Source organism: Delphinapterus leucas, chromosome 2, assembly GCF_059928025.1.
Source record: "Delphinapterus leucas isolate spDelLeu-1000000601 "Yukka" chromosome 2, BTC_Dleu_Yukka2, whole genome shotgun sequence".
Taxonomy (NCBI): domain Eukaryota; kingdom Metazoa; phylum Chordata; class Mammalia; order Artiodactyla; family Monodontidae; genus Delphinapterus; species Delphinapterus leucas.
The window spans coordinates 20,002,690-20,136,156 of NC_143130.1; the positions used below are offsets into that span (position 1 = coordinate 20,002,690).

Below are 133,467 nucleotides of genomic sequence, written 5' to 3' on the forward strand. Positions count from 1 at the left end.
CCTTCTGCTCTTATTACATTTTCTTTGATCTCGTTCTTTCTTATGACTTTATTTATTTACTGGCCACACCGCATGGCATGCCGGATCTTAGTTCCCTGACCAAGGATGAAACCTGTGCCCCCTGCAGTGGAGGCATGGAGTCCTAGCCACTGGACCACCAGGGGATTCCCCCTTTCTTATGACTTTAAATACTAGCTATGTTGATGGTGCTCAAATTATCATCTCTGTGCCAGTACACTTCTCTGAGCTCCAACTGCCCATTTGATATCTGTATTTGGATAACTCAGATCATCTAATTCTTCAGGTTTTAGCCTGAACTTTGCATCATTAAAGAAGACTTTCCTGACCACTGTAACAGAAGCCACCTTATTCTCTCTCTCCAGTTCCTCACCATTATATTTCTATTATTTTTTTTAATATTTATTGATTTATTATTTATTTATTTTGGCCATGCCAGGTCTTAGTTGAAGCACATGGGATCTTTAGTTGTGGCATATGGGCTTCTTAGTTGCGGCATGCGAACTCTTAGTTGCGGCCTGCATGCATGATCTAGTTCCCTGACCAGGGATTGAACCCAGGCCCCCTGCACTGGGAGCACGGAGTCTTAGCCACTGGACCACCAGGGAAGTCCTTTCCCTGTTATTTCCTTTGTAGCATTTATTCTATTTAAGTTTTTTGTTTACTGTCTATCTTGTGCATTTGATTATAACTTCATTTATTTGACTTTCACTATTTGCTATGCAGTATTTTAAGCCCTTTATAAGATCTAATTTGCTTTTTTGACTGACCATGTTTATCAAAAGCTAAAAGAAAAAAAGAGTAACCTCACATTGCTTCACTTTTATTTTGGTGAAATAGAAGCCAGTGTTAGTAAACTGATTTTCAACCTTACAGTTTCATGAGAAATTTCAATATGGTTTGCTAACTAGTATCATGTTCCATATACTTTATACTTACATTTGCTTAAATACACTTCGGTTTATTTATTTTTTAAAATAAATTTATTTATTTTATCTACTTTTGGCTGCGTTGGGTCCTCATTGCTGCATGTGGGCTTTCTCTAGTGGCGTTAGTGTTCAGTATGAGAGTAGATAATATATTTACTAGTTTTGTGATCTTGAATAAATTACTTAATATTTCTGTGACTCAGTTTCTACACTTACCTACAGGATTATTGTGATTATTAAAATAACAAATGTAAAATAGCAAATGCTTGAGAAAATGCTCTCCTTTTTTGATCCCTGTATTCACATGATTTCTTTTTAACACCTGATTTCTTTTTTTTTTTTTTTTTTGCGGTACGCGGGCCTCTCACTGTTGTGGCCTTTCCTGTTGCAGAGCACAGGCTCCGGACGCGCAGGCTCAGAGGCCATGGTTCACAGGCCCAGCCACTCCGCGGCATGTGGGATCTTCCTGGACCGGGGCACGAACCCACGTCTCCTGCATCAGCAGGCGGACTCTCAACCACTGCGCCACCAGGGAAGCCCCTGATTTCTTTTTAACACCTAATGAAAGGCAAAGGATTGAGAAGAAGGATTTATTTATCAGCAGCATAGGTGAATCTTCTTAAGGTAATCAGACAAAATGAGAAAAAGAAAATTTTGATGAGAACTTGGTGGCTATTGCTAGTATGGTGTTTTAGGATACTTCTCTCATAGTTGTTTATCAATGGTACAAAATAGCAGTAGTTGTCTTTCTCTTTCACTACCCTTTAAATGATGGGCCTATTGGTAGTTTTTTTTTTCTAAGTATAGGACGCATCAACACTCAGTTTGGAAGCACAACTTGTGTGCTAAGAATAAATGGTAAGTGGAAGCAACCTAATTGGTTGCCACCAACAGATGAATGGAGAAAGATGTGGTATATACATACAATGGAATACTACTCAGCCATAAAAAAGAACGAAATTTTGCCATTTGCAAAAACACAATGGACTTGGAGGGCTTTATGCTTAGTGAAATAAGTCAGACAGAGAAGGACAAATACTGTAGGTTATCACTTGTATGTGGAATCTAAAAAAGAAAACAAACTAGTGAATACAACAAAAGAGAAACAGACTCACAGATACAGAGAACAAACTAGTGGTTACCAGTAGGGCAAGGGGGGCCAGGGGGAGGGGCAAGGTAGGGGTAAGGGATTAAGAGGTATAAATTCTATGTACAATAAATAAGTTACAAGGATATATTGTACAGTACAGGGAATACGGCCAACATTTTGTAATAATTATTAATAGAATACAATCTTTAAAAATTGTGAATCACTATGTTGTACACCCAAATCTTACATAACATTGTAAATCAATTATACCTCAACAATTAAAAAAAAAGAATAAATGGTAAGCAAAAAACAGTAAATAGAGGCAAAGGGCAAAAGCTGAACACACGTGAACCTAGACCTGCGTCAAGGATTTGAGGTTGCTAGTAGCTTATTTTGTGGGCGGGGCGCCGCACATCAAGCAAGAATCAAGACCAGTTCCGCACCTTTGTTCCTTTGGCTCCTGACCAGTCAAAGCCGGCCTGTACTTAACACCCAGTCAGATTCTGTTGGCAAACCCTAGCACCGTTTTGATAAAAATCGGAGGCCAGATGCACGAGTTCATCAATTTAAAAGAAAATAAGTTGTTTAGATAAGCTGAGCCATTTTTTAAAGTTGACTTGGTCTCACATTTCAGAAGAAATGGCAACACTGGCCAATTTTTTAAGCTGGTGATTTCATTCAATAATTCCAGGAGGTCATTCCACCGTAATTTTAAGAAGTTGCTTGCTAGAACAGGGTACTTTCTAAGATCTGTATGAAAAAAGCTCTGGTTCTTCTTCACCCTGGGGTACTTTTAGGTCGAACACCTAAAACTGCTTCTGGAAATTCCCCCACGGGACTTTCTTAAATCTAGACCCGTTCCTTACCACTTTGTACCTTCCTCACCAGCCATATTCTTTAGCCTCTCCAGTTTTCAACTTCCTAAATCTTTAACTTCACCCCAGGAATTAGTCCAATCAAACTTTCCCTTCTTAGAGCTCTTCCTTACGTTAGCTCCAAGAAACTCCCATGAGAATCACGTGGCTAAATTTGTCCTTAATGGCGCTCCGTAACTCGCCTACTGTGCCACCACCCTTCCTCACCTCCTGTTAGCTCCGCCCCGCCCCCTTCTCTCTTTCCTCCCCTTCCCCCCCCCAACCTCAGTGCCTGCGCTTGCGCACCTCCAATTCAGGCGCTTTCCCTTTCCTGGCGACCAATCCACTTCCTGCCTCCGGTCCTCGGAACATTCCTCCCCTCCCTTGAGGTCCTGGCTAGAGGTGCTGGTTGTGGCTGCCCTGAGGACTGCCTGTCTGAAAAATTCGCTCCTCTCATTGAGAGGGCAATTTGAAGCAGTCGCTATGTGTGTGGCACCTTTCTGAGTATTTACTCGCGATTCTCCACCCCGGAGCTAAGCTAAGCGCGTGGGGATGCCGGCGGAAGGAAGCACCGGGCTGTTTTCGATCTGGCAATCGCACGGAAAGCTGCTTCCTTTCCACCTCCCTCCGCCCCGCCCCCACTCGCAGCCCGGCCGCGCTGGTGAGTGGCGGGCGGGAGGGCCGGCGGGCGGAGGGAGGAGGGGGAGCTGAGGGAAGGCGGGCCCTCGGCTGCGAGCTAGGTTGGGGGAGGGGAGGGGAGAGCCCGAGCGCTGGAGTTGGTGCTGGGAAACCCGGGGCTAATGTTGACAACAGGCTCGAGGTGAGTCCCGGGGAACCTCCTTCCCCTCCGCTCCAACGATCGGGAGGAAGCGGGGCTGGGGGGCACCGGCCTGGACTCGTACTCCCTGGGGGACCCAAGAGGCGCCTCCGCACCCCAGCGCTCCGGGGGTGGCGAGCAGGAGCCGGACCGCGGGTCCGGCGTCGTCCTCACACCCCTCTCCTCCGGAGGCTCCCATCAACGCGGGAGCCCTTGGCCCGGGGCAGGCAGGAGGTGCGGTTGAGGGGGTGCGTGCCCCACATGCCCGGGCCGGGCCTCGGGGCCGGAGGCGGGGAGCCCGCCGTGACGGGCTGCAGCCGTTTGGGGGTGTGGAGGAGAGCGAGGGGAGGTTGGGGAAAGCGCTCGGGGAGCCGGGAGGGAAGCGAGGGCGAGGAAGTGGGGAGGGTGCGTGTGTGGGAGGATGTGGAGCGGGGAGACCGGCCGGAGCGTGTCGGGCTCCGTCGGTGAGGGAGTGTGGGGTGCGAAGTTCGGGTTGGGGCAGGGGTGGTGCGCGAAGGTGACCGTGGACCCGCGTGGGAAGGGGAGCTGTGGTGGGGAAGCGTGTCGGGCAGAGGCGTGTGGAGCAAGAGCAGGGGGTTGTGGGAGACGAGGGTGTAGGGGAAGGGGTTTGGGTGTATTGGGGCAGGCATTAGTGGGTGTACTTTGTTTTTTAGTCCCGTGGGCTGGTGATTCCTCACTTTGCCTTCATGCCGGGCCTCCTGGTCTTCTCTTGTTGGCCCTGTTGAAGTAACCGGACGATCGTGGGGTATTTGGTCTCCAGGTTGGCCAAGCAGAGCCAGCTTTCAGGCTTGAGGGGACACTCTGGACCGAACCGTCAGTTCTCTTGCTCCCTTGGGGCTTGTACGCAGTGATGCCTCAGACCTGAGGAAAACTATTACTCGCATTGCTCCTTTAGCAGAGTTGTTGCGTGTTCATGAGGACTGTACAACTCCTCGAGAAAATCGTTTTTGAACTCTGGTGAAATTTGTAAAAGCTTTGAAAGAGTCCTTTATACTGAGGACGTTCTTTAAAGTCGAAGACTGGGAGGTAATGCCCCTGTGCGGTTCTGCCCTTAGAACATTTTGAATGAATAACCGAGAATGAAAAGAAAAAACAGCATTCTTTTACTCTGGAGTATTTTCAGAGCAGTCTCTTTGTGATTTCATACATCGTCCATATGGTAGTTTGCGAAGGAATATCTTTGAAAGGGAAACACCCCTTTCTCTGCACTCTCCCCGTACACGCCATTGCTAGTACCTGTTTTGCCAGTAAAGTAGTTTTTACTTTCTTCTGGAAGTTCAGAGTATATTTAGAAAACCAAACAAAATATACAGCCCAAAGGCCAAGACACTATTTTGGGAGCTAGGAAGGTGGTTTTAAAGCATGGCTTCCTTTTAAGGACTGTGTGAATGTAATTATACTCAGTAAAATAGCTTGTAAGAGCTAATCATATCCATTTAAAAGGTCACTAATTTTTACCTTATTTTGAGATAGAATCTATTTAAAAGTTTTTATTTGAAAAACTTGTGAAACATTTTAGGTAAAATAGATGTTTATTAAAGCATGAGTTTATTAAAATAATTTAAAGAAATTCGAGCATTTCATTAAATATAATTTAACACAGTTCAGTTTTTGAAACTTGATGTGGTACAAATGCATACTGATCTGAATCGTGTTGTTCGTATCTTTTATTTGTCTTTCTAAATCTTAGAGTCAGGGCGTATAGTGGAAAAGAGCACTGGACACAGAGTTTCAACCCAGCCACTAAACTAGTTGTGTAATCTAAGGCAGGTCACTCAACGTAAAGATTGAGAATTGGAGGAGGTAAAATCTAGTACTCCTAACTTGAAAAATCTCTCATTTTAGGATGAACTTTTCAGTGTTCTCTGTGAAAGAGAATAAACATTTGTTGAACGCCTCCCTCATGCTGCTACTGGTTTAGAAATTTAAGAAGTCTGTAATTCCAGAGAGGTAGCAATAGTTCCATTTTATTGATGAATAGACTCAGAGAAGTTACATTGCCCAGTTGCCATAGCTAGCAGTTTGCAGAGTTGGGATGCAAACTTAAAAGTCTGACTGACTTTAAAGTTCATATTACTTTCACATATTGCATTGCTGCCTCTACATGAACCTTTAGATTTCCATCGTATTTTTTGTTCACTGAAATTTAGTTCCAAGTGTACTTTGGGTATATGTTTGTAATACAGGGATTAAATGATTCAAAGGAGATACCACTCCCAAGACTTAAGGGTCTTACTGAGAATCTGTTTTGCCATGCTTTAGAGCAGAATTTTATTCATGAATGACTACTACAGTTTGATGTAGAAGGCACTTAAAAATCTATTGAATAATTGAGTACTGTGGAGAGTCACAAAAGTCTGGGAGACTCTTGTGCTAATAAATGATGATCCTTTATGAATTTGTCAGATTCCGAGTGAATTTCTTAATGTTTTAACAGAACTTAATATCTAATTTCATCTTCATAGATGAGATATTAATTATAAAATTTGATGCCATTCTTTTTTATATCCTGAGAACTACACTTCCTCGTATCAGCTGAAATGTTGCTTGTTGCTGCTTCACAACAAAATACAAATTCTGTATAAACATTATTATTATTTTTTGCATAGAATTACAAATATTCCTAAGTAAGATTATCTTGTTACCTAGGAATTACCTGTCCCCATATATTTTAGCAGAGAATATGCCAGAAGTTGAAACATCATGTGAAAACTGCATAGCCATTATCAGGGACTCTTTCTACTCTGAGATACGTAATTCTGATTTGTTGTAGTCAGTATCTGTTGTCAAGTTTTCCAGCTGACAGTTTCATATTCTAAAGGTTCTTCATAACTTGAGTTAAGAGTATGAGTTCAGATTCCAGTTCTGTCACTAGCTGTGGCGGCCTTGGTCAGGTTACCTGGTCAGGTCTCCATTTACTCATTTATAAAATAGGGAAAGTAATACCCACCTCATAAAGATTTTAGTATCAAATGAGATAATGTATGTAAGATGTTTACTCTGGTACCAGTGAGTAGTAGCTATTGGTATTCAATCTTTTGAAAGTTTGCTTGCTTTGGGGCAAAGGTGGTTATTTAATTGAAGCTGCATGAGAAATTGATAACTACACTTCCCAGATAATATAAATATTAACAGTATCTTACCACATAAATATGTAGCTATGCTCTTATATATTTTAATGATTGTTTGAACAGGATTAACAGCCTTTTTTTGTTCAAGTTCTACCAATGGTGTTAATTAAAGCCTTTGGGTGTCATTGTCCAAAAAAATGCATAGAACATGGAAGTGGAGGGGAATAAGAGTAAAAACAGAAAAAGGGAAAGGAAGAGGTGGCTGAGAGAAGGTACAGACTATGGCATGTGCCTCCAAAAATTACTGAAAGTGCTTCTGTTGGCTTAGATTGTCTTTCTGTGGTAATATTTTATTAGAGGGCTGAAATAAATGCTTTGTGTCTATAAAATATTATTGCAAATGTTTTCTTTGCTAACCTAGTTTTTATTGATGTAATTTAAAACCTATATTTGAAAATACTTAAAGAGTACTGTGTTTGTCTTTAGCTTGTAAAAAAAAAAAACTAGGTAAAGTCATTCTATACTTCTTAAATGGAAAGTATTTTGATTATCTTGGGTACAACTTTCAGATGATTTAGGAATTTAAACATGAAGTACTGTCCATAAAAGAAATTATATGAGGACATTAAGTTCTAAGTAGAGATGTATTTTTAGAAAAGAAAATCATGAATTTTGATGGGGAATACATTTTTTGTTCCAGAGTTTATTTACAGTTAACTGTATGGAACCTGTACTATAGACCAGTGCTCTCCAAAAGAATCTTCTGTGATGATGAAAATGTTCTGTATCTGCACTGTCCGTACCCACTAGCCACATGTAGAGTTGAGCACTTGAAATATGGATAGTGACTGGAGAACTGAATATCAAATTCTGTTTAATTTTAATTAATTTACAATGTAAGTAGCCACATGTGGCTAGTGCAGTGGTTTTCAACTGGTGGTGATTTTCCTCCCAGGGGACATTTGGTGATGTCCAGAGTAATTTTTGGTTTTTAAAACTGGGGAGATACTACTGGCATCTACTGGATAGAAGGCAGGGATGCTGCGTTTAAACTTTGTGCAGTGCACAGAATAGCGTCTCCCTCCTCCCATCCAGAGAATTGTCTTGCCCAAGATGTCCTGAGGCTGAGAAACCCTGGGCTGGTGGCCCTTGTATTGGCCGATATAGAAGAGGATATACAGTTTTTTTATAATCATTATTATGTTTATTTATAAACTAATTTTGACTAATACTAATAAAGAGATGAAAGGTCTAGTCCAGTTTGGGATAGTTAACAGTTTTTGTATTTGAAAGTTCGATAAGGTTAGAGCAGTGAGGTGAAATTTATGAGTCTTCATAGGAGGCAAGAGCTCGTTTATGCTCCCACTTAGATACTTGTATTGAATATTGTATGAAGTAGTGTCACCAGCATTTCTTAATGGCTGTGAAATGGGGTGGGTAAAACTGATTCAGAATGTTCTCAGTTACATACTGAAGTATTTATGATTAAATATGTTGTTTTGAAGTTGACAGTGGTTGAATCTAGGGAATGGTTACATGGAGTTCCTTATGTTGTGCTCTCCACTTCTGTTTGTGTTTGATTATTTCCTTAATAAAAAGTAAAAAGAAAAAAAAATACTTAGACATAGGCATAACTAATAATGATAGAATATGGAATTTTATCACTGAAATAGTATTCGTTTTGCATGCATTTTATTTAATCTCTCACAATTGCCAAGTTGCATTAATATGTTCTGCTTAACAAAATAGTGTCACGTCACTAAAAAACGTCACTGCGTCTACAATGCTGATATTCTTTTACTCTTACAGATTGTCCTGGGTAACATAATGCCAGCTGAGCGTAAAAAGCCAGCAAGTATGGAAGAAAAAGAATCTTTACTAAACAGCAAGGAAAAAGACTGCAGTGAAAGGCGGCCAGTGAGCAGCAGGGAGAAACCAAAAGAGGAGATCAAGCTTACCGCCAAGAAGGAGGTTATTAAGGTCCCTGAAGATAAGAAGAAGAAACTGGAAGAAGATAAGAGAAAAAAAGAAGACAAGGAACGCAAGAAAAAAGAAGAAGAAAAGGTGAAGGCAGAGGAAGAATTAAAGAAAAAAGAGGAAGAAGAAAAAAAGAAGCATGAAGAAGAGAGAAAGAAGCAAGAAGAGCAGGCAAAACGTCAGCAGGAAGAAGAGGCTGCCCAGTTGAAGTAAGAACGTTTATTCTGACTATTGATGTGCAGGAATGGGAAGATTGGAATGTTTTGGAAAAACAGTGATTATTTGAAATAAAACTTCCAGGGTGCAGTTTCTTGAGAGTTGGGAGTATCTTAATTTACTTGTTCTGTTAGTTTTACTGATGAGCTGCATGCTTACAGTGCTTTCATTCTTTAAATTAAATAATAGTAATCTTTAATAAGTGTTTTTTGAGGTGTGGGGCAATCTGGGCTGTTTTTGTTTTTTAAAAAGGCTTTTTTTCATGGTACCTTATGCCATCTTTCTAAGTTGAAAATCTGTAGTTTGTTTTTTTCTTCTTGGCCGCGCCATGCGGCTTGCAGGATCTTAGTTCCCTGACCAGGGATCCAGCCCGGCCCCTGGCAGTGACAGTGCCAAGCCCTAACCACTGGGTTGCCAGGGAATTCCCGAAAATCTTTAGTTCTAAATGGCTGCTATTTGTTGAGTTCTTATTGTATGCCAGGCACTACGATTGTATCAGTACATGTCTTCAAGGCAGTCTAATGAAGTAAGCTCTGTGATCCTCGTTTTACGGATTAATAAAATGAAGCTTCAAGAGGTTAAATGACTTGCCTAAGGTCACAGTAAGTAGTAGAACAGCTGGGATTTGAACCTATGCTGGGCTGACTTTAAAACTTTTGTCCTTAAGTACAATTCCATAATGCCTCCCATTCTTATCTTTATCTAAATCTATTTTTAACCATGTAAATCTGTGCAAGTGATATAATGAACTGGTGAAAAATGAGGTAGTCCTCATGGGAAGACTACCAGGATGTAGCAGAAATGACAGTTGTTGAATAGTGCATGAGCTCCTCCCTTCATATATATAATTTAAAAAGCTGTTTGCAAACATGAATTTTCATGAATCTCTAGAACAGCTCAGCTACCTACTTTCTTACCAAAGCTCTTTTGTACCTCTGTTTTTAATGAGGAACTGGAGCCTTGGGTCTGAAAAGCAGTAGTAGTGACCTGTTTTGGAATATTCAGAACCATGATTCTTGAGAGTTTCTTGCTTATTTTCTATTTTAGTTTTAAAAAAACAATTCACAAGGATATTTAATTTCACTGTAAGTTTTGTTCTCTCACCCCTCCTATACAAAGAGCTTAAAAAAACAACAGCAACCAAAACCCCAACTTCTTACTGGGAAAAATTCAAGGGTGCAAAAAGTAGAATGAAATGATCTACCACCCCTCCCCATCTACGCAGCATCAACAATTCACATTTTTTTCCTTTGGAGTATTTTAAAGCATCACATTATTTCACCTGTAAATTTATAAATATAAATAAATACCTTGTGTGTGTGTGTGTGTGTGTATGTATGTATGTATGTATATTCATTATATATCAAAGTGTTTCTAATAAAGATGGTAATGGAGTTCTTGAGTGCATACACGTAATGAGTTATGCTTTCTTAATGTGTACTCTCACTGCTAATCTTGCGTATCTGTGTGGCTGGGAGGCTTCCAAGAGATACTCACATGTCCCTGTTCCCAGTGGTAGATGCAACTCTCTGTTAACATATTGTGGCTGTTAGTGGAAAAAATCATAGAATTATAGGGTAGCTCAGGGATGGTTATCTCAGAAAGATGAAAATCTATTTTATTAGAAATTTATATTTTAAAGCTACGTATTTTGGTATCTCAGAAACCTCAAAGTCAGATTGTCTCCACTCTCCCACTCCTGCCCAAGTTATTTTACTGCTTCTACAGTTTAAACATGTCCCATCTTTTTAGTGGAAACATAGGTAGATTTGTTTTTAATTATTCTTTTCAGGATACACTGAGTCTGTTAACCTTTTATTAAAGTGCTTTTATCCTATAGTTCTTCTGGTTCCTATACAAGCTTTCTTAATTACACTTGAATTTTAAGACCTAAACCTAGCAAGTACTTTTATTAATAAAGGTTTGTTTAATGTTGAAGTATGGAGAAATGGTACGTAACATCTCAAAACATTTTAATGCATTCTTTTATAATGTTTATTCTTTAATTAAAATATTCTTTGTGGACATTTTTTGTTTTTCTGTTTTCCCAATGCTTTTATTTGTTTTAGGTTATCTTTCTCAAACGTATTAGTTTTTTCATATTAAGCATCATGTGTTTTATCCATTTATTTATTTTTTTCAGCTTTATTGAGTTAGAGTTGACAAATAAAAGTGTTTTATCCATTTAGCTTGCCAGTTGGCAGAATGATTTTTAATCTAGTTATTCAGAATCCTCCGCTCTGCCACTTTTGGTGTTATCAGTAGAATGGGTTCTCATTATCTTAAGTCATTAATCAGTTGTCTTTAGTAGTGAAAGGGCCTCTTGCATCTTTTGTTCCTCTTGGATTCTGTTGCTTTTCTGATCACCTTTTCATTGGCTTTCACTCTTATAGGATTCATCAGTGATGCTTCAAAATATACAGTGTATTTTACTTACATGTTTGTTTGTTTTTTTATAGAGAGAAAGAGGAATCCCTTCAGCTTCATCAGGAGGCTTGGGAACGACATCAGTTAAGGAAGGAACTTCGCAGCAGAAACCAAAATGCTCCAGACAACCGACCAGAGGAAAATTTCTTTAGCCGACTAGACTCAAGTTTGAAGAAAAATACCGCTTTTGTCAAGAAACTAAAAACTATTACAGAACAACAGAGAGACTCCTTGTCCCATGATTTTAATGGCCTAAATTTAAGCAAGTACATTGCAGAGGCTGTAGCTTCTATTGTGGAAGCAAAGCTAAAAATATCTGATGTGAATTGTGCTGTGCACTTATGCTCTCTCTTTCACCAGCGTTACGCCGACTTTGCCCCGTCACTTCTTCAGGTTTGGAAAAAACATTTTGAAGCAAGGAAAGAAGAGAAAACACCTAACATTACCAAGTTAAGAACTGATTTGCGTTTCATTGCAGAATTGACAATAGTTGGGATTTTCACTGACAAGGAAGGTCTTTCCGTAATCTATGAACAGCTAAAAAATATTATTAATGCTGATCGGGAATCCCATACCCATGTTTCTGTGGTGATTAGTTTTTGTCGACATTGTGGAGATGATATTGCTGGACTTGTACCAAGGAAAGTAAAGAGTGCTGCAGAGAAGTTTAATTTGAGTTTTCCTCCTAGTGAGATAATTAGTCCAGAGAAACAGCAACCTTTCCAGAATCTTTTAAAAGAATACTTTACGTCTTTGACCAAACACCTGAAAAGGGACCACAGGGAGCTACAGAATACTGAGAGACAAAACAGGTGATTTTCAAATGTTTCTCAGAAATGAGAATTTGTTTTGGAGCTCATACTTAAAAAATTTTAAAGTCTTCATGCCACTGAAAGAACTTTTGGAAAAGGGCTCATTGCAGGTGATTTCTTAACATTCCAGGAAAATTTCACAGTGTAACAATCTAAGTACTCATGTTTAAATGTGAGTCTTCGATAGATTTTGTTTCTGATTTTGAAAGAAATCCGGCAAGTGTGTGGTGATTTTGACTTTGTGGATCTGTTTTCTTCCTGTGATTTAAAAAACTCCTTAATGTTGAGGGATAAGTTTTCTTTTTCTGTCACTTTAACTTATCTGCTATTTTTCTGTGTGTTTCACTGTTCCCTCTCTATAACAGGTTTGCTTTCATTGTTTTGTATTTTACGTTTATTGATGTCACTGTTGATACTCGCTTTTTAAGAAAACAAGTCATTCATTATCAGTGATATTTTAGGTTAGAAATTTGGAAAATAGTGTACCAAAGTAGCTGTGAAAAAATTCTTCAAGTGCAACTATGCATTTATGGGAGTCTTTTTCCTGGGGACATCCATTCAAAATTCTAAAGGAATGTGTGTGTCTGATTTAGGCCACCTTTGACAGTTACAAGATACTGTAGACTACTGTGTAGCATCTGCACCTAGAAGGCATCAACAAGCTAGAAGTAGATGCAGTTGGTGGGTATTAGGTCAACTTTATGGAGGGTTGGATTTGGAGGAGGGCTGAAGGGGTACAGAAAGGAGGCAACAGCAGTAGCCTTTGGTCGGATACTCTACAACTATTTAAAGTGCATGTCGGGGGGAGAACACTTATTCCTATAAGCCTGTAGTTGGAGAGGACTGACTGGTTTAAGTAGTTACCACTAGAAGGTGATTGACTCAGCCAGAAAAGACTGCAATAGTGTATGCCGGTAGTTCAGTTAGGTCAGGGGTAAGATAGGTGCAGAGACGATATGGAAAAATCCTTGGTGGCTGAAGATCACTAAGAGGTGAGAATTTAAGATGGCAGCGGCGCTCCTTAATGTTTCTTAAAAAAAAGCATCCTCGTTTTTTTGCTTTTGAATAGCAAGGACTGGTTTTTTAAAATAATTAATTTATTTATTTATGGCTGTGTTGGGACTTCGTTGCTGCGCACGGGCTTTCTCTAATTGCGGCGAGCAGGGGCTACTCTTTGTTGCGGTGCGCGGGCTTCTCATTGTGGTGGCTTCTCTTTTTTTTTTTTTTTTTTTGCGGTACTTGGGCCTCTCACTGTTGTGGCCTCCCCCGTTGCGGAGCACAGGCTCCGGACGCGCAGGCTCAGCGGCCATGGCTCATGGGCCCAGCCGCTCCGCGGCATGTGGGATCTTCCCGGACGGGGGCACGAACCCGTGTCCTCTGCATCGGCAGGCGGACTCTCAACCACTGCGCCACCAGGGAAGCCCCGTTTCTTTTTTAAAATTTATTTATTTTATTTTTGGCTGCGGCTTTTTCTAGTTGCGGCGAGTGGGGGCTATTCTTCGTTGCAGTGCGTGGTCTTCTCATTGCCATGGCTTCTCTTGTTGTGGAGCACAGGCTCTAGGCACGTGGGCTTTAGTAGTTGTGGCACATGGGCTCAGTAGTTGTGGCACGCGGGCTCTAGAGTGCAGGTTCAGTAGTTGTGGAGCATGGGCTTAGTTGCACCGCGGCATATGGGATCTTCTTGGACCCGGGATCGAACCTTTGTCCCCTGCATTGGCAGGCGAATTTGAACCACTGTGCCACCAGGGAAGTTTTTTTTTTTTCTTTCTTTCTTTTTTTCCCGAAGTTTTCTACTCTTTTTCCATTTCTCGTGTGTCCTACCTAATACATCACAGCTGATTTTGAAAGTATGTTTTGATTACTTTTTATTGGCTACTTTAAGGGTTTTGTGTGTGTTTTTGATTGGCCTCACAGAAGCTTATAGGGTAGAGAGTCTGTAATGATTTAATCTGGTCATCCTTCCAATGCAAAATGGAATCCATTTTATAGATTATCTGACATAAATTATCCTTCTGAAAACTCGAGCTCAGTGCTCTGAGCCATTCCACTGTTGGACATACCTATTTGCTAGGAATTCAAGCTGATGTTTAATGCCCCATGTAATGGTTCCCTTTGATTTACTTCTTTTTTCTGATACAGACGGAATAAAGCTACTCAAAGTGGGGGGCCCATGAACTGTTTACCTGTTCACAATGAATTAAGCTGAGAAACTGAGACTAACCATTTAGACATTTTGATAGCAATTCTCCATTGCCATGATATTGTCACTGTGTTTTATAGCTGTGCTGTGATTGGAAAGAAAATTATTCCTTTATGGCAGATAGTTTGAGAAGCACTGGCATGTGACATGTCTCTTCTTTTACACCAGGATGTCTCAAATATTTGCAGACTGCCAAGATGTTTCCCTTTCATCTTCCCCAGGCTAAATACCTCTGGTTCCCTCAGTATGCTACATGATTTCCAGACACTTCACTATCCTTAGGACGTTTGTTTTGGATGCCTTCTTATCTGCTTGTGACCTACAATTCCATTAGTTTTTATAGCTGCCTTGTCAGTCTTGACTTTTTGTTACACCTAAAGACTAATTTCTCAGAGGAACTGCTGCCCAGCCAGTTCTTCACATTGAACTAGTGAAATAATTTTTTTATACCTAATACAGACTTACCTCTTTGAAACTTTATTTAGATACTTTTGGCATATTATGTTAGCCTAATGATAATCGATGATGATGGTGTGTGTGTGTGTGTGTGTGTGTGTGTTTGTGTGTTTGCTGCACTGCGCGGCTTGTGGGATCTTCGTTCCCCAACAAGGAATTGAACCCAGGCCACGACAGTGAAAGCACTGAGTTCTAACCACTGGATCTCCAGGGAAGTCCCAGTGATGTGTATATTATTAATTGTACTTATGCATTGGTCACATTTAGATTAGATAAGGAGACCTTTTTTTTGTTATTAAAGTCACACAAGAAAATTTTGAACAGGATCTTGTGTTGAGAGCACAGCTTTATGGCCTTTTCCTAGAAACTTACTCATTTTAATACAGAACTATTAACTATGGTTGGTTATTAGAGGAGGTTATTTACTAAGTGTAAATTGACCTTAGCATGGTAGCAGTTATTTTATCGCAGGGACTGTCCAATTAGATGCAGTAATTTGGGGGAATGTGAGAATCTTAATCACAATGTAGAAAATAATTGGCATATAGCTTAATAAGTCACTCATGCCTTAGGATAGCTTCAACTTGAGCAGCCTCTGTAGTGAGGATTTAAATGCCTGACTGAGCAAAGAAGACACGAGGAATTGGTTAGTGCAGAGTCCCTACTTGGCCTAATGTTAGTCTCCTTACTTCTAACAGGGTACGTTACAGTTAAAATGACCAGTTTCCAAAAGCTTCTTGCTCCCAATCATTGTCCAGTAGGTGTTTTGAAGTTTTTCTGTATCATAGGAATAAATCATAGGCAATCGTTTTTTCCCAGTAAGGTTTCTCTTAGGCATGATAATGCTAGAAATCTAAGTGCCAAGCTAGTGAGTATTTAATGCTTGTACATAGTTGAAATACTTTAAGCCTTTATTCAATAACTCATAATGATGGTTTTAAAAAAGTGACTGTATTTTCAGTCTATGGATTATAAATGCTCTTGGTCATTTTAATTAACTTGGGAGATGGCATTGTGCTTAGGGGTTGTGAAGTGTTAGCCTGTACTCATTAAAGTCTTTACTTAAAAATTGATTTAACCAATTAAAAAAATAGAGTAATAAAATCTCTGGTGTTTTCTTAAAAACACTGTAATGAATGAATGAAGACGGTGACTGAATAAGACCTATCGAATCTCAGCTGTTATCTCGGCTGATAGATTTTAGATAGCTACTTCTGTTTCTAGCCCCCTGAGGGATTTACAGTTGTCAGCTAGCAATACAATTGACCCTAGCGTTGGGTGAATTCTAATAAATTTGAATTTATAAGCTTTTCATACTTTAAGTACAAATCTTATTTTTAAAATGCACTTTGTTAAGTGATTGATCTGGGGAATTAATATTTACACATTTAAAAGATCATTTAGTAATATTTGCCAATTTAGAATTAATAGCTTTACTTCTTGCTAAGTTTTGTTTTTTATGTTCAGTGCTCTTTATACTTGAAATGCTTTGTACTTTGAGATATTATTCTCATTAAGGTAACATAATCTAGTATTTTTTGGCATTTAATAAAAATTGGGTAAATAAATGATTTAATTTTATTAGCTGTAACTTGATGTTAATTATGTAACAGTTCATTTCTAGCAGTATAGTGAAATCATGAATTCAGATATTAAGTCAGAATTCTTGCTTGAATAATTCTCAAGTGTCTTAATTTCTTTTTTTTTTCCTTATTAATTGGTGGGAGTGGGGGTATGTTTCTCTTTTCAGTACTGGTGAATTACGACCTTCATGATTGCATGCTCAGTCCAACAGCAGTAAATGATTTAAAGTTTAGTAAGGAAGAAAAATGTAGGTAGAATGTAGGCTTTTCCCATGTTAATAAAACCAGGGAGGTTTCTTTTTTTTTTTTTGAATTTATTTTTTTATACAGCAGGTTCTTATTAGTTATCCATTTTGTACATATTAATGTATATATGTCAATCCCAGTCTCCCAATTCATCACCCGCCCTCGCCAGAGGTTTCTTTTATTATTGCAAATTCATGAGGCATTACTTTAACAGTGTTGAAATCTGAAAACACATCAACCTGAAATTAAATAGTGTTGCTTTTACCTTTCACATTCTTTCCAGATAAGTTGTACCTTGCCTTGTTTAATAAATTGTGTAGTAATGTTTAAGCACTATTAAAATGTTATATCACTGTGCTTTAGACTTACAGAGGCTTTAACAATTTTATAAATGCTTCAAAATTATTACCTCCTTCCAGATAATTTCTAATTCTGAGTCAAAGACTTTGACATAGTTGGTTAATAAATCTTTGGGTACAGTTATGCTTAACTATTGCTCTAGTCTCTTTTCATATAAGATTGTACAACATCTGTAACCAAATTCTAAAATGAAACCACAAGAAAATTTAAGTTCTCATGAGAATTTGATAGAGCGCTAAAGGAGATGAAAAGTGAAACCTAGTAGTTTTTCATGGGTCTGCTTCATGGTTATTTTTTCAAGATTTGGTCATGTGTTCTGTGTTGTTTTGCATGACTGCATAAGAACAAAGCTAAAATGGATTTTCTGTGGTCTTTTCAAGATTTTTTTCTTTTTTAACTTGGCTAATAGAAGATCAAAATAATACTTGGCCTTGAAGTTCTTGCTTTTTCTACAGTGAGCTCTGGCATTTTTTTTTTCATGAAAATACTGTTTTACATTGATATAGTGCATCAGATGTATGATTTCAATTGATCCTCACAGTACCCTTGAAAGAAATACCTGTATTTTGAAGGTGATAGATCCGATTTAGGGATTAAAGAGCTTGCCCAATGTGACTTGGATAGCAAATGATAGAATCAGGTTCTTTCCTACCTTTTCATTCTGTATTTTTCACATCTTCCATAGTACTCATTTTCATCTGCATTTAGTACTTATTTTTTTATTATTATTTTTAATGTTATGTATTTTTAAAATTAATTATTTATTTTTGTCTGCATTTGGGTCTTTGTTGCTGTGCGTGGACTTTCTCTAGTTGTGGCGAGCAGGGGCTACTCTTTTTTGTTTTTTTTGTTTTTCTGTTTGTGCCTGTGTTGGGTCTTGGTTGCTGTGCGCGGGCTTTCTTTAGTTGCGGTGAGCGGGGGCTACTCTTGGTTGTGGTGCGCGGGCCTCTCATTATGGTGGCTTCTCTTGTTGCGGAGCACAAGCTCTAGGTGTGCAGGCTTCAGTAGTTGTGGCCTGTGGCTCAGTAGTTGTGGCTTGTGGGCTCTAGAGCTCAGGCTCAGTAGTTGTGGCGCATGGACTTAGTTGCTCTGTGGCATGTGGAATCTTCCCATACCAGGGCTTGAACCTGTGTCCCTTGCATTGGCAGGCAGATTCTTAACCACTGCGCCACCAGGGAAGTCCTAGTACTTATTTTTAAGGTGTCTAGTAAACTCATTAGCTACTCAGGACTTAACAAAGGCAAATCCAAACAAAAGAAGGACCCAAAAGAGAATATAAAACAAGAACCTCAATGTGGGAAGGCTTGCCTTTGATATGCATTTGAGAGACATCCTAATTCAAAATAAGGTACCAAGTGGATAATTTAAATTTTATTTGAGAGGCAGTATAATCCAGTAGTTATGAGAATGGACTTTGGAGCCAGACTGCTTGGGTTCAAGTTTTAGATGTCATTTACTCATTCTGTAACTTTGGGCAAGTTACCTCACATCTCTGTGCTTTGGTTTTCTCTTCTGTAAAATGGGATAGCAATAGCACTCTACCTCTGAGGTACATGTGAGCAATGCAGTGAACTCATATGTGTAAAAGCATTTAATAACAGTATCTGGCACATTGTAAGTATTCAATAAATGTTAGTTCACCGTTAATAGTATATTGCCTGCTCAATCCTTCAGAAAGGTTTTTGAATGAGAATTTCTCTTTGTGCCTTTTTATGATTTTGAAAATTTGTATGTTAAACTTCTTAAACTTTCATGGGTTATTTTAAAAATTCATTTTTAAAAACTACAAAACAACAGAATAAACACTATACAAAATAAAAGAAATAGCAAGAAAGTCAGGCAGTAACAATAAAAACGAAAAAAATGGAAAAAAAGAAAACCGAATGTCTCAATACTAGAATTTTTTGAGGCATCTGTGGCTTTTCTTATTTATGAGATATAATGCTAGATTCCAGAATGGACTACTTGAAATTTTCTGCCAGTTTTACAATATTAAGTTAAATTAATATTAAATATAATATAAAAAACACTCCAGAAATCAAGGATTGATGTACCTTAGGGGGTCCTCCCAGATAGTGATATCTCATATTTTGGGTGAAGGAGGTCTACTTTCTTATTTTTTTTATTACAGTGAATAAGACTTGGAATTAGTTTTGTTTTCATTGCTTACTTTTCATATCTTTATGGTACTATTTCCTCCCTATTGTTCAGTGATACCAGGAGAGAGAATGAACTTGTTTATAATATATTTAACAGTGATACTCAGTTATCTCCAGTTATGACAGGGATTGGCAAACTATGGCCTGCAGGCCAGATTAGGCCCACCACTCGTTTTTGTACAGCCGGTGAGCTAAGAATGGTCTTTACTTTTTTACATGGTTCAAAAAAATCAAAAGAAGAACATTTTGTGAAATAGTAAAACTATGTGATGTTCATACTTCAGTGTCCATAAATAAAGTTTTATTGGAACATAGTCACACTCATTTGTTTACATATTGTCTGTGGCTGCTTTTGTGCTATATCAGCAGAGTTGAGTAGCCGCAACAAAGACCATATGGTCTGCAGAGCTTAAAATAATTATTATCTGGCGCTTTGCAGTAAAAGTTTGCTGACCTCTGGTTTATGACAATCTCAGAATAATGGCTTCAAAGCAGCTTTGTGTAATAGATGTGTTTCTGAAGAGATTGTAATTAAAGTGATATGTTATGAATCATATCTTTAACTTGATTTTGCTTAGTGATATATTCCCATGGAATTTACATAAGAAATTTTGGTGAGATTTATACTGATGTACAGAAAAGGTACTCTGGTCAAAGGTGCTGTGTATATTTAGTTCCCTCATACAGGTCTAAAATTTAATCAAACTGAAAAACTTCCATATGGACTAAATAAACTTATAAAAACTGACTTATATAGTACATTAACTAGAAACTGTTTCATTTAAATTTCATTAGAACCTCTAAATGACAGGGATTTTGAATTTTCAGGTACCTGTGATGGGTTCTTTCTTTGCTTGAAGTCTATAGTCTTATTACATGCTATAGGATTTGTCAGATGTTTAGGAAATGTATATTGAATAAATGGTCAAGGAAAAAATACATATGACTATATAAGTTTTGTGTATAACAGAACTCTTCTGATGCCATTTCATTGGTATCCTGTACTGCTTTCTGAGTGCGTAGTATAAGATTCGATTAGAAAACCAGTCAACCAAAATCTAACCGCCCTCCCCACTATTCTCATTAGACAATAGCCTAAACACGTATAAATTACGTAGTTAGGTAAATTAGTACTGTTAAAAGTTTAATCGTGGAATTGAGGTTTTGGGAGGACGAGGAGTATATCTGAAGCTTCAAAGTTTTAACTGGTTCCAGGAGAAATGGAAAGGAACTGAATGCATACAAAGGGACCCCTCATAGAATTCAGTCACTTTTAATTTACCCATGCAAAGTCCCAGGCAAAAGTTTGAAAGTGAAGTTGATACTGGAAAAAAGAATTCATTTTCTGTTCTGATAAAATAGTCACCACCTTGCTACAGCTTGTATGTCATAAATCCTTAGTGAATATTGTATAACCTAAACTGGGTGTATGTTCTTCAGATGACCAGAATGTCAACTTGTTAGAGAAATAAAGTTCCAGGTTCATGGTATTTTGAGATATTTTCCAATTTCGTTTCAAGCTGAAATAATTTTGCATCTTAGTTGTCATTAGAGGTTTTGAAATCCCTTGGAACTATTATCCCTTTTAACATAATTTGTTTCTGAATAAACTCAAGTTTTTATTAATTAACATTTTTCCTAATAATTGTAGAACATTTTAGAGTAGCCTGCCTTTGAGTATTATTTATTCAAATTATTTAATTTTAATGGCTTTTTTAACTTCAAAAATGACATGACTTCTAATTAAAAGTTCTAACAAGCTCATTTAAAGTATTGTCAGTCATTTCTTTCATGGCTTGAATATTTTTAAATGCTTGGGTTTTTGCTTTAAAAAAATTCATTCATAAAACTTACTGAAAGAAACTTTGTTTTTGCCTGTAAAGTTAGTCTGAAATATATGTTTGAAAAGAGAAAGAAACTTCCTTAATGACAGTGTTGTTAGAGGAATACTTTTTAGCCTGGATTATTATGGTTAAACTATCTTGGCATTTTTACTTATCTATTTGTAGAACGATATTGTCTGATGTGTATTTAAATCACAAGAAAATGAGTGAAAAATTCTCACTTTAGATCCTAATAGTCCAGATTTGGGGAAAAAAAGAATTGGATTTAATGAATAATAATTGATCTTTGTATTGATCTATCTTGTGCTTGTAAATGGGAACTACTATTCCTAAAAATAGAAAATGTTGATATTTGGAATATTGTAGCATTTAAACAAAAGTTTCTGTGGATAAGAATGGGATAAGATGGGAAACTTTGGAAATTGTTCCAAATAAGCAGGGATAAATAAGTATAGGGATGGATTTTCTACTTCATTTTCTATAACTTTTAAGGAGATAACACACACAAAACTCTCATTTTCTTCACTGTTCATAAGGAAACTCAAGGAATAAAAAATACTTTTAAATATTACTTTTGAAAATGACTTAATTTACAATTTATAATTGATTTTTGAAATCCGTATTGTATTTGTATTAAGGTTTATAAATTTCAGATGTTACACTACTACATAAATATTTAGTTGTAGAAAAATTGTGTCCAGCTATAGACATTTCAACCATCTAAACTACTACAGTAAAATTTTTACTTTACACAATTTGAAAATTTTCATTAGTTTTACATTTCTAATTATGGGTGGCTTATTAGTGAACTGTTTGCAGAGTGCAGGAGTACTTGTGTCCTCTGCTCCTCAGGGTGGCCTGGCCTTGATTAAGTGGGTTTGCTCAGTTAATATTTGTTAAATGGATAAATAACGAGTGCTTGCACAGTAGCTTGAGAATTGACTACATGGAAGATGTAGGCTTTTTCAAGATAATCTCGAATCAAATCATTGTGAAAGTTTAAAGGTACTGATTCTTTCTATAACATGCTGTTTTTGAAAACCAACTTGTATGTCTGATGAGAATATGGCTGTAACAAAATACTAAAAATTAGTGGTATACTGTTGAATTTTATATTTCTGCAAGCATAATTGTTAATCACACTTCATGTTTTCTGAAGAACCAATGTGAAAATTTAATTGTTTAAAAAACTTTAATTGTTTAGGTGAATTTGCTGTACAAGTTTTAATTTCATATACGTCATGAAAGTTAAGTATTAAAAATAAGTTGTTAAAGAAGATTGTGTTAATAAGCTTGTGTGATAAAGTCAAATTTTATGGAACATTCCCAATGTAATAATACATGATCCCATCTATTTTGATAAGATTATCAGATTATTTCATCATTTGTTTATAGGCGTATTCTACATTCTAAAGGAGAGCTGAGCGAAGATAGACATAAACAGTATGAGGAATTTGCTATGTCTTATCAGAAGCTGCTGGCAAATTCTCAATCCTTAGCAGACCTTTTGGATGAAAATATGCCAGATCTTCCTCAAGACAAACCAACACCAGAAGGTAAGATATCCTTAAAAACAAACATTGTGACTTTTTTTAGTAGACAATAATCACTTATATCTTTAGTCTTCTCAGATGTGTAATATTTAAAATGGATGTTTTGAAAAATCTTTAAAATTTTTTAAATGAAGAAGTAGTATTAAGACCTAATAAGAACATTGAAAATCCACTTGAAATGCTTCTCTGAATGGAAAAGGCTTTGCACTTAGAGAATAATAATTAATTCATATGATACGGTTAATTTCTTCAGGTTCTTTTCTTTTTTGCGGTATGCGGGCCTCTCACTGTTGTGGCCTCTCCCGTTGTGGGGCACAGGCTCTGGACGCGCAGGCTCAGCGGCCATGGCTCACTGGCCTAGCCGCTCCGCAGCATGTGGGATCTTCCCGGACCGGGGCGTGGACCCGTGTCCCCTGCATCGGCAGGCGGACTCTCAACCACTGCGCCACCAGGGAAGCCCTCTTTTCTTTTTTAATAATAAATTTACTTATTTAATTTTTGGCTGTGTTGGGTCTTCGTTGCTGTGCATGGGCTTTCTCTAGTTGCAGTGAGCAGGGGCTACTCTTCATTGTGGTGCGTAGGCTTCTCATCGCGTTGGCTTCTCTTGTTGTGGAGCACGGGCTCTAGGTGCGCAGCCTTCAGTAGTTGCAGCGCATGGGCTAAGTAGTTGTGGCTCACAGGCCCTAGAGCACAGGCTCAGTAGTTGTGGTGCACGAGCTTAGTTGCTCCGCGGCATGTGGGATCTTCCCGGACTAGGTCTCGAACCTGAGTCCCCTGCATTGGCAGGGGGATTCTTAACCACTGCCCCACCAGGGAAGTCCCTTCAGGTTCTTTTGTAATAGATATCCTTAGATTGTGTCTAACAGGGGCCTGTCTTAAACCATACTTGGAAAGATTTACTTTGTTTCTTGGATAGGTAATAAAGTGAATTGGACATTTGTGATACTAATATTTCTGTGCTTATTTTTATTTGTAATTTAGTTTTTTGTTTTTTTTTAAGGCTGAGATTCTACTTTATTTTACTTATTTATTTTTAACATCTTTATTTGAGTATAATTGCTTTACAATGGTGTGTTAGTTTCTGCTTTATAACAGAGTGAATCAGTTATACATATACATATGTTCCCATATCTCTTCCCTCTTGCGTCTCCGTCCCTCCCACCCTCCCTATCCCACCCCTCTAGGTGGTCACAAAGCACCGAGCTGATCTCCCTGTGCTATGCGGCTACTTCCCACTAGCTATCTATTTTACGTTTGGTAGTGTATATATGTCCATGCCACTCTCTCACTTTGTCACAGCTTACCCTTCCCCCTCCCCATATCTTCAAGTCCATTCTCTAGTAGGTCTGTGTCTTTATTCCCATCTTACCCCTAGGTTCTTCATGACATTTTTTTTCCCCTTAGATTCTGTATATATATGTTTTAGTATATGGTATTTGTCTTTCTCTTTCTGACTTACTTCACTCTGTATGACAGACTCTAGGTCCATCCACCTCACTACAAATAACTCAATTTTGTTTCTTTTTATGGCTGAGTAATATTCTATTGTATATATGTGCAACATCTTCTTTATCCATTCATCCGATGATGGACACTTAGGTTGCTTCCATCTCCTGGCTATTGTAAATAGAGCTGCAATGAACATTTTGGTACATGACTCTTTTTGAATTATGGTTTTCTCAGGGTATATGCCCAGTAGTGGGATGGCTGGGTCATATGGTAGTTCTATTTGTAGTTTTCTAAGGAACCTCCATACTGTTCTCCATAGTGGCTGTACCAATTCACATTCCCACCAGCAGTGCAAGAGTGTTCCCTTTTCTCCACACCCTCTCCAGCATTTATTGTTTCTAGATTTTTTTTTGTTTGTTTGTTTGTTTGTTTGCGATACGCGGGCCTCTCACTGTTGTGGCCTCTCCCGTTGCGGAGCAACAGGCTCCGGACGCGCAGGCTCAGCGGCCATGGCTCACGTGCCCAGCCGCTCCGAGGCATGTGGGATCTTCCCGGACCGGGGCACGAACCTGTGTCCCCTTCATTGGCAGGCAGACTCTCAACCACTGGACCACCAGGGAAGCCCTTCTAGATTTTTTGATGATGGCCATTCTGACTGGTGTGAGATGATAATCTCATTGTGGTTTTGATTTGCATTTCTCTAATGATTAATGATGTTGAGCATTCTTTCATGTGTTTGTTGGCAATCTGTATATCTTCTTTGGAGAAATGTCTATTTAGGTCTTCTGCCCATTTTTGGATTGGGTTGTTTGTTTTTTTGTTATTGAGCTGCATGAGCTGCTTGTAAATTTTGGAGATTAATCCTTCGTCAGTTGCTTCATTTGCAAATATTGTCTCCCATTCTGAGGGTTGTCTTTTGGTCTTGTTTATGGTTTCCTTTGCTGTGCAAAAGCTTTGAAATTTCATTAGGTCCCATTTGTTTATTTTTGTTTTTAATTTCCATTTCTCTAGGAGGTGGGTCAAAAAGGATCTTGCTGTGATTTATGTCATAGAGTGTTCTGCCTATGTTTTCCTCTAAGAGTTTGATAGTTTCTGGCCTTACATTTAGGTCTTTAATCCATTTTGAGCTTATTTTTGTGTATGGTGTTAGGGAGTGATCTAATTTCTTATAAGTGATCTTAATCACTTATTGAAGAGGCTGTCCTTTCTCCACTGTACATTCCTGCCTCCTTTATCAAAGATAAGGTGACCATATGTGCGTGGGTTTATCTCTGGCCTTTCTGTCATGTTCCATTGATCTATATTTCTGTTTATGTGCCAGTACCATTACTGTCTTGATTACTGTAGCTTTGTAGTATAGTCTGAAGTCAGGGAGCCTGATTCCTCCAGCTCCGTTTTTCATTCTCAAGATTGCTTTGGCTATTCGGGGTCTTCTGTGTTTCCATACAAATTGTGAAACTTTTTGTTCTAGTTCTGTGAAAAATGCGAGTGGTAGTGTGATAGGGATTGCATTGAATCTGTAGATTGCTTTGGGTAGTAGAGTCATTTTCACAATGTTGATTCTTCCAATCCAAGAACATGGTATATCTCTCCATCTATTTGTATCATCTTTAATTTCTTTCATCACTGTCTTATAATTTTCTGCATACAGGTCTTTTGTCTCCTTAGGTAGGTTTATTCCTAGATATTTTATTCTTTTTGTTGCAATGGTAAATGGGAGTGTTTTCTTAATTTCCCTTTCAGATTTTTCATCATTAGTGTATAGGAATGCCAGAGATTTCTGTGGATTAATTTTGTATCCTGCTACTTTACCAAATTCATTGATTAGCTCTAGTAGTTTTCTGGTAGCATCTTTAGGATTCTGTATGTATACTATCATGTCATCTGCAAACAGTGACAGCTTTACTTCTTCTTTTCTGATTTGGATTCCTTTTTTTTCCTTTTCTTCTCTGATTGCTGTGGCTAAATCTTCCAAAACTATGTTGAATAAGAGTGGCTTCCCTGGTGGCGCAGTGGTTGAGAGTCCGCCTGCCGATGCAGGGGACACAGTTTCGTGTCCCGGTCTGGGAAGATCCCACGTGGCGTGGAGCGGCTGGGCCCGTGAGCCATGGCCGCTGAGCCTGCGCGTCTGGAGCCTGTGCTCTGCAACGGGAGAGGCCGCAACAGTGAGAGGCCTGCGTACCGCAAAAAAAAAAAAAAAAAAAAAAGAGTGCTGAGAGTGGGCAACCTTGTCTTGTTCCTGATCTTAGTGGAAGTGGTTTCAGTTTTTCACCATTGAGGATGATGTTGGCTGTGGGTTTGTCATATATGGCCTTAATTATGTTGAGGAAAGTTCCCTCTCTGCCTACTTTCTGCAGAGTTTTTATCATAAATCGGTGTTGAATTTTGTCGAAAGCTGTCTCTGCATCTACTGAGATGACCATATGGTTTTTCTCCTTCACTTTGTTATTATGGTTTATCACGTTGATTGATTTGTGTATATTGAAGAATCCTTGCATTCCTGGAATAAACCCCACTTGATCATGGTGTATGATCCTTTTAATGTGCTATTGGATTCTCTTTGCTAGTATTTTGTTGAGCATTTTTGCATCTATGTTCATCAGTGATATTGGCCTGTAGTTTTCTTTCTTTGTGACATCTTTGTCTGGTTTTGGTATCAGGGTGATGGTGGCCTCGTAGAATGAGTTTGGGAGTGTTCTTCCCTCTGCTATATTTTGGAAGAGTTTGAGAAGGATAGGTGTTAGCTCTTCTCTAAATGTTTGATAGAATTCGCCTGTGAAGCCATCTGGTCCTGGGCTTTTGTTTGTTGGAAGATTTTTAATCACAGTTTCAATTTCAGTGCTTGTGATTGGTCTGTTCATATTTTCTATTTCTTCCTGATTCAGTCTTGGCAGGTTGTGCTTTTCTAAGAATTTGTCCATTTCTTCCAGATTGTCCATTTTGTTGGCATAGAGTTGCTTGTAGTAATCTCTCATGATCTTTTGTATTTCTGCAGTGTCAGTTGTTACTTCTCCTTTTTCATTTCTAATTCTATTGATTTGAGTCTTCTCCCTTTTTTTCTTGATGAGTCTGGCTAATGGTTTATCAATTTTGTTTATCTTTTCAAAGAACCAGCTTTTAGTTTTATTGACCTTTGCTATCGTTTCCTTCATTTCTTTTTCATTTATTTCTGATCTCATCTTTATGATTTCTTTCCTTCTGCTAACTTTGGGGTTTTTTGGTTCTTCTTTCTCTAATTGCTTTAGGTGCAAGGTTAGGTTGTTTATTCGAGATGTTTCCTGTTTCTTAAGGTAGGGTTGTATTGCTATAAACTTCCCTCTTCGAATTGCTTTTGCTGCATCCCATAGGTTTTGGGTTGTCGTGTCTCCATTGTCATTTGTTTCTAGGTATTTTTTGATTTCCTCTTTGATTTCTTCAGTGATCACTTCATTATTAAGTAGGGTATTGTTTAGCCTCCATGTGTTTGTATTTTTTACAGATCTTTTCCTGTAATTGATATCTAGTCTCATAGTGTTGTGGTTGGAAAAGATACTTGATACAATTTCAATTTTCTTAAATTTTCCAAGGCTTGATTTGTGACCCAAGGTATGATCTATCCTGGAGAATGTTCCATGAGCACTTGAGAAAAATGGGTATTCTGTTGTTTTTGGATGGAATGTCCTATAAATGTCAATTGAGTGCATCTTGTTTAATGTATCATTTAAAGCTTGTGTTTCCGTATTTATTTTCATTTTGGATGATCTGTCCATTGGTGAAAGTGGGGTGTTAAAGTCCCCTACTATGAATGTGTTACTGTCGATTTCCCCTTTTATGGCTATTAGTATTTGCCTTATGTATTGAGGTGCTCCCATGTTGGTTGCATAAATATTTACAATTGTTATATCTTCTTCTTGTATTGATCCCTTAATCATTATGTAGTGTCCTTCTTTGTCTCTTGTAATAGTCTTTATTTTAAAGTCTATTTTGTCTAATATGAGAATTGCTACTCCAGCTTTCTTTTGATTTCCATGGAATATCTTTTTCCGTCCCTTCACTTTCAGTCTGTATGTGTCCCTAGGTCTGAAGTGGGTCTCTTGTAGACAGCATATATATGGGTCTTGTTTTTGTATCCGTTCACCCAGTCTGTGTCTTTTGGTGGGAGCATTTAATCCATTTACATTTAAGGTAATTATCGATATGTGTGTTCCTGTTCCCATTTTCTTAATTGTTTTGGGTTTGTTATTGTAGGTCTTTTCCTTCTCTTGTGTTTCTTGCCTAGAGAAGTTCCTTTAACATTTGTTGTAAAGCTGGTTTGGTGGTGCTAAACTCTCTCAGCTTTTCCTTGTCTGTAAAGGTTTTAATTTCTCCATCAAATGTGAATGAGATCCTTGCTGGGTAGAGTCATCTTGGTTGTAGGTTTTTCTTCTTCATCACTTTAAATATGTCCTGCCAGTCCCTTCTGGCTTGCAGAATTTCTGCTGAAATATCAGCTGTTAACCTTATGGTGATTCCCTTGTGTGTTATTTTTCCCTTGCTGCTTATAATATGTTTTCTTTGTATTTAATTTTTGATTGACTAATATGTGTCTTGGCGTGTTTCTCCTTGGATTTATCCTGTATGGGACTCTCTGTGCTTCCTGGACTTGATTAACTATTTCCTTTCCCATATTAGGGAAGTTTTCAACTATAATCTCTTCAAATATTTTCTCAGCCCCTTTCTTTTTCTCTTCTTCTTTTGGGACCCCTATAATTCAAATGTTGGTGAGTTTAATGTTGTCCCAGAGGTCTCTGAGACTGTCCTCAATTCTTTTCATTCTTTTTTCTTTATTCTGCTCTGCAGTAGTTATTTCCACTATTTTATCTTCCAGGTCCCTTATCCGTTCTTCTGCCTCAGTTATTCTGCTATTGATCCCTTTTAGAGTATTTTTAGTTTTATTTATTGTGTTGTTTATCGTTGCTTGTTTCCTCTTTAGTACTTCTAGGTCCTTGTTAAATGTTTCTTGCATTTTCTCTATTTCCAAGATTTTGGATCATCTTTACTATCATTATTCTGAATTCTTTTTCAGGTAGACTGCCTATTTCGTCTTCATTTGTTAGGTCTGGTGGGTTTTTATCTTGCTCCTTCATCTGCTGTGTGTTTTTCTGTCTTCTCATTTTGCTTATCTTACTGTGTTTGGGGTCTCCTTTTTGCAGGCTGCAGGTTCTTAGTTCCCGTTGTTTTTGGTGTCTGACCCCAGTCGCTAAGGTTGGTTCAGTGGGTTGTGTAGGCTTCCTGGTGGAGGGAACTAGTGCCTGTGTTCTGGTGGATGAGGCTGGATCTTGTCTTTCTGTTGGGCAGGTCCACGTCTGGTGATGTGTTTTGGGGTGTCTGTGGACTTATTATGATTTTAGGCAGCCTCTCTGCTAATGGGTGGGGTTGTGTTCCTGTCTTGCTAGTTGTTTGGCATAGGATATCCAGCACTGTAGCTTCCTGGTCGTTGAGTGAAGCTGGGTGTTGGTGTTGAGATGGAGATCTCTGGGAGATTTTCACCGTTTGATATTACGTGGCGCTGAGAGGTCTCTTGTGGACCAGTGTCCTGAAGTTGGCTCTCCCACGTCAGAGGCACAGCACTGACTCCTGGTTGCAGCACCAAGAGCGTTTCATCCACACGCCTGCTAGTGTTGGAGGGTCTCCTGCAGAGGTGGGGGGTGGCTGTGGCTCACCGTGGGGACTAGGACACTGGCAGCAGAAGTTCTGGGAGGTACTCGTTGGTGTGAGCCATCCCAGAGTCTGCCATTAGCCCCACCAAAGAGCCCAGGTAGGCTCCAGTGTTGGGTTGCCTCAGGCCAAACAACCAAGGTAATTTAGTTGTTTTGAATGGTATATTATATTAAATTGTTACTTAGAACTAAAGCCTACTTTGCAGTTTTATAAAATAAATTGTTTATCATTTTGTAAGATGAGTTACTTTCCATATTATTTCTAAGGTGTTTTAGACTTCCTTTTTGTTAAGGCTCCTAATATACTATTCTAACATATCACAAAAACTACTTGAAAAATTACTTTCGGTAGATAAATGTTAATACATTATTAATCTTAAAACTATCTGAAAATCCTATTTACTTAAAAATCTAAGAGTGAAATATTTGTAAAGTGTCCTTTTATAATACAAGAAGGTGTTTTGTATTTTACATCCTCAATAAGAAAATACCCGTTGTATACTGTGAATACATTTATGGTCCTTCCTTGGTATCTGCAGGGGATTGTTTCCAGGACCTCCAACGATGCTTAAGTCCCTCATATAAAATGGCTTAGTATTTGCATAGAATCTGCACACGTCCTCCCATATACTTTAAATCATCATGTAGATTACATATAATACCTAATACAATGTAAATGTAAATGCTGTGTAACAAAGTTGACAAAGTTCTGCCATCATTTTTATTTTTTATTTAAGATAAATAAATTTATTTATTTATTTATTTTTGGCTGCATTGGGTCTTTGTTGCTACACATGGGCTTTCTGGTTGCGGGGAGCGGGAGCTACTCTTAGTTGTGGTGCAGGGGCTTCTCATTGCGGTGGCTTCTCTTGTTGCGGAGCACGGGCTCTAGGCATGTGGGCTTCAGTAGTTGTGGCACGTGGGCTCAGTAGTTGTGGCTCGCAGGCTCCAGAGCGCAGGCTTAGTAGTTGTGGTGCACAGGCTTAGTTGCTCTGCAGCATGTGGGATCTTCCCAGACCAGGGCTCGAACCCGTGTCTCCTGCATTGGCAGGCGGATTCTTTTTTTTTTTTGCGGTATGCGGGCCTCTCACTGTTGTGGCCTCTCCCGTTGCAGAGCACAGGCTCCGGACGCGCAGGCTCTGGACACGCAGGCTCAGCGGCCATGGCCCCCGGGCCCAGCCTCTCCGCGGCATGTGGGATCTTCCCAGACCGGGGCACGAACCCGTGTCCCCTGCATCGGCAGGCGGACTCTCAACCACTGTGCCACCAGGGAAGCCCCAAAACATCCTTTTAGTTTTTTTTTTTTTAATATTTTTATTTTTGGGGGGTCATGCTCTGCATCATGCAGGATTTTAGTTACCCAGCCAGGGATCAAACCCCTGCCCCCTGCATTGAGAGCACAGAGTCTTAACCACTGGACCACCAGGGAATTCGGCAGGCAGATTCTTAACCACTGCGCCACCAGGGAAGTCCCTCTCGGGATTTTTTTGTTTTTTTTTGTTTTTAATTCTGGTTTCTGCTCTGTTAGATTCTTTTTTAAAAAATTAATTAATTGCTTAATTTTGGGCTGCATTGGGTGTTCGTTGCTGCTCGTGGGCTTTTCTCTAGTTGCAGCAAGCGGGGACTACTCTTCCTTGCGGTGCACGGGCTTCTCATTGCGGTGGCTTCTCTTGTTGCGGAGCATGGGCTCTAGGTGCACGGGTTTCAGTAGTTGTGGCACGCCGGCTTTAGAGCACAGGCTCAGTAGTTGTGGCGCACAGACTTAGTTGCTCTGCGGCATGTGGGATCTTCCTGGACCAGGGCTCGAACCCTTGTCTCCTGCATTGGCAGGAGGATTCTTAACCCCTGCACCACCAAGGAATCCCTCAGGGTGAATTTTAATCTGCAGGATCATTCTCTAGTTTGGAGAGATGTACAGTGAGGATAGATAAAATCATGAATGGTCTCATGATCATGAAGTAGGAAATTAGTTACTTTTAATGTTCTGAGTTTAAGAAAGTGTAGTTGTATGTAAGGTAGACTGTGTGTGTGTGTGTGTGTGTGTGTGTGTGTGTTATACATGGTTTTCCACTCTCTACTGAAATATCTATATATTTCCTCATCATTCCTTCCCTTCCTTTCCAGTTATTTATCAATTGACCATTTATGGCAATCTGTCTTATACCAAGTAAATACCAAAAGGAGGGTTGCTTCTTAAGGGTTTATGGTAAGATACCAAAAGGAGTGTTACTTCTTAAGGGTTTATGGTAAGATAAACCATAAACTTGTGATGATAATTATGATATAAATTGTACAGAGGGTTACAAGTCTTAAAACAATGCTTCATAGGGGAGGTGGGACTTTAAGCTGGATGTTTAGGAATGACCAGGCTTATATATTTCTTATATTGGTTTTAAGTTTTATGAAGGTGGGCGTAATATATCAAATAGCTACTTAATCTCATATCAGTTGCTTAAAACATTTAAGAGAAAAGCATCTTTATCCTGTGCTGTCCTGGTTTAGAGCTTTACTTAAAACGCAGTTTGTGATTTTCTGGTAAAGATTGTTACATGAACAGTTCAGAGTGCTTGTGGATTGAAGAAGCATCTGTTAATCAAAACATTCAAGGTTTATTGGTTTTAATTCCTTGTGATTTACTTTATTGTAGAGCATGGGCCTGGAATTGATATATTTACACCTGGTAAACCTGGAGAATATGACTTGGAAGGTGGTATATGGGAGGATGAAGATGCTCGGAATTTTTATGAGAACCTCATTGATTTGAAAGCTTTTGTTCCAGCCATCTTGTTTAAAGATAATGAAAAAAGTTGTCAGAGTAAAGAGTCCAACAAGGATGATTACAAAGGTAAGTGCTGGAGGACAAATTTTTTTATATTGAAGTGCTATAAAGATTAGTTTCAAAATAATATTTGTAAATTTTTTTTATTTACTAGTTTTGTAATACGAACATTGAGTCACTAGATTAAATGAATGACAGAATAATATGGACATCTTAATTAATTTGAGTTCACTTTATCTAATCAGCTTTATCTTCCCCTCATCTTTACCACAGATCCTCATGCCATGTATGTCTCCATTCATCAATTCATCAATCCATCCATCTGTTCATTTCTTCAGTGAACAGATGGCATACAGAATCAAAGAAGTTATGGTCTTTGTTCTCAGTGAACATAATGTATTTAAAAAAATCTGAATATGTCAAATTTCTTGCCAGGTATAAATGTAGATTCTAAGACAAACGATGCAGATTTTGTGAGTCTGTAGTTTTTGCAGCAGGATTTCAATATGACTTTTAATTCAGAGGTACTGATTCTTTGATTTCAAACAGAGGCAAAGGAACCTAAGGATAATAAGGAGGTATCAAGTCCTGACGATTTGGAGCTTGAGTTGGAGAACCTAGAGATTAATGATGACACTTTGGAGCTAGAGGGTGGAGATGAAGCTGAAGATCTTACAAAGAAACTTCTTGATGAGCAAGGTAAACACTTCTGCCAAAAATTTTAATTTTTGACTAGTTTTTTTTTTTTTTTAAATGTCTGTTTTATTTTATTTATTTTTGGCCACACTCTGCAACTTGTGGGATGTTAGTTCCCTGACCAGCGATTGAACCCGGGCCCTCGGCAGTGAGAGCACGGAGTCCTAAACACTGGACTGCCGGGGAATTCCCAAGTTTTGATTAGTGTTTCTACACAAAGCCCTCGCCTGAGAATATGGGTCTTTACTCTTTTATTCCTTGTTTTTCTGTTGTTTCTAGGCTATCACTTTTTTGGAATTTGATTTGGAACAGAAATGCTACATGTCCTATATTATGTGACTACAAACTTTAGTGATAATCTGAATGTTAATATATATTTCTTACACTTCTCTACTTGCTAGCATTGTCCTTAATGTATTCTAATGCTGATATAATGTTTACAGTCTTAACATAAGTGTATTTGAAAGTTGAGAGTTAAAAAGACAATTAGTATATCAGTTCATCTGTGGTAATTTTATCTTTATAATTGAGTAATGTTTTATATTTAGTAATAAAATTATCACATTGTTAATTATTTCCTGAATACTTCCCATCAAGTTTCTTTATTAGTTAGGATTCTTTATTAGAAAGATACCTTCTGTCAGTATTGCTTGTCTCTCTATGGACTTCATTGTTTCCTACTGCAGATTCTGTTTATCCATGTCATGAAGGGAGTGAGGCATGGCTGGAGGCTACCCTTGGCTCAAACCAGTTAGTGACATCAGAAGAAAGGAGGGCTTGTCTCCCACTGTCTGTGTATAAGCCTCATGGAGGGACTTGGCTAGTCCTGTGTCATGCTTGCCTGTGGCCGTGAGGAGTGGTGGTGTCTGTGCTTGGGCAGCACCCTTCCCCGTCAGAATCCCATGGATTGCCTTCGAGGGCAAGCGATGATCGTACTGTTAATTGAAGACATGGGAGAAGGGATGCATGCATGACAGATGAAAATAGCAGATCTACTATAAAACTACATGCAACTTATGACTTATCATGTAAAAGTTTGCCTTTTTATAGTTGATATCTGAAAGACAGTAGTGATTTAGGGTTATGATTCTAAAGATACCCACACTTTCTAGGGTAATATCTCAAAAAATGCTTCATTTTTTCATGAGTAAGAAAAGTGCTCTAGATTATCTATGCCCCAGATAACTTCTTACTGGATGTTTTTATTCTTATATTGTCTACGTATATATATTTTTAAACCTATTTAAAAACGAATTTCATGTTAGAACAAGAGGATGAAGAAGCCAGCACTGGATCTCATCTCAAGCTCATAGTAGATGCTTTTCTCCAGCAATTGCCCAACTGTGTCAACCGTGATCTGATAGACAAGGTATGATTGCCTCTGTGTGACTTTACTCAAGCACGTAGACCTTGTAGGATAGCTTGAATTAGGAACGTCTATGGTTTTTGGACTGTTGTGGCTGTAGAATGAACCATTTCTTCAAATGGAATCTAATATGGGAATTCAAAATAAACACATACAGTGGTAGCCAATTTGTAGATGTTGTGTTTGGGGGTGGAACTGTCTCTAGAATGCTGTTAGCTTGACACCTCTCCCCTTCACATAGGGATTCCTCAGTGTGGGAAATACTGTGTTAGACCAGAAGTTCTTAAAGTATGCTCTGTAGATTCCTGGTGTCTTCTGAGGCACTTTCAGGGGTCTGTAAGGTCAAAACTCTTTCCATACTAATACTAGGATTTTTTTTCCCCACTTTTTCACTGTTTTTGACATTTGCAAAAGTGGTGATGGGTAAAGCTGCTGGCATTTTAACACGAATCAAGCTGCATGGGTAGCAGACTGTACTAGTAGCCACTGCCGTGCATTTGCAATTAAAAGAACAATGCTACTTTCACTTAAGAATCTCTGATGAATCCATAAAAATTGGAGTAATTTTGTTTCATTTCAGTCTTCGAGTACACTTCCTTTTTTTTTTTTTTTTTTTGTGCGGTACGTGGGCCTCTCACCATTGTGGCCTCTCCCACTGCGGAGCACAGGCTCCGGATGCGCAGGCTTAGAGGCCATGGCTCACAGGCCTAGCCGCTCCGCGGCATGTGGGATCTTCCCGGACCGGGGCACGAACCCATGTCCTCTGCATCGGCAGGCGGACTCTCAATCACTGTGCCACCAGGGAAGCCCAAGTACACTTCCTTTTAACTTGATAAAATAAGGACGTGTAAAGCACATATACTATCTCAAAATTGCCTCGAGAAAAGGTTGCCTCAATCATTTGTGTGATTGAGTTGCAAGCTAAACTAGTTGCTTTTTACATAGAATACTGTTTTTACTTGAAAGAACTGATGGACAAACTGTGGTTATTCAGACGTGGGTGTTTAGCAGACATTTTTCTAACATGAACAGGTGAGCCTCTCACTTCAAGGGAAACAACTAAAAGTATTTATTGCCAGTGGATAAATTTGACTTTCCAGCAAAAATTAGAATTTTGGAAAACTTCTGTTCACCACCATGAGCTTGACATCTTCCCAGTTCTTTTCTGAAGAGGCTTTATTGGTGAGACTTTTCTGATAAGATGAGTGGTGATGTCAAATAATGTAATTTAAAAATACTGTGTAAGTGTTTGGAAGATCTGCATAGCTCAGTGAACCATTGTTCTGAATTACCAGTACATAAGGTCAACAAAATCTTGATTGGATATTAAAAATTCACTCAGTGCAAGATAGACCAATGGATTTTAATCTAGCAGAGCATGAGAAGTTGATTGATACAGTTTCAGATTTCACATTGCAACTGATGTTTAAGAAACTACCACTTGTCAAGTTTTGGTGAAGTATCAGAGAATATCTATAATTACTGAAAACAGTATTAAAATATGCCTCCCTTTCCAGCTACATATATGTGTGAAACTGGAGTTTCTTTTTTTTTTTTTTAATTAATTAATTTATTTTTGGCTGCGTTGGGTCTCTGTTGCTGCGTACAGGCTTTCTCTAGTTGTGGCACGTGGGCTTGTTGCAGAGCACGGGCTCCAGGTGCTCGGGCTTCAGTAGTTGCAGCATGTGGGCTCAGTAGTTGTGGTGCACGGGCTTAGCTGCTCCACCACATGTGGGATCCTCCTGGACCAGGGCTTGAACCCGTGTCCCCTGCATTGGCAAGTAGATTCTTAACCACTGCACCACCAGAGAAGTCCCTGGAGTTTCTTCATATACTTCATCCAAAACAACGTGTCACAACAGATTGAGTGCAGAAATAGATACGAGAATCTATAGATATGAAAATCTAAGGTATCTTCTAGAAGAATACCACTCTTCTGTCACTAAATTTTTTTTCATTAAAAAAAAATTTCCAAAAAATGTTAACAACTAATAGATTTATTGGTATTTTTATGTGAATTAATATTTTGAAAATTTCTCAGTTTTAACTTCTAAAAACAGTAACTGCTGATAAACATATTAACCCACAAAAACAAAGTTCTTTCAGGTCCTTAATAATTTTTAAGAGTATAGAACACTCTTGAGACCCAAAGTTTGAAAATCATTGCTTTAAATCATTTTTAAGTCAAGGTGTAATGTAATCTTTTATCCTTTTTTCTCCCCATAATGTATTGAGGGTTCCCTATAGAGTACTACAGACATCAAGTTGTTTTTTGACTTTCAGCTTGTTTAGCTCTTCTACAAATAATTTAGATGTGTTTCAGTAACTATTCATATAATCAAATAGGCTTGAAAAAAATTCGAAATTGGCTAATCACCTCTTGGAGTAATTAGGTCAATGTACAGTTTTCAAAAACTTAGTAATTAAAACATTTATTTCTGTTTTCTGAAGAGACAGTCTCTTTTTTCTTTCATCTGTAGAATATAGCAGAGACTACCTTTTAAACAACTGCTTGTTTTCCTAAGGTTGGGATATGATTGAATTTTTCCCCTGCTAAATTTTCATATATTCACTGGATATCAGCAGGATGAGAGATACCTTGACATGCCTGCCACACCCTTGTAGCCATTTTGAGTGCTATCCTGAAAGTTGAGTGGGAAGATCTCATGTGAATCTGTATTGGAAAGTATCCTGCAGTGCCCAGCTCAGTAATGACCATATGTTAAATTCTGGGTTAGCTCTTGGAGGTTCAGATGGAAAATAGGAGGTTACCCTGCCCTGTTGGACCCCAGTGGGTTCCTCCTGGGAGTCAGCTTCCTCATGAAAGGAATTTTTTCCATCTATATTGGCAGAGTTCCAAATGGCTTAAGAGGGAAAAGTAGTTGGAAAATAGAAAAATCTAAGAATTCTTTTGAATTCAGTACTTATGTAACAATATATAACCTGAAGTGAAGATTTCTTTTAGGTGACTTCTGCAGGTAATGTCATTCATGGTGATGCTTATTTCTGCATGCATTTGATGATCAGAAGAGTTTATTTTTACTTAAAAAAATAAAAAATGATTGTTGAACTGTCTTTCATTTACTTACAACGTTTTGAAACAAGTTTTCAAAAACTGCTTGTTGAGTTGTCAGGCAGCACTTGTAACCCGGGCAGACAGACACCACACCAGTGATTCCTTTGCTTTCATTTCTACCCAAAGGGCAGGGCTGGTTAAATCTAAGAATTAATATACATGTGAAGCTTTTTTTTTTCTTTTTAATTTCCTCAAATTTATTAATTCTGGCAGTTTTCATGTAGTCTTTTATTCATTTATTCTACATATTTATTGAGCCACCACTATGTGTACCAGGCATTTACATGTTTACGAACTCCTAATCTTTGCAGAGTTTTGAGCACTGTAGTTTTTTTCCATCTAACTGGCCTTTGATTATTGTGGTAGGAAAAGTGTTTATTGCCTGTTAAAGGATAATGTTCTAAAATAGTTATTGAAGTACATCTTATTTTTTGTTTCCTAATTTATGTTGAAACATAGGCCATTATTAGCCATTAAAATTTTTTCTTTATATTTTTCAAAAAATGTTGATTTGAGGGGTGTGTGTGTGTGAAGTTTTCCAGTGTTAACCAATTTTCTTTTCTGAGTACATGACCTTTGGGATTTTTATTATACTAGTTCAGAATTTTTCAGTGTTTCATATGGGTGAATTACTTGAAGGAACTTTAGTATATTTTCAGCTTTTCTCTTTGTTATTCTAATTAGCTGTAAGAAGCTTTAATGTTATACAGTATAAACTTTAATAAAATGTATTATACTCCCTTTACAAGCAGAAGAAAAAATTTACATTGGTTTTACTTTTGACTAATAGTGACAGTTTCAATCTTGGTGAATACTTTCAATGTGAGTTAGTTTCCTGGGTTTGAATCTAATCACCATTAGTTGTGTCATTTTTTTCAGCAAAAGTTTTAATCAAATGGGAGGTGTTTCAGTGAGTGTATTGTTGAAGAGTTGAACCCCTTTGTAGGGAAGTCTGAGGATCTTTGTTACCTGATCCTCAAATCTACCTAAAGATTGGGATTAATGATAAAATAATCATGCGAACCTATGGAAGGAAAATACTTGAGATACCCAAAAGGATATTTGATAATAGTTTTTTTCTTTTTAAAGTATAACTTAAACTTGTTATTTTCTTAAACCATGTATATTGAAAATCTTTGATAATGTTTAAAAAATATATATACCTATATTTAAAAAATACCAACTACTCATAGTTTTGTTTTCTAATGGCTTCCCGGAACATACACTTCTCGTAGCTTTTCTTTTACACTTATATTAGATGTTAGACATATTGATGAAATATTGAACACATTTTCGTTATTAAAATATAGAATAGTGGATTGCTATACTAAATAATAATTATGGGTATTTATTGTAGTCCTATGATGTGGTTTCTTTAGTTTGTTACCAGATCTGACTGTTGACAGTAAACATTTTTACTCAGTGTTGAAGCACTTACTCATACATGTTTCTGGGGATAATCTGTGTCTATGTCTCATACGTAGTTGGTCTTTATTCTTTTTTGGTTATCCTTATTAGCATTAGTAATTTTCTTGGTTCCTGGCTTCTTGTTACTTTGTACATTTTACCAGAAAACTTTCCTGATATTAACATTGATTTATGAGATCAAAAGCATGGATTGCACATTTCATATAGTTATTTGCCAAACATGTCATGGTGGGTCTTCAATCTACTCACTTGAAATTCTGTTTCTAACACTAGGTTGCAATTAAAAAGTTTATGAAACATATATTTTGAGATATATAAGGAGAGAGGAGTTTAAGCTTAGTGATCTTTAAAGTTTGGGATATGCTTATAATACTAGTGACTTAAAACCATTGTGAACTGTTTAGGAACTATTAGAAATCCATTGTAGCATGCAGAATTTCTGCTTTCAGTAGCTAAATGGAGATTTTTTTAAGAAAAAAGTTTGCTTTTTCTCCTATAGGCAGCAATGGATTTTTGCATGAACATGAACACAAAAGCAAATAGGAAGAAGCTGGTCCGGGCGCTCTTTATAGTTCCCAGACAAAGGTAGGTAAAAAAAAAAAAAAAAAGAGTAATTTCTTAGTGTTTTTACCCTGCAATGATGATTGTAAGGTCTAAGTTCTTGTTTATTTATCTCTTAGAAAATATCCCTTGTCAACAGAACTTATTATCATTGTTGTTAGCATATTTTCTAGAACTTATTTCTCATTGATTTTTGTTCATGAGCTCTAGTGGGAATATTTCTTCTGATGCTTTCTTGTTATTTTGAGAGAAAAAATTTAAGAATTATAGGAACTTAAGTAACTTAATCATTGCTAGAAGCAACTTGTTTACACTTTTGCCTCTGAGGAGAAAAAATAATAAATGGTATATCTTCTTTTGGAGAGTTTTTATTTTGTAGAAAGATCAGACTAAATTGATTGTATCTAATTTTTAAGAGTTGTGTTTAAATGAAAAATTTCAAGTTTTTTTTTTTGTAATTATGCTAGTTTGGACTTGGAAGTCACATTAGTGATTATGTTGCTGGTAATTCAAGAAATTATGAATAATGCTGGTAGACAATTCTCATGCTCTAACTTACACTAAATAAAAACCCCTACTTCACCCGCATATTTTAGGACCACAACAGGTCATAGATTGTTGACCTTAGGAACCTGGAGGAGATCCATTTCTGTTTATTCAACAGTGAATAATTAAAGGATTTTGTTAGCTATTATCATGATTACATACATCATAGCTAAGATATATACTTTCCCCAGAAGATACGGATTCTGAGGGATTTCACTAAAGATTTCTTAAGCAAACTTTTAATTTGGTTCATTCATTGGTCTCTTAAGTGGTAACATTTCGCAGTGAAACCAAATCACTACTTTTTTCCTTTATATTGGTTTTTATCTCCTTGTCAGCAGCATTAATGAGCATTTGTTTTTTCATTTTAGTGGGACAAGGGAGATGGAATGTGCTAATATAGTGAGTAGATAATTCAGAATTATCTAATTGAGAAAATCATAGATGAATTATTTTTATTATGTAAAATTATGTACTGCATTTCATCAAATCTGAGGTGCTGTCAGTTATGAGGTGCATCATTATTTCATGTACAACTAAGAAAGAAAAGAATATTGCCAGTTACTTTTAAGCCTTTGATTGTGAGACACATTTTACTTTCAAACTCAAAATTTCAAACTCCAATGTTTTTTTCCTTAATATTTTGGACCAGTTTTTTAAACTGATTCTTTTCTTTACCTATACAGTGGAGTGTTTACTTTCATAGTTTTCTTTTCAACTGTTTATTTGAATGAAGAAACGTAGTAACAATTATCTGGACTTCTAGCATAGAATGAATCAAATTTAGCAAAAATAAAAGGCTTTGTTAACAAAAGAAATTATGCAGTAATATTAAATAGTTTACTTATAAGAGAGCATCTTGTCTCCCTTTATCCCCATTCCTTCCCACTCCCTCACCCCAGAGAAAACTCCTGAAAAACTATATACTATTACTTGGTTTTATGCCAGTTACATCCTTTATAAGTGGATTTATCTGCTTAGCTCAGCAGTTGGCTGCAAATTAGAAGTAGTTGGAATCTGCTAGAAACAGACTTGAAAGTAGTTGGAAGTGACAATTATGGTTTGAGAGGAGAGAAAAAAATAAAGATACAAGTACTTAAAATGTATATCCTTTTGGAGCTATGAGGAAGAGACCACATAGTCTTATATACCTGAAATATATAAATATAATAATTTAGGTTTCTTATATTCAGCCTGAGTGATCAGGAAAGGTTAAATTATGTTCTAAAATTTATTCATTAACTAAGGGTCTACTCTATACTGTGATTAGTGCTGGAGATACAGTGGTGAACAAGACAGATTCAACTCGTATTCATGCAGCTTACAGTTTTGAGAGGAAGAAAGAGAATTCTAAGTGCAGTTGACAGGAAGAATCCCAGCATGCTTTGAAGTATGTAACACGGGGAACTGATTGACTTAGTCTCGGCAGTAAGAGAAGGCTGCCTGGAACAAGGGTCATTTAATCTGAGACCTGAGAAAGGAATGAGCTAGGTGAGGGATAGATGAGGAGAGGGAACGTAGAAAGCATTTCTGATAGAGGCAACAGAACCAGAGACAGGAAAGGTCACACATCAAAACTACTGAAAAAACCTGTTTCTTGGTTTCCCTGGACATTGTTGTCTAGACTAAGCTGCAGGAGGGAGGTCATGTTTACTTCTTTATCCTCAGCACTGAGCACAATGCCGCAAAGACAGAAGGTGATAAACTTATGTAACCTGGTATTTACAATGCCCTTACTCATCTAGCCCCTTTTCAGCTTCTTCAGTCGTCATTCTAGCCACTCTTGGAAAATCCTGATCTGTAACGATTTCTTGAATACCCTTTGTTCTCTGCTTCCAAGCCTCTGCTTTCTACTCTATCTGGGATATCCTGTATTTTTCCACCAAAAAATCTCCAGTCTTGAACTCTTAGCGTAAGAGTTATCTTCTCTGAACAACCATCTTTATTTCCCTTACGTATATATAGGTGCTCTTTAATAGACTTTCGACTTAATGTCTTCATACATACAAAGAATTCGGCACGTTACGTTAGGCATATTGGGTCAGTGTTGGTTTGCGCCTGTACCCCTATGAAACTGTAAAAATATGGGCCCTTTAAAAGAGGACTAGATCTTTTCATTTTGAACATCTACAACATCAACTGTAGTGTTTGATACACAGTAAGGGCTTGAAAATATTTGATGAATTAATATTGGTCATATGCAAATTTAAAATTTTATTTAAAAAATAAATAATGCACTCACAGGACTCAGAACACTGAAGTATAGAACATTGTGCTGAAAATTATCTTTCCTATCCTTGTCTCCCCATCTACCCAATTCCTACTCCTCCCAGTAGGAAACCGCTGTCTTGATTCTTGCATCCTTCCAAAGTTTCTTTTGCATGTGCAAGAACATGCGAACATTCTTATATTTCCTGCTTTTTTACACAAGGGCAACTTCTTATACCTATTGTTCTGAACTTTACTGTTTTCACTTAACAGTATATCTTGGAAATCTTTTCATGTCTATACATAAAGATTTCTGTTGTTCTTTTTAAAGCTGCAGTGTTTCTTTTTATGAATGTACTGTATTTAACCACTTTGGACTTCCAGTCTTTGCCATTACAAACAGCCCTGTATTTGTATAATACCTTTCCTTTCTTCTTCCTCCTCTTCATTATGTTAGCTAGTAGTTTATTCATTTTAGTTTTTTTCACACACATACACACACACACAAAACCCAGCCTCTAGATTATCTATGTATTTATTCTACTGTTTTACTGTTTTCTTACTCATTATTTTTGGATTTTATCTTGATTTTCTTCTTTTTTGGTTTCTTTAATTCATTTTGTTCCTTTTTTGGCATTTATATTATATATTGCTGTCCTCTGACCCTGGTTTTAGCTGTATCTCTTAGTTCTGACATGTGGTGATTTCTATTTTTATGTTTTCTGGAAATTCTCCAATTTCAGTTTGTTTTTACATTGTTACCTAAGGAGATATTTGAGAGAGTTTTGAAATTTCCAGGTAGTGGGACTTTTTTGTTTTGTTTTCTGGTTAATCATATTTTTATTGCACTGTGATTAGAGAATACTGTGTTACTTGTGCTTTATGGAATTTTTAAAAATTTTCTTGTGGCCTATTATGTAGTCAGTTTTCATGAACATTCCACAAACATTTTTGGAAAAAGGGGCGCCTCTCTCTTTGTGTGGCATCTCCCTCCCCTCCCCCCAAAGGACATGGATCCTAGTGAATGTCTTTATTCTTCTCTATGGCCAGGATTCCCTCCTTTATCCATTTAGCCCCTCCAGCCTGAGCCGACTATAAAAACCAGAATGAATCATTTTATAGTTACTTGAGTGCCTATGACTGTGAGGACCCGAAGGTTTTATATGTGTGTATATGTGGTAGAGAATTTAAGCTGTCTTACCTAGTTTGTATAGTTTGGTTTAGGAAGCACTAAACTAGATAACTCTTTAAGGTTTTTACACTTCTTTTCTTTAAAAAAAACAAAAACAAAAAAAACAGGCTTTATTGGAATATAATTCACATAACCATACAGTTCACCCATTTGAAGTATACAGTTCAATGTTTTAAATATATTCAACTATCACAACAATAAAATTTGAAAACATTTTTGTCCCCCTAAAAGAAACCTTATATCTATTAGCAGGCAGTTCCATTCCCTCCCTGCCCACTCTCTCCCCTGTCCTAAGAAACCACTAATCTACTTTCAGTCTCTATGGATTTACCTATTCTGGGTATTTCCTATAAATGAAATCATAAAATATGCTGCCTTTTGTGCCTGACTTCTTTCGCTTAGTAGGTTTTCAAGATTGATCCATATCATAGCATGTATTAAAATTTCCTTCTTTTTTAAGGCTGAATAATATTTCATTGTATAGATATATACCACATTTTGTTTACCCATTTGTCAGTTGATGGACATTTGAGTTGTTTCCACTTTTTAGCTATTATGAATATGCTGTTGTGACTCTTTGTGTACAAGTTTTTGTGTGGTCTTTGTTTTCAGTTCTCTTGAGTGTATACCTATGAGTGGAATTGCTGTGTTTTAGGGTAACTATGTTTAACATTTTTAGTAACCACTAAACTATTTTTCGCAGTGGCTGCATTTTACATTCCCAACAGCAATGTGTGAAGGTTCCAGTTTCTCCATATCCTTACCAACAGTTGTTGTTGTCCCCGTTTTGATTATAGCCATCTTAGTGTGTAGTGGAATCTTATCTCACTGTGGTTTTGATTTGCATTTCTCTAATGGCTAATTATTTTGAGCATTTTTTCATGTGCTCATTGGCCATTTGTATGTCTTCTTTGGAAAATGTTGTGTTCAAATCCTTTACCTCCTTTTAAGTTGTATTATTTTTCTTTTTATTATTGTTGTATGAGTTCTTTATATATACTTTGTACACGTCTCTTATCAGATATAATTTGCAGATGGTTTCTTTCATTCTGTGAGTTGTCTTTCACTTTCTTGGTATCATTTGCAGCACAAAAGTTTTAAAAATTGATTTATTCCATCTTTACAGTTCTTAAATGTCTGATGTGGAGCACTGTTTTAACTTTCAGTTGTGTTCTTCCTTCATTAAATAAACAGTGGTTTAAAAAAAATCTCAAAAGGCTGGCATTATATCTCTTAGCCTGTTAATTTGAAGGAATCCACAGAAATGAAATCTACTAGAAACCTCCTTAATTATATATTTATATATCATCCTACAGTTAATTTGTAGTATAACTGTCCACACATATAATTGAAATTTCACATAAAGTGCTTACATCTTTTAAAAAAAATTTTATTGAAGTATAGTTGATTTACAATGTTAATTTCTGCTGTACAGCAAAGTGACTCAGTTATACATGTATATATTCTTTTTCATATTTTCCATTCTGGTTTATCACAGGATATTGATATTTCCCTGTGCTATACAGTAGGGCCTTGTTGTTTATCCATCCCATATATACTAGTTTGCATCTGCTAATCCCAAGTGCCCAACCCTTCCCTCCCCAACCTGACCTCACCTTTGGCAACCACAGGTCTGTTCTCTACGTCTGTGAGCCTGTTTATGTTTTGTTTCATAGATGTATTCATTTGTGTTGTATTTTAGATTCCACATATGATATCATGTGGTATTTGTCTTTCTCTGTCTGACTGACTTCGCTTAGTATGATAATCTCTAGGTCCATCCATGTTGCTACAAATGGCCGAATAGTATTCCACTGTATATATGTACCACATCTTCTTTATCCATTCATCTGTCCATGGACATTTAGGTTGTTTCCATGTCTTGGCTATTGTACAAGCTGCTATGAACATAGGGATGCATGTATCTTTTCAAATTATAGTTTTGTCTGGGTGTATGCCCGGCAGTGGGATTGCTGGATCATATGACATAAAGTGCTTACATCTTAAGTATATGTGTATATCCACACCTAGATCAAGATAGAGAACATTCCTAGCCCCTCCAGAGGTTCCCTCACCTAAGCAAACTTTCAGGTGTAAAGTCAGCCAGAATCAGGGAGCGTACCTAAGCATCTCTTAGTTCCTTGTTTTGAATATAGATGGACCTGGTATTGGTTTTAGTGACTTTGAAGCCATATGGATTTTGCCGTGTTTTAGCAGATGGATGTATGTTCAGAATCTCTTTACATTAATATAAACAGAATATTCTACAGAGGTGAAGTGCTTCACTTAAGCCTTGGACAGCTTTTCCTGATCCAGCTTTTAGGAGCATTTGCTGGAGTTTTTGTGAGAGTCTTATAATTTGACCTCCCCTTGCTAAAAAATGAGAAACTGAGTTTTGGGAAATCTGTTAGCATGTTGCACCACTTGATGGCACTGTTGAATTGGGAATGTGAATGTTGTGGAAAAAGTCATCGGAGCATTTGGTTGTCAATTTCCGAGTAAATGATCCCAGTCTTTTGTTTATTATATTTTCTCTTTTTTGAATCATCATCTGCTTTGGTGTTTCCTGTGAAGAAAAACCTTTGTATTCTTTAATTGAGCAGTAACAGTGTTCTTTCACATTAATTTTTTTCTAGACATTTTTGAGCACAGATACAATTAATAGCTTTCAACAGTTAAATTCTTTAGATTTTAAAGAGACAGAAAAAAGCTGGACTTTTTTTTGAAAACTGATTGATTACGAAATAAAAGCCTTTAAGATTCCTTTTTTTCCCCCTCAGGAACAAAAGTATGTTATCCTGCTTTCCTGTTCTTACTTGTAGTTAGTAACTGGATGTTTACTTAGTTGATGATCATTAACTGCTTGTAGGATACTTAAATGTGTGATTTAGGAGACCTTGAAAGTATAAGCAAGGTTTTATTATTATTTAAGAAAAAAACACTCTTTTTAAATGGTTCACTCATTAATTGTTGGTAAAAATAATTATCACTCTCAGAAGATTATAAAATTCAGTTTTCAAAGGAAGGGTCTAAGTTTATTTTCTAGTTCACTTTTAGAAAAGTCAAATAAAATAAAATATATATCTAGCTTAAAATTTAACACAGAAATTTGCTTTTTATGTTGATTAAAGTGTTTGATAATTTTCATGTGATTGATATAGCATTTAGCACTCCATTCCCTTTGGGCTTGCATTTGTAGGAAGGTGGAAAAGACAGAAAAACATACTTAAATAGGACTAACATTGAAAAAATATATAATTTCTTGTATTTGCATCATAGGGGATCTTACTTTGTGAAGTAAGGAATGAACATTCACAGAACTTGGAAGATTTAAGTGGGGCAGGATGACATTTAGTATCAACGATCCATTTAATTGTAAAAAGTATAGTGGAAAAAGGAATTTTAGGAATTTCTTAGTTTGAGAAGGATTTGGTGAGTTTATTAGTAGAGGATTCTGGGAAAACAGAATATCTGGCTTTACTTCCATATGACCAATTCTGAAAGAAACAAAAACTAGGATTACTAACTACTTAGAAAGGCTTAATTAAAAGAGTTAAGATCCTCTAGGGGATCCTTAACCTAATTTTTAAATTCCTGTTGAAGCTGAAAGTGCTGACCTGTGTTCTTAGTTTACTGATGTTACTCTGCATGGATAACACAGGCTGCTTTACTTTAAAATGGGTGGCTCTATCCACCTTTCTTTGGGGGCTGGGAAAAAGCTTTGAAGTATCAATAGATTGAGCCAATTGGAAGAATAAAAAAAAATGAAGCAAAGTATAGGTGACTTGACCAGGAAAAGAAGAAAAAAGGAAATGACATAGTTTGATTAAAATTTTTTGCTTCTACGTGTTATAATCTCAATTTTTTTTTTTTGCGGTACGCGGGCCTCTCATTGCTGTGGCCTCTCCCGCTGCGGAGCACAGTCTCAGGACGCGCAGGCTCCGGACGCACAGGCTCAGCGGTCATGGCTCACGGGCCCAGCTGCTCCGCGGCATGTGGGATCTTCCTGGACCGGGGCATGAACCCGCGTCCCCTGCATCGGCAGGCAGACTCTCAACCAGTGTGCCACCAGGGAAGCCCTATAATCTCAAATTTTGTTGAAAAATACATTGAAAAAGACAATCAAGATTAGTATTAATTTTGTAAACTCAGAAGCTAATTCTTAAAAAAAAATCCAGGTAGAGAACCATTTAGAAAATATAAAGAAAACATTAAAAAGTTTAAGAATAAGCCAGATGATATACTAGAAGTTTAAAAAAACCACTTGAAAACCTCAGTGAAACAAGTAATTTTTTTGGAAAAAATACACATTTTCAAACTTGATTCAATCAAGACAAAATTAAATAGACCAGTGATTATGGAAGAAAATGTAAAAAATTATCAGAGTAATTTCTTTGCTGTATCGTTTTTTCCAGAGCATAGGAAAGAGAACTTCCCATTTCATAATATGAAGAAATAGGCAAAATCTTAACAAAAAAAAGAGCGAGGATGTTAAAAGTGTGGACCGGTCTCACTTTTTAATGTCGATATAAAAATTCTAAGTAAAATACTAACAAATTATATTTAATAGTATATTAAAAACAAACATCCAGCATGATCAAAGAGGATTGATCTTAGGAATGAAAAGCTACTTTAAACAGGAAACTTATTTTTTATTTTTATTTTTTTGCGGTACGTGGGCCTCTCACTGTTGTGGCCTCTCCCGTTGCGGAGCACAGGCTCCGGACACGCAGGCTCAGAGGCCATGGCTCACGGGCCCAGCCGCTCTGCAGCATATGGGATCTTCCCGGACCGGGGCACGAACCCGTGTTCCCTGTATCGGCAGGTGGACTCTCAACAACTGTGCCACCAGGGAAGCCCAGGAATCTTATTAGTATATGTAACACCAGTAGGGAAAATAAACTATATGATTATCCCATTGACTGCATAAAAGATATTTGATAGGGCTTCCCTGGTGGCGCAGTGGTTAAGAATCCGCCTGCCAATGCAGGGGACACAGATTCGAGCCCTGGTCCTGGAAGATCCCACATGCTGAGCAGCAGCTAAGCCCGTGTGCCACAACTACTGAGCCTGCACTCTAGAGCCCGCCAGCCACAACTACTGAGCCCACGTGCCACAACTACTGAAGCCTGCGTGCCTAGAGCCCATGCACCACAACAAAGAGTAGCCCCCATTCACTGCAACTAGGGGAAGCCCGCGCGCAGAAACAAAGACCCAACTCGGCCAAAAATAAATAAATAAATAAATTAAAAAAAAGATATTTGATAAACTAGTGCTTGTTTGATAAAATATAAAAGTTGATCAAATTTAATATTATTCTTATAAAAATTGGATGATACTTCATTAATATGAAGAATAGCTTAGAATAAAAGCTGACAGTAAGAAATATCTATCAAGCACCTATGAACAAGTAAGTAAATTATATATGTTAGAAGGTGATAAACTCTATTTAAAAAATAATAGTGCAGGGTAAGGGGCTGGGGGGTGGGATGGATTTGCAGTTTCAATGGTGTATTCAGAATGGGTCTCATGGAGGGGGTGTCATTGGAACTAAGACTTGACCTTTGTGAGGGAGTAAGTGGCAGAGATATTTGGGGAAAGCAGACTCCAGCTACTGAGAGCCAGTGCTGAGGCTCTGAGGATTACTGGGGGTCCAGTGAGACTGGACAGAATAGTAAGAGATGAGGTCAGGTCAATTCATGAGGTCACAGAAGTGCTGTTTGAGAGAATTAGAGCCTGAGCCTCCCGACTCCCAGTGCATTACTCTTTGTTATCCCATGACCTCAACTCTTGAGTCTTATTTTTCTGACCTGTAGTTGTGGCGGTTGGGAGGGGTAGAACCTGGGGCATAGGTTTAAAGTCCTATATTTGTAATTGATCATGAACTGAGAGAAAAAGTATTTTTTGCTAAAGTGGATATGAAAAAGCTAACGTTCCAACTAAAATATAATAATATATTAAAATATAATATTCTAACTAAAGTTTGAAAGTTTAGAAAGTAAATTTGGTATTAGTATGAATCCATCTATTATGCATGAAAATTACGTGTGCAGTTGCCCTAGGCTTTTTTTTCCCCACACTAGCAGACGTTAAGAAAATTATTACATATTTGTGAGAGTGTCTTACAGGATACCTCTTTTTTGTAACATCAACAAGGAGTAATGTGACCCACATGTGTGCATTTTATGTGTGACAGGAACTTAACCTTCAATTGATAAAACTTTTAAAATAATTTAAAGAAACATTTAAAATAAGGCTTAACACTAAATGTTTTGATTCAGCTCTTTACATAACGGACTGTACTTCTCATTTCTTTAAAGAAGGGTATAATGCATTTAAAATTTTTTGAGGTACTTTTACAGAGCCACCACATTCTTGACTTCTCTCAACCTCTGTAGTCTTATTTCTGAAATGGTGATTATAATGTCTACCTGATGGGGTGGTTATCAGTAGCAACAAGATAAATAATGGAGATTGGATGCCTAGGACAGGGCCTGGCACCTTGGTAAGAAAAATACGTGATAAGTTTTAAAGGAAATTATAATGGTCAAAGAGGAATACAAAATTTTTGAGGCTCTTAGGCATGAATTTGAGCACTTTCCTCTCCTTGACTCCACCTTTCAAATTTCTGTCCATTCTTCCTTCCTTCACTATGTCCCTTCTGAATTTTCCAGGTCTATTTCTCAGCCTTTCATGGTAGGCAGAGTTTTCTCTGATGATCACACCATTTTCATGTTCTGTAGTATAATGATATATTCAGGGACATGTAAGACTTGTAGAATTATTTGTCTGTTCTAAATGGCTGCGGGTTGTTGTAGGTTTTGAGCTCTTGCTTTGAATTTTTCTAGTTTTTTGCTTCCTTCCTCCCTGTCAGCTCCCATTACTTGCTGCTGTCAGTGCAGCTGCTTTTATTAGTTCCTCACAGCTTCTCATCTTCAGAGTCTGGTCTGCTGAGTGTTGAATCATTGGATAATCAAGTTTTATAAAATAATGTCTGTGGCAGGAATGGAAAATAAATTTTTAGCTTGTGTGTTGATTCTGATTAGTAGTGGCTGCCTGGAGTCCTGGAATCTGGAGTTGCATCCAAATTTGATGAGAAAGTGCTCTGATGATGAAAGGGGACAGCAGCATGAGGAAATGCAGATTTGCGTTTATTGTCCTGAGTAAGAGTCGAGAAGCCCCGTGGGAGAATCTGAGTGGGTTCTATAATGGGTAGAATAAGTTAGTGTGTGGGTTTTGTGATTATTACTTTTTTTGACTTCTTAGATACCCTTTTGGTTATTGGTTACCCTTTTACTTTACATTGAAGCTGAAATAACTTATCCATGGATAAATGAAGGAAATTGTTTAAAAGGATTGTTTTATACTGTTTGTTATCTTTGTTTATTTACTCAGTAATTATGTGATTAAAACTTTAAGCCATGTTTTCTTTGCTTGGTATTTCATATTTTATCAAAATTGAGTACTCGATGGAAATTGCAAATGTGCAGTAAATGTACTGAATGGAAAATACCATATTATTAATAAACTTTCACAAGGCAAATTGAATTTCCAAATACTTCATTATAATGGCAATACATAGGCATGTCTGTATGATTATTTTTAGTTTTTATAATCATTTAATGTGTGAATATATCTGAGAAAGTTTAAATTTTAAAATGAGTTATTTCTGGTGTGCCTTTCCTTTTACACATATCACATGTAACTTTTGCAGGTTGGATTTGCTACCATTTTATGCAAGATTGGTTGCTACATTGCATCCCTGCATGTCTGATGTAGCAGAGGATCTTTGTTCCATGCTGAGGGGGGATTTCAGATTTCATGTATGTATTTAAGCATTTATTTTGTTATATATATATACACACACACTTATGAGTGAGGATTCTTTAGTTTAAAAATATGATTATTTTATTGGTAAGCACATTTTGAAACTTGATAGTGGTATAACAGTTCAGAATGTATGGACTTCTAAATTTTTTAAATGTAAATCTACTCAGCAAAGCTTGAAATTGATAAATGCTATTCCAATTTGGAGATCAGCTGTTGCTGCTACCTTGTTTTCCCATTGTAGGGTCTGCACTTCTTGCTTTTGTAAAGTAAAAACATTCTCCAAGGTCAAGAGAGCCAGCAGGCCTCATTGGTGTTCCCCGAAGAAACATAAGATTGACCATGACAAGTCAGGGCACACAATGCCTGTAGGATGCCTGTTCAGGTGTTGGGGGTCCAACGTTTGGGGCACACGAAGTTGCGTAAATGCTCTGATTTCAGTGAATGCTGTCATAGACCATGTTTTTATTGATTCTTGCCTTAAGAATCCTTAGCTTGAAGAAAGATTCTTAATAGAGTGCCTATGAGTGGTTCTCCCAAACCCATGTTACCCCACCATCTTGTGGATACAGGCTTGAAAGGAGTAAAAGGATACCTTAGCGGTGACTGAAAGTGAACATTGGTAGAATTTGAAAAGACATGAAATGCAAGTGTTCATGTATGCCCATGGAAAAATTGTGTTTGTAAAATTTAGCTTTATGTAGCAAGTTGCTTGGAATGCAGATAAATGTTTGCTCTGCTCAATATGCATTTCATTGCACTAGCTATACACAAATCGGTAGTATGGCTGAGCACCAGAACAGACATAATTCCTGAGGTCAGGAATCTCATGATGTAATTGGGAAGATAAGGCCTAAATGCTCATAAAAGCAAGAGTGAAATAAAAATTTAAACCCTAAATAAATTTGATATTATAAGGAAGTGCATGCTTAATTGCCAAATGAATTGTTGGAGAGTCAGTGCCTTGAGTCCAGAGGAAGCAAAAGTCTGTGTGAGGGGTGGAATGGTCTCTAAAGGCTTCTTGCCATGGGTGTTAATTTGTTAGTATGAGATTTGTGGGTAAGATTTTTCTGGGCCAGCTTTTTTGCTGAAGTGTGTTTCAGACTTTCATAGATAATATTAATCAAGGACCGGTTTCTATGTCTAGAGAAGTTTGGAAACACTGAAATCCAGAAAGTTAAACCGTTTTGCTTTTGTTTTATGGTAAGAATTCTCAAAGCTTTAATAGGGTAATGAGCACTGTGAGCCTCCTGGAAGGGGCTGAATATACAGTCACTCAAAAGACACACTGTTTACATGCTGCTAGTTTGGGGGCAGATGCATCTGAAGTCATATTGTTGGTATTTTAATCCCATCATACAGATACAGACAAGACACTGTTTTACTAGCAGGCAGTATGACTGCATTGTATGAGTTACATGCGTACACCCCTCCACCAAACCACAGTCAAACAAACCATGAGTTGCTGGACCAAGCATAATTAGCGCTTTTGGTGAGAAACCTAAAATTAAGAAAATTCTGTTCATGTGTACTTCCCATCCCATCTTTGAAAATTGGGGTGAGAGTTGAGGGAATTGGCATTTTTGTTATTGTTGTAAGGTTTCATTACAACTAGAAGAGTATCAAGATTCCAGAGTATATTTGGGAACTGCTATTCTCAGGGGAGAGAAGAGAGGGCACTTGATGTCATCGATCACCTCTGCTTCCTCCAGGGTCTAGCCTTTCCCACCCTCAAATCTGCAGACTTTGCCATTGACTTTTTATCAGGCAAAAAATGTGCTCAACACTCTCCCATCCTTAAAATAAAAACAGGAAAACTTTCCTCAACTGCACCTCTCCCCCCGTCCTCTTTCATTTCCTTCTTGTTTGATGTTGTAGAGTATACGTGTCTCTTGCACTTCTGACGTTTACCCTTTGTTTTACCATCATAGCGCCCTGGCAGAAACCACCAGTGTCCTCCTAATCGCCTCATCCTAGTTGATGTCCCTGCAGATTCTGAATTGCTGGACTCTCCTGCCTTTTAGGAAACTCATTCTGACTCTACCACATACTAGCATTGTAACTTTGGCCAAGTTACTTAAGTGCTCCATGCCTCGATTTCCTTGCTTGTTAAGTGGGATAATTTGTATTTTAATAAATTTATTTATTTATTTATTTTTGGCTGCGTTGGGTCTTCGTTGCTGCGCGTGGGCTTTCTCTAGTTACGGCAAGCGGGGGCTACTCTTCGTTGCGGTGCGTGGGCTTCTCATTGCGGTGGCTTCTCGTTGCAGAGCACGGGCTCTAGGCGCGAGGGCTTCAGTAGTTGTGGCACATGGGCTCAGTAGTTGTGGCTCGCGGGCTCTAGAGTGCAGGCTCAGTAGTTGTGGCTCATGAGCTTAGTTGCTCTGTGGCATGTGGGATCTCCCAGGACCAGGGCTCGAACCTGTGTCCCCTGCATTGGCAGGCGGATTCTTCTTCTTCACTGCACCACCAGGGAAGTCCCAATTTGTATCTTTTTAAATGAGATTGTTCTTACTGATTAAACGAGATAATTCATATAAAGCTTATCACACAGATGTCATTATAATAATAATTGCCTCTTCTCTACCACCACTCTCTCCTGCTTCTCACTTATGACTACTCTCCTCAATATCCTTTGCTCTGTTTTCCAGCTGAGTTTATATGTTGATGTTCCTTCCCCAGACTTTCTTCCTTCACCCTCCTTTATGATGGAACACAGTTTACCTGGGGTTCAGGTGGCATCTGTTTCCCAGCAGCCTCACGTATATATCTCTTGCCAGAACCTCTCTCCTGGTGCTTAATAAGTTCTCACGTACTTTTAGCTAAATACATCCATAAAACTCATTTTCTTCTCAAAAATGCCTTTATCCTTCACTTTCTTATACCGGATTCTATATTCTCCCTATAAATTTGCAATATATTTTATCTAATCACTGAGGGAAATACATCTACTTTCGCCCCTCTGACATTCGGGAGCCAAATCTGTCAAATTCTATTGATATATCTGCTAAAACACCTCCTCAAGGCTAGCGTCTCTCCTTCATTCCCAGTGCCGCTGTCTTTCACTCTCTGTAGCGTGAATTAGAATAGCTGTTTCACCAGGTTTCCCATCTCTGGCTTCTATCCAGCTCCAACATATTGTCACAATTGATCCTATTTGTCCCGTGCTTAAGAACCTCACCTGAGGAATAACGCTGGTTAGCAAAACAGTATGAAATCTCACCTGGTAGTCAAAGAAATTCTAGTTAAAGCAATGGATTTGCTAATTTGACTAACAGGTTAGTGAAGGTAATAACAATGAGAAACCATCACATATACTTGAGATTGGAATTTGGAGAAGGAATTTGGCAGTATGTTTCAAGATCCTTAGAGGCATTCATACGGTGGACAACTCTGGGAATCTGTCCCAAGTAAACAATCCTAAGTACCCCCAAAAGCTTTATTCACATCATGAATTGTAATAGGGAAAAAAAGGGAAATAATCTAGAAGTCCAAAAATGGATTAAGAAAATGGTCATATAATCACAGTGCTGAAATGATATAGAACCATTAGAAAGTCTTATTTACCAAAAAGTTTTCAAATCATAAAGTGCTTTTTTTTAAACATTTTTATTGGAGTATAATTGCTTTACAATGGTGTGTTACTTTCTGCTTTATAACAAAGAGAATCAGCTACACATACACATATAACCCCATATCTCCTCCCTCTTGCGTCTCCCCCCATCCTTCCTATCCCACCCCTCTAGGTAGTCAGAAAGCACCGAGCTGCTCTCCCTGTGCTATGCAGCTGCTTCCCACTAGCTATCTGTTTTACATTTGGTAGTGTATATATGTCCATGCCACTCTCTCACTTCGTCCCAGCTTACCCTTCCCCCTCCCTGTGTCCTCAAGTCCATTCTCTACGAAAGCGCTTTTTTTAAGGGGAAAAAAAGCAAGCTCTAAAATCTTACACATAATAAATTTATAGTTATGTTAAAATTCTTGGCAAGTAAAGACTAGAAAAAATTGTATATCAGTATGCTACCAGTGGCTGTCTTTGGATAGTGGGGTTATGCGAAATTTTTTTCCTTTCTAGTTTTCTGTGTCCTCCACATTTTTAGCAAGGCCTACTTCTTTAATAATGGAGAAGACAACTTTAATTTAAATGTAGCCATATCACCCTCACTGATTGACATTTTTGAAATCAGTGGTCTTCTAACTTTTTTGATCAATCCTCTCTGTTGGTAAAATAAGTTGACCACATATCCCAGTATAGGCATATTTATTTATAAATTATATGCATTTGTAATTCTACCAGATATTTCATGTATATCATAAAACATACAAAAATAACTTTAAAAGTATGAGATAAAAAACAAAAACATAAATAGATGTTTCAACATTTCTTTTTCCCCACACCCCAGTAGATGAAGAGTCTTGCCCTCCCTACTTTGGAGATCAGTAGTCCCTAGAATAAAATAAATAAGTTTCTTTGAAGGCAAATTTACTTATTTATAAACCCAGTGCCTACTTAGTGTTTAGAGTATAGTGGATTTTCCAAAAACTTAGTTGAATGATTGAATGTTTATGTAAAACAAAATGAGCAAATTATGGAGGACAGAAAATATAATATTTGGGTGAAGTTATAGAGGGGCTGGTTTGGGACAAAGGGTTCTTCCTCCAGGGGAATAATGAATGAGAGGCCTTGGAAATTCTTACTTTTGTATCTTGACATATTTGAAGAGTTTTTATTAATGTATATGAATTTAGTTATTTGAGTAATCTCAATTCCAGCTGTTATTAATAAATGAGTTGTAAGCAGCATTTTTGCTAAATTTGATTATGTAAGTAAAATCTGAGACATTATTGAACTAAAAATATATAGAAAATTTTACATTGTTAATTCATCTGTATTTACTTTTGCAGAAGTGTTTGACATACCATTTGATCATAAAGAGTCAACAAATGAGGTTGGAAAATATTAAATGAGGAGTCAGAATAAGTTAGTCTGTTTTTTATGTCACAGTCTTTTGAAAAGCCTTCATTTTTTTCATCTGAAAATGAGGGAGTGAGATAATTGATTTCTAATACTTCATTTAAAAATTCTACAATCTTGTCATGTTAGTTAGATTGTACCTCCTTAACCTCAATAATATTTAGGAATAATACACTATGTTATGTGTTTTTGTAAATTGTGATGCTCAGTAATACTTAAATTGTATGATCTCCACAGCACAGTTGTTAAGAGCTTGTGCATCCAGAATCACCCAGGGAGACTGTTAAAAACATGTATATGTATTTCCCAGCCCTACTTCCTCTAAAGATTCCGCTTCAGTATATCATTTTTGAAATGCTTCTTTATCCATTTTCTACTTCTACATTTCTTTAACTGTAAAAGAAATACATGCTCATTGTGGGTGATTTAGAAAATATATAAAGAAGAAAGAAAGAAGGGGGAACCTCATAATTTCATCACTTAAAGCAAACCTTGTTAATATTTTAGTATATTTTCTTTACTTTTTTTCTTCTGTAGTTTTTTTATGGATGCTTTTATATTTTATGTACAATTTCCCACTTTTATTTCTCACTCAGAAGTATTTTACAGCATCATTTAAAACACTTCTCAAGCATCATTTTAAAGTTTGTATACTCTTTTGTCCTAGACATTAATTGCTTAGTATCAAGTGAAGTATAGTTATCATCATTACTGCCCCATCATCATCATCCTTATTTTTATCCTTATTTTACCAAGTGAGCCAGTAGGTTCAGAGAGTTTTATATGAATTGTCCAAGATTATATACCCCTATCCCCACCCCAATGGCATGAAATGACCACAGGACCTCAGGTGTTGTGACTGTAGACCTTTTACTCTTTCACGTCACTGCAATATGTATATAAACATTAAGCATTTTCATTAATTTGTTCACTCAGTGAATATTGATTTTGTGTCAATGTATTAGCGATACAATGTACAAATGTGGATAATATTAATAATGGCTAATACTTAGTGAACTCTTCGTGGTCCCAGTCACTATTGATTGTGCTTTGTATCAGTTCACTTAATGAAGACTCACAACCGTATGATATAGGTTACTTTCATTAGTTCCATTTTACAGATGAGGAAATTGAGGCACAGAGTTTAAGTAACAGTAAGTGATAAAGCTGGGAATTAAACCTAGCAGATCTGGTCCAGAGTCTACCCTCTTAATCTAGAGTGTAGATTAAACTTGCCTCAGAGTTCACAAAATAAGATAAATTAATAAGAGGAGCTTTTTTTTTTAATGTATAAATTTATTTATTTATTTTTGGCTGCCTTGGATCTTCGTTGCTGCACGCGGGCTTTCTCTAGTTGCAGCAAGCGGGGTCTGCTCTTCATTGTGGTGCACGGGCTTCTCATCGCGGTGGCTTCTCTTGTTGTGGAGCACGGGCTGTAGGCGTGCGGGCTTCAGTAGTTGTGGCGCACGGTCTTAGTTGTTCCGCAGCATATGGGATCTTCACTGACCAGGGCTCGAACCCGTGTCCCCTACATTGGCAGGCGGATTCTTTTTTTTTTTTTTTTGCGGTACACGGGCCTCTCACTGTTGCGGCCTCTCCCGTTGCGGAGCACAGTCTCCGGACGCACAAGCTCAGCGGCCATGGCTCACGGGCCCAGCCGCTCCGCGGCATGTGGGATATTCCCGGACCGGGGCACGAACCCATGTCCCCTGCATCGACAGGCGGACTCTCAACCACTGCGCCACCAGGGAAGCCCTAGCAGGCGGATTCTTAACCACTGCGCCACCAGGGAAGTCCCAAGAGGAGCTTTCAGTATGCAGTACTTATCACACACCTATTTGTGAAAACACCTTTATGAAGGCTAAATTGCAAGGCTAGAATAAATAGTCAAATTTATTCAATATTAGTTTGTTTAATAGACTAATTAAACTAGAATCTAGTTCTAGTTTTTTTCTATTTGTCTCTAATCTCAAAGCTATTTTGTATGCTTGAATGATGTGATTAAAGTTCTGTAAGTTGAGTTTTTGTGATTTTATTTTTAGCTGCAGTTTTATTGATGCCTTAGATTAAATATAGTTAGAGTGAGTTTCTAATTTCCTCTGATTTTTTAAGTGAGTAAACATGGTTTTGTTCAAAAATTATCACTGAAGATCTAAAAAGTGAGCACCTACCTCTGTTTGCTATAGAAAGTAGGTCCTTAAAAAGGAAGATGGTAAATTCCATTAAGCGTAGGCTGTCTATGTAGAAGTTTAATACTTACGTAAAAGATTGTTACTAATTGTCCAGATGCGGCTGAGGTTTGGACTTATTTTGAATCCCAGCACCTGATAGAGCAGTGGAATTCTCAAGTATGAGTTTAGAGTCTGGGGTTTTGGTACTGATCCTTGGTCAGGTCATTTGACAGCTTTGTGTTCTTCTACTGTTGTTGTTTTAACTATTAAATCAGAATTATACAGCTTTTGCTCCTTTCTCAGAGTGTTGTTACGTGGAACAAATAAGATAGGATAGTACTCTGAAAAAATAAGGAACACTAAACTAGTTCAAAGCACTACCATATTATTGTTATTGTTCATAGAAAAGGCTTCTAGACTACAGGTTTGGTTTTCTGGTGAAATTGTAATTCTGAGGTTAAATCCAATTACATTTATCGTGATGTGTCTGTTCACATGGTACTGTTGTAATAGGATTTTGTTATGTTCAGTATTGCTTGAAATGTGTGCCTAAGTAGAGGGCTTATATTTGCAAAGGATTTGAACTTTGATATGCGACTGTGACTGTTGATAAAAAATAGTGATTGTATTGGAAATTTCATTGTACTAATGAATTTACAATAAAAAATGTATATAGTTCATAATTATACTAACTGAGGCTTAATATTTTTGCTTAAGTGAGCTCTTGGTGTTTATTATTTTTAAAGCAGCATTTCCTAAAGTGTATTCCTTATAATATTAATTTAACAAACTAGTCGTTGTTACCATTTCAAAAGAGGGGTTTATGTTGCCAAATAAATATGAGAAACATTGAATTAAGTTAAACAGGTTTCTTTATTTGAGAACCTCTTAAGGCTGATGAAATGCATTGTTTCCCCAAATTGTTTGAAACAGTTTTGCAAAGCATGTCCTGGCACTGGTGTTCCACAGAGCTTATTTTGCTTTAACTTAAGATAATTTGAATATAGCAAGAAATTATACCCAAATTTATTTAAAATATCTAGAGTGAATTCAGTCTTATTAAAATAACAATTCTTATCACAGATTTCAAAGTATTAATTATTTAAGCAATGTCTCTTCTCTTAATTTGTAGGTACGAAAAAAGGACCAGATCAATATTGAAACAAAGAACAAAACTGTTCGTTTTATTGGAGAACTCACTAAGTTTAAGATGTTCACAAAAAATGATACACTGCATTGTTTGAAGGTTAGTAGTGAATCATTTGAAATATTCTTTAATAGACACATCTAAAGTTTTAATGCTTCAGTTTGTAAGTGCTGGGAAATGATGTAATTAAGAAATATTTGATTAATCTATAGGAAGACAAAAGAGGAGTAAAAAGGAACAATAAACAGATGAGCAAAATAGAGAACAAATAATAAGATGGTGACACAAATAGAACTATAACAGTAATTACATGAAATGTAGAAGGGCAAAGTACATTAAGTAAAAGCCTTAAGAATATAAGACTTGATTAAAACAACAACATTATATGCTGACTGCAAGGAAGATACCCTTAAATATTAACACCAGGAAGCCTAAAATAAAAAGATGGGGGAAATATACCATGGAAGCACTAAAAATAAATAAATAAAAGCACCTGGTTTTATTATTATCAGACAAAGTAGGCTTTAAGGCATGAAGCATTATTAGAAATAAAGAAGCATAGTTCATAATGATGATGAGGTCCTTTTAATAGGAAAGTGTGTTACCTTCCTGAATCAGTGTGCATCCAGTACTGTATTTTTAGAATACATAAAGCAAAAAATTGACAAGGAAAGAGAAATAAATCCACAATTACAGTGAGAGACTTGAAAACACCTTTTAGTAGCTGAAAGCATAGGCAGACAACATTAGTATATTCAGGATTGTACAACCTTAATCTAATTGACACTATACCCAACAGGATCAGAATTTATAATCTCTTCAAATGCACATGGATGATTTACCAAAATCAACCAAAAAGAAAGTCTCAGCAAGTTCAAAAAAATTGAAATTATTCAGATTATGTTTTTTTGTCCACAATAGAATTAAGGTAGAAATTCATTAGTAACTAACTAGTTATGTGTGGTAAAGCTGATGCAGCATAGATGAAATAATTCTTCTACATTTGGAATTGGTCATTACTAACAATAACAAATTTTTTATCAAGTTGATTTCTTTGAGATATCACTAGGTATGTCACACAAAATGGGTCTCATGGGTTCAAATACATTTGGAAAACCCTGAGTTAAACAAGTTTCTTTACTGCATGATTTCTTAAGAGTATTTAAAATATTAATAATCATTGTAAATATTCAAGGGGTTAAGTCTCCTAAACCTACTTGGAGCATTTCAGGAGTCTACAAAGTACATTTGGGGAACTTTGGACAGCATTTTAAGAGAGGTTGTGAAAGTTTTTTCAACGCTGTCATTGAAAGGAATCATGCCATGAACAACTTAGACATATTAGTATATTTCTTTGTATTAATTACTGATGTATATAGGAAGAATATACATTTATTTGACACAGGTTCATTTCTGTACATTTGTTTTAAGGAAATAATCATAAACGTGCACAAATTTATCTGCAACAATGTTTGTCACACCATTGTTTATAGTAGCAAAAAATTGTAAACAATTTGGACGTCCCATAAATAAGAATCAGTTAAGTTTTAGTATAGTTCATATTATAAGTACTACGCACCCTTTAAATCATGTCATAGAAGGATAATAAAGACGTGGAAAAATACTCATGTTAGCCCAAAAAAACCAAATTATTAAATGATATGTGTAAAACTTTTTTGGCTTAGAAAATATGCACAGAAAAATATTGGGGGGATAAATAGTAAAATGTGGTAATGTGTTTGTAAATTTCATACAGTAAGGCTTTTGTTGTCAGAAGTTTAAAGGTAAATGTCATATAAACCAAAACCAAAAAGCTATTTAGAAAATATTAGCTATGTATGTGGCATTTGCTTAAATATATAGCATCTCCTGATAAATATAAAATGGGCTTTGATAAATTAGTTTTCATATATCTATCTAAAAGGAATGACATTAAATATCCTGAAGTTTTTAGATAAAATTTTATGGCCTAACACAAAGATACCCAGTGATGAAGCTTGGCATCTAAAGTAGACTAGGTTTTTTTTTTTTTTAGTTGATTTACAATATTGTGTTTAGCTTTTCTTCTTTTTACAGTGACATTTTAAAACTTGTTGCACACATTAGGTGTATAATGTTTTCTTTCTCTAATAGGATTGAATTGTTGTCTTTGTGGTTTTTCATCATTATTATTTTTACAGATGCTTCTATCAGACTTTTCCCATCACCATATTGAAATGGCATGTACCCTACTAGAAACATGTGGAAGATTTCTTTTCAGATCTCCAGAATCTCACCTGAGGACCAGTGTACTTTTGGTAAGGGCTTGAGGATCCTAGCAAGAGGTTGAGGTTCTTGATTTACTCCAGGAGTTAAAAATTTTGACCAGTGCCTTTTATCTTGCTCTGCCATTTAAACACTTCTACCTAAACTAGAACTCCAGCTGTTCCTGCAGAGCTGTAGGAATTTTTCTCATTTGACTGCCAGTGAGTTCACACTATTGTAAAGGGGGATTAAATTCAGCCCCAGATAACTTTTTACAAGTGATGCAGAGGAGCAGGTACTCTAAATACTATTGTGTTAGAGCCCTCTTTGTGGATGTTCTTGATACATCTTTACTGTGCCATAAGCACATAAATTATAAAGGTTAAATTTTTTAAATTGGAAGACATAAGCTTGGAAAATTAACATGGGGGGAGAAGATATTTCTTAAGTGAATTAGGATGCCAGCATGGCCATCAAGTTTATTAAGCAATTAAGTTAGTATGCTTATTGGTAATACCCATGCATTGGACTGCAGCCTTTGCAAGGGAGAGAGTGTGGTGGGAGAGGGTGTCAGTGTTAGCCCTGGTTTAGGACTCCCCAGGAATAGACTGTCATTACATCAGTGTTGCTTTTAGGGACGTGTTGATTGTGTCTTTTTCTCTAGGTGTGTTATTTTTTTAGAATCTAGTTGTAAGCTTGAATACTTCTCTGGCAATATTTAAAATGAAAAAAACATGGGAATTTATTTCTAGTGAATGAAAATATTAATGTGAAGGCCATCACCTGGAGTTTATTTCCACATTCTCTCTAGGCTTATTCATATAATAGTCATTCCAAGTTCAAATTTTTATTGTAACACAGAAAAAAATCTTCCTCCTCTTTGGCTCAAGCTGGTAAGGTTAAATGAGACACTGCATATGAAAATGTAATAGAGATGCCAAGAAAGCTTAGGTTTTAAAAATGTCTATATTTTATTTGTAATATTGAACCCTCTATGTTTACTTTTTGCTAGGGAGAGTTTACTAGTTGTGGTGGTGTGGATACTTATGCCATTGATGGAAACCAGAGTTCTTCCTGCCCGACTGGTTTTCTTCGCTCAGCGGATCTTTCCCCCTCTTGTAGCGAAAGCAGCTAGCCTTTATCATTGATTGTCTTGCTTTCTGGATAGGAGCCTTGTTTATCATATAATGCTTTTGGGGCTCCTCCTATGTGTTGGGCACTGAACTCAGTTCTGCAGGGATGTTATGGCTGGTTGGGGGTGGTTAGTACAAAGAAATGAAACATAGTTGCCATCCTCAAAGTGGTCCATATCTAGTGCTAATTCCAGTGTAGCATTTTAAGTGCTTTAACAGAGAGAGGTATGCAGAGGATTTTATGGGCTTATGGAGGGAGTACTTAAGCCAGACTGAATGAGTCAGGAGAGATCTTCCCTAACAGCTTCCCAGTGTTTATTGAGTCTGACTCTTCTGTCAGACCCTTGGGATATAAAAGTGAAAAAGATAGTTCCTGCCCTCATGGAATTTGCAGTCTAATAACCCAGACAGATGGACAGTTGGAACACAGGGAGGGGGATGCAATATAATACTGTGGGTTAGCATAGGGTATTATGTGTATAGATAGAAGAGGCGCTTAATCTAGTCTTGGTATGTCAGGAAAGGTTTCCTGGAAAAAATGGTGTTTATTTTAGAGACTCACCTGAGTCTCAAAGGCAGAGAAGAGAGATACACTGAGTCAAGAGGCTGCAGGTAAGACTGGAGACGTAGGCACAGCCCCGAGTGTGAGCACTGTGCTAAGGAACGAGGGATTTCCCCCAGTGGTATAGAGTAGCTATTGAAGGATGTTAAGCAGGGAGGATAGGTATGATCAGATTTATGGTTTTAGGAAGGTCAGTGTGGAGGAGATAACAGGTGGCTGAGGCCAGAGGTAGACAGAACAGTGAAACGGCTGTTTTCAAAACCTACGGGGAAAACAATGAAGAAATGGTAAGGATGGGGGAGTGGGGAATAATAACTGGCTGTATGAAGAATTTTAGGAAGCAGAACTGATGAGATGTGATGGTGAGATACTAGGGACGAGGAAGGGAAAGCGCCCTCACATAAGACCCCATATTCCAGCATGAGCACCTGAGCGGGTGACGGTGCCAGTCACAGAGATGAGGGAGGAGGAGGAGGGAGGAGGAGGAGGGTTTGGTCTGAAGCGCGAATGCTTGCGGGATGATCTAAAATGTACCCGTATTTGTTTGGGAACACACATAACCTTTTTACTGGTTTGCATTTAAAATTATTCTTAGCTGATGTTAAAAGTAGTTTGGTGTGGGGACTTCCCCGGGTGGTCCAGTGCTTAAGACTTCTCCTTCCTATGCAGGGGGTGTGGGTTCCATCCCTGGTGGGGGAGCTAAGATCCCACATGCCTCGAGGCCAAAAACAACCAAAACATAAAACAGAAGCAACATTGTAACAAATTCAAGAAAGACTTTAAAATTGGTCCACATCAAAAAAGAAAAAAGAAAGTAGTTTGGTATGTGTGTTGGGGGAGAAGGTTCTAAAGTGGTCTACATAACAGGTTGAAACTAGTCTTGATTTAAAACTGTTATGTATGTACAAATGAAAAGTTAAGTGTTGCGTTATGTTTTGTTCAAAGAACTTACAGGGTGAGGTCATTATCTCTAGCTCTGTTAAACATGGAACTGTTCTCTCTGTCTGAAAGAGTCAACATTTAATAAGCATTTACAAATTATAAAATAGATGTCAGGAGAGGAGCTAGGCTACAACATGTATACTTTAGCAGATTCATAGACAAGAGAAACAATTGTGAAACTTGGTATACCCATAATTGAACTTATGAAAGAGCAGAATTTCCCCCAGTATACAATGGTTTTACGTGTATAGAAAGGCAGACCATGGGAAAGATTTGAATGTGTTTTAAAAAATTCATTCATTACTTTGTATATTAGTAAACATTAATTGCAAGCCTCCCATGTGCTAGGCCAGGCACTGTTTTAGATGCTGGGTTTACATCAGTGAACATGCTGCAGCCCCTGCCCTCCCTGAGCTTGCAGACACAGCCTTCTTTCCAAAGCCTGAAGTCTTGCCTCCACCCGCCACCACCTGCCACCCCAGTCCAGACACCTGCTTGAAGCTCTTCAGTGCTTTCCCTCTACAGGCTTCAAATCCAGCATTGTTACTATGGTCGGTCTGCAGAATCTGGTCTCACCGAGCCTCTCCTCACTCCTTAGAACTGATCTCACGCCATTCCATGCTGGCGCCACGCTGGCCTTCATGTAGTTCCTGTAACAGATCCTTCTCTCCTCATTGCCTCTCGTCTTGCTGTTGCGTCTGCCTCAGGTGCTCTCTCTGTGTCTCTTCTCAACCTTTTGTCGTCCTTCAGAGCACAACTCAAATGTCACTTTTGCAGAGAGGCCGTCCCTAGCCCACCCTGACTAAAGTGGGCTCTCATTACTCTCCATCTTAGGGCCTTGTTATTTTCCTTCATAACACTATTCACAATTAGTATTTAAAAGGTTGCTAGTTTATTTGTTGGCTTGTTTATTCTGTCTTCCTACGCTGACTCTTAGGCTTCATGAAGGTAGGAGCCATGTCCGTCTTGTTCACTGGTGACTTCCAGTACCTAGCGTAGTGCCTGGCACATAGTAAGTGCCAAGTAAAATGTTAAATGGCTGAATAAATTCAGTAATCTTAATACTTAGTGTGGTGCTGTTTTTAGAACTAGGAGTACTGTTTGAAGATCTTCAGCTGATCAGTCTGTGGTTCTCAACTGGCATCTGGTGGGTAGAGGTGAAGGTTGCTGCACAGAACGCCCTCCCCCCACACACCCAGACAAAGAACTATCCAGTCCAAAACGTCCGTAGTGCTGAGGTTGAGGATCCTGAAGTAGATGATGATTGACTGCTTTTCATCACCTCCTGGAGCTGATGCTGAGGGCTCTGGACAAGTTGTGAAACTGGGGGCTTTTAGTTTCCTTGTCTGTAGAGACACGTCAGATTTACCTAGTACAACATTGGATGGCACAAGCTCTCAGAATAAGGTTATTCTCAGCTGTTGTGTGTGGAACAGCCAGAGGCATTCACCCCTTTATTTGTATTGTTGGTCCTTAATTTCAGTCACTAGTATATAAGCCTTGTTTTACGTAGAGTTCATATAGTTTGGCAGAGTTATAAGTCAAGTTATATTTGTAGCAGAGTTCTCTTGAGTATTTTATTGGACAAGGCATAAGACCAAGCAGTTATGGACTAATTTGTTCTAAAAACATGATTAGTGATATAACAATTAGTATGCTTGCATGCTCTTAGAAATACCTAGTAATTGTTTTTTCCCTTTTCTAGCCCTTTATCTTGAAATCTTATCACTGAGAGTAGAACTTCAGTTAGGAAGAAAGAAACCTTAGAATGAAAGTATTTTGACTAGACTTTTTATTTTAGGAACAAATGATGAGAAAGAAACAAGCGATGCATCTCGATGCAAGATATGTCACAATGGTGGAGAATGCATATTACTACTGCAACCCACCTCCAGCTGAAAAGACAGTGAAAAAGAAACGTCCTCCTCTCCAGGAATATGTCCGGAAACTTTTGTACAAGGATCTCTCCAAGGTTACCACTGAGAAGGTAAATCTTAATGAAATCATAGAACAGTAGTCAACTTGAGATTTGTGGTAGTGCTAAGCTTATATAACAGTCAACCAAATTAATTCTTCTTCGTCCTGATGATAATAGTACTGATTGCAGTGCACTTTCCTTCTAGCCCTGCACCAAATTGTTTTAGGTCAGGGACATATATTTCAGTTTTCCTAGATCAGCTTGTTTATCAATTGCTTCAGTGCCCCACAAAGTATAGATAGGAAATGTAAGTAGTTTGCATTATTCACATTTTGTAGATGGAGAAATTGAAGCAGAATTGTTAAAGTCCCAGCAGTGGAGTTTAGGAGAGGTAGGATTAAATCCCAAGTTCCATTATGATTGATTCCATACAAGTCATCATAAGAAGGAATTCATACAATGATACATAATGTATGGGACATATGTTTTATTTTCCTTTTATGATAGTAACTTCTTATTCTAATTAAAATGGTAATTCTTCTAAATTTGATGTTGATGCTGTGTGTATATTTGAAACTATTACTTTGTCTCTGATGTTCTGTAATGAATTTGCCTTTAAATATTTTGCTTTCAGTACAGGGGTTCTTAACCTTAAGCAGGCTTTAAGAGGCCCATGATCCTCTGGAATTTAATGATATTGAATCTCTGGGCCTGTCTGTATTTTTCCGGAAGAGGGTCTGTAGCTTTCTTTAGATTCTCAGCAGGGGTCAATTTCCAGAAAAGGTTAAGAACCACCGACCTGTTACCTTAATTATTGTAGTTACCTTGTTAGAACCTTCACTTTTAAGTGAGACATGTTGAGTAAACATTTTTTGGTCAACTCTACAAGTTGAAACAACATGGTATGGAACTTTTTTCTTTTCAGGAAAAAAAATTGAAGCAAATTAACTTCTGGACAGAGGAAACCTATGGGGAGGATAAGAGGCATGGAATAATACATGTGTCATGGGTGGGCAGGGTAGAAGGTGATGACGAATGAGCACAACTTTGAAAATTGAAGCCACCTTCAGGGATCCAGAGACAGTAGTTGTTTAAGACAACAGGATTTGAAAGCTGTTTTAGAATTGGCTAAAAGTTTGTAAAGTATGGAATGCTTATGCATTTGAGATGACATTAACATTTCCATTGAAGCTGATATGAGAACATATTTAGTGCTTGAAAGGTGGATTGTGGATATAGAGTAGAGATGAAAGGACTACTTTACATTCTGCCTACAGTATCCATTTTCTTTCAGAATAAAATGGAAAGAACTTGATGATGACTAGAGCTCTGCTGATTATCTCATTACCAGTAGAGATTTTGAAAGTAATAGCTAACTTTTATGGGGTGCTTGTAATGCGCCAGACACATTCCTACGTACTTCACGCACTTTAACTTGTCTAACCCTTAGACCAGACTTATGGAGTAAGTGCCTATCATCCCCCCTTTACATGCAAGGAAACTGTGTGATGTCAGTCTTGATGTTGTGTCCTCCATCTTTTTTTTTTTTTTTTAAGATGTTTTTGATGTGGACCATTTTTTTTTTTAAGTCTTTATTGAATTTGTTACAATATTGCTTCTGTTTTATGTTTTGGTTTTTTGGCCTCGAGGCATGTGGGATCTTAGCTCCCTGTCCAGTGATCGAACCTGTACCCCATGCACTGGAAGGCAGAGTCTTAACCACTGGACCACCAGGGAAGTCCTGTGTCCTCCATCTTAAGGGATCTTTTAACCAGTTGACCTTGGGTTTATTTCCTTATTGGAAATTTTTCATTTATAAAAAGAAGTGTCTGAGGTTATTTACATCAAATGATGCACAAAAGAAAACATTATTTTTGTTAAATCTTGGGTATTTCTTTCAGTGACCTGAGTATGAGTGTATACTGTTAGCTTGATTGAAGTCCTGGAAACTCTAGGAAATTTAAGGGCGTTATGGAAAGATAAAGGGAAAATGTGAATAAATTTTACCAATAATTAGAAAAATCTTATTTTTCCTATCTCTAAAGTTGAAGAGGCTGGTAGAGAATCTCTAGAGTATTTTCCATTTCAAAAGTTCTGTGACTGTACAATCATAATAAAATATTTGTATTATAGGGTATTTTGGACTACTTAGTGCTTATCTTAGTAATTTAAACAAAATTCTCTTCATTTAGGTTTTGAGACAGATGCGAAAGTTGCCTTGGCAGGACCAAGAAGTGAAAGACTATGTGATTTGTTGTATGATAAACATCTGGAATGTGAAATATAACAGCATTCATTGTGTAGCCAACCTCTTAGCAGGACTAGTGCTCTACCAGGAGGATGTTGGAATCCATGTTGTGGATGGAGTTTTAGAAGATATTCGATTAGGAATGGAGGTAACAAAGACCTGCAGCAAATTGGAATCTGTGGACAATTTAGACAGCCTTTAAGTCCTATTATTGAAAAATAAGGATTTGAAAACCCTCTTTTCCCCATATGGTGTCATTTACTATTACTTTTTTGAAGATAATGATTTCTTAATAAACCCTGTTGTGTTAGATTTCCTAGTCTTCTCTCAGGCTAATGCTGAAGTATTTTTTGCCTTTTCTTCAAGTCCAGTTAAGCTTATTTTAGAAGAGTACAGTAAATTTTTATTATTTCCTGGTTACTATTGGCATTCACGTTATAGGAATTCATAAATTTATTAATTAGGAGAATTGGTAATCATTTGATAAGAATTTCTGTAAGAATTTCCCTCTTTCTATATGTTTTTGTTTCCTTAATTCATGGATTTCAGAGAAAATAAGTTACAGAGGGCTGATAGGGAGAATTACATTTTAACTGTTTCATAAACTATTAATTCATTTAACAATAGCTTAATATTAAATTTAATACTTAACATGTTCTTTTTATTAAAACATTTTAAAGGTAGACATTTCTTAGAGAGAGATAAAGGACACCCAGAAGTGACTACCGATTAGAAAAGAACCCATTATTTATTCTCTGTTCAGTGAGTGATGTTGTCAAGTGACATAGGGGAATTTACCTCTTCTCAAACACATTGCTATTCTTTAATGGAAATCTGCTTTTTTTTTTCTTCCCCCTTTAGGTTAATCAACCTAAATTTAATCAGAGACGTATCAGCAGTGCCAAGTTCTTAGGGGAACTTTATAATTACCGAATGGTGGAATCCGCTGTTATTTTTAGAACTCTTTATTCTTTTACTTCATTTGGTGTTAACCCTGATGGCTCTCCAAGTTCACTGGACCCTCCCGAGCACCTTTTCAGGATTAGACTAGTGTGCACTATTTTGGATACCTGTGGCCAGTACTTTGACAGAGGTTCTAGTAAACGAAAACTCGATTGCTTCCTTGTGTATTTTCAGGTATATAAATTGAAATAAGCAGTTGGCATCATTTAATGCATTGCTTGTGTTATAAAAATATTAGAGAAGAAACCCTGTAGCATTCATATATGATGTATAAGATATATTCATAGTTAGGTGAGATTTATTCTTCTTGCAAGTATGCTTAGCTTTAGACGTTTTAAAATAATATGATGGGGATTTCCCTGGCGGTCCAGTGGTTAAGACTCTGTGCTTCCTGCAGGGGGCACAGGTTCGATCCCTGGTCAGGGAACTAAGATCCTGCATGCCACACGGCATGGCCAAAAAAAAGAAAGAAAAATTTAAAAAATATATATATGATGAATTCTATCATAAACATTCTGATTACATTTTAAGTTTTATAATTGATGATTGATCATTAATTTTGGGAATTATTTTGGTGCTTTTATAAATTTGGTTTAGTAAGTTTAATAAGTTTGGTTTAGTAAGTTTAATAAGTTTATAAATTTGGTATAGTATGGATTATTTTGTATTTGGTACGTAATTCATGAATCAAATTACTTGTAATATTTATGCATTTGATAATATTCTCACTCATCTGTGTTCTGGGTTTATATCTAAAATTCTTGTTTCTAAATTTAAAAAAAAACCCATCATTAACATTGAAAGAAATATTTGTTCATTCATTGCTCAACTCTTGGGTTGTGCTTTCCATATCTTAAGTTACTTATGTAAACTGGTGATTTAGAGCAAGTACAGTATAAATTAAATTCAGATACAAATACAGAGACAGTTCTACAGCTTCTATACAGTTCGTGTTCCAAAAGTTAGCTGTAGCTTGGTTGTCTGGAACCTAATCATTATTTCCCATCAAATACAATGTTATAAGTACTGATTAGGGGGAATAGCTCACTATCGAATTCTCCAGATGTTACTGAAGTAAAGTACCAATGGTACCATTCAGTTCTATTTGATCGTTCCTTTCTATCTAATCTGTTATGTTGTTTTTGTTTACCCATTGACAAAGAAAATAAATTTAAAACTACAAATTTGAGGTGTCAAAAATACATCCACATAGTAGCTGATGTTAAGTGGGGGTAACTACTCTTGGGGAAGAGCTCTTTGTAACTTTCTCCTATTACTTTATCTTTGCATTAGAGGGTAACTTGTTACTCTCTTGTTTTCTGAATTGATGAGCCAAAAATGGGGAAGGTGTGTTGAAGATTTGAGACTCAGATTCTCTGTTCCATGTAAGAAATGCCTTAAGTTGGAGACTGCCTGTATTTAAAACCAAAGTTTTGCTGCAGGATATCAGTGATCACTATCAGTGTCCAAAGCAGGATCCCTTTCAGAAGAGTGTTATTATTTGCACTCACTCTAACATCACTGGCAGAGAGAAAAGAGCCACTCAGAAATATTCAGGAGTAGAAAGAGACAAAAGTATTTTCCACATTGATTAATAGCAGGAATGTGTAGCAGGGATATACTTAGGGCACGGGAGTAAGAAGTGAGTGAGGCCTGGGAGATGCAGTCAGTGTGTGCTGCCTGTAACACAGTGTCCAGTTACATATTGGAAGGCAGATAGAAAGGCTCACTTGCAGCAGTGCTTCTAAACTTCAGTGTGTACACACATCACCTGGCTATATTGTTAAGATGCACACTGTGATTCAGTTGGCCTAGGGTAGGGGACGTCTCAGATTCTGTATGTCTAATAAGCTCTGAGTTCCCACACTTTGAGTAGCAAAGACCTAGAAGAAACTGGATAGGAAGATTAAACACCCAGAGGAACACCTGTTTATATACAAGTAAATTCATGGGTTGTGCTTTTTAGTTAAATTTGAGAATTACAAGTACAAAATAGAACGAAGGAGCCAAGCTAGGAGACGAGGGAAAATATCTAAATGGTGCCATATACACAGTAGATGTTCAGTAAATGCTTGTTGATTACTGATTTTTATATATTCAAAAACCCTATCTTCAGATACTTTGATTCTTTAAAAAAAATCAAAGCAGGTAGTATAGAGAAAATAATTATAATCTATCAAAACCGTTGCCTTGAATTTGGTTGTTTTTGTAAAATTAAATATTTAAGCCCTATTTGGGATTTGGGAGTGGAGTTTCTGCCTGGTTTCAGTACCTGAAAATTTATTTGCTGTTTTATTTATTTATAATTTTTCCTTGCCTTTAAAAAAAGATTATGACAGTTACAATAAAAAATATATTTAAATTAAAGTCACCAGATGGCTTAGGAACTATATACATGGAGGGAAATAAATGTGCTAGAATCATTGCTGTTGACCGTTAATAAAAATGGTAGGTGTCTTGTACAACTCTTTAGTTGTTATAACTAGGTGATGTCACGATACAGGTTATTTTAAATATTGTGTTATTAATTTCTTATAGCTAAATTTATTTTTCATTTGTTATCAGCGTTATGTTTGGTGGAAGAAAAGTTTGGAGGTTTGGACAAAAGACCATCCATTTCCTATTGACATAGATTACATGATCAGTGACACACTAGAACTGCTAAGACCAAAGATCAAACTCTGTAATTCTCTGGAAGAATCCATCAGGCAGGTACACGACTTGGAACGAGAATTCTTAATAAAACTAGGTAAGCAATTAATTACAGAGAGAAAATAAAGATGGTATTTGGCAGATCGTTTCTAGAATTTGCTTTATAATGTTTTCAGTTAGCGTTTACTTTTGTATACTTTCTGTCTTTTGATGTTGAGTGTTACATAATAGTGTTAGGTAAGACCTGGCTGACTTACTTCTTGATTTCATTAAATAATCCCAAATTGGAGGAAAACAGTCATGTAAAACTTGAAGCAAATAATAATGATGGAAAAAAAATAACCCTGTCAGCCTCTCTTAATTTTAGAATTTTTGGTTGCTAATTTAAAACCTACTTTTGATGAAAGCATCTCATATACAGTATATATTTTCAATATCACTATTTCCTAAGACAGTGCAGGCTTGACACTATATAAGGGGGGTGCCAGTTAGAAGTTTGAAACTATCCTACCAAATTTTAGATCCTAGTCACTGGGGGAGTTGTGTCTGTTTCTAAAGACTAGAGAACATGTGAGAAACGTGCTACAGGAGGATTGGTCACTTTACTTTCTCAGTATTCTTCTGCGATTGTTCTGGAAGAAGAGGTAGCATTTGAATGGCTCCCCTAAAGGACTGTAGGAGCCGACTAGCCTTGCCAGTGGAAATAACTGGAACAGGGTGGGGCCTTACCAGCCTGGTATGCTTGCTGATAGTTCTTAGCATGTTGTATTGTAGTCATTTCAAAGTGACATATAGTTTCAGCCTATGAAGCTAGTATTTTATTAGGAGATTATTTATTAGGAGACCCTTACCTTGACCAGTTATACTAATTGTATACATTTACTATGTTGCATATCTGAAAAACCACTTTTCATGGCAAAGGCATTGGTGATCCTTTTCCTTTAAGACTATTTTTTCATATTACATCCAGCATATTAATAGGGTTTCTTTCTCCAAGGTAAATCCTGTTTTGGAGAATTCGATTGCTGTTATCTATTTGAGCATTCTTTGAAAGGTGCTACTGATTATGCAACTATTCACTTTTCCTAATTCTCAACCCGTAAAGGCGTATGTGACTCTTTTTGTTCTTTGAACTTTGTCCCAAGTTATCTACTTTCTTTTCCTTTTCAGATTTCTAATTGTATAAAATGATCGTTTCAAGTAGAGTGTTTATTTATCTACGTACTTATTTCATTTACTTTATATGCTTTGAAATAGTCTTAGCCTTGTTTCCCAAAGACTTTCATGAATGGCTCTCTCTGTATAGTGGGCATGAGGAAATACTAGTTGGATACCCAGTTTGGTAGCAGTAAAGAAAGCAGTATGCTTTATCCTTTATCGAGCAAAGAGTTAAATTAAAGGACTTCGGGCTTCTTTTGAGGAGTCTGTCCTTGTTTAGAATATGGAAAGGAAAAAAATAGGTCACCATTTGCCAGTGCAACTCTAAGGATGGTGGCAACTAGAATCAATATGCTCCCAAGTCGTCCCATTTTCCTTCTGTTTTAGAGTCTGAATATCATAGAGAAGATATACATGAATAAATCTATATTAAATCTGTTTCCTGTTGGTAAACCATAAGATAATATAGCATCTTGCTTTTGGTAGTTTTTTGTTTTCAAGCACTTGCAAATTCATTATCATTTCAATCTTATAGCTACCCAATGCTAACTTAATAGTTAGCATTTTCTTATATTTTAAAAACCATTTTAATATTATTAAAAGTAATGAAGTGTTCATGGCAGAAATTTTGAAAAATGCCAAGAAGACAGAAATCACTGATATTTCATATGCATGGAGAATCATGTGTTAACATTTTGATATATGTTCTTCTATTTAAAAAATATTTATTCACGTGTTTGCAGTTTTATAACTGAAATTTTTTTCTAATATATTATGAAATTTCTTCCTGACATGAAATACTTTTCTAAATATTTAATTTTTTACAAAACTGGCTATTTTCCTTTGTATGAATGTGTTAATTCTGTTGTTTGACACATTATTTCTAATCTTGCACCCCTATAAATAACATTATTATGTTACTTTTGTGTGTATCTTGGTTTTCTCAGGATAGAGAGAATTATTGGCTCTAAGACACACTTTTTTGGTTTTTTTTAACATCTTCATTGGAGTATAATTGCTTTACAATGGTGTGTTAGTTTCTGCTTTATAACAAAGTGAATCAGTTATACATATACATATGTTCCCATATCTCTTCCCTCTTGCATCTCCCTCCCTCCCACCCTCCCTATCCCACCGCTCTAGGTGGTCACAAAGCACGGAGCTGACCTCCCTGTGCTATGTGGCTGCTTCCCGCTAGCTATCTATTTTACGTTTGGTAGTGTATATATGTCCATGCCACTCTCTCACTTTGTCATAGCTTACCCTTCCCCCTCACCATTTCCTCAAGTCCATTCTCTAGTAAGACACACTTTAAGAACAAAACCAAAATGGTAATAGGCAATGTAATTTAATTCTGGTTTCGAAGTTCTAGATTATATTATAATATTATAAAAGGAACAGAAATGGGAAGAATAAAAGTGAAAAAAGAAAAGTCATATGAATAAATTACTTATAAAACAGAAGAGTGTATTTCATAAATTAAAAATAAAATCAGTAGAATAAAAGCCCAGAAGTTGCCCCAATTAAATACAAAACAATTTAGTGTATGACGAAGTAGGAATCTTAAAAATAGGATAAGAACAACAGGTGAGCATTTAGGGGGAAAATTGATATAAAGCCACATCTTATGTCATCAAACTCCAGATGGATTGAGGAGTTAAATATTTATTTTCTAAAAGTTAAAAATAGATCTGATCATCAGATATTTGGAGAGGTGGTAATTTTCCTAAATTTTAAAATGATGCAAGAAAGCACACATATGTTGGCAGATTTGGGTGTTTAAAACTTTTGTACGATGAAAGAAATAACTAAGATTGAAGTGAAAATAGTTTCTGTGCCAGGTTATTATCACTTACATAAAGGACACAGGCAAATTGATACACAACAGATAGATGAACATAACATAATCAAACGAGGGAGGGCAGGGAAGAGTTGGTATTTTTATTGAGTACTTCCAGTTTGCCAAAATTAAAGTGGAAGGTAATGTTGTTCATATTTGACAAGTGAGTTATGTAAAGCCCAAATCAAAATACTAGGTTAACAATCGAGCCAGAATTCAAAGACTGTGCTCTTTCTGACATATTAAGTATGTGGGGAGAATGCTCAGCATGTCTAGTGAGCAGAGAAATACAAATGAAAACCATTTGAAAGGGAGTATCACAATTATTACTCTGTGTGTTATGAGCAGGAAAACTGAGGCACCAAGCAGCTCAAATTCAAGAAAACAGTATTTGATTTTGGTCCCCAAGTACACTTAATTCTGACCCACATTTTAAATATTTTACTGTCTAGATTTTACGTTTTATTAACCGTATGTCCTTTGTACATTTTTATCTGCATTGTTTATTTTAGATTGACAGTGTCCTAGAGGTCAGCAACTGAACGGTTTATTATACAGCTTAGCAAATGCAAAATATATTTATAAACTACTTTTGAAATAACTTGCAATGCAAATGAAAATATGTTAGAAATAGCAGGATTTTCCTTACAAATTAGATGTACGGCTATCAAAACAAAGCTACTTATCCATTAGAGTTCTTCCCGTGACACGTATTTTAAAGTGGCTATAAAAAAGGTATAATGGTATATTAGGCCATGTGAGTTTATCAGCACTGTGATATTTTTATTGAGAGTGCTTAGATTTATATAGTCCTGACTTTTAATTTTTTGCCTTTGATAACATAAAAGCCCATTATATTGCTTCTGAAATTCCAAATAAATAAATAAAATAGTAAGTTAATGGTATCTCAATCTGAGATAGCAGTTTTTTCCCTCAGTATTATTTTTCTTTTAAAACAGATCTCTCTGAGCTTTATCCATCTTTTCTCAATTTTTTTTTTTTAATTTCCAAACTTGAATGTACCTACTTTCATCACTCTGTACATCTGTGTTTTTGTCAGTTCTTAATTGGTTAGACTTAAGACACTGGAGTAATTTTTTGTTTTTGTTGGTTGTGTTAGTTATTCAAACTTTCTGGGCTTCAGTATACCTTATAAAATGAAAGGGTTAAATCACATCGTCACTAAAGTTTCTGTCTGCTCTAATTGTCTAAGATTCTGTGAATAAACAAGTATTTACTAAACACCTACTGTGTATTTATCAATATATGGCCTCTAATGAGTTTTGAATATATAAAAAAAGTTTTTTGTTCTCAAGGCTCTTATAATCTGATGTAACATGTATTGAAATCATTAGAAAAACCATTACATGGTGTATCTTTAAACGTAAAGTGCTGTGATCAATTCTCCAAGTGCTTTAGAGTAAGTAGGAGGAAAAGTAGTACTCAGTGAGTTTATGCAGGAAGTGAAACTTAGACTGAATTTGAAGAATGTATAGGATTTGAAAGTGCATATTGAATGATATTCTCTATGGATAAGCAATTTGATGATCACGAACGCAAGGTAGTGTACTTTGTGACACAGAAGAGTCTACCCCAACTACAGGAAAAGGCTTGATTAGGACTAGGGAGCGTGGGGAAAAGTCGGATCAGATGAGACCATGGTATGTGCATCTTGAAAGTAGAGAGTAGTTTGGAACTCAAATGACAATAAAAAAGAATTGACTAGGCAGCAAAATGTGGATGAACATGAGGAGGAGGAAGGAGATTCAAGCCAGGGAATTCCCTTTGGAGGAACACGCTGTTACTGAAGAAAAAAACAAGCTCTTTGGTGACACAGCTGTTTGATGTGTCACCATATAGCTTTGCCTCTTTCCCTCAGTCTTAATTTGCAGACATTCAAATTGATAGTCAAATGTGACTTCTCCATTAAAGCGATGTAATTTTATTATATCATTGAGTTTTTAGAGATTCTTGAAATATCATTTGATAAAAAGTGTGACCAAGGTTGCATTGTATGTGGCTGAAGCTGTACCTTATGTGCTGCTACTGTTTGCCTTTGTTCATCTGAGACTGAGATAAACACTTGGAAGCTCTGAGAAAGGGGAAAAAAACCTTTTTTTTTGGCTAGTGGTTAAGAAATATATCAGTGCTCCTTTGTTGAAATAAAGATCTAATTAAGTTTTTTAAATGGTTCTCAAAATAGTTTTAAATTCTGTTTTTATTTTATTCTGAGAACATGGCTGTTGAATTATCTTAATACATACTTTAAGTGGTATAATACTCACTGTTGAAAACTTGCCTTTATCTTTTTTTTAATGTCTTTTTCTACTTTCTCCTCACTTCAAGGCCTAGTAAATGACAAAGACTCAAAAGATTCTATGACAGAAGGAGAAAATCTTGAAGAGGATGAAGAAGAAGAAGAAGGAGGAGCTGAAACAGAGGAACAATCTGGAAATGAAAGTGAAGTGAATGAGCCAGAGGAAGAGGTGATGACTTTTATTTATAGCAAAATAGGTACATTTGTAAGAGTATTTTGATTATATGAGCCAATATTTTCTTTAATGTATAAAATAAGATCTCCTCTTTAGTTTTATTAGAGTACATGTAACTAGTAGTATATGTCTATTATAAAACTGCTGGATTAATTAAGAGGTTTTTTTTTTACAAGTAAGAAAATACTGATCATAGGATTTTTAAAAATTACCATTTTTTTAGAGCAGTTTTAGGTTCACAGCAAAATTAAGGGGAAGATACAGAGATTTCCCATATGTCACCTGCTCGTACCTACTCACACAACCTTCCCCCATTGTCAACATCCCCCACCAAAGTGGTACATTTGTTACAACTGATGAACCTTATAGCAACACATCGTGATCACCCTAAGTCCATTATTTACATTACAGTTGACTCTTGGTGTTGTACTTTGTATGGGTTTAGGTAAAAGTATAATGACATGTATCCATCATTATGGTTAGGATTTTTATTTAATAAGCAATTTGAAGACAAAAAATTGTTTGATCTGCTATGTATCTTTTTTCTTTTTAAAAAATTTTATTTATTTAATTATGGCTGCGTTGGGTCTTTGTTGCTGTGCGCAGGTTTTCTCTAGTTGCGGCGAGCGGGGGCTACTCTTTGTTGCGGTGTGCGGGCTTCTCGTTGCGGTGGCTTCTCTTGTTGTGGAGCATGGGCTCTAGGCACGCGGGCTTCAGTAGTTGTGGCTTGCGGGCTCTAGGGCGCAGGCCCAGTAGTTGTGGCGCACGGGCTTAGTTGCTCCGCGGCATGTGGGATCTTCCTGGACCAGGGCTCGAACCTGTGTCCCCTGCATTGGCAGACAGATTCTTAACCACTGCGCCACCGGGAAAGTCCCGATCTGCTATGCATCTTAATCTCACTTTGTTTTTTTGGCCACACCGTGCAGTATGTGAGATCTAAGTTCCCCAACCAGGGATTGAACCTGTGCCCCCTGCGGTGGGAGCACAGAGTCTTAACCACTGGGTCACCAGGAAGTACCCTTAATCTCACTTTTGAGTGTGGACTTTTTAACCTATAGATTTTATGAAAAAATTATGGACTAGATGTTAATAACTTTGCTTTTTCCCAGATCTGATAGTATAGGAAATCTGAAAATCATCGTGTACCATAATCATCAGTGTGCCCTTTTGTTTTTACAACTCTGTTAGGCCAAACCATATGAAATGACTGTTCTACCATTTCGGACCTACCAAAATGTCATTTTCACATATGATTCAACCTAATAGTCTTAATTCGTTCCTTTTTTCTTCTAAAGCTGCTTAAGTTTTAAAAATTCCACCTAAAACCATAGAGTATCTGGGGTTTGCTTCATAACCTGGAAGTAGACTGGGCAATGAGTTAGGGATATACAAGAAGCTATAACATGACCATTAGTTAATAATTGTTCAGTTGTGTAATGGGTAAGGGTTCCTTATGCTATTCTGTCTACATTAATATATATTTAAATTAGAAAGTTAAGAAAATGAAAAGCAGGATGAATAAGAATAACAATAAAATACTGATGAATATAAAATTTAAACCATGGAATTAGCACTTTTTCATTTTGTAAGCTTATAATTATGATATCATGTGTATGGTTTCTTTGTGACTCTTGGGTGCTAAAAGCATTTAGGAGAGTGTGATAATTTAGAAGTGTGATTTTAATTAAATATTTTAAAAGTTTAAATTTATAATCAATATTTAAATGTTTTGTGGAAATTGGATTTATTAAATTTTTAAGTTTTGATTTACTTGAGTAAATAGAATACAAATGTTTAGAGGATATGGGTTGTTTAATGTATAAAGGAATGTAAATTATTTAAGGCATTCATAAGAGAGATTCATAAACTGGATTTTTAAAAAGCTTCATTTAGTGTGAAAGAAAAATGACCCATAGGGACCTCCCTAGTGGCGCAGTGGTTAAGAATCCGCCTGCCAGTGCAGGGGACATGGGTTTGAGCCCTGGTCCGGGAAGATCCCACATGCCGAGGAGCAACTAAGCCCATGCGCCCCAACTACTGAGCCTGTGCTCTAGGGCCCGCGAGCCGGAACTGCTGAGCCCGTGCTCTAGAGCCCGCGAGCCAGAACTGCTGAGCCCGCATGCCACAACTACTGAAGCCCATGTGCCTAGAGCCTGAGCTCTGCAACAAGAGACGCCACTGCAATGAGAAGCCTGTGCACCATAACGCTCACTGCAACTAGTGAAAGTCCATGCGCAGCAACGAAGACCCAACACAGCCAAAAATAAATATTAATTAATTAATTAATTTTGAAAAATGACCAATAATTTAAGGTAATTAAGATTTTCTATAGTTGGAAGTAGAAATCCCTGTCTTTTTTTTTTTTTTTTTAGCCCTGAAGGTCTGTACCTATTAATGAACATTTCGGATGATTTGACTACATAGCAAATAGCTTTGCTCTTAGTTAAAAATGAATTATTGTGTAAAAGGCAGCATAAATAATAATGTATGGTTTTTATAATTGGTTAGCATTTATAGGCAGTAGAAATACACCTTTGTGTTGTTATTTTGCTACCACTTTTTCCCCCAGTTTTATTGAGATATAATTGATATAACATTGTATTAGTTTAAGGTGTACATATAACATAATGATTTGATATATATATATAGAGAGAGAGAGAGAGAGAGAGAAATGATTACCATAATAAGCTTAGTTAACATCCATCACCTCACGTAGTTATAAATGTTTCTTTTGTGTGTGTGATGAGAACTTTTAAGATTTACTCTTAGCAAATTTCAAATATACAATATAGTATTGCCAGCACTTTCTCTTTCCAACCTGACCACTCCCCTAAAGTAGATATAAATAAATTGATAAAAATTTAGAACTGGAATATGTTTCTATAATTGATTTCTATGTAAGAGATGGACATTGCTATATTCCTTTTTTTAAAAAAGAAAAGTAATTAATTAATTAATTCTTGGCCTTGTTTTATCTTCGTTGCTACATGCGGGCTTTCTCTAGTTGTGGCGAGCGGGGGCTACTCTTTGTTGCGGTGTGTGGGCTTCTCATTACAGTGGCTTCTCTTGTGGAGCATGGGCTGTAGGCGCGTGGGCTTCAGTAGTCGTGGCACACGGGCTCAGTAGTTGTGACACATGGGCTTAGTTGCTCTGCGGCACGTGGGATCTTCCCGGACCAGGGCTCGAACCCGTGTCCCTGCACTGGCAGGCAGATTCTTAACCACTGCGCCACCAGGGAAGTCCCTATATTGCTTTTTTAAAAAATGAGTTTGTCATAGAAACATTCAATTATATAATTTAAATTGGCTTATTAAGTACTTTATAACAACAAAAGGAAATGAGAGAGTATTTCCATTTTGTATTTTTAGACTAATCTTATGGCTGTCTTTGCATTTTGCTACTGCACTAATTAGATAAAGAATCTAATAAATTAAACATCCTCAGTAAATATGACATTAAAGAGTGACTCATTTTCCTATAAATTTCTCATTTGAATAGTTGTATTATATTTTCTCCTCTAAACGCATTTTCTCCTTTTCAGAAGTGAACTTTATAATTTTTAAAATTGTATCATTTTAACTATTTCTTTTCCAGTTGCAAAGTGGATATTATACATAATATATGTGTGTTTCCTAAGTGGAAAAACAAAATGTTCAATAGGATGACTCATGAGCCTTGTCTGGGAGGAGAATTGAAAGGAATGGTTGGTTTACTTTAAGGAAAGGGAGTTGGAATTGTTTGCTCTCCCACCCGAGACCATCCTTTCCCACCAGTACCCTCCAAACATAGGGAGGAGAACTTTTTTTTTTTTTTTTTTGCGGTACGCAGGCCTCTCACTGTTGTGGCCTCTCCCGTTGCGGAGCACAGGCTCCGGACGCGCAGGCTCAGCGGCCATGACTCACGGGCCCAGCCGGTCCGCGGCATGTGGGATCTTCCCGGACCAGGACACGAACCCGTGTCCCCTGCATCAGCAGGCGGACTCTCAACCACTGCGCCACCAGGGAAGCCCACATTTTTAAAGAGAGAAGATGGGTCGATTATAAAGTAGTAAGAACAATGTAAGATATATTCTGTAAATATTTGCCTCGACTGAGAAAGAACAGGGCTGGAGTGGAACTCTTCAGGAAAGTTGTACTCTTCTTTTCCATCTTGGTCCACAACTCTTCCAAGCTCCATATGGCCTTTTGAAGTTATTCTTAGCACATAACAACCAGAATATTTTCTTCTCAGTATCAGCTGGGTAAATTAAAAGTAACTTTAAAGATGAAGTAAATGTTCTGCTGCTAAAATTCTAATTTTCTGTAGCATTTTAGAGGAAGTACAAGATTTATTATTGTAATAGCAATAATATTTATTGAGCATGGTCATTGTGTTCATATTACCATTTCTCTTGGCACCCTGTGAATTAGGTGATAAATAAGGCACAGATACGTTAATTATTTGCCCCAGGTCCTAGCAAGCCAGCATTTGAACTTGGACAGTTTGACTTGTGCTGTGCTGACCACCTGCTTTCCTTACCAGCTCATGTGGTCTGTTGACTTCCTCACCTCACAGGTTATTATGACCATGGGATTAGGACAGGGAGATTTCTTGTTCAGCATTTTAATTTCAAAAGTTAATCCGTTTTATTTTGCCTGAGCAATATAAAAAATGGTGAAAGAAAAGAGTTAATGCGTTTTAGCTTAGTTTTTGAATAGGAAGCATCTTTCAAGTGTTAAGAAATGATTAATTTTTTCCAAGGGCCAATTTAAGAGCATTTCTATTGCAAATTTAAATTTGAATTATAGAATTATGTCAAAAAAGGTTAATGCATTTGAAAAAAAAGTTAATGCCTTTCTGTATTTTCCTCAACTATTTCCACTTCAGAAATTCTAAAAGTTTTCAAATGTCTCTATATAAGTAATAATGCACTGTTTGGATTTTTAAAATCAATTTCTGTGTATACTAGAAGTGTTATAACAAATTTAAATCATTTGTTTTCTCTTAGGAATTATTTCTCATTCACTTTATTTCTCTTGGAACAACGAGAAGCAGCTGGGTTTAGTGTAGTCTTTTAAAAAAAACTTTTATGGAACAGAGTGGGAGTGAATTGTGTTGGAAGGATACTCAGATGGAATGCTGCCCCTGTGTGGTTGGGTTTTTTTTGGTTTTGGTTATGGTTATAGTTTTGGCTTTTTTGTGCCTCTTTGAAAATTCACTGGAGTTCTGCCCAATCTTCCGTTTGAAAGGAATTTTGGCTGAGAGAAAAGGATGCTGGGGGGACTGACAGGAGAGGATGGAGAGATGTAGTACTTGAAAGCCACCAGCAAGGGGAGTCAGAATGTCTATCTCCTCTGCTTAATAAAGCACGTGTCCTTGGGCAAGCCACTTAACTTTTCTGAGCCTTAGTTTTTTCACATATAAAAATGAGGACCATAAAGCTTATCCATTCTTCTTCAGAATTAGGTAGAGCAAACAAAATGCTGTGAGAGCACTTTCTAAACTGAGGTGCTTTATACAGTGAGGTGCTTTATAAAGTGTAGTGTCATTGCTTTCAAATGGTAACAATGTTAAATTTGAATTGTCAGTTTTCATTGCAGAGTTAGATGGGTATTAAAGAACTACTATGAGAAAATCAGTCTCAAGTTAGGGAGGAGAAAAATAACAAAAGGTTCAGGAAACTCGTTCCTTGTGGAATTCAAGGAAGAGTTCCTACAAAGGATCTTTGTATTACTAGATCAGTGGAAAATGTGAAATGGGTTTTCAGCTACTGGTATGTAGTACATGTTGCCAGCTGACTTCGCCCTACCATTCTAGGCAGACAGCATAAAAGGCTGAAACCAGAGAATAATAAACAATTATACAGAAATTTTAACATCTTTTTAAGGCATGTAAAAGTAGTAATGTTTTTCAAAATGTTTTAATCTACAAATGTTAATTTCAGGAGGGTTCTGATAATGATGATGATGAAGGGGAGGAAGAAGAGGAAGAGAATACAGATTACCTCACGGATTCAAATAAGGAGAATGAAACTGATGAAGAAAATACTGTACGTATGGCTGAAAATTCACTTTTTGAAATTGTGCATTATTTTCATAGTATTTCAATTTTAGCCACTGAAGTTTTAGTTTTTTGTGATAATTGAAATAATGTTTCTTTGGAAATTCATTTTTAAGTTGTTTTCCTATCTAAATACTTTTCTTTATTAAAAAGTTCTTTGAATATATAATAATGTTATATTGCTCACTCATTCCTTGAGTTATGTTGAAAAAGTTACCAATACAAAAGGTTCTGCCATACAAAACATTACAGTTAGAATTTCTGGTCTGAATTCTTGTTTCTATTCTGTTTTTATAAGGAGGTAATGATTAAGGGAGGTGGACTCAAACATGTACCTTGTGTAGAAGATGAGGACTTCATTCAAGCTCTGGATAAAATGATGCTAGAAAATCTTCAGGTATTGACTGTTGCTCTTATCCAAAGTATTCCATACAAAATACTGCAGCACCTTTGATTGTGTTTCCTACCTAAACATTTACCTCTGCAGCAGCTCTTTCTAAGTTAGAGCGTTTGAAGCTGCCGATACTTCTGGCATCCCACATCCTGATTTCCCACATTTCTTTGAAAATAGGTGGAAAAAATGTAATAATACTTGGAACAGAGTGACTTCATTGTATCACCCTCCGCCTTTTCTCTCTGAAGTCGTATCTCTATTTCTAAAACACTTCACTTGCAGTTTGTTTAGGAGTCAAACTGCAGAAGATAAATATGTAGGGAAATTTAATTTAGTAAATTCTTAACTTTGATTTATAATTTGAATAACTTGTATATAAATATCTAGAGGAAATTGGTCATTTGATATTTAAAGAAATGTTCATTATTTAATGTATTCATGATATTAAGATACTAGATTTTATAAAAAGCTCCATCTTCCCAGTGATTTAGGTAATTATGTTTTTCTGTAGTTAGAGGGAAAATCCCATGGACTGTTTACTTCAGCCCTATATATAGCTATTGTTTTAACCTTTGGTGACTTAAGAAGAGGGCTTTTGTTGGAATGGTAGGTGAAAGCCCCATGGAGTGTGGGCTCAGTGGGAAACGGAAAAGGAGGAAGTGAAAATACTGGATACAGGTAAAGCTGACTTGAGACGTTTTCTAGAAAGGGAAAAGAAATGGGGATGTAGCTAGAGAAGGTCAGAGTTAAAAGAGGAGGGTTATTTTTAAGATAGAGGATGTTATGGAGTAGATGCCGATGGAATAATCCTTTAGAGAAGAAATACTGGATTTTACTTTCATTGATGATAGTAAGGTCAGAAGCTATGATAATGTATAAATTAGCGGTACAGGCCAATTTGCTTCTTCCTACGTATATTAAAATTTCTTCATACATCTAGAAAACTCTTACTTTATGAAACAAACCTCATATTCATGTCATTTAGGAGCACACATCATCAAATAAAACATAATCATTATAATCCCTTTGACGAGGTAGTAAACAGTTTACTCCTTAAAGAAGTTTTTCCTATCTTACATGAGTCAGTAGCGATTTACTCATTCATTCGTCTAGCAAGTATTTATTGGGCCTACTGTGTGACTAGCACTGTTCAGGCTTAGTATAAAGTAGTAAATAAAAACAGACCTGGTTCCTGCTCTCAGAGAATGTACTTTTATGGGGGAGGTAGATACTTAACCACAAATACGTAATTTCAAATTATAAGTGCTAAGGAACTAAAAGAACGCTTTGGTAGAGAGTAAAGGAAGGGCCTTCTTTAGATAAGATGATCAGAGAAGGCGTCTCTGAGAGCATGACTTTTAGACAAGACAGGTACAGAGGAGTCATCTGGGTGAAAAATTAGGGTAACGTGAAAACGGTGTGTCAGAGGTCCTGAAGCAGAAAAGAACTTGTGTTTGAAAAACTTAAAAAAGGCCAGTATTAATAGAACACGGTCTGTGGGTGGATCACAGCATGAGAACAGGTAATTGGGAGTGGCCTGGTCCTTTAAGGAGCTGGTTCAGACTGGGATAGGACTGAAAGCAGGGAGACTAACCAGGGGGGTGGTTAGAAGGCTGTGGTGGTAACCCAGGTGAGAGATGATGGCCATCTGTCTAGGGGAGTGGCAGGGCACACGGACAGAAGCCTGGATTTGAAAGCTGTTTAGGAGGTAGAATGAACTGGATTTATTTGGTGCTTGATTAGATAAGCAGTGTGTGGGGCCCAAGGAGTCAAAGACGACACTCAAGTCTTTTAGCTTTGGGGCCACTGGCTGGTCTCTGACAGGAAACGGGAGAGTGAGCCCAAGTTCCACTTGTTAAGTGTGAGGAGCCTGTGAGGTGTTGGTGGGAATGTCTGGAAATCAGAAGAGAAACACAAACGGAGCGGTTGTTAGAGCATATTTAAAGCCATGGCAATAACTGACTCACCCAGATGTAGAGTGTGGAGACAGAAGAGGAGCAGGTTCAGGGTTGAGCCCTGAGGAGCCCAACATTTAGAAATAAGGTAGAAAAGCTGAGGAAGTCAGAGGAATGGGAGCTTTTGATGTGGTCCAGTGATCATTGCTTATTGAGCAGTCTTGAAGAAGTGATCTGGAAGGATGTGAGGATGCGATCAGAGAGGAGGAAACTTTGAATTCACATTTTTGCATTTGTGTTTATGTACTGGAGAAAACTTCATCCTCTGTTAGGCACTGATTTTAAATCATTATCAAATACCCCAAACAAACAGTTGTACAGGTGTCTTCCTTTTGCTAAAAATCATAGGAAGTTGCAGTATCGTGAAGACATTGACTCTTCATGAATCAGGTCCTTAAATTTCATGCAGTCCTAATTCTGTCCCACGGGGGGCATTTGGGGATGGGGTGGGGGTTGGGGGAGAGAAGAACAGGGACATGAATGTAGCGTGAACTTAACAAAATTATTCCTAAAAGCATCTGTAAGAACAAACAGAAAAGCTAGGAGACTTGTAGAAAATGAAGGGTGAGTTGAGATACAAGATATACATACAGTTATAGGTTGTTGCAGGAATAGATAGATTAATCAAACAGAGGAGAGTCCAGAATAGACCTCAGAACGTGGCAGTTTAATCATGATGAAGTTAACATTTCACATCAGTTGAGGGAAAATGGTGTATTCAACAAATGGTCAATAAAAATAAAGCTGGATTTCTGTTTTATTTCCACACCAGAATTAATTGCAAATCTCTCAAAAAAATCTTAATCATTATGAAGACTGTTGAGCACTGCATTAAGACTTTACATTTATTCTTCATACAGTGCTGTTGGGTGCTGTTCATATTCCCATGTTTCACTTAAAGAAATAGGCTTGGAAAGACAAAAAAACTTGCTTAAGGTGAAAGGGTAGTGAGTGGTGTAGTCTCTTATCAACCATTTGTTGCATTACTTTCCAGCACAGAATGCCATAAAAACTTCCAAGAAATAACAAACCGGGGGCGGGGGGCGGGGGGGGGAAGGTCTATAGCCGACACAACACAAGTCAATATCTCTAGTATACCAAAGAGATCATACAAACTAATGAGAAAAGATGAATGACTCATTTTGTTGTTGTTGGAAAGAATATGCAAAATCGTGCTAAAGCTCACTGACAATCAAAAGATAAGCAAACTAAGAAGGGCCTTTTTATCAGATCATCAGATATTAAGATTTAAAAAGTGACCGTATCTATTGTGTTAAGTGTGGGCAAACATCTGTATTTGGTAAGGGTAAATGAGTCCAGTGTTTTTTAGAGAAAATTTGGTAAACCTGTCAGATGGGTGTGCCATTTGATCTAAAAATGTACCCTTAATAATAGTCTCTCAAGTGCATGAAGTTAAATATAATGTCACAAAGATGTGACATTGTAATAGAAAAAAAAGTCTAAGCTGTCTATCAATAGAGGACCAATAAAATAAATAAGACACACCCCTATAATTAGCTCTGTATATATTCAACTAGATGCCCAAGATATTGAATCAAAAAGAAGAAAAACATGTATGTTTAGTATAGAATAATATGCATCATGGTTGCTCCTGTTTATATGTGTATATAGTATATGTTTATATATGTATATATATGCAAGAAAAAAATCTGGAAGGACATGACCCATTGTTAATAGGAGTCGGGCTGAGGGAGGTAACTGGAGGGATTGGTATGGACGCACTTGGTAATATATATATATATTTTTTTTTTTTTAATTAATTAATTTATTTTTGGCTGCGTTGGGTCTTTGCTGTGCACCGGCTTTCTTTAGTTGCAGTGAGCAGGGGCTACTCTTCGTTGCGGTGCATGGGCTTCTCATTGCGGTGGCTTCTCTTGTTGTGGAGCACTGGCTGTAGGTGCGCGGGCTTCAGTAGTTTCGGCACGCAGGCTCAGTAGCTGTGGCTTGCGGGCTCTAGAGCGCAGGCTCTGTAGTTGTGGTGCACAGGCTTATTTGCTCTGTGGCATGTGCGATCTTCCCAGACCAGGGCTCGAACCCATTTTCCCCTGCCTGGCAGGTGGGTTCTTAACCACTGCGCCACCAGGGAAGCCCGGTAATATATTTTTGTATTGAACTAGTTTACGAAAAGAGCATGTTAATTTTGTAATCAGGAAAGAAAGATAATTTACAAATCAAGATTCATCTAACATGATTCTTTCAAATTTTAAGTATTGATAAAAAGTCTTGATAAATCTTATGAACCTGGGAGAACTTTAAGCAAATTCTAAGAAATTGGAACTTAGAAATCAAAACAATAAAACCGGGCTTCCCTGGTGGCGCAGTGGTTGAGAGTCCGCCTGCCGATGGGACACGGGTTCGTGCCCCGGTCCGGGAAGATTCCACATGCCGCGGAGCGGCTAGGCCCATGAGCCGTGGCCGCTGAGCCTGCGCATCCGGAGCCTGTGCTCTGCAACGGGAAAGGCCACAACAGTGAGAGGCCCGCGTACCGCAAAAAAACAAAACAAAACAATAAAACCTTACACCTTTATTACCATTTTGCTTGATTTGCAAGTCTCTTGCATATATGGCACCTATATCAAAAGACTATTTAAATAGCAGTTAAGCCGTTTTAACACCTTCATGGCCTTTCGGCATTACCTTTTTAGCTTTGAAGAGTCATGTTCCGCTCTTTTCTCATTCGTGCTCCATTCATCAGACTTAGAAAATTATTTGCAGTTCCCTAAATGCACCTGCTGTTTCACATCCTTGCTTTTGCACCTATTCTTCCCCTGCCTAAATTCCCTCCATATCCCCCAAACTGCTCTTTTACCATCTGCTTGGAAGAAGTCATGTGAAGTCTTAATGTTCTCAAATGTCCCATTTTCATTCGACCTTTTGTGAAATCTCAGCACCCACCCACTCTCAGCTAGGCCTGTGTGGTCACTCCATCCCCAACACACGTTATACACAACCCAGATGAATTGTAATTAATTTATTTCTCTCGCTTACTTAACAAGTTTATGAGCTCTTTGAGGGTAGAGACTATCTTTTTAATATTAGTATCTCCAAGCCTAACATGTAAGTCATTGGTGAAGGTTTGTTTAAATAATTGGTTGATAAATCCAGTGTGAATGCTAAAAATAATTGATATTAATAAGCAAGAAGTTAATCTGAACATTAATTGATTCCATTCACTCTTAAATATTAATTGGGCACCTGCTGTGTGTAAAGCACCACCACAGAATGCCAGGGAAAGGGTTCAGTGATGAACCCCATCAGTCAGGTGGGACGTCTCATGGATAAGCAGGCAGTTATGGCCTATGATAACTACAGAGGAACATGTGTGCCATGAGTGTGAATGAGAGGACAAGGGCACTCAAGGAACAGGGAAACAGTAGAACCTACAGCATTGTTTGAGCTTGGGAGAGGCTGGAGCCATCAATAGGAGCCAAATCATATAGTTCTTCCAAGGCATGTGTAAGGGTTTGGAGGTGGGGGATGGCTCTGTGGTTTCAGAAAGACGACTTGGCTCTAGTGTTTGCTCTAAGAAATATAGCACTGAAGGAATTGTTTGCAATGTATTGGGTTATTTACATTTTTTCATTTCTGTCTTTAAGCAACGAAGTGGCGAATCTGTTAAAGTGCACCAACTTGATGTTGCCATTCCCTTGCATCTCAAAAGCCAGCTGAGGAAAGGGCCCCCACTCGGTGGTGGGGAGGGAGAGACAGAGTCTGCAGATACGATGCCATTTGTCATGTTAACCAGAAAAGGCAATAAACAGCAGGTAAGAGTCTGTCCACCCTGTATTCACAGTTGGTTGTTAGTTATCAAGTGTAAGCAGTAACTTTGTTGTATAGGTTCTAAATTATCTTTTGCTTACAAGGGGAAAGACTGGAAACATTTAAAGTATTCAGTGATAGGGACTTCCCTGGTGGTCCAGAGGTAAAGAATCTGCCTTGCAGTGCAGGGGACGCGTGTTCGATCCCTGGTCAGGGAACTAAGATCCCACATGCTGCGGAGCAACTAAGCCCGAGCGCCTCAACTAGAGAGCCTGCGTGCTGCAAACTACAGAGCCCATGTGCTCTGGAGCCCGCACGCCACAACTACAGAGCCCACGAGCCCTGGAGCCTGTGCGCCACAACTAGAGAAGAGAAAAAATCCGTATGCCACAACTAGAGAGAAGCCCGTGTGCCACAACGAAAGATCCTGCATGCCTCAACAAAGATCCTGTGTGCCGCAACGAAGACCCGACACAGCCAGATAAATAAATTAAAATTTAAATCATATGTATTTGTTAGAAGATATAAATACCTTGACTTTCAGTAGAAGGGTTTCATGTGTAAGCGCAGGGTGGGAAAGGAAAGGGGGGTGAGGGCAGATAATCTCAAGAAAATGCTCACTTGCCAAGATTTCTCTTGGGAAAAAAACAAAAATCATTGTTTTCTGACCCCTAATCCTTCTCCTCCATTCACCTTAAATTACCTCTTCCTTCTTTCCCTTATCTCACAGATGGCCCTCAAAATCATTTCCCCAACTACTAAGCTATCACTTTGATTCAAACATTCACTCATCAAATATTGTCTACTATGTGCCAAATACCATCCTAAGTGTGAGGCTACAGTGATGAACAAGACGCAGCCCCTGGCCTCGTGAATGCGCAACCCAGATGAGGGAGAGAGCCAGCATAGTATATTTGCAGATAGTGAAAAGTGCCCTGAAGAAAACAGAGCCTGGCTCTCAGACACAACTCTAGGATACATCATATATTACCAGTTCTGTAAAAAAAATTCCACACTTTAATGTTTCTGAAGGCAAGCCACCTCTTAGAGTTGGTGGACTCTTGGGATAATTGACAGCATTTTTTCCTGTTCTAGTGGTATGTAAAATAATGGTACATCTTATAATTAATGGCAGTGTCTATGAAATACAGTGGCTACCACAGCTTATCACAGACAAGTTCAGCATCTGGCTCCCCCATTCATTTAAATAGTCATTTAACAGATACTTATTGTTGACTTGCCACATACCAGGTACTGTTCCATGTGCAGAAATGCAGGAGTCAGCCAAGTCCCTCCTCTCTTGGGAGCTTTCATTCTAGTATTGAGAGGCAACAATAAAGAAGTAATGTCAGGTTGGAGACAGTGCTGTGTTGGAAGATAAAGCAAGATAAGAGGATAGAAGAGACTGGGTGGGGAGGAGGCTATGAGAGGGAGACAGCTGCTGCGGGGGTGACCGGAGAAGACCTGGAATGAGGTGTTCTCTGTGAGGGCAGGGATGTTTTGTTTCCTCCCTCCCAGCACAGCCTCCAGGAGATGATGCCTACCTTAATTTTTTATCTCTGCTTTGGTCAGGTAATTTCTTGTTACTCAAAAGATCAAAGTTGTACAGTATACCATTATTTTGCTATACTGCAAATAAATCTTGAGATATGAAAACTGAATACCAGTTAGGATCACAGAATGGAGGGCTGGGAACAGGGTTTCCATCATGAGTCATGTTTAAATAGTTAACTTTGACTTCGATTCCGAGCACTGCTGTATCTTTTTCAGACACTGTCTTCCTAATTCCTTTCTAGTCAATAGGACTTTCCTCCGTCGCAGGTTCTAGGGTTATCAAGTTTTTAGGAAATTTCCCCCCCTTTCTCACCCTCAGGCCAGAGATGAGCCCTCACATTTCCCCTTTCCCTCATCCTCCACCCAGTCCCTAGAAAAATAAGGGTTTGTTTTTGATCAAGACCCTAAACTTGGTGTTGGAGTGAGATCTTTGTAAAATTGCTCTTCTCAGCACTTGGAACTGCTAGTTCACCATGGTTACCAGGATTTTCAAAGCCCAGAGTTTTTGCTTTTCTTTTCTTTTCTAGGAATGACTTAGTACTCTGAGTAGACTTTTCTATTTCAGTCATCACATTTTAGGTCTGATTCATTTTCTTTTTCTTTAAAACCTCTCAGCTTCCCCTTTCCACTCCCTCGCTCTCCCCTCATCACCAGATTTCTTGGCACAGAAAGGAAGTTTTTTTTTTTTTTTAAATTGTGAAGGGCAGTACGTGGCAACATCAGTTTGGTAGGCCTTGGTTCCTATTCCCGTACAGCTCCTGAACATTTGTACTACATTGGCACACTTCTTGAGCCTTGATTTTTCTTATTTAAAAGGAGCCTTAGGAATATCTTTCTGTGAAGATCAAATTACACAACAGTAAATAATCAGTTTTCTTCATTCGTCCCTCCCTTTTCTGAGGCATACATGAAAATTCAGTATACCTGTGAATTTGCACACCCCATTTGATCTTTTCAGAATGTGTAGGCATAAAATTAAAACCTACCTTCAGAAACTGTGGAGCTTTGAAAAGTAAATTCATTTCAGCTGTCCTGAATTCTAAATTGTATGGGTCAACATAAAACCATAAGTCTGTGTTTTAGAAGAAATATTTTTGGTTCAAAGTGGATAGATTATATAGTGTGTAACCTATATAGCTTCAGAATGAGGAGTGAAGTCCTTATTTCTTAAAATGTGTAATTTTGTTTAAGGAAACATTTTTATTGAACTTTATTTTTAAAATGTTAGCAAATATGAAATGAGAGCTCAGAGTACTTGGTTATTAAGTAAATTTTCAACTCATAAACATTATTTGGAATTTTGGAAAATGTTCAATTTTAGGAACATTATTTGAAGAAACATCACTGTTATTTTGTGGTCTGACGAAGAAAGTATATTTTGTTCTGATTTTTATTTCTTTATTTGACTTTTGGGTGTTGGCCCTTCTGGTGCAATGGTTTTTTTAGAAATGTGAAATGTGTAGCTTTATAGGAATCTTTAGTTTTTAAGTGAAAGATCTCTTTGTGCACCAGATTTGTGCCCAGAAATAACTTTCTTCTGTAGTCAGTAGGAAAAGAAAAATTTGCACCAATGAAGTAAGTAGTTGAAAAGAAAGGATAATACTGTTGATAGTTTCTTTCTATATCTAAATGTCTGTGAATTAGAATAATGAAATAAAATGTTTTGATCATTAAAGCAAAAGTTTTAATGTAATAGAGCCATTATGTAATGTTTTAAAGAACTTTTTGATTGTTTTAAACAAATGCACAATATATTTCTTATAGTTTAATCCTTGTTAACAGTCCTGAAACAGGGACATCCTGCTAAAAACAAACCATTCCGTAGATAAGAACTCTCCCCCATAATAGAGAAATAGATCTCATCGGTCAGTTGATTAACTCTTTCTCTTTTCCGGTGTCACAGCTATCTTTGGAATATGAAGGTCTGTTAAGCCTGAAGGCGGACTAGACTGTATAGTTCAGGAGGGCAGAACTGATTCCAGAGGGTAGAAATGAAAAGGGTGCAGATTACAGCATTCTGTATAAAACCCTTTCTCATAGTTAGCCATATGTAATAGGGTCTGTACAGTGGAAAATGATCCCCTGTTGCTTAGATGTGTGCTCCCAAACAGGGTGCAGAAAAGGTTGAACTTGATGGAGGTTGAACTTGATGGCCTTCCACTTCCCATCCAGCCCTAATGGGTTTGTCTCTAGTAGAGTAACACTGTTGTCTGTTTACGTTCTTAGATGATGCTGTCTTTATTGACTTATTAAGGAAGGAAAGATGATTATTTTTCTAAACTCATTTAATTCTACTTACTAATTTATTTGAAATCTTTTTTCTTTGATTTTCTCAAGCCATTTGTGATTTCTTTATTATTTTTTTTTCTCAGTTTAAGATCCTTAATGTACCCATGTCTTCCCAACTTGCTGCAAATCATTGGAACCAGCAACAGGCAGAACAGGAAGAGAGGATGAGAATGAAAAAGCTCACACTAGATATCAATGAACGGCAAGAACAAGAAGATTATCAAGGTATCAAATCTTTTTCAGGATGGAAGTGGAAATTTGGGTTTTTAAAGTACAGAACATCAAAGCTTTTATTCTGCACCTTTTCATGTCATGTTTGTATATATTTAGCCTGAGAAGTTGATTGTTTTTTATATTCCATTCTGTCTTCATTTTTCTCTCACTTATTTTGTAAAGTATCACTAATGTAATTTTCGTCATATTTTGCTTCCCCCATAATTCAGTTAGGTTCTATACTGTTAGAGCTATGTTTGCAAGTGATATAGTACCAAGTTTTAATTGCCTCATGCTGCCAGTCAACTGTGAGCAAATTATTATTCAACAAATGTCATTTCTTTTGTCTACTTGAGAATCCTGGTCTCGAGGACCCTCTATTCCTTCAGATTTGCGGGCATCAAGTTAGGATTCCAGTTTTATAGAGACATACCCAGCACACTTGGATTAACTGGAACTTTACATATAGAGTCCACTGACACTTCATAAGTCAGCCTTTTGTCATTCCCCTGGCATCCAGATTTTAGAGCCATAACATGGCTGTCTGTATAGTGCTATACTCACCGACTGCTTTTTGTGCAAGAGATTGTTGTATAAATAAATAGTTGGTTTTCTATCTTTTTTTGTTGTTAATTAATTTTTTTTTTTTGGCCACTCTTCGTGGCATGTGGGGTCTTAGTTCCCTGACCAGGGATCAAACCCGTGCCTCACAGTGTAAGCGTGGAGTCTTAACCGCTGGACCGCCAGGGAAGTCCCAGGTTTCTATCTTTAAATCCCACTTCTAGAATCTTCTCTTCCAGTTCAGTTGATACCCAATGTTCTTAATAATAAATAATGGTAGGTAACACTCAGTGTAAGTGCTTACTATGGCCGGACACTTATGTACTTTATCAAATCACTTAATCCTCACAACAATTCTATGAGATAAGTGCTTATTATTATTCCCATTTTACATTTAGGGAAACTGAACCAAAAGTCGCATAGCTAGTATGTGGCAGAGCTGGGATTTGAGCTAATATTATCTGGCTCCAAACGCCGTGCTGATAGCTGTTGTACTAAACTGCTTCTTACGCTGTTTCACTGCCTCAGGACACTTAACATCGTGGCCACATTGACTGTAAAGGGAGCGTTGGATGTTAAATGATACTCAAGAGCATGTCTCCTCTCTTGATTGCTCTTCTTGTACTTATTAATCATTTTAGTCCATATAATGGTTATTTTTCTTTAGTCAGCTACCTGACAGGACTAATAAACTTGATCTCCGTAGGGTTTTATTTGCTTCTTGGGAGTACATTTACCAATGTTAAATGCCTTTTCTGTTTTGCTCCTAATTCCAGAAATGCTGCAGTCTCTTGCCCAGCGCCCGGCTCCAGCAAACACCAATCGAGAGCGGCGGCCTCGTTACCAACATCCAAAGGGAGCGCCTAATGCAGATCTAATCTTTAAGACTGGTGGGAGGTAGGACGGTCTCTCTTACTTCTGCCTTAGCTATTTTTCATGGTGTCCATGTGAACAAATTAGATAGTTCTGGATTATACCTAATGATCAAGGCCCAATGATTAGCAAAATAGAGAAGTGTTTGAGTTGTAGATATTTGAGTAAAGAAAACCTATTTATAAATATGTTTGTTTGTTTGTTTGTTTGTTTTTTAACCTTAATTTCAGCCACCCCAATCTTGGCTTTCACTTTTTCTGAGTGGGCTTCTTTGGATTTTTTAGTTTCCTCTTTTGAGGACGAACTAGTTAACAGATTAGTTTGAGAGAAGTCACAGGCTTTTTGTTAGAATCTCTCAAGCCAGTGTTATGTAATCATAGTGTTTACAAAAACTCAAAATCTGTTACTAGACTTTCAGTCATGCAGATTGAGTTTGTTTTGAGGTATTTTGTTTGTTTGTTTTTAAATTATAAAATATCCTGCTGGGATCTATGCCAGTTCTTCTTAAACTTGAGTTGCTTAATGTGAAATAATTAAAACTCTGGAGGGTATTTCATATAGAAGATATTGCCTAAGACCTCACTCATCTTGTTTTTAAAGTTGTTGAAAGTTTTGCTGGGATCTGATCTAAAGACCCGTACCTATCAACTTTGTTTTCTGTCTTGTGTTTGGGTTATTATCAAAAGTGACATAGGCTTTGTGCTCTTACTGGTCTTCCTTGGGGTATTTAGACTGAGGCTCTACAGCAGCCCTCAAATGTTGTCACCTTGTTGTTGGAGACAGGCGAGCAGGTGTAGAAAAGACTGCTGGGGTAGAGAAATGGTCCACTGAGGAGAGTAGTAGCATTGGAGAAAACACAGATGTTCCAGCCTGTGTCTTCACTCACTAAGTATATTCGTGTTCCTGGTAACATTTTTCTTTGAACTATATGTTCAGACAACTCTAATCAAATTGCCGTTTAGGAAATTGGTTTGTCATTGACAGTTTAGGGATATGTTTTTTAACAGCTATTGAGTGTAATTTTTTTTTTAGAAATGCACGTTACAAAAGGCATAAGATATTAGGTTATTTTAAATTACCCAACCTTCATTAAAGTCCTTTAATAATACCTTTTATTGTGCTAAGACGTGGAACCGGCTAAGTTAAGAAAAAGGCCATGGAAATTTTAGTTTTCTCCTTTTACATTTTCTTAGAGTAGCTTTAAATATATACCATTGTGTTCTTGGTAATGTCTGCTCCCTCTTTCTTATCTTGATATTTCTCATCAACTTCACTGGCCATATTGCAGCCTAACATCTCTGAACAGCATTGTTTCTATTAATCCCTAATCCTTTCTCAGTTTAGATATTGTAACAGTAGCATCATTTCCTAATTTTTCAATGTTTGGGTGACTTTACAGAATCAATAAATGTGACATTTGCTACATAATTACTATTTGCAGTAGGATTTGCTCCCCTCAGCTTACATTTCATCCAGCACCTTCCATGGGTTCAGTCCTGCACTATGGAAAATTCAGAAGTAGAAGACAGAGCCTTTACTCTCAGGTTTATAGTCCAGTTGAGAAACCAGGTCCAGGTACTTGACAGCTAATTCTGCCCTAGTCATGTATTTATTTAAAAAATCATTGATGGAGAGTCTAAGCACCAAGCATTTCTCAAGGAGTATGGAATAAAAATATGGGAAAGCAGATGTATCAACTTAAACATGCTGTATAGTTGTGTATATGAACACAGAGATGTGCCTTTCTTAGTTTGCTACCAGTTACTTAGTCGTTTTTCAAAGTTCTTTGTTACCTTTCTGATTTCCTTCCCTCCCTCCAGCCCTGCAGGCAGCCAGACTTGGAACTGGCCACGCTGGCTCTCTCTCACCTCACACTCACTGTGCATCTGCCTCCCTGCCCCTTCCCTGACACCTTGGCCTTGGCCCGGCCGCCTCAGTGCTCCGTTCAGCCATCTGGGTGGCTGTCTTGGAGCGCTCTGCACATGGGCCCCCCTCTTCTGTCAGCACACTCTCTTCCCGTGACCTCTGCGGCTCTGCTGCCCTTTCTGGTCTTCTTCCCTACCTGCCTCCTCTGCTTGTCTCCTGACTCCGGGGTGGCCTTGCCTCCTCCTGGAAACACCCGTGCCCCTCAGGCTGGTCCTTGGCCCCTCCTCACTTACGCCGAGCACTCTCGCAGGTGTCCCCTCCCGTGGCTCCATTACCAGCCGGATCTCCAGCCCAAGCCTCCACTCTGGTTTCTGACCGTGCACCTGCTGTCTTCTGAACAACCACCTAGACGTCTCCCGGGAACTTCGACTTCAGCGTATCCCCGCCCCATCCCCTCCCCTCCTCTGTTCTCTAGCCCAGTGAACGGAAGCTCTGCCCTCGCAGTTGTCCAAACTAGAAAAGGAGGTTTTGTTTTTGACTCTTCCTCTGCATCAGTCTCTCTGTGTAGTTAATTAACAAATACCCTGATTTTACTGGTAAATGGCTTTCTCACACTGGCCCTGTTTATTCCATCTCCGCCATGGAGATCCTAGATCAAGCTACTGTCACCTCTCATCTGGATTACTGCCTGCAGCCTCCAGATATGCTTCTCAGTCTCCAATTTCAACCCCTTCCAATGCATCCTCTCTGCTCTCCCCACAGTGTTCTTTCTCAAGTGCAAACCTGCCGCCTGACCAGGAGTGAGCTCTTGTGCTTAAACCCTTCAGTGGCTCCTCGTGGCTTGTGGGATAAAAGTCCCAGCTCCTCACTTGGTTAACACGACCCTGCATGATGGGGGTGCACTCCCCTTACTGGCTTTACCTCTTGCTATTTTTTCCCCTACTTCCACCCAGCTGGCCTTTTAGCTCTTCTAGTTATGCCCTTTTTTGCCTCCCTCTGTTTGGAACCCTTTCGGGCTCTTCCCCAGATAACTCCTGCTCCTCCGTCAGATCTCCCCTTGAAACTCGGGAGCCTGACCTTGCTGCCCTGGCTCACTGTGCTTCCCCAGACCTTGTTGTGCTTCGTCACCTGCTAGCTTGTCTCCATCCCCCAGGAGATTGAAGACTCAGGGCAGACATGAAGCCTTGTCTTGCTTTCCGTTATATCTCCTCCATAGGTCTTGGTGCCTGGCACATAGTAGATGCCCAGTAAATATTTGTTGAATGGACAGAGGGACTTCAAAAAAATCTATGCTTAGTCATTTAACAAACTTTCTCCCTGTGTTATGCTCCCTAGCACCCTCATTCCCTTTTGTTTTCCTGATTTTGTGAGACTCCCACCTCTTGAGCTACTTGGCTTTACCTATTTTAAATCTCTTCCTCAAATAATGACTTGGGAAAAAGAAATCCTAACTTGTCCAACACTCTCGAAAATGGCCGTCTGTAAAGTCTTATGGTTTTATAGTCTTCTCAAAGCCAGTGCTCTTAAAATGCAGGTTCAGATGAACATTGTAGAGGAACAAGCAAATGTGTAAAAGTGAGTTTTTGAAGCCTTTCAAGTTCCAAATGTTCTTTGCTATTTTTTAAACTTAAGTGAAGAAATGTAGTCACGTGGAAGAACGTTAGGTGATGGGTGGTGTCTTTTGGTAGTTTGGCTCCTCTTTATTTTCTTCTATTTTTAACGCTGGGCCAGACTCAGTAGGAACCTGTGCATCTAGAGCCGTGGTCCTCGGGTGTCTGCGTGCTGAAGTCCTGTAGGAAGAGGCAGAGGGAGGTTCTGTGAGTGAGGTCTGAGAAACTGTTTTCAATTTGACTCTTAACTTGGCTAGTACTTTTTTTAAAAAGTTATTAAACTGTTGACATTATATGTCAGATAAAGGGAAATTTACTTGGAAACTGGTTATTAAAGCAGTTTTAAGTTTTTATTACCTGTAGATTTTGATAAGCCTCCCAGACATTAATTATAATGATTTTTATATTTTATAATCAGGATTGAAATAGGGCTGTAAGTTAAAATTTCAGTCCTTCTCCCTGGGCAGGAATGCTCTAAGAAGGAGTAAGCATTTGCTTATAATGAGTTAAAATGGCAGTAGCACTCTAGGTAATACAATTACCAAGGTGTTCTGTAGTGCAGGACAGGGTTGCTTTCTACCCTGTGAGTGTTGAATAAACTGTGAAACTCAGCATCTTTGGCAAGTGTTAATACTAATATGGTTTATATGCTATAAATTTGTGTGGATTATACCAGCGCTCCTCAAACTTTAAAATACCTATTTTAACCATCCTGACTCTTGTTAAACTGCTGGTTCTGATTAGTTTCTAACAAGCTCCCAGGTGATGTCAAAGCTGCTGGAGTGTGGACCACACTCTGAGTAGCAAGGGGTTATAATAAGTGTGTCTTATTTATCAAAGACTGTGAACGCTTTTCCTGTCATTCATTGCGTTTATCTAAAGTATTCTGTTTTAGACCATTGCTTTGTCTTGACATCAGGGGAGAGACTGTTTCTTTCTCTCAGAGAATACTTCTACTGACCTTTTCCCATTCAGTTCAGTTCTGCACGACTTAACGGATGTATCCAGCTGAAGATAGACTTTTCCGTATTTGCATTTTATTCTTTGAAAGTTTCTTGCTAATGCAACTTGCCTTGTGAGAGATAACCTGTATGAGTTTGCTAGAGCTGCCAAAAGAAAGCATGATAAACTTTGTGACTTAAACAACAGAACGGTTTACCTCACACTTCTGGAGGCCGAAATCCAGGGTGAGGGCCGGGTTGGTTCCTTCTGAGGCTGAGAGGAGAATCCGCTCCAGGCTCCCTCCTGGCTTCTGGTGCTTTGCCAGCAATCTTTGGCATCCCCTGGCTTCCACAGCACCATCTGACCCATGTCTTCATCGTCACGTGGCGTTCTCCCAGGGTGTTTGTGTCTGGGTTTCCTCCTGTTATGATCAGGGGCCCATCCTACTCCAGTCTGGCCTCGTCTTAACAAATTACATCTGCAGTGACCCTGTCTTCAAATAAGGTCACATTCTGAGGTACTGCAGTTAGACTTCAACATGTGAATTTGGAGGGTACACCGTTCAGCCATGACACAAACCATGAATTTTCAGCATCTTAGAAAGTAGTTACAGGAGAGCTACTGGGACCACCCCCTTCTGATCAGCATCAGAATTGCTCTTTTTAGTGCCCCTCCGCCCCCTGTTGTTTCTTAGTTCAGTAGGAGTTTGTGTGCTCTTTAAAAAGCACTGACTTGTCTGCAGACATCAGTGAATAGTGGCTGGGGCCTTTTTTAGGGGCCTTTTCTTGCTGGAGGGTCGTCCTCAGTCCTGGTTCTTTAACATTGCCCTGTTTGTGCCTCTAGGAGACGTTGATCCAGCAGCACGTGTCATTTCATTAGGTCCTGTATCTGATGTTGTGGATAGTGGAGTCCTCCAGCAATTGAATGAGAGCAGTGGACACATCTCAGCATGTCGGTCTAGAGAGTTGCGAATCTAAACCTGGGACAGGCTGGGGCCATGAGGCAGAAACAGCAGCCTCTGCCAACACCGGAACAAGCCGACGCTTCCAGATAAGGCAGAAAAGGCCTTTTGTAATGGAAATCACGTGAGGGTTCATCTTCTCTTGAGAATGCAGTCAAGAAATGAGATGGTTGACTTGATTCCTGAGCAGTTACACCAAGAAGAGCGTCAGTGAGATGATTGAGCCGAAGAAGAAATGGTTGTAATGGTAATGGTATGGGGGAAATGAACTTGAGTTTAAAATTGATTTGAGTTACAGTGTCTCTGAACTGAACATCCCAAGTTGGAAGAAGATACATTTGGGGGCTCCAGGACTATAGTAGCAAAGTATAGAGCAAGCAGTAAAATCTTCTAGTGAAAACTTACATGCAGGACAACAAAATGATGAAAGATATCCAAATACCAGATAATCCACCAGGAAGGCTTTTGTTTAGGAATTTGTCTCAAGAGGAACAAGGGATGAGGGAGAAAAATCAGTTTTACCCATCAGAGTCAGTAATGTAACATTGCCTACTAGGGTAAAAAGAAAATGTGAAGACGATTAGTGTACAAAGCATGTACCCAGATGGCTTAGGGGAGTCTGACACCAGCCTAAGAACAGGGATAGTTGAGCCCATTGTAAGTATCATTGAAAACAGACAGCGTGCCAGGCAGATGTCACAGAAGATGGACGAAGGACAGCGAGAAGGGGATCCGGAGATTTTGTTGACCTTCATGGGTTTACAGCCTCTGTCTCTAAACAAAGTATGGAAACAGTAGAGCTTTTATTTTGCTTTTGTTTTTCTTTTGTTTTGTTTTGTTTTCCCCCCACTAAGTAGAAATGAACATTCTTAGTCTGTTTCTGGCAATCTGTTAATTTATTAGGATAGTTGTCTTTTGTTTGCTTTCCAATAGGCATAGTAAATTTAGTTGAAGAGCACATCTGTATGCTACAACTTGATTACATCTTTTTTTCTAGCTATTTTGCATTTTTTCTTTTACCATGTTTCAGTTTCTGCATGTAGAATTAAATAAGAAACAAAACTTGTAAAGTTGTAACATTTCACATGGAAATGCTGCCCGATCTTCACCAGCTTCAGAAATCTGACCTTTGCCGATGCTGCAATAAAGTGTTGTAATTTAGATTTGGTGTGGTTGTGTTTTATTTGGTTTGGGTTTTGGAAACCTATTAAATGGGTAAATCAGTATCTTCCACGGTCATCACTATTCTTTATAAAATAGTCTCAGAGACGATTTCTTTAGCATTTCACTAGTATTGTTGCTCTCCCTTTAGCATCTGTTACTTGCATTGTTTTCCTGGGTTCCTGAGTTAGTTACCTTTGGGGTCAGTACAAAAAGTAGCCAGTGGAGTCCAATAGAATAAACAATTTTAGAACAGGCTTGAAGCTGGTTATGATGGAAAATGCTGGTACAGCGCAGTCTAGCCTGGGGTGGTGTTTATGATCTTACCCACGTGTGTGCCGCAGGGCTGATAAACGCCTCTGTAAGGCAGGTGGTTCAGAAGGGAATTGCGAGAACCATCGTTTTCAATTTCTTTCCAGGTGTTTATTCCAAGGCTGGCTGAGACAAATCCAGAAGGCATGAAGGAAGTTTCAAAACTCGACTTAATTCTCTTAACCCTATTTTCCATCCCTCATCGCCATCTTCCTTGCTGACCTGTGTACTATTTCTTGCTATTCGGTGTTGAGGAAAATGGTTTACAAGTTTCGTCATGTTTATATTGTTTCCAAGTTTAAATTGTTAGAGGGAACCAGGGGTAATTCTGTTGTGTATCATGCACAAGGCAGAGAATATCTGAAAATCAGCTGTGATAATTCACCTTCATTCACTTTTCATCTATCATCTAGAATAAACAAGGTCACTAGCAGGTGTAACCATAAAGAAAGTAGACCAAATAAGATGGTGTGCAGCACTGTGCTTTATTCCGTTAGATTTCTGTAGCAGAGATAGGTTACTGGTGATTAGTGACACGTAAGATAGGTTCTGTTTTAACCACCAAGGAGCTTGCTTATATTTAAAAACATAAATAAGGGGGAAAGCCTGCTGGATTTTGGAGAAGACTGATTCTCATAGGTGGTCAGTCTTTTGGCCTCTTTCCCCCACCTTGTGATCCACCAAAGGTAAGCAAAGATGTGAACAAACCTGATGTTTGCTGTCAGACTTCTCCCTTTGATCCTTTGATGCCTTTTGGGGGAACAAATAAGCTGAGAAGGCCTCTGGGCAGCCCAAGGGTCACTCTCCCAGTGAGTCTCTGCACTTGCCTACAAGTGCCGCCCAGGCCCTGTGAGCTCATACCCCATAGAGTACCTGACCTGTGTGAGACCTGGGGGCTGGACAGATAGCACACAGCAGCTGGAAGAGCCCAACAAGGAGCCAGACTAGAAAAGGCAAACCACATAAGCAGGATACGGCAATACCAAAGGGGAGAGCATGGCACAGGACCCCGAGAGACCTGGTTAGGTAGTAATCCTGGAACACGTAGAATGTTAGTCCTGGAAGAAACACTCATTTTGCAGATGGGGAGTCATCCTGAGCAGTGCGGTGACTTAACTTTCAGCGTAGTGGGATCTGTCATTGGCGGTATCAGAATTTTTGTGATTAGCAGAAATAACTTGTTGTAGAAAGGAAATAGGCCCAGAGTGGTGAGGCCAACAGCAAAGAGAGGTGTAGACCTCAGATTTCCTAATAACTCCAGCCATATCATAGAATATCTTTGGAATACTCATAATGGAAAACCTGGGATAATTTTTTTTTAAGACAAAATATCTTCTTATAAAAGGCAGAGATGAAATGTATTTCAGGTTCCCTTCTAAAATGGTTTTAAAATTTTGTGTGCTTGGATGGGGGTGGGGGGTAAACCTCCAGCTATTCAGAAGCCTCTTTCATTTAGTTGCAAATGAAAGAGACCCAATTTGAATTCACTTAAACTCACAGGAGATTATTGTAAGGATCCTAAAGTTTGAAACCAACATGAGAATATTGTTGGGCTTTAAAGATACCTAAATGCAACCAGAATCCTCCAGTGTGTGTGCTTTCTGCTCCTTGTAGTCTGCTCAGGTGTGCCATAACAGAATACCACAAAGCAGCAGCTTAAACAGCAGACACTTATTCCTCACAGTTCTGGAGGCTGGAAGCCCAAGCACTTCTTCTGGTGAGGCTTCTCTTCTTTGGCTTGTAGCCAGCACCCTCACATGGCCTTTATTCTGCATCCCTGGTGTCTCTTCCTCATAAGGACACCAGTCTTATTGGATTAGGGCCCCACCCTTCTGACCCCATTTAACCTTAGTTACCTCCTTAAAGGCTCCATCTTCAAATACAGTTACATGGGGGCTTGGGCCTTCAACCTATGAATTTTGAGGGGGGGCACACAATTCAGTCCATAACACTCATTGTAAACTTGGCTGCCAACAGCTCCTGAGTTTTAAATCTTGCAGCTACAGAAACAACTTGATGGACGACAGTGCAGCCAAGTCTGCATACCCACAGATCTGCTGTTCCATCCTTGGATCTGTGGTCAATGGGGCAGGTTCTGTGAAACCATAGCTGCTCAAGCAGGAGCCTTAAGAATTACCTGGGGGGGGGGGACTTCCTACACTCAGTTATCCATAATTGGGGTTCTCAGATTTTAAACATGAGGTTTTCCACATAGCTATGCATTTATTTCTAAAGTTTGGATTTTAAAGAACTCCAAATGTTTTATCTGTACAACCTCTCATTAAAACATCTCTTTCACTCTGTGTGGCTGGCACCAGGGTATAGCTGCCCCACCTCTGTCTAGTGCTCTTCCCTAGACTTGTTTTGAATGAAAACAGAATGGAGGTGGAATCAATTTTAAAATATTTAGCATGCTATATAAGTAAAATCATGTTTTTGGCATTCTTATTTAAATGCAATTTTTTTTTTAAACCTTTGGACAAAGTACAAGGGACAGTCAGCCATCTTCTGTTATCTCAGTAGAAATTCCTCTTTCTGGAGGAGTAACTTTGGAAATTGTTGGATTATTACTCAAATGTTTGTTTCCTTGGAAGCGGTTCTAGTTTTATAGTTATTGGGGAAAGCATTTCAAATTCTGCTGAGTGTGTACGTGTATGGTGTACAAGTGCTCATGCTATTACCCTGTCTTTGGTTTCCTATTGATACTGTATAGTCAGTCTGATTAGATTCATGGATTTAAACATTTAGATGAATACTTGGCGACCATGAGAAGGGAAAGATTGATTGACCCCATTCTGTATACCAGGCACTGGGGATACAGAGGTGGGGAAAGAATCACTGCCCCCATGGGACTGATGTTCTAGTAGGGGAGACAGACAAGAAATGTGAAAAATTCCGTGAAATTAAGTGATGGTATATCTGTAAAGTGCTTAGCTCATCACGTGGCATATAGGAAGGGTCCATCTGATGGTGGCTAGTGTTATTATGACACCTTTGCATATGCCGTTTCCTTTGCCAGAAATGTCCTCTCCTTACTGCCTGGCTGTGCTACTGGCCTTCCAAGATGTAGTTCAAGCTTCGCCTCCTCTAGGAAACCTTGCTGTCCCCTCATCCCTGATTTAATTTAGATGCTTTCCTTGAGCTTCACCAAAGGGACCTCTGCCTGCCCACCTGCCCCTGGCAGGGGGATGAGGTTAATTGGAGGGTGGTGCTCAGCGACTGTTCTGCAAGAGGCATGCAGAGCCCCTTGATAGGAGTACCAGGCTAGGACTGGGGGACCCTGTGAGGTGCTCAACATGTGCTTCCCCCGAACTACGGGAATTCTCAGGGAACCTGCTCCACCTCAGGAAGTGTGTGTGGCCACGTTCCCAAACACCTCCCCTGCCATGTCTGCAACAGGACTTCCGTGCTCGAAGGTGGAATTTTTTGCCAGGCTTCTTTGAGGGGGCATCGGCAATGGAGAAGAAGCAGACAGAGCAGAGCAGGCAGCGGATTTGAAAAGAGAAAGCAGAGTTGTCCTCAGCTTAATCAGGTTGACCACCTGCTTGTGTGTGTAGCAGAAGGGCACTTAGGGCTGGTTCACTATGACTTCTGTGTACAAGGGGGCCACTGACTGAACACCAAGCCTAGGAAGGATTGTAAGGAATGGCCCAAATCCCCCAGTAATTTATAATCTTGTTCTAAGCCACGCACAGAATGTGCAGCCTCCCACGTCGGCCCGGGGCCATCATGGCGCTGCCCCTGCCTTGATTCTGGTGAGGTGGGGGGCGCTGGCGGGGGAGCCACACAGAGCAACCCAGGGTTCTGCTCCTGCCACTTCTTGGGTAAGTTTCTTAACCGAAGCCTCACTGATGTCATTTGTGCAATGAGAATCAAATGATGAATTTTCCAGGGTGGTTGTGAATGTAAAGCATTCACTCAACACCTACCACGTGCCAGGCTGACGTCCCTGTGACACACAAGGCAAATCCTGCTTCTATGGAGTTTCCGTTCTTGGAGGGAGAGACACATAGGAATGAAAAATTAAGAAAAATATCAAAATGAGAGAAGCTGAGATGGATACTGCAATGCCGAAGGCCCTTTTCTGGGATGGGCTTAGCTGTAGGCGCAGGAGGGGGCCTGCGGAAGCCCACGTGAAAGGGCTGATGCAGCAGGAGCAGGAAGGCCTGGCATCCTTGGCCCAAGTCAGGACAACCCAAGGGCCAGTCCAGCTGTCCTTAAGCCCACATCACAGCCGCCTTGCACCTCTGCCCGTCTTGCCGGCTCCCCTCCACGGCAGTTGGTCCCAAGCGTGCTCCCTGATGAACATCGCGTGCTCTAACCTCCTTCCCAGGCTCTGCTTTCCTGAGACCCGACTGCAGCCCAAGTGCTGTGCAGGGAGAGGTGCCGTGACTGGTGGCCCCTCGAGATTGACCCCCCCAGATGGCAAGGATCAGCCGCTGGAAGATACACATTCCAGACAAGAGGTCAGAGAGGGAGGAACGAGCATGGCCTTCATGAGGAACAGAAGGAAAAACCAGTGAGAGGTGGACGCAGAGCTTTGAGAGGCAGGGCCCGTATCAGAGAGGACTTGTAAGCCAGAGGGACACGTGGATTTTCTTCTGGGTGTGATACGATTGATTTGCTCTGACTGTACAGGATCATCTGGCTGCTGAGTGGAGGTCAGATTGTAGGGGCTAAAGTAGAACTGGGGGGACCTGGGAGCAGGGTATGGCCAGGGCCTGGCCAAGAGACGATGGGGTGGTGGCAGAAAGAGGGGGCAGATTTCCCAAGTAGAGGGGAGAGGGCTGCATGATGGGTAGGTGTGGGAGAGGGTAGGATGTCCTGGCCTGCACGGTTGTGGTGGGGGGGCCTGGGAGGGAGGGAGGGAGGGAGTGGGTGCAGCCCGTCCCCAGGTGCTGTCATTCACGGAGCGGGAGCTGCCGTCAGGCTCCCACCCGCCTCCCTTCGAGGGTTTGCATGATGTTTTCACAGGCTGCCAGGGAAAACGGCCACTGCCAAATGCACCTGGTTTCTGGAGACTTCCTCGTCTGCAGGTGGGCAGGCAAAGGTCTCGGCCAGAGAGCTGAGACCGTGACGTTGCCCTGGGCAAGTGGAAGGGGGCCCTGGGGCCTCTTCTCCAGGAGTGCTGTCCAGCTGTGCTTTTGGAGTGCAGGCCCTGGGCCTGGACCGGGTGAGGAGCAAGGGGACCCTCCCGCCGGCCCCGTGCACACTGGTGGGCCGACTGCAAACGGTTGTCTCTCTGTTCTGCCTGACCTGGATTTTCCTTTCCTTTTTTTTTTTTAAATCTGACTTTTGTTTGTTTGCTTTGCATTGTTTCTGAGAGACTCTACTGAGAGACCCAAGGCACCCGGGCTGGTGGCTGCACACCCAGATCAGGCTGGGGCTGCCTGGTCGCAGCCTCCCCTTGGCCCTCCCAGAGGCCTGGGCCTCCTTCTGCAAACCCCCAGCTTCCCGAAGCCTCAGCACCAGGCAGACCTCACCCACCCGGGGCCTCTCTTTCCCTCCTCTTTACCGCCGCCTGCTGTAGGAACTGGGAGACGCCATTGGCCCATACGGCCCCCCTCAGGAGGAAGCCATCTGGTCACTCCCTCGGGAGCGGGAGCGGCAGAGGGTGGGAGAGAAGATCTGTGTATTTAGGTCCCTAGAGCCAGCAACGTGTGACTTTGGTGTCCCGCCCCTTCCATGGTCCACTGGGGTTTCTGCACCAGCTCCCGTGGTGTTCCGTGACTGCTGCTCTAACCTGCAAACAAGCACAGAGAGCCAGCGCATGAAAGCCAGGGCACCCTGGGTGTTACGGGGAGAGGAATTCTAAAATAACTACAGAATCCCTAATCGCATTTTACTTTTTAAAAACTTTTTATCTAGAAATAATTACAGACTCACCAGAGGTTGCAAAAATAGTCGAGCCCTGCAAACCCTGGGTCCAGCTTCCCCCAGGGGGGCATCTTATATGATGATAGTACAATATCAAAACCAGGAAACCGACATTGGTTCAATACTGGTAACTAGACCAATACTGGTAACTAGACTATAGACCTCATTCAGTTTCCACAAGTTTTTACACATGCACGTGTGTGTGTGTTTCTACAGAATGGGATTCCATGTGTAGATTTGTGTAACTCCACCACCATCAAGATACAGAAATGTTCCAGCACCACAAAGGAACTCCTTCCTGTGTGCTACTCCTTGACCCCCTGGTGTATTAGTGTTCTTCAGAGAAACAGAACCAAAAGGATAAAAAGAGATGTATATGGGGATATTTTATAATAGGAGTAGGCTCATGTAATTATGGAGGCCAAGATATCTCACGGTCTGCCATCTGCAAACTGGAGAAGCAGGAAAGTCAGTTCTTCAGTTCATCCCAAGTCTGAAGGCCTGAGACTCACTCTTGAGCCAGAAGGCGAGAACCAGGGGCACCCATGTCTGGGGTCAAGAGAAGGACGTCCCAGCTTGAGCAGAGAGAGCAGGCGCCCCTTCATCCACCTTGTTCTCTTCATGCCCTCAGTGGACTGGCAGATGCCCACCCACATGCGTGAGGAGGATCTTTACTCAGTCCACTGATTCAAATGTTCATCTCTTCTGGAGACACCCTCACAGACACACCCAGAAATAATGTCACACCAACAACCTGGGCATCCCGTAGCCCAGTCAAGTTGACACATAAAATTAGTCATCATACCTGGAAATAACTAACCTGGTTTCATCTGTATAGTTTTGTCATTTTGAGAGTGTTATATAAATGAAACTGCACAGCATGGATCAATGATGGATTTATGATGCCCTTGAGATCCATCCAAGTCGGTGCATGTGGTTCCTTCTTATTGATGAATGGTACCCCAGTGTATGGATGTCCCAGAGTTTAACCACTTACCCACTGAAGGACATTTGGGTTGTGCCCAGTTTGAGGCTATTCTGAATAAATCTTCTGTGAATACTTCTGTACAAGTTTTAAAAAAATTTTGGTAAAATACACATAAAACTTACCACTGTAACCATTTTTAAGTGTATAATTTAGCATGTGTACAGGTTTTTGTATGGATGTAAGTGTTCACTTCTCTGGGATAAATGCCTAAGAGTATAATTGCTGGATCATGTGGTAAGTGCATGTTTAGTTTTTTAAGAAACAACTGCCGAACTATTTTCTGGAGTGACTATACGATTGTCTGTTCCCACCAGCAATGTAGGGGAGATCCAGTTGCTCCACACTGCTGCCAGCATTTGGTCTTATCACTGTTATTATTTTTTTTTTATTTTACCTGCTATAATCAGTGTGTACTGGTATCTCCTTGTTATGATTTGCGTTTCCCTAATGGCTAATGATGGTAAGCACCTTTTTATGTGCTTGTTTGCCATTCATAGATCCTCTTTGGTGAAATGTCTGTTCATGTCTTCTGCCTTTCTAATTTAATTAGAAGCAGGGCCAAACGTTTGTGTATTTATTGCATTTGTGTTTTCGAGTTTTGAGAATTCTTTAAATCCTTTTACAGATTCCAGATATAAGTCAGATATGTGGTTTCCAAATAATTTTTCCCAATCTGTAGCATGCCTTCCATCCTTTTAAAGGGGTCTTTTGCTCAGCAAATTTTCAAATTTTGATGAAGTCCAACTTATCTTTTTTTTTCCATAAATGATTCTTTTGTTATCATGTCTGATTACTCTTTGTCTAGCCCTAGATATCAAAGATTTTATGTTGTCCTTCTTTCCTAAAAGTTTAATTGTTGTATGTTTTACATTAGGTCCATGATCCATTTTGAGTTAATTTTGGTGTAAGGTGTGAGGTTTAGGAATTTTTTTAGCCTATGGATGATCAATTGCTCCAGTGCTGTTTGTTGGAGAGGCTGTCATTCTCTATTGGGTAGCTTTTGCACCTTTGTCAGGAAAACCACAGAACCTACCGCGTGGGTCTATTTCTGGGTTCTCTATTCTGTTCCATTGATCTCTGGGTCTGTCGCTTCACTAATACCACACTGTATTACTGTTTGGTGAGCTCTGTGGTAAGGCTTGATATCAGGTAGAGTGATTTCCACCCACTTTATTCTTTGTCAAGCTTGTTAGCTAATCTAGTTCCTCTGCATATAAATTTTAGAATAAGCTTGTCTCTGTCTACAAAAATATCTTGCTGGGATTTCCATAGGAATTGGCGTTATTATTTTTGAGCTACTGTGAATAGAATTGTTCTCGTAATATCGTTTTCAGATTGTTTATTGCTAATATCTAGAAACACAGCCTATTTTTTTTACACTGGTCTGGTATCCTGTGATGTTGTTTGACCCAATTAGTTCTAGTAGCTGTTTAGTGGATTCCTTAGGATTTTCCTTATACAGGATCATGTCATCTGCAAATACAGTTTGACTTCTTGCTTTCCAATCTGGATGTCTTTTCTTTCTCTTACCTGATTGCACTGTCTAGAATCTCCGATACAGTAACCAGTAGAAGTGGTGGGAGCGGACATCCTTGCCTCATCTTAGGAGAAAGCATTCTGTTTTTAACCGTGTAATATAATACAGAGAGCACCACATACTGGCCAAGTACCAGGGTCCTGAGAAGGGGGGGGTGGGGGTGGGTGAGGACATCTGCTTCCCAGGGAGAGGGGTTGGGAGGAAGATGAGCTCACCGAGGTCAGGAAGTCTGTGAGTTTGTCCCGACATTCCAGTACGGGGAACTGACAGCTGAAGAGGACGGACTCAGCACTGCTGATGCTGTTGCAGGCTTAGCTATGCTTCCCTGACAAGGTCGACCTCCTCTCCCTCCCCACCACGCCCGTGAATGAGACAGCCAGACGGCCTCTAAGGGTCCTGTGCCCTCACAGGCTGCATCTCACTCCCCGTCACTCCAGGGGGGCAGGGGCAGGCAAACTGAGAGGCTCCCGAATGTTCCAGGGAAGAAAGGTAGGACCAAGCACCTGAAACTCTTGCCCCAGTGGGGATCCTGCGGACCTTCTTCCCATATTAGGAACCTGACCTTCATTAATCCATTCACTTAGTTAATGCATTTGTCTGATACCTGCTAGGTGCAAGGCATCTTTTGAGTCGTGGCATGGGATGAAGTAGACTAACAAGGTCCTTATTCACCAGACACTTATAATTTACAACAGACGGATGAGTCTCAAATGCTTATACTTTAGAAACAATGTGATCCCTGGGACGGGAGAGGCATAAACAAGTGCTATGGTCTTTCGGAGAAAGGAAACAGTGTGTGTGTGTGTGTGTGTGTGTGTGTGTGTGTGTGTGTGTAGGGAGGTGTGGCTAGGCAAGTGGGATGGGGGTTGTTACCAGTAGGGGGGGCATAGGCAAGCTGAACCCTAAATGATGTAAAGGATTTTGACAGATGACTGGCAGCAGCTTTGGGGACACCCTAGAGCTGAAAACTCTCATATGCGCATGACTCGCCTGAGGTCTTGTGAAAATTCCGATTCTGATTCCATGGGTCTGGGAAAAGACTTGAGAGTTCTGACAAGCTCTCAGGTGAGGCTGATGCGCAGGTCAGAGGGTCACCCTGAGTCGCAAGAGTGTAGAGAACGTCTGATATGATTTGGCTGGAGAACAGTGGGAGGGAAGGAGAGCAGAACTGGAAAAGTAGGTGGGGGGCCAGATTCCAGGCTGAGGAGTTTGAACTGTATTTGGCAGGCAGTGCACAACCTCTGAACGTATTTGGGTCATGAAATGAACGAAGCTGGCTGTTAGGAATATTAGCCCGGAAATTACTCAGTGGAGAGATGGAGCAGGGGCAACTAGAGGGACAGTGATTTGTCATACACCCATGTATCCATCCACCCACCCACCCGTCCATCTATCCACCCATCTACGCATCTACCCAACATCTGTCTGCCATCTGCTTACATTTGTTAGATGCATATTATTCTCCAGACCCTGGGGAAGGATGGAGAAGACCCAGTTTCCCCCTGCAGGGATCCCAGAGCCCAGTGGGATTGCTGAACCTGTGTTATGTGTGCAGGTGCTATGGGAGCACAGAAGAAGTGGGTGGGTGAGGGGCTTCATGAGGAGGGGACCCTTGAGAGCTTTTGAAGAGCAGTGGGAGTTACTTGGATAAAGAAGAGTCCAGTTGGACTCTCCCGGTTAGAGGGAGCCACTCAAGCAAAAGCCGGAGGCAGGCAGCATGTGATGCTTGTGTTTCACGGCTGTGAGCCTGGGGCTGATGGGGTGTGGTGTTCAGCCGGCGGAGGCTCCAGAGGTGCAGTGGGGTCCCTGGCCACCAAATAATAGGGACTAGCTTTGGTTATGATGGGACTAGTTCTGAGATGGCTCTCAGAACTGATCGGAAGGTTGAAGAACCAGCTTAGGCAGGTACCCAAGGTCAGGCTGTGTCTCCCCACTTCTCTGAGGATTGTCTCCCAATGGGTAGGGTGTGGTCAGCCATAGCACAGGGCCCACTCTCGGAGGCCGTGACCGTGACTGGAGTCTGTGGATGCTTATGTGCCCAGGCACCGTGCTCATAGCTTTCTTTACACAGGCCAGTAGCCCTGGGAGGGGTCCCCTCTGTAAGGACAAGGAAACAAGGCTTGAAGAGGTTGGTGGCTTGCCTGAGGTCACCCAGCTAATGGGGCCTGGATGAAGCCAAGTCGGCTGCGCTCCAGAGCCCAGAGCTGTAACCCACTGAGCAGGAGAGGGAAATGGAAGGGCCAGCCCAGTGGGGACCACCCAGGGCTCTGATGATGTGGGGAGCTGACCACAACCTCCACCAGGAGGCAGAAGAGGGGGTGCTGGGGGTGTCGCTGTGACGGGCTGGAGGAGAACCTGTGGATGTGGAGGAGAGGGTGCTAAATGGGGCCTGCAGGAGGCAGGGAGATGCTGCTATGGCTGCTCGGGCTCCAGGGATGCGAGAGGTGCTCCAGATGGCACCAAACTGAACTTGAGTCCACTTGCCTGGGGTGCAGCAGAGCCAGTCTTCACCACTGGGTTGTGGTGAAGGAAAGTACAGCCTTTATGTCAAGACTCCAAACATGGAGAACAGGCGGCTCATGCTCAGAAGACCTGAACTCCCTGATGGCTTTCAGGGGAGGGGTTTTAAAGGTGACATTTGGGATGAAGGTTGCAGCTCGTGGACTTTCTTCTGATTGGTTGGTGGTGGGGTAACAGTGATGGTTCAGGAATCTTAATCATCAACCTTCTGGTTCCAGCCAGTATGGGGTCTGCATGTTTGGCAGGGGGGACTGGGTGTGTCTTAGTTTCTGCAGAACAACTTGAAGATGTGCGTCACATTGTTATGTGTATCCCTGGAGGAGGAACTAGGACTCTGTTTCATAGCTGAACTCTTGTCATTACTTTTCTTGCTTATCTGCTTTTCCTTTGTTTCTGCATTCCCTCACTTCCCTAATTAGTAACTGCTTGAGTTTGCTCTTTGGAACTCAGGGAAGGCCTAGGAGACTAAAGCCTTTTTCTACAAACAAGAAACGGGGACATGGAGGGGTTTTTGTACCCAGGAGGGCTCCACAGGGTCCTGCTCAGTTTCACAGAGAGGTCTCAGGGCTACGGGAGCCAGAGGCCTGGCTTTAGAGCACTGTGGCCGGCTGTGGACCAAGGGAGTGTTACTTAAGATCGTAACCAGAGGATGGGTGTCTGTTAGCCAAAGGCCTTGGTTGCCTCTTTGGGCCAAAAGACGCAACCAGCAAGGTTGGGAAGGAGGTCACCAAACAGACGTGGCAGTAGTGCTCGGCATAGAGGTGACCTGGAGGTGGGGATGAGGGATAGAAAAGACACCAGGAGAGGGACACTGCCAAATGAAGTCACCACCCCTACACACACACACACACACACACACACACACACACTCTCTCTCTCTCTCTCTCTCTCTCTCTCTCTCTCTCCCCCCTCTCTCTCTGATACCCCATCCCTTCAGCTCTTCATGGGCTCTGAGGAGCCCTCTGAGGTCTGGAGGCCTTTACTAGCGAAGAGATTGGGGTGGTGTCTGGGGGCAGGTGAAAGATGGCAAAGATCTACTCCTGAAAGAACGCTGTGGAAGCAGAAACTCACTGCCAGAGATGACATTGAAGACAGAGCCCCCGTAACCCCCAAAGGCAGGGACTGGGAGTTGCTGAGTTTCCTACTGGGGTTCCAGCCATCTTACTGACTCCAGGATGGCAGAGGGGAGGGGCCTGTCTTCCTGGGCTGCCATAACCAAGTCCCACAGACATTTGTTTCTCACAGTTCTGGAGGCTGGAAGTCTAGGGTCAAGATGTCGGCGGAGCCGGGCCCTGGTGAGGCCTCTCTCCTCGGCTTGCAGTCAGCCACCCTCTCACGGACTTTCCTGTGTGCATTTGTGGGAGTGAGAAAGGGTGCTCTAGTGTCTCTTCCTCTTCTTATAGGGATCCCAGCCCTGTTGGATCAGGGCCCCATGCTAACAACCTCATTTCACCTTGGTTACCTCCTTCAAGGCCCTATCTTCAAATAAGGTCACATTGGGGGTTATTTGGGGCCTCAACACATGAATTTAAGGGGACATAAATCATTTGTAAGAGAGCCTAAGAGACCCTCTGGTCCAGCCCCCTTATTTTAACCGATGAGGACACTGAGGCTCAGAGAGGTTAAGTGGTTTGCTCAAGGTCACACAGTTGGCTGGCAGCATAGCCAGGACCGGAAGTCAGGCCCATCATCTTCCAGATGTGTGGGGGAAGGGACAGTGTCTTCTAGCTGTTGAGGGTGTGTGGTGAGGCCTGCGGAGGCATGCCCTCCGGTATCAGCCCTCTGTTTATGTGAGACAGGAGCAGAGGGGAATAGTCCCACCCAAAACCAGAAGGATTTAGCTCAGACCTCAGAAAGGCTTCCTGTTTGAAAAAGTGGGGAGTCACTGCCAAGTATGGCCAGTGGCAGTTATGGGGCTTCTTCCTCTGAAAGTGGCAGAAAGGTGGGCAGAGGAGCAGGGGGATGGACTTATAACTGCTTCAACCTCCTCCTAGACTTAGGATTCTTTGATGACAATTAGGGAGCTACTCAACCGGAACCACTTGAATCCGAAAGTCTTGCGAGGAGGAAATAGTCACCGATAAAAACCTCCCTCTGCATACCTTTGGCCCAGCAGCCCGACCTTGGGGGTGAGGGCAGGGCCTGGGCCCTTGCAGGGCTGTTTACCTTGGTTAGGCAATGCAGATAAGTGGCCTTGTTTGTGTTTGCAGAGGGGGCCAGCATTTGGGTGGGCAAGGTCAGGCCAGAGTGACGAGGAGCTGTGGGAAGCCGGCTGGGCTCAAGGTCAGGGGCTGAGGCTGGGGCTGGGGGAAGGGAGGAGCGGCCGCAGCCCAGCTGAGAGGCCCATCATCCTCTCCCTGTCCGCCCTCTGCTCTCCTGGCCTGCTTGCTCTGTGTCAGTTCCCTCTCTCTCTCTTAATCTCTCCACAATCCACCCTTGATAACAACGTTCTGTACTGACCCAGACCCAAAAGGCTTTTTTTTTTTTGAGAAAATGATGTCTTCATTGAAAAATGAATTTGGTCAATCCCTTTCAGACCCACAAGTGCCATTTTTAGGAAAATAGGGAATTCTGAGACCTGCCCTGTCGGGTAACAAAAAGAGCATTTGCCTCTCTGAGCACTGTCACTCCTGACTTGCGGTGGGAGAACACGGTCTCTGGAGAGGCCTGCTCTTAGTACAGCCTTATTGTGACCTGTGCGCAGTGTTTTCTGGCTCCGTGTGGTAAAGCCATAGCCCCCTGGAGAAGAAGAGTCAGGAAGGGCATCTGTGGTGGGGTGGAGTTGGGGAGGAGGGGGCTGCTGTCTGCTGCTGAGGTCCCCGCTCACCCCCAAGCCTGTGCAGCCACAGCTAAACCGCATCTTCTCTATAAAGAGGTTCTAAGACTTTTAGAACACACACCTCTTGGTACCTGTTACTGCATTGGGAGAAAGCCATGCTCTGTGGCGCCCCATGCTCCACCCCTCCGCCACGTCCTCTATGGACCTGCCGGCCAGCAGAGGAACCGCCGGGCCTGGTGGGGTTGGCTGGCTTTATTTTGGTCGTGCCCACCCTTAGTGGGCAGGGGTGGGGAATGAGGGAGGGAGTGTCACGCCCAGTGATGGTGGGACCCAGGTTTTGGTTCAGTTCTGACCTCAAACATTCGGCCCCACAGCGCTGGCAGGCAGCCCTGGGTGGAGACTGTTGATTTGAGAAGAGCGGTCAGTGGGCACATAGCCCTCGTTCCCTGGCACCTGGTTTACTAAAGAAATGAGTGCATTTAAGACCAGAGGGGCCCCTGTAGATGGAGGAAGGCCCTGCTTCCTGCTGAAGCGGCAGAATCTGTTCCCATCCTAGGGCTCGCCTTTAACTGGGGTCAGGGTGCCTCTACGAGCAGGGTGTGACCTCGCCTCGGCTCTCAGGTCCTGTTCTGTGTGTCACTTATATCTCAGGGCTGCTGGGCTGGAGGCTGTAACCCCTTCTGATGAGCTCTTGTAAGCTGTTGACCTACATCTACCCAGCTGGGGACAGGATATTTGCATGGTGCCCCTGACCTGGCCAGTTGACCTCGGACATGGGGATGTAGCCTCACCAGCCTGTGTGTCCCCGGAGCATCCTCATCCCACCTGCAGGGCACTGGGGTGGGGGAAAGCAGGTGGCAGAAGATGGGTTTTGTGCCCAGTGTTGCCCGGTCACTTTCTGGCTCTGTGACCTTGGACCTTGGCCTCTCTAACCTTCAGCTTCCTCATCCTTCAGCGGAGATAATAAAGGAACTACTGCACAAGTTTGTCACAGGGAGGAATTAAGGTGACCCACGTCCAGACCTTAGCATGGGAGCTCCTGCTGGGTATTGGTCAGAGCGCAGCCCACCTGAGGTGGAATCACGCCCGAGGCCGAGATGCCCGCTGCTTACTCGGCAGTGAAGACAGCGAGTCTGCGTTTGGACGTGAGGGCGTCCAGGCTCAAACTGTACGGCACAGTCTTACCTCCAAGGAACCCTTGTTGGCCCTAAACAACAAACTCAGCTCGAATAAGTGGACTCCGTGCCCTCTCCCGTCACAAACTCAGCCAAGGGGTGTCAGGGAGGCCCCCTCCCTTCCCAACAGGCCCAAAGTCATCCTCAGCTGAAAGGGCTTCTGGGGTCCCAGCGACGCATGGGACAGGCTGCTCTAATCTCAGTTTGAGCCCCTTCCTGAGACTCCCGAGAACTGGGTGTGTAGCTGGCAGCCGGTGCAGCAGCCGGAAGTGAAGACAGCGCAGGGAACATTCCGGCAACCCGTCCTCTGGGCCCTAAGTGTGAATTTCTAGCCTGGCCTGGAAGTCACCTTTTGGGTGGGTCCGGCCACCCCGTATCAGGGCCTCCTGCTCCCCAAGGGCAGGGCCCTGGGCATCCCAGAAGCTGAGAATTAATGTGGAGCCAGAGGTGCCTGGAGATTGAAAGGATCTCCCGGGCTGATCAATACTGTGACCTGAGCTCCCAGCCAGGTCCCAGTGGGTCTTGGTCTCCCTGGGGCTTCCATGCAGCCCTCTCCTGACCAGGGGCCTCAGAATGGAATGTTCTGGGGCCAGCAGGTGTGTGACAAATGCTACAAATGCTTGCTCACTGATGTCAGAGGATCAGGGCTGGCCCTGGGCCAGACGTAGAGGTGAAGGCTGACTTTGCTAATCCCAGCTTTCCTCCTTCCTCTTTGTACCTTCTGCTGCCCTTACACATCCTGGGCCTCTCTTCCTTTCTCCTCCTTCCTGACCTTGAAACTTCTCCTCTGGAAAGGGGAGTGCATTTAGACTACAGTGTAAATGACTGGCAGCCCTTCAATGCTCTGCCACCCCCCTTTCTCTCTATCCTTTTAACAAGCTCCACATGGCCTCAGTCTTGGGCTTCTGAAACTGGGATCATGAATCCCTGGGGGTACCTGGTGATGCTTCAGGGGGGAAGACAAAGCCAGAGGATAAGCCGCTGCACGTCCCTGGAACATCCATTTTATTTGACGATGAGAAAACAATTATCTATGAAAATAAACATAGGTGTGTTATAGAGTAGGAAAAATTTGCCTGGATTTTAAAGACAAAACAGAGTCTACTCTCCATATGCAGTAGTTAAATTTGTTTCCTCAAGGCTCAGAGGAGCATAGTTCCCACCTGATTACTCTAGCCATGGACTGTGGGAACATCCCGTGATGACAAGACAGCCCCTCCCAGTCATTTACCATCTTGTCGACAGGTTGGTAAGTCTTACTCTACAAGACTTACATGCTTCTCTGTACATTTAAAGAATATTTTTGAGATGAAGGTTAGACTTCGTGTAAGTGTAAAACTCATGTTACCCTTACATAGAGCTTTAAGGGCATCCGCCAGATTGCCCTGTGTTTCTGAGCACGTGTTTACTTAAAGGTTTAAAAGTTTTAAGAAGTACAAACCTGACTGCACCAGGTGTAAAGCTCTGAGCAATCACAGGTGAAAACTGTTCATGAAACCTTGGAGAGCACAGGCTACAAGGACAAAATAAAAGTACAAGGAGCACGAAGGTGGACTTGAGAATATGAAAGAAAAAGGAGAAAGCTTGGAAATTGGGAAAGAGGGCCACCACCAGGAAGTCACACAGAAGAGCTGGACAGGGAGAGTTGGGGGGCTGCGTGGAAGGCTCTCGGCTCTGCAGCAGCCCGGACCCTGTCCTCCTTCTGCCTCTACCATCTGCCTCACATATGCCCCGCATCTCTAAAGGGGGAAAGTTCCCTAGAGTGCAGCTGTCTCAAAGTCAAAGCCACAGCAGCTGACTTTTGAGAGAATCTGCTTCTGTTTTCCAAAGTTTATATTTGCTCTCTGATGACTTTTGCTGCAATGAGATTGCTCTGAAGATTCCCAATATTATAATCAGTCAGTGGATGCTGGAGGAATGAGATGAAACACGCTGATGGTGAGATGGGTGAATGAGGAAATAGACACGGTAGTGTTTTGTTAAGGACTGCTTCCTGGAACCCGGGCAAGGATGGACCTCGCCCTTGGGGGCACTGGCGTCACCCTTTGGAATTCCCTCTCTTTCCTCCTGAAATCCCCTGGTGTCCCAGCGTGCCTCCGTTCAGTGCCCCTCGGCACCCGTGGGCTCCAGGACTGATGGTGATGACATTCCTCGTGATGCCTGAGGGGCTTCCCGGGCTATTGCTCCCCACCCAAACCCTTTGATTCTAGCGTGCACCAGGCACCCTTCCCACCTCCCTCTGTCCTTGGCTGCGTTCTGTCAGTCACCTGGGTCACAATTGGCCACAACACAGCATAAAGGGCAGGAAAGCCCCACAGACCAGTAAGGCCCTCACAGGCCCATCTCCGGATTGAGAGCTTGTGTGAATTCTCTGGGGGGGCAATTGGGGATAATCATTTGTCTCCCTCCTATATGTAGAGAAGCCAGACCCAGGAAAGCAGAGAACAGAAACGAAGGAGAACACGCCTACACAGAGAACCTTCTGGAGATGCAAGACATTCACCGTCAATGTCCCTTGCTCAGCGTGGGAAGTTTCCTCACCTACACGCATGGGGAAGCGGAGGCCCTGAGAGGTGAAGGAATAGGGGTGGCTGGTGCTCACAAGGACCAGCCCACCGTGGCTGTCCCGTCCCATCCCGTAGGCATGGTGATCTCCGTTTTATAGATGGGAAACCCAGACATAGAGACACCAGGTAACCCCCCCCACAGGCCCAAGCTCATAAACACTGGAGCCGGAACTGGAGTCTAGGAGTTCTGACTCCAGAGCCCGTATAGTTCACCACCGTGCTGTACTGCCCTCCAGGCCACAGGACTTTTAAACACAGGACTCCAAGTTGCCACGTCTCTGGCCTCTGCCAAAGGAGTCCTGAATGCCCAGTGTCTGAGGCCACATGGAGCCTCCCTCGTACAGAAGGATGCTCCAAGTGTCTCAGCCAAAAAACAAAGGCAGGGGTGCAGCTGCCAGGCATGTGTGCAGCTGTCCCCTCAGCCTGGCCTCCGAGGGCAGTATCCCCGCTGTCCCCAGGCATCTGCCTGGGAAACCTCTATTTAAGCTTAAGGCAGATTGTCTTTTCTAAAGATGACTGCCCTCTTTGATTTGATGTCTCAAGTAGTTTGACTTTAGGGGAAAATGCTGTAAGAATCTCCAGCCTGGTGTCACATCTGTGTTTCTGGAGCCAGCCCGCCTGTGCTCTCACATCCCAGCCACAAGACCTTAGCAGCTTTTCTTGTTTCTCCTTCTGAAGGACAAGCCCGGCACTCTGGCGTCCAGCTCCGTCTGGGCCGGGTGCAGTGAGGGAAAGTCGGTCTCGTGGGGCCTGACCCCTCCAGGCACAGACAGGACAGTCTCTCATGGTCAAGGGCCAGAGCGGCGCGGGCAGCCTCTGTCAGACAGCACGTGTGTCTCCTCCTGTCTCCATGCCTGCTTCTTCCAGAGACGCCGCCCCTGAAGTAAACGTCTTTGTCTCATTGTCCTTTCGTAGGTAATATCCACCTGTCTCCCAGAGCAGGCTTTTCCTGAGGGATTCCTTCTCCCCTGAGCCCTCCCCCATGGGCTGCAGCGGGAGCTCTTCTTGCTGGGAGGACCTTGAAAATGGGCAAAAGTTTCCCCAGCCGTCTGGGTTGAGCCCTGACCATCAAGTGCACGCCTAACTCCTATTATTTTTTTCTTTTCTGCTTTCCATGTGGCAATTTCCTGGTCAGAAAAGGACTCCAGGGTGCAGTGCAGGGTCAGAGTGGAAGTGGGGCTCCATGGAAAGGTGTGGGGTGGCCGCCCCGCGCTGTTCTCCCCACTGTCTCTTCCTCCAGCCCCACTCATGGAATGAGCGACCAAAGGCCCATCGCACTACCTGCTCTGTCGCAACCATCTTGTCTGTGAAACGGGGGCAAAAAACCCTTCCAGCCCCCGGGCGAGGGACAAGACTGTCTGATCTCTTGAGTTCCCTGCCATCTCTGAGACCTGCAGTTCTGTGAAACTGATTCATTAGAAACAACCTCACACTTTTACAGAAAAGTGGCAAGTATGGTATAGATATTTTTCCAGAAGCATTAGGGAATAAACTGTTGACATGATGGCCATACCCCTGAATACTTTGGTGTGTATTTTCTACACACAAGGACATTCTCCTCCACCATCACCATCAAATGAAGAACTCAGTCTGTCCCGTTCCTACCATTCAGTCTTCCCAGTAATGTCCACTGTAGCAAAAGGTCCAGTACAGGATCCTGTGTCCCATTTAGTGGTCGCATCTCTTTGATTTCCTTGCCTGGGAGGCTTTCCTCAGTCTTTGATTGATTTACGTGATCTCAATGCTTTTGAGCATCACAGACTCAGTTGTTTGTAGAATGTCCCTCAGTTTGAGTTTTCTGGTGTTGCCTCATGCTTAGATTCAGCGTCTAAATCTTGGTAGGAACGGAAGTGTGGTACCTGTTCTCATCGCTGCATGATTTTCCATTTGTTCCATCACTGATGGAACCGACCCCTGATTAAGGTCTGTCTGCCAAGCTTCTCCACTGATGTTAGTTTTCGTTTCTAATTGTTAAGTGTTTTGTGGGGAAATACTTCGAAACTATGTAACCTAACCAGTTACTCATCAAATAATTATGGTTAATAATTAATTCTAAATATACAGGTAAATATAACTCATTAATGTAATTAATCAATTAACATACACGTGGACTTGTGGTTTCCTATTTCATCTGGTGGGTTATGTCTCATTATTATCATTATTTATCCTGATGCTCAAATCATCCCAGATCTGGTCCACGGGAGCCCGTTCAAGCTGACCTCTATGTCTTTTTGACATGTCCCCATCGTTCTTTGAGCACTCACTTCCTCACTTTCTGGCACAAGCATATATTCTAGGTGCATCTTGTGGTTTCCAGTCCCAAGCTCTGGAACTGGCCATTCCTCCCAGGAGCCCTGACGCTTTTTAGTGAAGAATGAATGGTGACAAAGACTCTCCTTGGTCTAACTTACATCATGCTCCTCTGAGCCCTCTGCTCTGGGCTCGACTTTGGGCTTCCCTCTTTGTCCTTGGAGAATCCAGTTTGAGCAAGAACCGTGCCAGGTCAGTTTACCTAAATAGCCCCCCTTGGTATCTGGCCATGCTCACTATGTGATCAAATTCCTCATCCCTAACCTGGTTTCCTATCACCCAGCCTGGCTTCAGCAAGAGTTGTGTTGAGCTGATGTAGCCTGAACACCCCTGACGTTTCCCCTTAGTGATGTTCCGTCCTCTGACCCCCACCCTGCTCCTGGGATATAAGCTCCCACTGGTCCTCGTTGGAGGTGGAGTTGAGTCTGACCATCTCCCACTGTAGGAGCGAGTGGCTCACCTCCTATCTCTAACAAGTGTCATGAGTCATTCTTTCTTTCCCAATGGTGCCTGGGCGCCATGTGGACTCGCGGATACTGCAGTGTCCGTGGACTGAGCTCAGGAACCTTTGTGTGTGTAAACACACGTGCATCTGCACGCAGTTACATCTGTGTTTATTCCTGCTTCTGCCGACGTCACTTTGAATACCTCAAGGGCACACCAGTATCTCCGATTCCGACCTGACACCAAAAGGTTCCTTCTGGTTTTCTCAGCACCTTCTCAGATGGGGGGAGAGCTGGCTCCCACTGTCCTTAACATAGCTACCTCCTTGGTCACTCTCGTTATGTGACCAGCCTCTCATCATAACACTGCTCTCCCCTGAGGCTTCCACCCCCTCCCTGACTTCCCCCAGGCTCTGAGGCCCTGCGCTGGACCACCTACCCCACACTGGCCCTCCTCCTCGCCAGCCTTGTGCCCCCTACCTGCACAGACGCCTAGCCTTGTTCAGCCCCACCCTGTGGCTCTTGGATGACATTGTGAGGGAAGGGAGAGCCTTTGGTAGCACAGAACATTCTAGCCAGGGTGACGATTTCTGAGACTTAGATACCAAAGATGACCCCTCACATGGACTCCCTGGGGACTGAGGCTTTCTGGCTTGGATCACCTGTGACCTCGTCTGTTCGTCTTCACAGGAAGAGTCGTTTACAGCCTTCAGGAGAGAACCTGGTCCTTTCCTCCTTCTGGGCTTCAAGCCACACGCGTGACCTTGAGAGGGTTACATTTTAATGATTCCACCACCTTCAGGTCTGGCAGGAAATTTTCCACATCTTCCCCTTGGCTATTCATGCTTTTTGAAAGCGGGCCGGTGCCAGCAGCTTCGGGCCTGCATGGCTCAGAGCGGCCCACACACGGGGCCCCACCCAGGGTCCCGGATTCCGGCACTCCTCTCAGCAGTGGGCTGAGGGGGTGCCGGGTGATTGGGGGGTTTCCCTCAGACCCCCGTGTGGTTTCCTCTCCTGGACTATCATTTCTCTTTCCCAGAAGAGAGACACACACTGTGCCAGTGACAGAAAGAATCCCAGAATCCCTCGCACAGATAATCGGAGACCGACAGCCCCAGAGGTCCCAAGGGCAGAGGTCCGTTTACACGAGGCCAACAGAGCTGAAAACCCAGGGCCCCTCCGGGCATGGCTGCTTTCAAAGCCTGTGCGATTAGTCATCACCATTTCGTAGTCTTTGCCTTAAAGAGGGGCCCCCAGATTGTCTAAGCTGTGGGCCCCACCACCTAGCCCGCCCTGGGTCCAAGGCCACGTGCACCACGACTTCCAGCTCCTATGAGTCCCAGGGGGTGAGAAAAGACCAGCGCAGGACACTGGGCAGGAAAGCAGTCAGTGTCATGAAGAACAACCCTGCCTGGGCTCGAATCTCAGCTCTGACAGTTACCAGCTGAGGGATTCCGGAAGTTACCTAGCCATGCTCCAGTGGTACCTGCCTCACCCCACGGGGCTGACGTGAGGATTAAATAAGTTCGTCCACATATATGAACTCTGTCTGCCTATCTATCTATCTATCTATCTATCTGTCTGTCTATGAACTCTGCCTGCCTATCTATCTATCTATCTATGTATCTGTCTATCTATCTATGTATCTATCTATGTATCTGTGAACTCTGCCTGTCTATCTATCCATCCCATCCATCCATCATCCATCACAACTATCTATCTGTCTATCTATCTATCTATCTGTCTATCTATCTATCTACCTATCTACTCTATCATCTGTCTACACAGAGAGGGGCACAGAGAGAGTCCCCAAACAGCACTCCAATGTATTATCCATCCATTAAGCTCTCTTTATAAAATGCTGCCATGGAAGTCACAAGTCACATGTCCCAAAGCCTGAAGGGCCCTTGATCGTCCCCTTTTGCTTCAAGGCCAAATATTGTTCCCTAACGTCTTTGCCTTATTTAGAGAAGGTTTGAAAGACTCTTAAGGTTTCAGAGCATTTCGATTCTGGAACCATCTGTCCTTCACTGCTCACCCAGAGAGCAGTTTGGCCTCATCCTGCCACACGCAGGGCTCACTGCTGGCGTGTAGTAGGGAGTGGGGAGCAGGAGGCTGCAGCCTGGGCTCTGTGCTGCCTCCTGGCTCTGTGCTCAGGGAAGGGCCAGCCATCCCCTGTTTCACGGAGGAGAAAATGAGAGCACGGCAGGGCCTGGGAGGGGGTAGCGTTTTTGGCACTTGGGAGGGTTGCTGGCTGGGAAGAAAGTGAGGTGGACGTGAACTGGTTTGTGGAAAAAAACGCAAACGCAGCCTCAGAGTCACTGCCCTGGGAATTCCAAGCTGCCTACGGGAGATCGACCATGTGGGGCATTTCACCCCTTTTGCCCCTGGTCCTGCTCACCTCTCCCTTGTTGTCAGAAACCTTGGGGTCAAACGCTTGAATTTCACCTGCATTTACCCTTCTTCTTTCTCAGCCGGCTTGGTGAGACCAAGAGTGAGTAACAGGCACGCGGGCTCGGGTTCCCCTGGGGGAGGCCGGCCTGCCCAGCCCCGGGGGCCTCAGAGCTCAGCCCCTCCCGAACAGAAACTGCCTCTGGGTGCCAGCCCCGCACCTTCCCTTGTCATCCTAGCCCCCCAGCATGTGCCCTCCACTCTCCCCACCACCATCTCCTTCCCTCCTGCTTCCTCCTCCAGTCTGGCTTCTCTGCCCACCAGCCCTTCCTTGCTGACTCCTGCTCCAAACCGAGGTTCTGGGTGCTACCAAACCAAACTTCGGTCTGATCACCCATGCGCAGCAAAGCCAACCTACTGACACCGGGTTGTGGGGAAGGAGAGTGCAGCGTTCATTCCAGGCACCAAGCAGGGAGTCCAGGCAGCTCATGCTCAAAAGGCCCGAACTCCCTGATGGCTTTTGGGGAGCAGTTTTTGAAGACAGGGTGAGGGAGAGGGTTGCGGGTATGTGATCAACTCGTGGACGTTCTTCTGAGTGGTTGGTGGTGGGGTTATCAGGAGTCACCATCATCAACCTTCTGGTTCTATCTGGTCTGAGGTCTATGTGCTTATAGGCAGCATACATTTAACTTCCACCTGGTGGGGGTTTCAGTATCTGTAAAATTACACAAAGGATAAGGCTCAGAATATTATCTATAGCCCTTGAAGAAAAACTAAAGGTCCTTGACGTTTGCTAAACTATTATTATTTTGTCTTGCTTGACTCTTTTCCTCTATTTCTGCATTTTCTCACTTCTCTGATTAAATTTATTCTTTGGAACTTGGGGAAGGCCTAGGAGGCTAAAGTTTTTCTACAAACAAGAGGAATGGTGGTGGTGGTGGTGGGGGTGTCTGTCCCAGGAAGGCCCCAGAAGGTCCTACTCAGTTACATGGGGACCGAAAGGGCTACAGGTCTTCACCTGTTATTATTTTCATCCCACACGAGACGCTTTTGAAAATAAAAGGGGATGGTTCCAGTGGGTGAGGCTATGGAGTCACCCTGCCCCAGTGCCGTCACCTCATACCACCCTGACCCAACTGATGCCCTCCCCAGGCCTGCATGGTCTTCCTTCCTTTTACTCCTGGAATACCAGCAACACTTGCTTTCACTCAGCTCAGGCAGACCTCCTGTCTTCCCTGACCTGCTCCTGGTCGTGGGCCACAGCCAGCTTCTCCTGGTTGACTGGACTGACTGTTAGATTTTCAGGAATTTTTTCAGGTCACCTGTCATCATCCTTTTTTTTTTTTTAATTAATTAATTAATTAATTTATGGCTGTGTTGGGTCTTTGTTGCTGTGCACAGGCTTTCTCTAGTTGCAGCGAGTGGGGGCTACTCTTCGTTGTGGTGCCCGGGCTTCTCACCGCAGTGGCTTGTCTCGTTGCGGAGCACAAGCTCTAGGTGCGCGGGCTTCAATAGTTGTGGCACGTGGGCTCGGTAGTTGTGGCTCGTGGGCTCTAGAGCACAGGCTCAGTAGTTGTGGCGCACGGGCTTAGTTGCTCCACGGCATGTGGGATCTTCCCGGACCAGGGACCAAACCCGTGTCCCCTACCAATGCAGGTGGATTCTTAACCACTGCGCCACCAGGGAAGCCTTCACCTGTCATCACCTTAAAGTGAAATGATATGAATTTACAATTAAACAAGGTAACAAATACTCTAAATTCATCAGTCCCTGATTACATTACTGTTCTCTATGCTTTTGATGATATTTATGTCCACTTTGTCTGTTTGGTGGGAATACCACAGGCTCAGTGATTCCTTCATTTCTTCCTGACTGTGTCTTCAATGACGTCAGGGTGGTAGCTGGAGATTGTCCACGGTGGGAGTAATTACACCATCCACATTGGCCAGTGCTATACACCAGGGCTGGAATTATTGTTTTGTTGGTTGTCGTTACTTCAGAAGGTGATATAAGAAGGAAAATGTTAACAATGCAGATTAAACTTAAAAGCTTATTGTGTCCAGGGACTTCCCTGGTTGTCCAGTGGGTAAGACTCCACGCTCCCAATACAGGGGGCCTGGGTTAGATTTCTGGTCAGGAAACTAGATCCCGCATGCATGCTGCAACTAAGAGTTTGCATGCCACAACTAAGAAGTCCGCATGCTGCAACTAAGAGTCCACATGCTGCAACTAAGAGTCCACGTGCTGCAACTAAAATCCCGCATGCCAGAACGAAGATCCTGCATGCCGCAACTAAGACCCTGTGCAGCCAGAAATAAATAAATAATGAATAAATCAATCAATTAATTAATTAAAAAAGAAAAGCTTACTGTGTCCGTAGCCATGACATTTTTGAATAACACAGAAAATGGAGGAACTGTTTCCCAGCATTTGAGAACAGTTATCTGATTCAGCCAAGAAGTTACTCAGATCAAAAAAGGTTTCAGTTTAATAAATATAATTCATATGAAAGTGAGAAGTTGTTTACCAGATCACATATCAGATTTGAGGACCATAAATTTATTGGGGAGAGAGCTGATGGGGATGCAATTCCATTTGTCAAACCATGGTTGAATGCAAGGGCTTGGCAAAAATCAGTGGGTGCGTCCTGTGAGAACCATCTGGCTGTGTGGACTTCACAGTGTGGGGCACAGGCAGACCTCATTTTATTGTGCTTTGCAGATATTGCATTTTTTTACAGAATAAAGGTTTGGGGCAACCCGGCATCGAGCAAGTCTATCGGTGCCATTTTTCCAACAGCATTTGCTCACTTCCTGTCTCTGTGTCACATTTTGGTAATTCTTGCGGTATTTCAAACGTTTTCATTATTATTATATCTGTTCTGGTGGCCTGCGATCAGTGATCTTTGATGTCACTATTGCAGAAGGATTACGACTCACTGAAGTCTCAGATAATGGTTAGCACTTTCTAGCAATACAGTATTTTTTAATTAAGGTATGTGCATTTTTTTAAAGACATAACACTATTGCACACTTAGTAGATTACATTATAGTGTAAACATAACTTTTATCTGTGCTATATTTTTTGGAAACCAAAAATATCGTGTGACTCACTTTATTGGCACATGCGCTTTATTTTGGGGGTCCGGAACCGAACCCGCGATATCTCCGAGGTGAGCCTGTGTTGTGTATTTTAAGCATTATTTGTAAATCATGTGCTAATATATCCTTTACATCACTTAAATTTGTAACAGACACAAATATGTATATGTCAGCAAACACGGTTTTTCAGAGTTGGCCTGGAACCCTCGCCTGCACCACCTGCCCACCCCTTGCCCAGGCTGGGCCAGGTGCCTCTTTGCTCACCTCACAGTAACCTGTGTGGGACTGTAGCACTGCATCCTTTTGTGCGTCTTGCCTTCTGAACTTCACAAGGACAGGGAAATCTCTGTAGCTCCACACTTGATGCAATGCCTGGCACATATTAGGGGCCCCTCCCGAAATGTGATGACTGAATCCGTGGATTTAATGGTTGAGCAGTGAAGGCACCCTCTGTGCGCTTCCCCCTCCTCGGGAGGGGCTGCATTCCTGGCCTCCACAGTGGGGTGCGGCCCGTGATGAGTCCAGTCGGTGATGCGGTGGAGTGATGTCAGCCACTTTCAGACAAGACCCTCCAGATGTCTCTTCCTTCCCTGCCCGGGGCTCCTGGAGACCAAGTGTTCCTGACTTTGTAGCCATGTGACAAGGAGGGATGCCTGGCCCACAAAGTGACTTTGAGTAAAAAAACTTTTGTTAAGCCACTGAGATCATGGGGTTTATTTGTTACCACAGCACAGCCTAATCTATCCTGACTAATACAGTGAGGAAATGGAGGTGTGGGAGGTGACTCGGGCCGGGTTGAATAGCGTGTTAGTGGCAGGGCTGGACCAAGCGCCATTTTCATTTTCACTATACATACTGTTCCCACCCCCTGCAAGGCTTTTCTCCCCTCCCAAACGCTTTTTCAGAAATAGTGTGAATCCGAGGTGGGTTTTGTTCAAAGTCCTGTTTCAGAGGATGACTGGTTGGGACCCATTCACAGTGAGGCCCCCAGAGGCAGCCGCCAGCCCAACAGGCACGCCCACCAGGCCTGCTTGTTCATTAGAGGATCAGCCTGTATGGCTGGTGTCCAGGCTTCAGTCTCCATTAACTGTCATTAGCCTGGCTGATGTTTCACCCAAAGCATCTGTCCCCGGCCTGTGATTTACCACTTCCCTCTGAATTATCTGGACAGATCTGGTACTTGGATGGAGAGAGAACGAGCTTTAAAAGTGGCTTTCTCAGGGCCTAGAATTTGGGCCCTGTATTGGGAAAAACCTCATTTCTTTCGTCCTTTGTTCCCCCCTTTACTTGCACACTGCTACCACACTCAGCACTTCTGAAACCAGATGTGGCAGGGGGGTTCCCCCACCAGGCAATTCTCTGTGTCGCCAGCTGGGTGTCCTGCAATTTAACTCAATTCTGACACCGTCTACCTGGAGAGGGTGTCAGATCCCACAGGGTAAGGGCTCAGTCCCATGAGGCCCCCTTCTCCTCTATACATGCCAATCAGAAGTAGTAGGTCCCCAGGTTACCCACGACTTCTGTCTGATTTGGCTACAAACTGGAGGTTCCCATGACCGCTTCCCCCTTGGATTAGATTACTTACTAGAACAGCTCACAGAACTCAGGGGAGCACTTCCTCTACCAGTTTATTTTATGATAAAGGATACAGATGAACCGTCTGATAAGGAGACACGGAGGGTGAGGTCTGGGAGGGTCCCGAGTGCATGAGCTTCTGTCCCCGTGGAGTTGGGGTGTGTCACCCTCCCAGGATGTGGTTGTGGTTATCTGCTTGGAAACTCACCAGCCGCCCAGTGGGATTTTGTGGAGGCTTCTCACGTAGGCATGATCGATTATTAACTCCGTTTCCAGCCCCTCTCCGCTCCCTGGAGAATGGGGGGTGGCGGGTTGCAGGGCGGGGCTGGAAATCCCAAGCTTCTAATCATGGCTGGGTCCTTCTGGTGACTGGCCCCATCCAGGCGCCCACCCAGAGCCACCTCATTGGAACAAAGGACACTGCCATCACCCAGGAAATCCCAAGTGTTTTAGGAACTCTGTGCCAGGAATTGGGGGCAGAAACCAATATATATATTTCTTCTTATCTCACAGTCCCTGAAGGCCAAGCAGAAGAAACAGGACTCCCTGTTGTTAGGTGGAGAGGCGTTAGCTTCCACAAACATTTATTAAGTGTGGATTGTGTGTCAGGCATTGGGCTATTTAGATAGTAGAGTGAGCGTGTATAATATAACATGTATAGTATAATAGAATATGTTTAGTATTAGTATGGTATTATTACAGCATAGCATCCTATGTATAGTATAGATAGTGTAGTAGAATACGTGCCCTAGAAGAGAGTATTAGCATAGCAGAGCATAGTACTCTTTTTGTCTTGTTCCTCCTGTGAGGGCTTGGCAATTTCCTCTTTCTTTGATTGCAAAGCGGGATTCTGGAACCATCTGGTTGAAGACAGAGCCCTGAGTGGCTGGGATGATGTGAGGGCTGAGCGCGTTCCTGCCTGGTGATGACAGCGCCTTCACGTTCCTCGGCCCTACCCATCCTCCTTGTTAGGCGTTCCGCCCATGCCTTGTGCTTACCTCTCTCCCAAGCACCGTCCTTGGCTTTGTGTGGTTTCTGTCTCCTCAGGAGCAGGGTGTGTGTTGTGCTTTGTTTCTGTGCGGTTGTGTCCCCAGTGCCTGGAAAGGTGCCCTGTGTTTGTTCAATGACTGCTAGAACACTAGGCCACATGGGCAGGGACTGCCTCCTCTGCTCTGAGGCCCCACCTCACACGAGGTTTCATCCCAGTCACTGTGGAGACCCACAGCCCCTCACGGTGCCCTCCCCACCTAACTGCTTTAGTCCCAACTTGCCTCTGGGTCTTTGCACCGGCAGTGCTCTTGGCCTAGAACACTGCTCCCCTTGTAGTCCCGTGAGCCCTGCGTGCCCTTCAGGTCTCAGCTTGGCCACCTTCCCTGACTGCTGCCCTCTCCTCTGCCCCTGGCCCCCAGATTTCCACTTTACAATACTGCCTTCTTGCAGTTACCTTGCTTACTTGTCTGTCTCCTCCCTGGACTGCCAGCTGGGGAAGATGGCACCAGGTGTGCCCTGCTCACGGCTGTCTCCTCAGCCCCTGGGACAGCATGTAGTAGGTGCTCAAATACTCGTAGGATGAATCAATGGATGGTGATCACGACCAACATGTAACTACTTGATACACTCAAGGGAGACCCCAAAGCCGCGTGGCAAGGATGCAGGAAGTGTGGCCTGGCCCCTCGTCTAGGTGAGGGCTCCTGTGGATCATCTCCCCCGTGGCCGCCCTGGGCAGGACCAAGAGAATGGCCCAAGTCTACTATACTTTCTGTCTCTCTCCCTCAAACAGGTTTACCTGCTTTCTAAAATTTAAAAGTAACATATACTCACTGGAAGACTTCAGAGCTCCTCCGGTCTTTTAATGTTCAAACACCTGTTCAGTGTGAGAGCTGTTAACTGAACACCCACCATGTGCCAGATGCCACACTAGGCACTGGGAATGGTCCCTACCAGCCATGATATCACAGTCCAGCACCTCTTCTGCATCTCTGCTCACTCCCCCATCTGTGCACTTGGAAGACGGAGCCTGTTTTCTGTGTATTAGCCCAGGCCTCTGAATCACATGGAAGGCTTGTTCAAACCGGACTCCTGGGTCCCACCTCCAGAGTTCCTCATTCAGTAGATCTGAGGTGACTCTGCTAATTTGCCTTTCTAACATATTTCCTGGTGATGTTGATTCTGCCAGTCAGGGGACCACACTTCGAGAATCACTGCCGTAGACTATACTGCTCTTACAGTTTTTGGACGTTTTGCACACCCATTATATCATTTAGTCTTTCAAAATCTCTTACCTGAGTACCTTAAGTGCATACAGCTGGTGAGAGCTGAAGTTGAATCGTAAGCCCAGGTCTTCCTATGGAACGCTGCCCTCACTTAGAGGTACCAGGTGGCATCCGAAGATCCCCACCGCCTTAGGAGTCCTGAGAAGGTAGTGATGGGTCTGGCTGGAGGAAGCAGGGGTTGAGTTTGCAGGGGAAGGCCCCAGGAGGACACTTCTGGGAGGGAGAGAGGGTCTACCATTCCATTCTGGAAGGAGACTGACTGGGAGCAATATGGGCTGAGAGCTGCTTGAGGAAGAGCTACTGGGCCCATCCACCTAGAACATGGAGGAGGGTGGAGGTGATGCTGCAGAGGAAGAGGGGGACACCCTGGGAGCCTCCTGACCTGAGGCAGGTTTAATTGGGGCCTGGATCATTCCACCTGCCTTGTGGAGGCTTCTCTGGAAGCTCTGGCTGGCGAGGCAGGCCACTGCCCTCCTTGGGGACTGGCTGGGAGTGTGCTGGGCAGGACGGAAAGTCCGAGGGCCCAGCCAGCCCAGCAACTCAGAAAAAGCACTTCCTCCTCGGCAGCCTTGTGGCAGCCAAGGGCCCCTGGCCACACAATCCCCCAGTATTCCCTGGAGCCTTTCATGCGCTGGGCTGGGCCGGGCACTTCCTCCTCTGGGAGGAGGCCCCGGGGGGCGGTCGGGGAGTCCAGCTCTGAGAGGAGCTCTGCGGGTAGAGGAGAGAAGACGTGGAAAAGTGTGAGCTTGGATGGGGAGTCCTCCCATGTGTATCTAAGCAGGAAGCCAGACCTGCCCAGCCCTGGAGAAGGAAAATAAACTGGAGACCTATTTTTAGAAAGTGGCAAAACCCTGTTTCTCAATAGGCAGTGGAATTTAAATCTAAAACTAGCTCCTTTACTGAAGTAACCACTGGATTGCATGTAGGAATGGGACCATAGTGAATGGTAGATTCTGAACCAGGCTGTGAGGCCAGGACCTGCTCACCCCTCCATGCTGCTGGGCTTGATCAGAGCCATTCTGGAAGCTCTATAGGAATTCCCGTCCCGCCATTGTGGTGGTGGTTTTGATGGTGACGATGGTGATGACGATAGTGATGGTGATGGTGATGATGGTGGTGTGTGGTACTTAACATATGTGGTCTCATTCACTCCTTACAACAACCCTATGAGGTGACTACGGTTCACCCCATTTTCTCCGATGAAGAAAGTGAGGCTCAGAGAGGGAGGTTAAGTCTTACAGCAATTGCAGGGCTGGGTCAGGTCAGGATAATGACAAAGCCTGCTCTGTGTGAATCCGTCATGAAATCTCAGAATTGGAAGGAGTGCCGCTGAGTGCAGTTGTGGTCGCTTTCCTCTGCAGGGCACTTGCCCCATGTCTGCGCACCTCCGCGGAGGTGGGCGCTCATGCTTCTGTGAACCAACCACTCTTTCCGTTTTCAGTCGGCTCCTAATGCTATGAATTCCCCGTGTTGAGTGGAAATCTCTCGTGGTGTGATCTCTGTGGCCACACAGAACTATCTACTGTGACAGATCTTA

General features: G+C 40.6%; 1 protein-coding gene across 2 annotated transcripts; it reads left to right on the plus strand.

Moving 5' to 3' along the window:
* Nucleotides 1–3,605: 3,605 nt before the first annotated feature.
* UPF2 (UPF2 regulator of nonsense mediated mRNA decay) lies at nucleotides 3,606–102,082 on the plus strand. Of its 2 annotated transcripts, XM_022580300.2 has the most exons (22): nucleotides 3,606–3,711; nucleotides 8,610–8,986; nucleotides 11,453–12,232; nucleotides 22,476–22,636; nucleotides 32,408–32,605; nucleotides 33,089–33,238; nucleotides 34,501–34,604; nucleotides 39,605–39,690; nucleotides 51,327–51,435; nucleotides 59,718–59,831; nucleotides 61,913–62,029; nucleotides 66,415–66,600; nucleotides 68,724–68,927; nucleotides 69,641–69,916; nucleotides 72,308–72,491; nucleotides 77,739–77,878; nucleotides 83,808–83,912; nucleotides 84,222–84,320; nucleotides 89,890–90,057; nucleotides 93,979–94,120; nucleotides 95,446–95,566; nucleotides 100,804–102,082. In XM_022580300.2, the coding sequence occupies exons 2-22, from the start codon at nucleotides 8,628–8,630 to the stop codon at nucleotides 100,811–100,813; spliced, it is 3,813 nt and encodes a 1,270-aa protein (XP_022436008.1). In that variant the 5' UTR covers nucleotides 3,606–3,711; nucleotides 8,610–8,627; the 3' UTR covers nucleotides 100,814–102,082. The 2 variants fall into 2 exon arrangements, with proteins under 2 accessions (XP_022436008.1, XP_089762628.1); XM_089906502.1 differs by lacking the exon at nucleotides 100,804–102,082 and having other exon boundaries at nucleotides 95,446–95,570.
* The last annotated feature ends 31,385 nt before the right edge of the window (nucleotides 102,083–133,467 follow it).

Coding starts and splice junctions, on each gene's coding strand:
- UPF2 (XM_022580300.2), top strand. CDS start 8,628: ATGCCAGCTGAGCGTAAAAAGCCAGCAAGTATGGAAGAAAAAGAATCT. Junction 12,233..22,475: donor AATACTGAGAGACAAAACAG/GTGATTTTCAAA, acceptor ATTTGTTTATAG/GCGTATTCTACATTCTAAAG. Junction 68,928..69,640: donor ATATTCGATTAGGAATGGAG/GTAACAAAGACC, acceptor TTCCCCCTTTAG/GTTAATCAACCTAAATTTAA.